This window comes from Tetrao urogallus (assembly GCF_951394365.1).
Source record: "Tetrao urogallus genome assembly, chromosome: Z".
Classification (NCBI taxonomy): Eukaryota; Metazoa; Chordata; class Aves; order Galliformes; family Phasianidae; genus Tetrao; species Tetrao urogallus.
Window position 1 is genome coordinate 73,193,374 of NC_136816.1, and position 132,928 is coordinate 73,326,301.

The window sequence follows — 132,928 nt, forward strand, 5'->3', positions numbered from 1 at the left end:
GGTTATGGGTTAGCAAAGGAGGGGACAGCAGCAAAGCCACTGCTACCTCTTCTCTATGAAAAATGAATGGCTCTGTTCAGCCCAACCAACAAGCAGAACTAACTTGACCTGATTTTCTCAGCCTCTGTATTGATGTAATCAACTTCAAGTAATGATGTCATGCAAAGCAGTTAGGGGAATATGAGCATTCAGTTTTACCTCAAGGCCTTTGTAAAAGGCAATGGGAGTTACCCAACATAATAACTTCCACCAGCACACCGGATCATTCATAATGGGATTGATTAATCAGACCTCCAAGAGATGCACAGCTAGTACTGAACATAGATCTGTGGCAATAATTGGTAGCAAAGATACCAGTTAGAGAATATGGGCCAGATACTGACATTTTCACCACAGATATTTTCCTCCATGCTTAGGTCATTCAGTTGGCATTAGCCTACGCACTTCAATCATAGAATCATAGAATGCTTTGGGTTGGAAGGGACCTTAAAGTTCACCTGGATCCAACTCCCCTGACAAAGGCAGAGTTGTCAGCCACTGATCATAATGTCACTCCTGTTCCTGTTGAGGCAGAGATAAAAAAACAAAAGTAGCTTACAATTCATATTGCTGATTTTTGAGCTTGGGAAAAAAAAAAAAAAAATACACCTTTTTATGAGCACCAAAAAAACCCAAGAGAGAAGCATTTGGGATGAATTGTTGGCAGCATTTTCTGATGAACCTTTGCATTTTCATGTATTTGACAGTTTTTCTGTATGATTGACATCCCGGAGATCGCTTGTAAAATGTGTTATTTACTGTATTTTAATTGGTAAATAACAGCATTATACCACATGGAGTTATTTTTTTTTTTTTTAAGCAAACATTTATTTGAGTTTGGTATAAGTTTCTCTCCATTTATTGTCTCTAAGCTCTTCCATAGAGCTTCCATCTCCTTCCCTGGAGGTATTCAAAACCCACCTGCATACTTCCTTGTGCAATCTAGTCCAGGAAACCTGCATTTGTGAAGGGAGTTGGACTCAGTGATCTCCAGAGATCCCTCCCAGACCCTGTGATTCTGTGTTTCCAAAGTGAGGCTCTCTCTTAAATTACCTAAATAGCTAAGAAAAGTAGAGAAGTAAAATTATGTAATCAGGGCAGGAGTGTAGATATTTAGGAAACTTCTAACTTCTGTTCATTACACTTATGGCATTTGGCTGCAATAGTAACGTTCAGTATGCACAAGAGCCAAGCCTGCTCCTGTCTAAGGCATGCCAAAGGCATGGTTTTGTGCCTGCAGACCTACAGACAGGGCTGAAGCCCTCCTTGAGCCCAGAAAGTCAGAACTCGATCCTAGAGAAGCCACTGACTCTTCAGATTGGTGTCAGAGTAGGTTCTGCTCCTCCCAGAGGATGCACCAGTCCATCTGTCAAAAACTCAGGTAAAGGCTAGCTTTCTTTATCTGGACTGACATCTCCCCAGCTGGTACCGTGAATACAAAAGGTCAAAGGCAAGGGCTGGCTTTCACTCTTCTGTCAAAATCTGCACTCTGGTAAGAAGACACACTTTATGACCAGTGTAAATCAGCAGATTTTCTCTGACTGGTGCTATTTCAGCTTGCTGTTGCTGAGCAACAGAGCCATTTCGGCAGTACTGTAAAGAAACCATATGCACAGAACAGAAAAACACCGAATGATGAAGGCCACGTCTCAGCCATTAGGAAGACTTTGCACATCACTCAGCATTAATTCTTCATTCTGTCCTACCCAGAGAATTCAGTCTCCCCATTACCCAGTGCAAAGTAAGTTATTTGGTAGTATGTCATGTATAACAGTTGGAATATGCATATCATGCTTCTGCCATTATCATTTATAGCAGTCCTTGCCAAAAAAACCTAATTTATGTCATTATCGGAACAGTTCTGTTTGCTGTTGATGTTGTTTTTTTTTCCCTACATCAAATAGACACTATTCAAAGTTCACAAATTTTTCAAGTGTGCTATTTGCATTCTTGTTTTTGGCATATACAATAAAGGAGATATCTGAATCCTAAGAAGCATGTATGCTAGGCTGGAGTTTTGGTGCTTCCCTCCCTTTGCCAGCAAAGAAATCACATTGCATTAAACATTTATAAAAATAAGCCAGTTCAAAATAAGGACACCTCCTTGGGAAATAGACTTCACCCCAAAGTCTCACTCAAATAAACAGCCTCACTGTCATTTCCTACACCACTGTCATTACTTCTGTGTCTAATGGTCATAAATCTCCCCAGTCCTTGCAGTCCCACATCAAACAGTCATCCCAGTCTCTACCTTTTATTATTCCCATGTCTCCTGCCCCACAGAATTTTCTGCTGGGGTTCAGCTGCCCGCTGGTCTGGCTGCAGCCACTCAATCCTACTCAACAGTCTTGCACATGGTTTGCTATCAAAGGTACGGGTAGGGAAATGGTGAATTAAAATTTCAGATGAGCAGTCACAGGATGCTGGGCGGCGGATTCTTGTCAGTGGAGCTCCCAAATGTAGTAGTGAAGAGGTTACAGCCTTGGATAAGCCAAACTGGGAGGAGGAAACATTCAGCCCAGGTGATTTTGAGATCAAACCCAACAACAGATTGCAGAGTCAGGACCAAAAACAGCGTTTTTAAGTGTATACATCTGGAGTCGTGCAACAATGCAGTCCCCCTTTATCAAATCATAGAACCATGGTATCACAGAATGGCTTAGGTTGGAAGGGACATTACAGCCCCCCTGCCCCACTCCCTACAGTGGGCTGGTTGCCCTGCACCAGATCAGGCTGCCCAGGGCCCCCTCCAACCTGACCTTGGGAACCTCCAGGGATGGTGCACCCAACAGCTCCTCTGGGCAACCTGAAACCTTCAGGATTGCTGTGGGTTTTGCTTAGTTTCGGTTTTTGCCATGCTGTACAGGAAGTATAACCAGTATAAAGAGTGATTGTACTGATAATTACCTAATCTTTTGAATCTTGACATTTAGCATGAAGGATATAATTCATACGGAGTTTGGCCACAACTAGGAAGAACTCACCTGCTAAGAACAATGCCAGCCACAAGGAAGCAGGGCAGTTCTGCTTAGATATTTCCCCCCTCTCAGAGTGTAACTATCGCAATGTCTGCTAGGAATTGTTAGACGCAAATGAACTTCTCTCTGCTGCTTTCTCCTTGTCTTGCTATGGAAATAATGCCTTCAACTGGGAAGGACCCTTTTTGTTACCAGTTCACGTTAGAGGAGGTTTTGAATTAGAGAGGGAAAATCTCAAAATGAAAGGACTCTGATGCTTCAAGACCTTCACTCTGCTTATTCTAAGAGGAGCAGAAGGATCTAAGCATCATCCCACGCTTACAAATGAAAATTGCTCAAGAAGGAGTAATAAAATAATAAAATCAGAACATAGCTTGAGATCTTAAAGCCCATCCTGTCTCAACTCCTTGCCACGGGCTGGCTGCCATCCACCAGCTCAAGTTGCCCAGGTCCCCGTCCACAGCCTTGGGCACCTCCAGGGATGGGCACCCACAGCTCCAAGCAGCAGTACCAGGGCTTCCCCTACCCCTCAGCTGATGCAGTCCAGGATGCTGTTGGCCTTTTGGGTTATAAGTGCACACTGACGGCTCATGTCCAGCTTTTTTGTCCACAATGACCCCAAGGCCTTCCTCTACTGGGCTGCTCTCAGTGAGCTCTTCTCCCAGTCTGTACACATATATGGGATTGCCCAAACCAAGGCAACACCCTTCTCTTGGCCTCATTGAGCCTCATCAGGACTCACTTCTCCAGCCTTTCCAGGTCCCTCTGGGTGCTATCCATTCTTTCTGTTATGCCACTTGCACCACTCAGCTTGATGTCATCAGCAAACTTGCTGAGGGTGCACTGGATCCCATTTTCTGTGTTAATGATACAGACGTTGAAAAACACTGATAAATGAAAAAGAATCAGGCAAAAAAGCAATTACCTTGGCACAGCCCCAATCTTTCACACCAGCGCACCCTAAATACCCTCAAACACGTCTCAGCTGGTAGCATGAATCTCTCTCAGCTCCTCAGCAATTTCTAGACCAGCCAGTGTGTCCAGATATTTGTTTCTCTTGCAAATGAGCTCTGAAGGTTAAATTGTCTACCTGGGGTTGAGCCTCCTGACCAACTTCCTATAGTATTTCAACACAAAGTAAAACAAATTTGCAGTTTTCATTTGAATCCGGCCCCTTTCCAGAAGTACTCAGTTGGGGGTAGAAAGAGGAGCAGAAATATAAAGGAATATGAGCAACTATCTAGGCTGCTGCCTGCAAATATCACACATGGGCATCATCAAAGTAGGATGCCAGTGAGAACACTGCATGCTTTTCACTCGGCAGGGAAAGCTGAAAGAGCAAACATGTGACAGAGGTGCTCACGTTGCTTTATTTTCTACAGCAAGAGCCTCAGCTATTGGGGCAAGGAGATCCAGTCTGAGGCTGGATGAAATCCTGCACACAATGGTTGTATTTCAAAGTACAGCAAGGAGCAGCACAGCTTGAAGGTTGGCCCAAAGCGCAGAGAGATTGGTATCGCTCATCAGAATTTCTCACCACACATTCCAAGGCATACAAGTGAGCAACGAAATCAGCCCTGCAATCAAACAAAAGCACTATGTAGGAAAACAGCTCAGTTGCACTTGCAGCATAGGGGAAATATTTTCCCCTTTCAAGCCCAGTGAGGTTAATGAGATTATATTTTTGAGTAAAATAAAACCACATGTGTATGTGATTGCAGATCTAGGACTTTAAATACAAACACATTCTATGAATACCTCTGCTTTCCTTTCTCGTGCTTACCACCATAATATATAGATTGGAAATAGATGGGAAACCCAGGCTTGGATCACTGTCAGAGCACAGCACCCCACACTCACACTTTAATCGTTCTTAGATTGCTCATCAGTCTAATCGGATAAGTCTGAGATCAGTGGGAGGCTAAGGTCTAGATTTGTTCGTTAGTATGATTAAAAAAATAATACCAGGAAAAGTGTGCCCCTGGCATTGTGTGCTGGGAAGGAAAGGAAGGAATTTTTTCATGTGGAATTTTCCAGCAGCTGTTGCAAATTGTCCCAGTTCTTCAGCCACAAAGAAGCTATAAAGCACTGTATAGGATATAGTTTTGGTGGGAGAGGACATGATACTCTGTGAAGAAATATCCACTCCAGACCACATTGCTCTAAGCACTTGTGACTGGTGAAGGCAGCATTCATTGCATCATACTGCACTAAGTGTGCATAGACACATCAACACGTGAGACAGCACGATAGCACAGACTTCAGATCTATAGAAAAGCTTTTGATGGTCTCCTAACAATGGGTTGCTTTTCATTCTAAAACAAATGAAGAAAAATGGGAATCTCTCCCCTTAATCTTTATTCTTTCTTCCCTGTTAAAGTGGCCATTCTAATAGTCTCACATTAACTCCCATTTCCATATGAGCTCCTTATAAAACACAGACAGAGCAGGGTATTTAAAGATATAACAAAAATGGATACAGCTCCTAGGAAATAGAATGGGAAATTGCAGACTGATGAGAATAAAAACAACCTCCCTGATCCCCTCCTGCACTGTCACTGCAATCCATCCTGGAATTCACTCCCCTGCACAGCATGGGACTTTCTACCCTGTTAGTGATGTTCTGCATTGGTACTGCAGACATTGTGATGTCTATTGAATGTGCTACACACTGCAGCCAAATGTATAGAGCAAGATGATTACACATCTAGAAAAAGGAGCAGGGAAGGGCAGACACATCCCCAGGTTTCAGAAAGCTAAGAGGATGGTCCAGAACACCTGTGAGCTACAAATTTAACACCCTGACTATCACTGTATCTACATGCATCTACACACAGTGGTGTAGGACTTATTCCTGAAAAAAAAATCGAGATGGGAGCATGACTCGAATATCTTGAAAAAAAAAAAATATCCAAAGTATCTGACCACACAGTTACTGGACATTCTGTTCTCAGTGGAAGACATGTCAATCACCTTTTCAACTGGCCTTGCCTGTTCTCACTTTTAGATTTCTCTTTGCTCAGGTGATGCTCATCTCCTGATGTTCTACTCTCTCTAAATGCTGTCCCACTAAGGCCAAGGTACATCCCACTTGAGTTCAGGGACAGTCAGTGAAAGGCCAGAATTTGGAGTCTGGTAGCCACAGAGAGTTCATACAATTCATTGCAAGACAGAGACTCAAGACAGGGCAATAAAGGCTTCAATGCTGAAATAGATAGCTAATTTGGGACAGCTTACAACTCTGTTGACTAGAGAAGAAGGTGAGGACAACCCATTGCACCCAGTAGTGGCAACCAAGTTCCTGGGACAGATCTGTGTGTATAACCTGTGTGACATCTGCCTCTCCTGACATGAATCTCCTTGCAACCAGATGTTAGTTTTGCAAAGGTTTGGAAAGAGAAGCATATTTTTCTTACTATTTTCTCCACTTCTAAAACACTGCTTTAGACACTAAAATTTACTGCCCACACAAAGGTATGATGGATCGGTTTGTATTGGCAAGCCACGGGTAGCCAGATTCAAGGAGGAATAAAGTTATTTACAAATGAGGAAAAAGTGGTGTATAAATACAGTAGTAAAGCTGCTTGGTATGAGCAACACATATGCATTAAAAATAATAGCTGTTAAGTGTAAACCTGAGCATTTGAGTTTTGAGTAATCATATTTCCAAGATTTTCTTGGGAGCTTCTGTCATCTGCAGGGCAACAAAATACAGAAGTTTTCTATACCTGGAGTTGCTATGCAATTTTCATTAATACTCCCAGTTCTACACTATCTTCCCTTTGATCCATCATTTCTATGAGCGCCATCTCCTCATAACTTCTGCTGTTTTCACACATTTTACATTCACTTTCACTTTCTTCTCTTGCTTCCCCGTATCGCAGAGGACAGCTGCTTTAACCATGGTCTTCCAAACAGAGACAACCTTTTTCCTTTTCCTTATCTTCCCTCTAAGCACATCGCATTTTTTTCCCATCACCTTTTGGGATATTTTCTTTATATTACTAAATCTTTTACTCCTTCATTCTTCATCACTTCATTATTGCTCCTCATCAAAACAAGAAGGAAACTGCTTTTGCAAGAGTGCATCTTGTACCACACCATGTTTGGGCCTGCTGGCCAAGCTGTTTTGGATGCAGCCCATGGTATGGTGCTCCTGCTCAGCAGTGTCCACCTGTCTGTCATGAGCAGGACCCATTCTGGCACTCACTCAACCCTTGCTGCCTTCTGCAGCTCGGTAAATAGTACATACCATTCATTTGTCTCCCAAAACACCCAAAGGAACAACTTCATATTTCTGAAAGTGAAAGATGTATGACCAGACACTCGCTCCTTCCAGGTACCAGAGGGCCAGGAGGGCAAGAGAACTATTACAGAGATACTCACGCAGACAGGTTATATATTGTTTGATGACTCTTCATTCACATGACATGGAAGATCCTGTTTGAGTACACTAGTTTCACTGGAAAACACAAAATTGGATTTGTGAAAGAGAGCATCCGTGCAGCACTGCAGCAGTCTGGTCCATCCAACTCAGTGTGGTGATTCTACTTTAAAGTGTAGAGATTGCATTTAGCCAAACAAAAATGATACAGTTTTTGGATGGATTTGCCATATATACATATATATATATATGTATACATATATATACATATTTTTTTAATTAAGCCAAATATGAAAGCTGATACGACGCAAAGAAGGAAGAACTTGATTAGCTTCAGAAGATCAAACGCTCATCAACATACCAAACAACATAAGCTGGAAAGTGGAATTTGTGCAGAGGGTTAAGAGCAGAATGACAGGAACAGGGCAAAAAAGGGAAACTCTTCTTAACCCTGAGATGTTTGCACATGGAGTGAGATGCAAGGTGGGGCTGGGACACATGGAAATAATCTCGCCAGTGTCCTTGAGAAATGATCTAGTCTGAGACAGCCGGACCATCTCCACCGATTATGGTAAGATTTTAGATTTATTTTTATATATGAAAATTCAAAAAGAAAAGCCTTTTCCTTGGTTGATGCCTCCTGGAAGCTGAAGTGGCCTCATCTTCAGCAAACTTCTGTCATGTCCATGCAGGGGTCAAGAGCAGCAGGTGCTAGAGAAGCGTTGCAGTCTTCATAGCTCCAGCCCAAACTCTGCTAGGATCATGTGAAATGACCCTTCACAGCAAGTCATGCCACCCATCATCTCTCATCCAGCACGGCTGAAAATTGCAGCTGTAAGCACTGCTGCCTCCCAGGGTGGCAGTTCTGCAAACAAGCAGGAATTCATAGGACTCACGTAGACCAATCATGCAAATCCAATCTGTCCTTCAAGCTAGAAGCACATAGCACGCCAAGGGGGTTTGAAGTCTACAATATCGGAAGAGGAATGTCAGCAAGAATGTCATGCAGGAGGCACATTGTCCTTACAGCTTCCTGCTCCCAGAGGAGGCCACTAACTCCTGTGTTGTAGATTTGCGTAATAAAGCTAAGGAGGTCAGAGGGAGCCATTTGCCTGTAACTGATAATCACACTGGCAAGTTCTGCAAGCTCATTTGTTCCATTGTCCTTTCAAAGAATGATGGCTATTTGTAAGGGTTGCAGAAACCCATGCTTTTAGCAAGCAATGGACAAATTCCATACAAACAGCTCTGCCTTCAGACACGTGCTCTTCTAAAACACTTTGCCAAATGTCTCCTGGTGATGTGGGAAGTAACTATACCAATGCTGGAGAAGACAGGTGCTTTCACGCATGTCACAAAGCCTTCCAGGATGTAAGTTCTTCTGGGAAAACATCCAAAAGCATTCAAATGGTAACTGAGAATGACTTACACACTCAAACAGAAAATAGGGCCAAAGGCCTCGTTATTCAATATAATGAAGCCCAACGGGGAAATGAATAATGGCACCTTAGAGAAGGCATGTGACTGTTCTTTCCCTCCATGCTAAGCCACGGGCTAACCTTTCCATGGTACAGTTATCAGTTACAAAGTAGGTAATGCTTTTTGCCTGGAAGAATGTGGCTGTTCCACCAACATGGGCTAGATCAAAGCCCCTCTGTGTGACAGTCACATACAGTTTACTCCTTCAAGGCACACCTGTGGACAGTTAATCACCCAGGTCCCTAACAAAATGAAAAACTTCCTTTCCCTTCTTACTGCTGGAAAGTACAATATGGGGAATCACAGGGCCATGTATTTTTCACTTAAAGACATGATAGGAAGAGACAGAGTAATCTTCAAACATACACTGGTAAGCTGATACCTGCTCCAGTAGATTGTGGAAATCTAAGGAGTTTATCTTCAGCCTTCGGGGACTGCAGAGCCTCTCCAGTTGAGAGAAAAGATCTTAGAAAGATCTCTGTGGATGTCATATGAAGTAGGAATCTGTGCCAAACCTGCCTACCTCACATGCCATAACTCCTGTTTCCATTCATCACATCCACTCCTAACCAGCAGTTTATCCTCCCCACTAGCTATACCCAGTTTCCAGCTTCCAAATACCAGCATTCTATTTACTTGATAGCACGACGAAATTTAATCTCCCTCATGCCCTTATTCCATCCTACTGTGCTTTAAGTCAATCACTTTAAGGCAAGGAAGGACCATGGCCTAAAATCAAGCAACAGAAAGAGGGTTCAGGATCAGAGAAGAGAGAATGGCCTTTACCAAAAGGTCCACCTGATGGGAGGGCCACCCAAACTTGGGCCCAGCCCCAAGCTGCCTCTCTTTTTCATCTCACTTTCCAACTGTGGTGTGTCAGCCTTTCCACTGTGTTCTGTGTTGCCTCCCCTGGTGCAACCTCACTTTCTAATCTTGCCTTGACAGGAACACCAAGCTTCCAGCAAGGTCCTACTGGTGAGTCAACAGCCACTTGTACGTCTGCTTGTAGGGTGTATGAAACAGTGCAAATTGATCCACTGTTTGCTTCAACCACACTGTGGTGAGAACTGATGAGAACAATGAACTCTTCAAAGCACTTCTCCCTGTTATCAGCCTCTGATCTTCATTCCAGGAGTCAGTGCTATAATGCATCAAGCTAAATGAGTGCAAGCTCCCCTGGGCAGGGACCTTATCTCACTTGGTATCTAAAGCACAGTGCAAGGTTATGGCAATTGAGCAATTAAGTAAAGGTTACATTGCCCCGAAAGTGTTAGCACTGGCCTTTGGGAACACTTCTCTGGTATCAAGATCAAAAGAAGAAAGCAAACTCTTATACAGCCTGCAGCCCACATGCCTCTTCTTGGCACTCGGTTTCTGGGACCTTCCCACCTGGCAGATCCCACTATGAACAGCACAGAAAGAGAAACCACCAGCCTTGGACACCTACCAATGTAGGAATTAGTAACAGTCATTGTCTGAAGGCAGGAAGCATGCTGGAGAAATGCTGAAAACTGTTTGCCGTTTGTTGCTGCTATATGTTCCATTTGCTATCAGAAATGTTTCCTGAGGTGAAGGCAGAGAATAAACACACAGGCAGTAACATTTTACCACTATGTTCTATTTAACTGTGTTGTCTGCACCAGTTAAAATATCAGAACCTCTCAGCAAACTGAACTGTAGAACAATAACTCCAAAAAAAAAAAGCAGCAACACAATTCCATCCTCATCTTGCCATCTAGGAAACCTGATATACATAGTAAAAATGATTTCTTCTTTTGGGACAGGTCATGCAATCAGGGCAAGTGAAGGTGCTACTTTCATCTCACTTTATTCCATTATCAGTATCCTTCCAGGCTGCAAGCTGGCTCATGCCTGTCTCATGTCCAGCTTCTCATCCACCAGGACTCCCAAGTCCTTCTCTCAAGGAGATCCTCCCCATAAAAACCTGGGATTGACCCGGCCCAAGTGCAACACCTTGGACTTGGCCTTATCGAACCTCATTAGGTTCACATGGGCCCACTTCTCCTGCCTGTCCAGCTCAGAAGGCAACCCTGGGACAACCAGGTCAAGGCTGTCAAAGAACATTGCTTTTGGGTGCAGCTCATCACAGTGCCTCACTCTTTACCTCAACAGCTTGAGCTGACGTCCACAACTCACCTTTCCTCCCAGGTTTTCCGTGGGAGGACTCATAGGCACTGTGCCCTCCCTTGCTCCTTTCTACCACTCATGGTACCGTGATGCCATGTTAGGCTCAGGTTTTGGAATAAAGTTCAGGAGAAAGTTGGTGAAAACAATGCAGGTAATACCATGATGGCCTATCCTGAGATAAGGCAATCCCACTTTAGCATCTGCAAGTCTGTAATGAAAGCTTGCATTATTCTGAGCTCTAATGCTGCTCAGAGAAGGTAGGTGTTACTGTTCTCATAGCCTCAGGCTCTTTCTTTTATATAATTTTTGTCCTATTGGTATGGACAAGGTTTGAATAAACCATGTTCCTGTGCATTCCAAGCCCAGTTCTTGCTGCTCAGAGCATGGAGCTTTGAAAGGGGAAAGAAACACATTGGTCTGAGAGATGAAATGTTCTCCATCTCAATATGTGAACATGTAGAAGTCAACAGACACATTAACAGTGAGATGCTATTTCTTCTTCCATCCATGACATTCTATTCATATTCAGATACAAGTTGTTTTTCCTACAGCAATTGCCTGTTAGATGAGAAGTATCCTAGTACACACCTGACTTTCTGTAGCTGACATTAAGCAGAGGTGACAGGGGCTCACCAGCAGCCCATAGCAGCTCATCAATTCACTGCCACAGCTTTGGCAGTGGAACAGCCCAAGACGTAGCAGTGACGATATGGCAAGCAGGAGAATTTCTCAGGTCAGGAGCATTTGTAATAGGCTAAGCAAACACCACAGGCAAGTGAGTGAACCTGCAAGACTTTCAAATTGGATCAGTGGAAGCTTGACGTAGTGATGACCGTGTTCTACTTGTTCACTTGGTGCCAAGAAGCAGGATCAGTGTCACCTACAGGAACAGCTCCTGGCTTGATGCCCTTCATCCTCCCTCCCCTTGCACTTTCCTTGCACTCTAGGTACTTTGCTGTTGGTTTGAGGACCAAAGGGATGCATGGCAGAGCCCATAGCAGCTCCAAGAAGCTCAGCATGACTCACCTTTTACGTGTCCCTGCCAATAGAAACTAGAAGGAAGGAAAATTCCTCTGGTTCCCCAGTCTCACCTCCTAGCTACTTTATAGGCCCAATTCCCCTTCAGGGAACGGTGCCAGATCTGACAAATCATAAGAATGTGTGCAGATTGACACACTTGAAGGATTAGGGGCAGGTCTCGTAGATGCTGCTGGAGTAATCAAAGTAGAAAACATTGGAACTGGAAGTAAGACTCAAAGGGAGGGAGGGGGGAAGAAATGGCTCTAGTTTGGTCCTTGAGTGATGTGAGGACTATCCACAGTCTCTGGGACCAAATGCATATTGTATATTAGGAAGAACTTCTCGGAAAGAGTGGTAGAGGCTGCCCAGACATGTGGTGGAGTCTCCATCCCTGGGGATGTTCAAGAACTGTGGAGATGTGGCACCTGGAGACGTGGATAATGGGCATAGTAGGGATGGGTTGGGGTTGGACTTGGGGACCTTGGAGCCTTTTCCAACCTAATGATTTGATGATTCTACGAATATGGAAGGCACACTGTTTTTGATGCTAGACCAGAAGCAACATTCTTAGATACTACTTAAGCACAGAATTGGAAGAAAAATTCATAGATAACAGATTTTGAATCATACAGCACTAACAGAAGAAGACTAGAATCATTTCTTATCCCCAACCTCAACCATACCTTGAAAATCAAGATGGCTTTGTGTATACCATGGCATTTAAACAAACTACATGAGCAAAATACTGCTCTGAAAGATGGATTTGTAAGCAGAATCGTTCACAGTGAATTTTCCTAAAACTTGGTAAACAACCCCACTGATACCACATGAGGAGAAAATTGAGTCAAGCTCCCTTGCTCCCCATGAATCTGCTCTAACCAGCGTTTTACAGGAGTGAAGAGCAAGAAAATGACGTCCATTTTACTTTGCTGTGATCCAGTGCCTACCAGAAAGTCTAAATCACAGCCTGAAAGGAAAAACTACTGTTTGCAGAACAGTTTTTGTAACAAAGATCCTTCCCCTGTTTACCTGTTCACCAAATCAGAATCACAGAATCAAAAGGGTTGGAAGAGACCTCAAGAGACCATCGAGTCGAACCCTCTGCTAAAGCAGGTGCCCTACAATAGGGTGCACAGGTCAGCATCCAGATTGGTCTTGAATATCTCCATAGAAGGAGACTCCACAATCTCTCTGGCCTGCCAATGCTCTGTAACCCTTATCACAAATAAGTTTTCTGTTTGTTATTGTGGAAATTCCTCTGTTCAAGTTTTAGGCCATTGCTCCTTGTCCTGTTGCTACACACCAGCAAGAAGTGCCTCGCCTCAACCATTTGTCTCCCATCTCTCTTTAAATATTTATAAACAGCTATAAACACAACCATTGGCTTAGTGGAAATAAGAGGATGGATAGTAGAGATGCTTTCTTGCTTGCACACATTGCACTGTCAGAGTTTTCAATAAACAAAGACTATGTGTATGGCAGAACTCAATGAAATTTGTCTGCTGAAAAGAGTGACAGAGAAGATGAAGGTATTCCTGCTGTCTCTTTTTAAAAACAAAGGTGCAGCAAGCCACTTAACCTAGGCAGGATGCAATCCTAACAGCATGTGGGGTGTCCAGGAAGGCATTGATTTACCAGATACTTGACCAGGAGATACTAGAGCATAACATCGAGGAGGAAAAGGAGTCAGCTGCAGCTACTCCTTACACTGAAAAACACGTTTCGAGCACGGACTTCCCTTTAATATTTTGCATCAGTCCACTGATATCCTCTGTGCCAAGGACTGAGAGACAGCACCAAAAAGCTCACCTCACAGAAAGATAAAATCAAATAGCACATGAAGAAAAATGCAGAAGGCAGAAAAGGCACTGAACTTTTGATGTCGGGGTGCAGGTTCCTCATTTAGTGTTTCTGTCCTCGGGTTCCTCTGCAGGGCAGCGAGAGGCCCACATTGCAGACAATTACAGTGAGGTACTCAGAGCCTCCTTCCAACAACCCTGGGAAAACAGAAAACCCTTCTCCTTTGCAGGCATCTGGAGAGCAACTAATGGAGTTTACAAGCAGGAGGAGCAGCTTTAAACCTGAAGAGGGGAGAATTGGGTGAGACGTTAGGAAGAACTGTTTACCCAGAGGATAAGGGTCTGGAACAGTGAACTTGCCCCATCTCTGGTGGCATCCAAGTCCAGCTGGGCATTCTGGTTGAGTGGGGGGCAACCAGACCATGGCATGGATCAGAGCTCAATTCCCTTTAAGGTCCCCTCCAACCTTAACCATTCTATGATTCTGTGCTAATTTTGACACATTGCCACATCTCCGCGTCCCAGATCTGGAAGTATTTGCACAAAGATTTAAGATGGGAACGGGGAGGGTGTAAAGCAGTGTAAGAGTTCGGGTGCTTAGTACCGAAGGGAAGGAAGCGCAGTCTCTGGGAGCCCAGCAGCATCCTCTTCCATGGGCTCCGGGAGCCCTCCAGCGGCCGTGCACCCACTGCTGCCTGCTGCAGGAGCAGCCCAGCCGGTGGAGATGAGGGAAGAAAGGCCCTACAGTGGCCCAGCTGCCGAGATAAGGGCAGTCAGACATCACCCCTTCCTACGTGGGAACGGAGGGCACCAAATCGCCGGTTAAGACCTGATGGGGAGTATGTGCTGCTGGGTTAAACTCAGCATCGCAGGGTCACTATTTGGGAGGGGAGAGTGACTGGGACTTCAGAAGTGCTGGTATAGCATCCTTACTTGTTCCAATAGGTTTTCCATAACTCCCTTCTCCTGCTCCCTCTCAGGCTGACACTATTGGGCATGGTGGATTTTTGGTCTGCCCTATGAAGGATATCCTTCTAATCCTGCTCCACAAGTTCTGTTTCAACAGCAGCATCCTGGTTTAGAATGATTGGGTTGGAAGAGATCTTAAAGCCCACCCAGCCCTACCCTGCGATGGGCTGGGTGCCTCCCAGTAGACGACAATGCCCAGGGCCCCATCCATGCCCCAGTTCCCTCAGCCTTCCTAGCAGAGGTTCTCCAGCTCCCTGAGCATCTTCGTGGTCTCCTCCAGACCCACTCCAACATCCTCCCTGTGCTGGGGGCTCATCAAAGTCACAGAAAGATGGACAGAGCAGGGTACCTTAACCAGCCAGACCACACAGCCCGACCTCTGTGCCTGCTCAGGGGGATTTACATCTAGGGATGATGACAAACAGCATGTGCAAGTGGTAAAGCACCACTGGCTTGCAGGCCCCACTGCCTCAAACAAAGTGCAGGTGGGTCATGCTTGCTATTTGCTGGGGCAGATCGCAAGAATTTCCTCCAGACCAGTGAGCACCTGAAAGCCCCAAACATCTCTTCTATCCCATACCCCTCATGGAGTGGGTGCTTGCAGCCCCATCTTTAAGACTCTTTCCTTCAGCTGGAAAATGGCAACACGCTGATTGCCTCTGTTGTATTTTTCACATGACTGACCACAAAACTATTAATATAACCAGAGCCGGTTCAGCTGGACAACTCATTCCCTCCAAGGAGAGGAAAACCACAGCTTCTTCCATCTCTGGAAAAACCTTTTGTGATGACAAGATCAGCAGCGCAGATGTAGCAGAGACAGTTCTGGTTTGCTGATACACCCCAGTGGAGAACCTCAACCAGCATGAGAGAGTACAGTTTGTTTCTTCTGTTCGTCCTTTCCATCTTCAAGAAGGGTGAGTTCTGAGCTTGCTACAGTTCCGTCTGATCAGGGCTTTTTTTTTTTTTTTTTTTCTTTTTCCTCTGCTTTTATAACTCGTGTAGGAAGTTCATCTTTCTCATCACTCAGAAGCCCTGTTTCATACTGCTTCGTGTTCCTCAGAGTTGATACGAAATTCATACAATTTGCTCCACTGTGCACTTTAGCCCATGGTTAACTTCAAGTATATACTTAAGTTCTATTAAAGTCAACAGGATTTGGTTACATATACTGTCAGACTGTTTGATAGAGAAAGTTTAATGGCTGTGGTGGGCTCCAGCTCTTGATCTGGTTATCAAGAACTCAAATCCTTTCCACTGACAACTAGTAGACATAATTAGAGTTCTTTGTTTTTACCAGTGGGGCATTGTACTTAGAGCCCATGAGCTTCCTGGAGTGCCCATGGCTATATAGCCTCGTACAGTAGATAATCCAGGCTGCAAAAGGTAATCACATCATTACAGTGAGTGACAAAAGGCACCACGACTCCAGACCTCAGTAATTAAAATATTGGCTTGGCTCAAATTCCGGCTAAATAACTTAATGGAGGAGAACCAGTCCTACATCAGCCTTTATTCACTGTGCAACACAAAAGAACATTAATTCTGCCTGCACAGCCACTGGGATATTTGTCAAATATTATGGACAGCAGACATAAACACAAGCACCAATCCTAACTTAGCCTTTACTTGATCAACCTGACAGATGAATGCCCACAGATCACAGCAAAGTCAGCAATTTGTTTACACGAGGCAAATTATTTACATTTTTCTCCAATTATTCTCAACTGTGGAGGATAAACCTCCTGATTTAACAAAGCCACCAAGTAAGTTATGTAAGACAGGAATGTAGCCACAGACATTCCTGAAACCACTCTCTGGTGCTGCAGCTGTTGCAAACAGAAATGCGGTTGATGGATATAGGTATCTATACATCAAGAGCTGCCTACAAGTGCTATTTGTTGGTATTATTGGTTACTGGAGAAGGGAAATGGATGAGACGCTGAGTTTTCCTGATATATTTCAAGGCTGGAGAACATTCATTCAGGTAAAGACTCTTTTCATCACCAGATAGAACTGATAGAAACTGGGTCTGGTGGCAATGGCTTGTATTTACTGTGATCATCTACCACGACAAGGATTTACAGTGGTCAAATTCCAACTGTTTGTGACATCCTGGCTGGAAAACCCAGAATTTCTCCTCCTGTGAGGCCAGAACAAGGCCTGTCTGGGAAGATGCAGGCAGCTGGAGTCCACGTGTTGTCAACCTGCTCTGTTAACATGGAGCTGCTTGCTGTGCATCCTCCTGTGTGCATGCACTCAAACACAGAGCGGTTGCATTTAATTGGATTAGTGCTTGAAGCCACCATCTCTGAGTACGTTATATATATGTAAGTACACACACATATATTAGGAAGTGTGTGTCTGCAAGCACACAAACATCTTCCAACTGCAAACACTCACACAGCCTCACAGTGGACATCTACAGGTCAGCTATTGCTGACATTGCAAGGACTGCTTAAAAATTAAATTGCTTTCAACATGAGCAAGGCAGCCCCCTCAGCTCTGTTGCAGGCTGGTACCAAACCCAGCCCCACTAAGTGGGCTGAGTAACCACCTGCAAGTCCCCTGCACAGGGGGAGGAAAAAAGGGCATCCATTTTCTGACGAATGAGAGAGAGGGTACAAGAAGGATGATCAATTTCCTTCTTCAATACCCTATGTAAATCAGTCCTGATTATCTGTTGTTGCTTCTAGGCGTGCAGTGCAATAGCTGGTCCATTCACGTCCCATCTGACGTCACTGGTGAACTTGGAAAGATGGTTATTCTGCCCTGTACCTTCACACACCCATACAAAACCTTTGACCGTACCCTCACTGCCATTTGGAGGATCAAGGAGCCGTACAATGGCACTGTAGTGTTTAAGTGCACCAGCCAGAGTGCCAGCGAGCTCTGCAAGACCGCCGTCAGCTACAAAAACAAATACAAACTCTTTGGCAACCCCCGGCACAAAGACCTTTCCATCAGGATCGACAACCTGACCTGGAGTGACAGTGAGAGGTACTTCTGCCGTGTGGAGTTCTCTGGGGACATACACGACAAGTACGAAAGCAGGAATGGGATAAAGCTGCATTTGATTGGTAAGACAGCATCAAGTGCCCAGGGAGGCAAAGTCACCCCAGAGGGAAACTGGAGAGCTGTGAGATGTGGAAAGTGATGAGGTGGTAACAGAAGGTTATCTGAGATGTTTGCTTTTCCAAAATATTGTCTTTTCCAGGTCTAGTCAGCCCTGAGGAGGACTTGTAACATATTGGCAGGGAATACTCACTGCAGGCTTCCAGTCTGAAGTGATGTGCACACTGCAAGGAAGGGCACAGGAGCTAAACACTGCAGGAAGTAAAGAAACAGCTAGGTTGTGGCTGCCCAGGTGACAGCCTGGCGAGTCTTGCATATTGTCCCTGCGGCATGGGATTGGTGCAGGCTGCAGATAGGAAAATTGAGTTCTGCAGCTCCTGGAGTGAGGCTACAGATGGGCTCTTCATCAGGATTTAAGCTGGAGAATGCAGCTGCTGAGCAGGTGTTAGGAGATGTAAGCACAAGCAGGCCTGGATGGCACTAGCATCTCAGCCTGGCCACACTCAGTGCATATGATTCTGTCCCTCTGGAGAGATCCATGCAGCCTTGTGATGAGAAATCACACTGAACAGGCGTTGCACAGCGTCCTTGTGGCAGCACAAGATAAAAAGCCCTTCTTAAGGGTGGACATCTGCATAGCAATGACATCTGAATCCTGAGTGATAGAATCACAAAACCATTAAGGCCGGAAAAGACCTCCAAGATCACCTCACCCAACCATCCACCTACCACTAATGCTGCCCACTAAACCACGTCCCTAAGTACCACATTTATAAACATTCCCAGAGCATTTCAAGATGCAGGGACTCCGTCCAATGGGCAGCCCATTCCAATGCCTGTCCACTCTTTGAAGTTTTTCCTAATATTCTGCCTGGCACAAACTGGGGAAATTATCTCTTGTCCTACCACCGTTATATGATTGAAGAGGCCAACTCCCACCTTTCCTTAATCTCTTTTCAGGGAGCTACAGAGAGTGATCAGGTCTCCCCTGGGCATCTTCTTCTCCAGACTGAACTATCTCAGTTCTCTCAGCCATTCCTTATAAGACTTGTGTTCCACATCTTCCACAGCTTCACTGGGCAGGAAGGGCATTGCCCCCCTCTGTTCTGCCCTGGTGTGGCCCATCTGGAGCACTGTGTCCATATTTGGGGCCCCCAGTACAAGAAGGATACAAAGCTGTTGGAGCAGGTCCACAGGAGGCCATGAAGATGCTCAGAGAGCTGGAGCACCTCTCCTGCAAACACAGGATGAGGGAGCTGGGCTTGTTCAGCCTGGAGAAGGGGCAGAGAGCTAAGCAATTAGAGGTGGGTTTCCAGCACTTTGCCTCTGCCCTCCATCTCAGGGTTTCCACCGTGCTGTGCAGAAGGAGAGTGCTTGGTTCCTCTCAGAGGGTGTCCTCACTGATCTAGCAAGTGCCAGGACACCCATGCGGCCTCAGGAGTGGGCTCATACTTAACCAGCAGTGCACAGACACTGCGTGTTGGATGCTTTTGTCTCTGAAGTGAAACCGCAGGCAGCCAGGCGAGGCCTGAGAAGGAGTTCATGTACTGCAGAGAAGTGCTGAGCAGTCAGGGCTCTGCCTCTGTGGAGCAGATCTGAAATATCCCACAGAGAGACTGGTCCGGCAGGGCAACAACAAGCTGTGCTGATGATGAGAGAAGCAGAGCGCAGGTGCTTGCATAGACCCAGTGTCCCCACTGCTCTCTGCTTTGGGAACAGATCCCTGCAGTACAAAGGGCAGGAATTAAATAATGTTTCCTAAAGCAGCTTGTACACCAAAACACACAGATATGCAACACAGCTGGTTCTCATAGCGAGGGTCTGGCACAGGCTGCACAGAGAGATGGTGGTACCTCATTCCTGGTGGCCCCAAGGTTGGGCTGGATGGGCTCTGAGCACTGCTGGAGCTGTGGGTGCCCCTGTGCACTGCAGGGAGTGGGACCTGATGGCCTTTAAAGGTCCCTTCCAATTCAAACCATTCTGTGATCTATGATATGGATTGGTCTTCTTTCATTATAATGACCCATACTGTCTTGCCCGACAAATGAAAGAAATCAACTCTGAGCACCTGCTTTTCCCACGTAAGGACACTCATTTTGTTTCTCTCAGTCTTCACAGTGCCACTGAGAACTAAGTGTATGAAATAGTTCACAGATCCAGAAGAAAACCACAGGATTTTTCACGTCTGCCCTGCTTCTTTAGAGAGCAAGTTCGAAGGCAGCAAATTCAACAGTGCCTCTAAATTTTGAGCATCCCTTAGATGGATGTTGCCACCATTCAGAGAGGTCTCTGACAAGCCTGAGACACTAAGGAAAGGGCTCACATGAGCAGATCCTTCCTTGAGTGTTCTGGAAGGGCTGGGGTCCAAGGAAAAAATAAGGAAGAGGAAGTTTGATGCCAGTCTTGTTACACTGTGCATCAAACCTATCATTGAAACCTAATGTATTTCCTGTAATTTCCACAGCTTCCCCCAGGATCATTAACATTACTGTCAGTTCCAATGGGGATCACACCTTCAAAGCCCGCTGCACCGCCGAGGGTGAACCAGCACCTGCACTCACATGGACAAGTCCCCACTCCAGCAACCTCACCTCGGTCACGAACACGAACCACCGCGTCACCAAGGAGCTCCAGTACCTGACACACGACGGCAAATACACCTGTACGGCTGTCAACAGCCACGGAAGAGCAGAGGGGACAGTCTACTTCTATAAATTCAAGGCATCCAACAGCTCCTTTTTCCTGATCCTAATTTTTGTGCCTCTGGGAATTAAGGTCCTTGTTTTGCTGGTGATACTGGGCATGACCCTGTTCCCCAGAGGTACGTTTCTCTGTTTCCAACATCAGACTGGTAACATGATGTGATGCAGCAGATAAAATCAGACAAGGGAGGGGGAAGTCTGTTATTATCTTCATTTCCACCCTAGGAAAATGACATGCATAATGGAGTATTAAGAACAAATAAGAGGGACCTCCTGGCTGGCTGGTCACAGTCTGCAGGTGCCAAGTGTCATTCAGGATGGGATCTTTAAACAGAGCAAGCAGGAGTTTCCCTGTGCCCAGTGAAAAAGGTTAATAAATCAACAGGTGTGTAATTAGGGAACCTGCTGCCTACACAATCAGATTTTTATTGAACAGACTAATTACTATTTCTTCCCCAGCCCATGGGCAGGATTTACTTCCACTGCACACCTCACAGCAGCTAGATCTCCTGGAGTCAGCATCCTTCTTGCTCCCCAGAGCAGCTCCATCTGCATGCTTTCCAGTCAGCAGTGTAATCCCATTTTATACCTGTTCAAGCCAGTATCCCTGCTGTGCACAGGGCTCTGTGACTCAGGCCACAAAGTTGATTCCTATCCTGGCAACAGTGAACCATTCACCAGAGTATCAGTTATCCTCTAATGCATGTTGCCTATGGCTGTCAATCAGTCCTGACTCCTCAGATCATCTTGCTAACTGGTATATCTACTCTCATTTAACAGGTCCTTCCACTGCTCCATCCATCCTGGCCCGGTAAGAGTACCCCACCTTCTACTCATGTTGTCCAGTAGGAGGGTAGAGATGACAAGGAGAGGAGTACAATTTGTCCTCTGTCTTGGCTACAACTTCTGGCCTCATAGCAGGCTCCTGGGATGAGGATAGGGTTGGGCTGATAGTCAAGCAAGCCGGTGTAAAGAACCAAATCTTGGGGGGCAACTGAGAATAGACCTCAAGGACAAGGAACCTGGAGAGACACGGATGCAGCAGAAGCAGGGGATGACCAGAAGTGTTAGGATATCACATTAAACTAGCATAAGAATTCCAATTTCTGATGAGGCGGGAGAGCCTTCGTAGAATTGTAGAATCATAGCATGGCCTAGGTTGAAAAGAGCCACAGTGATCATCATTTCAACCCCCCCTGCTATGATCAGGGCTGCCAATCACCAGACCAGGCTGCCCAGAGCCTATGCCAGAGCTGATGTGTTCTGCCAAGCGTGGAAGAAGGTATGGAGAACCAAATAGTCCATGTCAGAGCCAGCTGAGATGTGGCAGAGTCCAAACCTAGAATCTGAACTATCCTCCCACAGCACGACCAGCATCTCCCAGTATCCAAAGCAAGGAGACTCCGGACATCTGTAGGGGCCAAACTGGTGACAGATGGGTAAAAATGTAAGACAACCCTTAGGTTAAACAGACAGAAACTGTACATGAGGCCAGTATATCCTTGGATTTGCTCCCTTCCAGCCCTAGTTATCTGTGATACGTTTCCCTCACCTTACCTTAGAAATGCATTCATCTCAGCAGGATGTGCGCAGCGTCAGGCTGCAGCCCAAGAGGCAATAGGGAATTTAATCCTAGAGTTAAATTTGTAGTAATTATCAGCAGAAGCATGGTGTTGCTGATTTAGTATCTACACTATACTGCACGGCCAACTGCATTTGTAAACACACAGATGAAAGCTTCCCTTTTTCCACCACCAGGCCGCAGCCACAGGACTCCACCTACGAGAACTTCGACCGCAGGTGCGACGGCAGCCACAGCCTGCCAACAGAACAACCTGCAGCAAGATGCAGCTGAAGACCTGGGCTGTCCCACCCGCACCCACTTGCGTGGTCTGAACCCCTGTCTGCTCTATATGAAGCTGGATCATCTGAGGGTGTCTTTTCCCACTGAACATAAGACTGCTGTTGACTGATGAACGGGTCAAGCGAGCCTTGTAGGCGCATGTTTTCCATCTCTGCTGAGACTTAAAATTAACACAAGGCTTTAAAGCAAAGACAGATTGGGAAAAAAAAAAAAAAAAAAAGGAAAAAAGAGAGAAAGTGAAGAGTGGTGGAGTTGGAAAAGCAGAAAATCTATGCGAGATGCCAGTTCTAATCAACCTGCATGTTTCTAACCTGTGTCACAAAGTTCTGTAGCAGACACACTCAAGAGTTGTAGTTGGTCCCATCTTGTGTTGCAGTTTTTCCTGATGAGAAATGGCTTCTCGATATGGGTATATTTGGATAAAACACCACAGCGTATCTGTCTCATATTAAAGAAGTTACAGAAAGAGCCATTTTGATGGGAACTGGAAATCAAGGCACCCATGTTGTCCTGTCCATCAACCTCTTTTACCCAGGCAGGGAAGACAAACAAAGAAAACAACTTTCACTTCATTAAAAAAGAAAAAATTACTTCTAAAGTTTCCATCCCTGTGCTACATGAAAATATCTTGACCACCTCTTAGTGACTTCACACTAAGAATCACAGAATACCAACCAACACCCCCAGGTCCCTCCTTCTTCACACTCATCCAGCCACTCGTCCCCAAGCCTGTAGCACTGTATGGGGTTGTTGTGCCCAAATGCAGGACCCGGCACTTGGCCTTGTTGAACTTCATCCCATTCACCTCAGCCCAGCGATCCAGCTTATCTAAATCCTTCTGAAGGGCCTCCCTACCCTCAGGCAGATCAACACCACCTGTTGTAGGTGTAGGTAATCTCTGAGAACAAGCATGTATTACCAGATACTGCCTCTTCCAGCAAGCTGAAAATACCACAGCATTTGTCACAAATTACCCATTTTTTCTCTTTTATTTCGCACTTTTTTTTTTTTCCAGACATAGCATGTTATAAACACACTTGTAAAAACTCAACAGCTGAAACAATACCTTCTTTCAAAAGTGCATGTCAAATGCATGTATCTCTCAATTCTTCACGTTTTTTTATGCAATTGATCAATAACATTGAATCTAATAAACCAGTGCTTTTAACTCTCTGCAGGGGTTGAAAAAGCAGAAGAAGATTCTTCCAGGCATCGCTTTCCCAAAGGAGTCTGTTAGAAATCATGCTGCACCCTTACCTTGTTAGCTTACAGAGAGATGTACATATATATACACATAGAGTTCTTTGCTCAATCTGTGAGCCTAAAACCACACACAGATGTGGGTGATCTGATGACACAGCTGGCACAGTTAGCCAAATTTGTCGAGAAGAAAAAGGTGGTTTGCTCTCCAGCACCAAAATCACAGTTAAGAGCAACATTGCAAAATAATCCATTATTGAACATCTATTATCCCCATGTGACCTGAACAAATGCTTAAACACGGTTACATGTTCTAAACACAAAGGCACAATCAATGCAGAAAGAGAAGAAGCTTTCAGTGTTCCTTCGTTCGTAGAGGTGCACAGATTGAGAATGTAGGACCTTGGGCAACCTCAAGTAGATCAGCCATGGAAAGGCCAACGTTACACGAGCAAGCAGGGAAATTCACTTTCTGCTTCCAGCGAACAGAAAGTGCAACATCAGACAAAGCAACAAAAAACAGTGATCATTCAGCTGAAACAACGGATTTACAGGCTCATAGTACAAATTTAACAAAGTGATTTAATTGAAGCTGAACAGCTTTTCACAGTGTCATCTGAAGTTCTGCCATGCCGTGCCCAGCTAGGAAGAACGAACTTCAGCGGTGTCCACTTACTAAACCTCTACTCCTAAACAACCAGGTTTTCAGAATTAAGGATTTCTTATCCAGCAAGAACATAACTGCTACTCTCCTGGACACTGAGAAGCAGAAAAATCATTCTGTAGACATCACCTGACTTAGGAACGACACGGCCATAAAACACTTTTGTTTAACCAACCAGTATGGAGGCAGACTCAGCAATATTTAGGAAGCAGGAAAAAGCAAAGTCCTTAAGCTCAATTTTCAGTTTGTATTGACATGGCAGAAGATTGTAGGCATGCCTTTAAACTGCAGAGTTCTGCAGAATATCAAAAGAGTCAAAATTTAAAATACCACCTGTTGGAATGCAGGGACAAATCTCCCTGTACACACTCACACACTCACATAAGCTTTAGAGGTATCCTACTAAGAGAGTCAAAAACTGTTTAACACACAACCCCCCATTCACTTTGCTCTGGCTCAAATAATGACACGTAGGAAAATGAAAAAGGCACAAAAAAAGGAAAAGATGCTACAAGAAACAAGAGTGGGTTTTGCTGTCTAATGATTTGCACATGTATCCCCTTAGATGTGCACCTTGCACAGGAACATATTCAACTGTTTTCAGTTGATAAAAACTGAACAATTCCACAGGCCTAAATATCCTAAGAGCTTTAAGGGAAAAAAAAAAAAAAAAAAAAGAAACCTCAAAGAGCATAAAATCTGCCAGTGTGCAGCTCCCATTCACACTTCTGACTTACTTCAAATGGAACTCTTAACGTAAAAATTACTTGTGCAAGAACAACTTTAAATGTAAACCAGAATTATCAACACTGCATGATCCTTTTGTGAGCTCAGTGCTGCTACCGTATGCAGTCCAAATAATGCACTTCTGGGTACAGCGTGTTTACAAGGAGAGACAAAAGATTATTGCCATCTCGAAGACAATGTTCTGGATGCTTGATGAACAAAGAAGCCTGGGAGATCTGTTCTTGAAAATCCATATATTGTTTGTTTGATGCCATTGATTCAAGAGCACTCAGTGCCTATAGACACAAGGAAAAAATTATGTTAGCTGTCTGCATTTTGGCCTGCAACAAACCAGTTCACTGGACATCATAAGAAAGATTCCACTGGAAGAACATTATCTATTAAAGAGCCTGCTATATTTTGAACAAAACATTCATAAAATATAGTCACACGTATTATTTCAATCCAGCTCCTCTTTAAAATTGTTGCCATTCCAACACAAGCACAACAAGTGCTCCACCAAGGCTTGCAATGATTGCTCCCATGTTTATTTCACAAACTCAAGACATGTTTTTAGAGAAACCGCACCAGAACACAAAACATAACACACTTAAAGATTTCATTAAGGATAGCCTGAAAGGAACAGTTGACTTCTATCAAGGTATCATTTTGCTCCCATTAATAACACTACAATTTCCAACTTGACTTGTCTCTGTAGCACAGGAAGAGGACAATTCAAGAAGCCAAAGACTGGCACACACTACCTGCTGGGCCTTCTGTGTCAGCTTTGGTTCTGAGCCAGCTTTCAGGCGGGCTTGCCCCTCTGCAGGAATCTGCACCAGGAGGAAGGCAGACAAACTGCGGGCAACCAGCCGAAACCTGGCAGAGGTAAAGAAGGCAGAGAGAGAAAGTGATGTCAATTGTCAAGTCCTCAGCAGCAGATAAACTACAAGTTCTATCCCATGAGAGATCTCTCGCATGAGGAGCATACTTAACAGCTTCAGAAGATCATCTGCAGTGCATTAAGAAAAAAACATCATTGCAATATATGTATGTACATCATACCTACAAGCTACCACACATATGAAAGGTAATGCCTGACCCAAGCTGAGCTGCAGCGTTGAGGTCACATCTGATATAATCCCTCATGGTAGAAGGAAGGGATGCCATTCAAGGCACCTCAACAGGCTGGAAAGGTGGGCCCATGTGAACCTGATGAGGTTCAACACAGCACAGTGCAAGGTTTTGCACTTGGGCCGGAGGAGTCCCAGGCATCCATGCAGACTGGAAGGAGCGGTCCTTGGGAGCAGCCCTGCAGAGAAGGACCTGGGGGTCCTGATAGATTAAAAGCTGAACATGAGCCAGCAGTGTGCTCTTGCAGCTCGGAAACCAAATGGCATCCTGGGCTCCATCAGCAGAGGGGTGGCCAGCAGGGACAGGGAGGTGATTGTCCCCCTCTGCTCTGCTCCTGTGAGGCCCCATCTGCAGTGCTGTGTCCAGGTCTGGAGCCCCCAGCACAAGAAAGACAGGGAGCTGCTGGAGAGGGTCCGGAGGAGCCACAGAGATGATCAGGGGACTGGAGCACCTCCCCTACGAGGACAGGCTGAGGGAGCTGGGCTTGTTCAACCTGGAGAAAAGAAGGCTGTGGGGTGACCTCATGGCAGCCTTTCAGTACCTAAAGGGAGCCTGCAAACAGGAGGGGAATCAACTCTTTGAAAGGTCAAGGGGAAATGGTTTGAAGTTGGGGGGGGAAGATTGAGGTTGGGTATCAGGGGGAAGTTCTTTGCTATGAGAGTGGTGAGGTGCTGGAACAGCTGCCCAGAGAGGCTCTGGATGCCCCGTCCATCCCTGGAGGTGTTCAAGGCCAGGTTGGATGGGGCCCTGGGCAGCCTGGGCTGCTATAAAATGTGGAGGTTGGTGGCCCTGCGTGTGGCAGGGGGCTGGGGATTCATGATCCTTGAGGTCCCTTCCAACACTGGCCATTCTGTGATTCTGTGATTTTACAAACTTTGAGACATCCCCACCATCCAAACTAAAAGATGAATTGAACAGGATTAAGATTTCAGCCCAGGGATCTACCTCAGGTGTTCTTAAAAACTTTACGTTTATTGAAGTACTACGCTGAATTGGTTTATGTATTTTTTACTGGCCTTCTTTCCATGCTGAACTTCATTTTAATACATGACAAAATCAAACTGAGTAGTAAGTAAGGAGATGTTTGATTTTCTCTTGATATTTTGCAGCAGCTCAAAGCCCAGGCAGAAAAGGCAATGTGTTTGTGGTCGTACAAAATTCTTGTGATGTCAACCACAACTTCACTAGAAATGAACATTAAACCAGAATCAAAAGCTGCACTTTCTTTATATTTGCACTACAGACTTGAACAAGAAGTTCATACGCATTTCTTAACCACACTGAAATACTCATTACAGTTTTTCTGTCTAAACTCCAGAAATATGGGGGGCAACTGGGATTCAGAACATCTTTTGAGATTGCCCTGTGCTATCTGGATCCAAGTTGCAGCTTCTTCTCGTAGGTTTTTTTGTTTTAATATGACAAATCATAATGTATTATTTAATTCATTACAGCTTCAATTCCTACCTGGGTGACAGAGGAGACCTCCTGCCCAACCCGATAGCTCCAAGAATTCCAGAAGTGAGTCTCTCCTCAGCCAGCTGACTCTGCCTGCTCTGGATGGACAGTAGTGTCCAAATGACAGATTCCATCACAATGGCATCATCCTGCTCCATCTGAATTAAGGATAACTGCATAGCTTTATGCCACCAAAGGAACAGCTTTGCCTCTTCCTTTGCTGAGCTGTAAGCAAGAGTTCAAGAATAAAACAACACATGGATTTTAAAAAGGGCAGGAACACTGGTTAAGAAGTTTGTGCCTCTCCCCATTAGGACCATGGAGAATTCAGATGGTAAACTAAGGACTGGTAATCTTAATATATTAAGCCAATATAGCTATACTATCCCAATTACATTGGGATAGTAACTACTGTTACAAGTAGTTTTACTGTAAAGTAAGTTTACTGTAAAGTAAGTTTACTGTAACTACTATTGTTACAAACTCAGTGCCAGTATCAGCTAGCAGGTTTTTCATTGCTTGTAAGAGAACATTGAACAAGGCTTCTTTTCAGGCTTTAAATCTCAGAATAATGATACTGCAGCCAGAAATGGATTTAAATCTGTCTAAAAATTTTTAGGGAAGCTTCTGGTCCTTCTTTCCTTTCCTTAGGAAAGGAATAGCTGTTGCTTATACAGCAGTTTAAGATTCTTCTCAGAAAGGAAATACTGAAGGCTTTAGTTGAGCAAAGCACAAAGTCAAGTTTCCCCTGTGGTATTTTTAATCCTTCCCCACACAGACTGAAACTGCAGTTTAAATTAACAAGCTCAGAGTTTCCACATATAGCACAGGCATGAGTTTTCTGCATCAGAGTATCATCAAATGACTCCACCCAGTCACTTCCCATCTCAGACACCCTCAGCTTTGATGTTAAGAACAAGTTTTAATTTGCAGTGTAAAGTGGCTTTGCTATCTTCTTTCAACCTTGGCAATAAAAGTAGTGCAACTATGTGGTGCCTACAAGAATCAAAGTATTCTTTTGATTTCAAGAAACAGAGGAATGTCCACTTTCCTACAATGCTCTTTCATGGCAACATAAATATTATCAACATTAATATTAAAAAAAAAATCATTAGTTTGCTAAATTCTGTTAATTTCAGCAACAATAGTAAAGACAGTTGTTGCATGCTTTAAATACAAAGTACCACTGCTTTAAACTCAAAGCTACTATGAGCCATCTATTCTTTCTCACCTGAATCCAATTATCTATTGAGTTGTTTTACAGCAATACTAACTTCACAGGGCTCATATTTGATCCACACCAAGCAGCTCTGAACACCTAGCTTTGAGTGGTCAGCTGAATACTTAACAAATAGTTCATCCCACCTAGTGGACATCCAGGAAAATGGAACTCACAGTGATTAAGGATTTGCTTGAAATAATCTGAATTGAGCACAAATCCAGGCTGCCAGCAAAATCAAGCCTCTCCAAATGGAAACCAAGCAAAACGAAACAAGAAACGTTCGTGTAAAATTCCTCCTTCTGTTCCACCAGATAGAACTAGTGTTGGCATCAAGGGATGAGCAGACTAACAGCAGGTATGGAAGGACTGGCCATTTCAGGCAGCAGCCTGACTGATTATACTGACTACACAATCATAGCCATATTTGAAAGAGTGCAGGCAGAAGCCCTGAGCTCCATACCTTGGATACACTTGCTCCAGCCACTTGCTGATGGTGATCAGGATTTTCATTTCATTGGTAAGAGTTTGGTCAGCATTCAGGCACTGCAGCAGGTAGACGTAGAGGGTCAAGTAGCTTCCTAAGGACAAACACTCCTGCAGGAATTCTTCCATGGTTAGCTCAGGAACTTGGAGGGAGGCAAGCACAGGGCCCCAGCCCAAATCCTGATAGTGAGGAAGATCTATAAAGAAGAAAGAAACATATAAGTAAGCAGCAGTTGATAAAATCTACAAACTGAAGCCTCCTCACTGTGTTCCTTTAAATTACAGGATATTAAAAATGTCAAATAGAAAGAACAGAGCCCTGATTACGAAAACCAGTTGAAAATGCAGTTCCAGTATGAGGCAGCATTAAGCTACTAGGATTCTAAGTGACTCATGTTTAAAGAGCACCCAAAGACCTATCAACATTTTTGACTTAAGCAGCAGAACAATAGATGCTCCTGCCTTTATTGAAGTAAGAGGTGATACAGGCTTCTGTCGTCTCTGCCATGTGTCGCACGGAGGCCAGGCTCTGACAAGCTGCTGTCAGAAGGGGCATTGCTAGCAATCCGTGCACTTTACTGTCAATCCACTTTCGTAAGCTGCCCCGTAGTGACTCAGCTGTTGTAACGCTGGAATTGTTCAACATCATCAGGGTTTCTGTAAAGAGACTGCTGAGGGCCAGGTGACGCGTCTGCAGATCCATATCTGGAAGTCAAATTCAAGAATTATTGCAGTAAACAGACACTAGGAGTTAAACGATCTGAACTTAACATCATCACTGAATACTCTCTGTAGATACTGGGAGAAGATTCTTGATCGTTACACTCTTCATTTCCCTGTTTGTATATCTAAGAAGCCACAAAAAGACACTTATTACCAAGAGAGTGGTGAGGTGCTGGAACAGCTGCCCATGGAGGCTGTGGACGCCCCGTCCATCTCTGGAGGTGTTCAAGGCCAGGTTGGATGGGGCCCCGGGCAGCCTGGGCTGGTATTAAATGGGAAAGTTGGTGGCCCTGTACGTGGCAGGGGGATGGAGCTTCAACTTACATACAAACAGGGATTAATCACTGAAAAAGCACTGCCCTAAAAGACTGAAACCTCCAGACCTGCAGATGGTCAGAAGCTGGCAGGACAAAGCCCTGAAGGGCAGGATCTGACTGGCTAGCCTTGTTTTGAGGAGGAAGGTGCACTGCAGACCTCCAGAGATTCACTTCAAACAAAGTCATTCTGTCTGCATCAATGTAATGCAAAAAATTTGAAGGAAAAAAAGAAAAAAAAAAAAGACCTCAAGACACCTATCACTGCACAACTCGTCACCAAGGTAAATGTCTCTTGTCACAGACTGACTGAAAACAATGATGCCAGCAGGTTACCTGACTTGCCTATGGTCACAGTTTTACAGCCATGTCACAACAGTTCTCTGACAATGGGGCTGTCCTAGAGAGCTTCCCTGTATACAACAGGAACACTGAGAAATGGCTATCAGTCAAATCTTCTAATCTATCAGTTAAATCTAATAGTTTCCACTATGTGTAGGTCACAGACAGCAAAAGCTATGACTCCTGACAAGTATTTCGGTGTAACACAGTGAGACAGCTGATGTGATCTCATTTTGACAAAGAAAGGTCAGAGTGGCACTAGCACTAAAAACTGAGATCAATATAAATGCTATGGATACAGACACATCATGCCATCAGCATACATGAATGTAACTGCAACACCAACTCTACACTGCAAGTCATCCTGACCATGCAGGGTTTTAGAATCTGTTCTTAAAACCCCATCCCTCGGGACTCAGGGCGTGTATTTCTAAGTGTCATCTCTACTTTTTAAAAACAGATGGTAGCACCAAATAAAGAAATTCAGAAACGAGACAGCAAACAAAATGCAACCCTCAAACTCCTGTGTAATAGTCAGTTTTACTTAAAACTCCTGCTTCTTCTGTTGGTGCTGCCACTCTTGACAGTTCATTGGAAAATGATCTTACTTCTGTTTTGTGCTCATCTATCTCACACGTACATCAGAGCAACACACCCTGCCCATAGAGAGACCAACGCACTAGAATGAAGGATCTTGACAGTTTTAAAGTAATTTGCACTGCTTAATACAAACCTGGAGGATTAAAGATGACTACATCATCCAGCAATTTGAACATTTCTTGCTCTAAAACTGCAAGAGTAATCTTTCCACTTTGTTCCAAGGTGCTGAGGAATTGAACCACCTGGCGGATGTACGCTTGGCACTTCAGTGTTGCATCCTGTTAATTAAAAATTAAAATAATTAGGAAAAAAAAAAAAATACAACAATCACATCTGAAATTCTTTCCACACTCATTTATAAAAGGAGAACACTGTAAACGAGAAGAACAGCTTAGAGACAACCAACAAAACCAATACCACTTACAAGGTGGATGTGACTATCTGAAGACATGCCAAAGCCTGCTGAGATTTTCAGGAGCTTCACTATCAGTTCAGATGCAGCATCCTTAGCAAGGATAACAGAGGGAGGGTAGTGACTGTTACAATAGCTGATGACGCTTTGATAAGATGAAATGCCCACAAGCTGCCAAGGAAGGGAGCTGGTCTGTCCAAGAAGATTTATGAGTGGTGATTCCTAAAGATTTAAAAGACATAAGTTTCTTTATCAACTCCTGGTGATATCTTGACATAACAGCACGCAATGCCTCAAAGTGGTAACAGGAAAATACCACAGGTGGGAAGAGACCAGCAGGTATGAAATGGGACCCCCTGAAGATTTACCAGCCCTTCTGTAAGAGTCTCCAGAAAGACTCCACTGAATCAAACTGCATCATGCAAGACTTTTCTACACACGGTGCTTAGCAAAAGCAGGGTTTGGAAAGTTCTCAACACCAGTTCTTTCTTCTTATTCTGACAACTCAAATACTGGAATGAAATCACAAATGGTAAAAGTATTGGTGAAATACTCTTTCAGAGTAAAAGAAGAGGAAAACCAAGATTCAAAAGACAAAGTGGTGTCTGTTCAATACTTCACCAGAAGCAGGCAGTGACAAGGTTCTTAAAGATGCATTACGGGCATGAATGCCACACAGTCAAAGCCCTTCCTGCACTTAGTCCAGCAGACTGCTAGCATCAGTCTACTATGATTCAGACACCCATTTTCACTCATTTTTATAAAAAGCTTCACTTTTATATATATATATATATATATATATATATATATATATATATATATATACACACATATATAACACTGCACAGATATGCAATGTATTACATGTGTGCATATGCACATATCCTTGCTACTGCTACCTCTGCTTCCCATGTGCATATACCAAAATAGGAAAAAGGATAAAAGACATTTGAATTAAGGATTAACTTGAGAGACAAGAACTTTGCAGCATTCCACGCTTAACGATGGCAAGAGACAACTGCACAGCAGTTTTACTTGACAACAGGGTTTTTTGTTTTGGTTTGATTTAGTTTAGGGTTTTTTTTATTGTTGTTGCTGATTTTTAAAAGACACCACCATAAGTATTTGTTCATTCCAAAACTCAAAGAGTCATTCTGTAACCAGAGAAAACAGTCTGTGTTTATTTGTTTATTCCTTACACCACTACTGGATCACAGCTCCTACAGAAGCGTCTCAAAACAAACAGCAGTTACTTCCTTTTTCACACAGCTCACACAGAACGCCTCACAGAAGGATTTTGTTAGTGCTATAACAAGCATACTGCTTATGGCATTTTATGAAACACTCCAGAGTTCATAATTCTGCAAGTGAGGAAGAAGTCACAGCCTGTTTCCTTGTCACCAAAGGACTATTCCTCTTCAAAGACACACAGGAATAAACCTTTTCAAAACGTACCTCTTTGCCTATAAGCTGTTCCTCCTTTGCCAACAGGACCATCATATACAGCAAACAGACAATCATGTTGTGAGTCTGAGGATGAGGGTTGGGATTCCAGGCATCAGAAAGGACGCTGACCCAGTTTATTTCACATAAAACATAACCCAAGAATAAGAAACAACTCTTGGGGCTGCCTCTTTCAACCTATAGAGGAGAAAGGAAAACAAACAAAAAAAAAAGGCATGCAAAACCATGTAAGATAAAAGTGCATTCATAAGAACACAGCAATAGTAAAATACATATTTATTACATATTTAGTTAGAGTTTATAGCAATTAAAGCAGTGGTAGATTAAAAGAATGCCATCTCTACAGCTCCCCACAACTTCGTATAAGATTTGATAGCACTCCTTCATAAGCACCTGTGAAACATAAAACGAGTAGCTATGATTTACTTTTGGAGTAATTCATAAATTAACAAACTTTAAAAGCTTCTTTCTTACAGGACATTCTCCAGCTCTGCAGTTATTTCCAAAGGCAAGTAATTATGGCCTTATTTCAACTGATGCTATCTACTCACTTTAAAGAACTCTTCCATAAGCATCTGGTCTGGGTGCATTTCCTTCCATGGAAGCCTCCTGAATTCAGTATGGAAAGTATAGAGAATAAACTCTGGCATTTTGGGGGCTGTGCAACATCCACAGTAATGCATCAGGTGCAACCAGAGAGCACCATGATGGCCTGGCAGCAGCTTATCTAAATCCAAAGGAAATAATTGAATTAGCAGCAGGATAAAAATTGAGGGAGGCATGAGTACAGAAGAAGATCCAATTTTGAGGATGAAAAACCATAAATGCACATGCAAAAAAAAAAATAATAATAATAATAATATAAAATTAAAGTGTTGCACTCTTGTTTTCCTTTTTTTTCCCATTTTTTTCCCTTAAAGTTAGGCAGCTTATGACTTTATGTTATGTTCTTTTGAGCAAATGAAAGTTCCCTGTTTTTACGATGCTGGTGTTCTCTGTGTCAGTTGCATTATTTTATTTCTTTGTCGTCTTACGAATCTGAAGTCTTACAGAACACGTTATTTTCACATATTTATTTCTACAAACTAGGTTTGAATCCAGCTCATCATTAAAAGCAATTAAAAGGTACTTGTGAAGTTCATTTATTTCATTCCTATGCCTCGTTATGCGCTAGAAACAATATGCACAAATACAAACACCAGCTCAAAATGATCAGACCTGGAGATTAAATTGTCCCCAAGGCCAGCTCCTGAGGCACATCGCTTGTTATCACAACACACTTCTGCTTTTTATGTTGTACGGAAAACTCAGGCCTGGAATGAAGTCATGTGCTTATCATTATAGCTCATTTTGTTTCACTTTCCTTCATATAAATACACATCTACTGGATGACAAAGTTAATCATATCCTCTGTCCTCCTCAAATCAAAAAGCTGTCTTTTAAGGACAAAAAAAAAAAAAGAAACATGCTACTGGTACCACAGCAGTGATCATTGTGGCCAAAAGTTCCTGACAAACAAAACCCCCTCATGTCCACATCTCAATTGATGAGACATGCCTCTACCTTAAAACAACGTGGACCTTCACATACCTTTAAAGCTCTCATGCAAAAGCTTGATGCAATCTGCAAACAAACGGACCATGCTGGATGCTGCAGGAGTGTCACTCTCCAACCAAGGGTAGCAGGGCTGGTTACTAAAAGCAGAAATAAAGCAACAAAAACGTCAGTGCTGAGTTGGTTACTAGAAACCATACAGGTGTGTACACATATTGTACAGCATAGACATTTAGTATAGTACAGGCATCAGCAGCTCGTTCATTCAAAACTCAACACTTCAGGACTGTTCTTCCCTTCCTTGCATACATTAACGCTACACTGAAGATACATGATGCCATCAAATAAGTGGAAATTACTTGTTTGCTATTTCCTACAGTAATTAAAGAGCAAACTGCAGGAACTTCCAGATGATAGTGCATACCACCAACAGTCAACGTTCAGGTGAAAACAGGAGACGTGCCCAGAGCTCAAAAAGCCTGTGGTTCTGGAATGAAGACAATTTTAGGTGCCTACCACTACAAATAATTGTGTGAAAACAAAGGTATAACAAGTTAGCAGATCATCATAGGACTGATCTCATCTAGGGTTCCTTTATACAGCACTAGCACATGAGGTTGCATTTGTTAGGCTTTTCTTTTTTTGTGGTTTTTTTTTTTGTTGTTGTTATTAAACAAATGAATTAAAAAATGAAATCTGAGTGTTTTCAGAACTAGCTCCCTATTTTCCTCATCTCTGTACCTATTTCTTGTACCTAAGCACTGTAGTGTAAGTCCTGTACAATTTCCTTATGCAGTTCATTAAATACTTGCCTAATGATTAACAATATGACACACACAACAGCTATGTAAGCAGAAAATCACAGCACAATTAAAAAAAAATCACAATAGTAAAAGCCATTCTTACAGAGCTAATGCTCTTCCTATTCAAAATTAAATTTTTGCTAATGCAATTCTTACCTTGCATCTTCCTTGTCTAAGACTAGTATCCATGGTTTAAAGAGTCCAGCAATAACTGAATACAAGGACTGCAAAGCTAGAAAAAACAAAGTGAAGAAGATTATGTCTCAAATTGGCAGCCACGAACAAATTACTTCTCCAAACCTGGAGAAAATGTTCTCTCCTTATGACAACATGATATCAGTTCTCTATAATCAAGAATTGGATGCACAAGGCCTGTAACTTTCATCAATATTATGATTGTCTCAACAACAACCATAAGCTTTTTGTACTGTTTAGATTTTCGTATTGTTATTTTCTTTAGAATATCTTTCAGATAGCAGGCGTAATAGTAACTCACAAAATGTTTGTCCACATACTCAAATAGAAGATGCATAGACAATTTTCTCCAAATTAAAAACCATATACCATGAAACCATGATGACACTGAGTTCTCCCCTGTTTCCAAACCTGTGCTCAGTGCCAAAGGTCGTATTTTTCTTTAAAGAGGGATCAGTCCATAAAATAATCTGAAAGCAAACTCTGGATCAGGAAATTTAAAGAAGGATCCTCCAGCAAGCAGGAATGTAAGAACAAAGGAAGTCCCAACTGGCTCTCTGCAGAGCTTGTTTGTATTTCAAGGCTGCCATCATTATACAAATAAAGAGAAAATTAAAAGGCCTTAAACAGAAGAAATCAAAACAAGCACTCAGTTTCAAGTCATGCGAAGTTCTTTACAGAGTAAGTAACACTTAAGTTCTTTCCTATGAGAGTGGTGAGGTGCTGGAACAGCTGCCCATGGAGGCTGTGGACGCTGCATCCCTGGAGGTGTTCAAGGCCAGGTTGGATGGGGCCCTGGGCAGCCTGGTCTGGTATCAAATGGGGAGGTTGGTGGCCCTGCATGTGGCAGGGGATTTGGAGCTTGATGATCCTTGAGGTCCCTTCCAACCCAGGCCATTCTGTGATTCTGTGATGGGCTCTTAAGACATATTACCTGCTAAAACTCTGTTGCTGCCAACAGGCTCTTGGGCTAAATTGACAACTTCAGTTTCAATAAGCCGTTTAGTAAGATACTCCAAAAATGTGTTTACTTCAGGCACATAAGGACTCCATTTTGAAAAGAGACCAAAGGTCCTGAAGTCCACTGAAGCTAGACGAAGCTTGCAGAAAGAGGTAGAAAGCCATTCTATTGTCTCTCTAACCTGTAAAAAAGGAAAAACACTAATCAGCTGAAGACAGACTGCACAGTAGTGTTATTTGTCACTGCTGGGACACCTGTTCAGCTGCAGAACACAGTAAATCAACCAGAGAGCTACTCACTTGTTCTGCAGACAGGAGAATTTCTCCAGCATCTCGTAAAACAGGACTTTCAGTGCAATCACTTTTCTTGAAGCTGCCCTGATCAGCCATTGGTGAACCACATCCCAAAGCTCTAAGTGCTGCCTTCCAACAGTCGGGGCTTAGAAGCTGCTCTGAGGAACCTGGGAGAAACAGAAAGCATTCTGGTTTCGGCTGGGACACATGTTTTTTTTCTCCCTTCACAATGACCTGTGCTATGTTTTGGCTTTGGGAGAAAACCAAAGCTGATAACACATGGATATTTTAGCTGTCACTGGGCAGTGCTGCACGCAGCCAAGAACATCTCATTTTCTCAGCTTCTCATACTGTCCTGCCAGCTGTGGGGCTGGAGAGCACAAGGAGCTGGGCAGGGGCAGAACTAGGACACACTAACCTAAACTGGCCAAAGGGGTCTTCTACACTGCATGGCAGCATGTGACAAAAAAGGAAAACACTGTGAAGTTCGTCAGGAGGGCCAGCTCTGACTGGCTGGGCATATCACACTACTCTTGTTATTCTCCTCTTCTCTCTTTGTAAATAACTCAGAAGGATACAAAAAGCTTAGTACACTATCAATTCAGATACTCACTTTGCACAAACAGTCTTAAAAAATCACTATAGTGATCAGGGAACTGATATTGGAGAAGGTTAGTCCAATGATTGCAGAAGATATTAAACGGCATCAAAATATCTTCTTCAGGTTCAAGGCCACATGCATTGAGAGCCAAGTGAATAGATTCCAGAAGCCTGGTACGTTCAGATAGAGGCGGCTTAGTGACATTTAACCACTGCATAAGGTCAAACTAGAACAAAGGACAGGAAGCATTTGTAAGTTGAAGCTTGCATGGCCACAGCACCTTCAGGAAAAGGGAAAAACCGTCAGAGTGAAAAGCCTGCCTAGGTTTTTAAGTACATACTTAAGGAAAACCTGAGAAATTTTCATTTGTACTAACCCCATCCTAAAACCAAGGTAACTCTTTACAAAGATTGTGATTCAGCACATTAGAGATGTCCCTGAATTTATACAGAGACTTTTATCAGGGGGTTCTCCAATTTATAGAAACGCATATGAGCTTCCACGCTTCAGTACTGCTATCAAACACTTAAAAGCATTATGCTGGGCTAGTCCTTGAAGTCCCTAAGTTTTAATATGGAGATTCAAAGCTTTTGTAGCCTCCAGGCAATCTGTTTCCAACTGGCTCAGCAGAGACAGTGGTGATTTATGCCAACAGGGAAAGCTCAGTAATGCACAAACCAGAACCAGCTGACAGTTACAGCTGTAGAGCTCCTTCTCTGTGGAATCTAATGAGAAGAAAGATTTCTGTTTATCTGCTTTTTTGGGTTTTGTTTTTTTGTGTTTTTGTTTTTTTAAAGACAGATGGGATTTACTGGCAATTTGGATGAATACCTCCTCAGAGATATCAAAGAGAAGATACCATGCAGTGCCTGCTTTGATTTCACCTCAAGAATAAGAGTGTACCAAAGAGGAAGCCACAGGAAGCACACACTGATACTATCTGGGCTAGGAAAGAGTAATTCAACGTTCCCATCTGGATTTGCTTCCAGCCTCTCTTTAGCTTAAATATAAGAAACAGCATTTAGTATGAGCAACACATAAAAGCTGTCAAAGATATTTTGAAGTACCAAGTTTCTATTTCTCTTCCATAGCTTTAAGAAGACTCACATAAGCAACACACAAAACAGATTCAATATTCATATAGGAATATTACCTTTGTCAACAGCATGAAGACAACATCACTGTTGTCCTCACTCAGGAAGGTCACAACTTTTTCATACAAAGCCACAAACTCATCAGGAGAAGCAACAGGAGTGAAGTATGGAGAAAGAAGCGTACAGAGCCTTCGGTTGTGCAGGATTGTCTGGAGGAGACGTTTACACTCTGACTTGGTCCCACTGATGAACACCTAAGGAATAATGAGAAAAACGGTCCAATATGAATCTACTGGGGAAAAAGAAAAGAAAAAGAAAAAAAACCACACCCCTTACAACTTTTTGTTTAGATAATAACAACTGTATATTTAAAAAACATATATTCTAAAAAGCAAAGCCTGACTGAGAGCAACTTCAAGTAAATACTGCCATTCCACCAAAGGTAACTGTAAAATAAACATTGCTTCCCTAGCACATTGAAGAATAGCACTTGTGACCACAAACACTGCATAAAACATATTCAGAAATCCAATTTTTCTGATAAATTAATTAAATAAAATGAATCCAGATTTCAGCAGCCCTGTTTGACATTAGTAAAGATTTACATAGAACTGTGGGTATAGAAAGTTGCCCTGCAAGAAGATTTCTAATGTACAGTTGGACATAGGAAAAACACTGTATGTAAGAGATCAAAATAAATATCTGGACACACAGCAGAGGATAATGCTTTTTCACAGAGCATCTACGTAATGCAATCTCATTGCAAACATTACTACCAAGAAGCAGCAAAGTTTTTGCCAACTCAGTGCACAAAGAACTCCGCAAGGCTTTAGAAGACGAAACAATTAAACACAGATTTGTGTCAGCTAGAAAATGATCCATAACAGAGAAACACATGCCACACCACTCCTTTAAGTACCAAAATTCAAGCATCCCCGTGAAAATCCAGCCTGCTTCAGCATTTAATTAGTGTAGCATGTAATTAATAGGGAGCATCTTTCAGCAAGCATCTTAGAGGTTTTTGTTTTGCATGCATGCAAGCCTAAACTGTCCAATATACCACGTACATTACACAACTTGCTGAGTGAGGAATGGGATAGAAGCTTAGAATTTAAAGTTCAGGCTTCTGAAGGTTTTAGACACTCGACATCAGCAGGCAACAGGGTAAGTGTTTAGCATACAGTACTAGAGAATATACTCACCTGGCCTAGGATCTCGATGCAGGAAGTGAAGAACTGCCTTGTGGGAGGATTGCGTTGAGTTTCATCACACACATACTCCACTATGATAAAAAACAAACTAATCCCAACTTTCTTAATTGCAGGCATAGGCTGCACTTTGTAGATATTTATTAAGGTCCTGTTTAAAAAAAAAAAAAAAAAAAAAAAGCAGATGCAATTTGCATATGGAAAGTAATCCATGTTACTAAAGAAAGGTTTCTTGTGTCAACACACCACACTAAGATGTTTCTGGTTTACATGACAATCAGTGGTTGGGTTGTGCAGGGACCTCTGTGCCCCCCAGGTCCCACCTGCCCCAGCAGGGTCATGCTGAGCAGAGAATCCAGGCCAATGAACAGGTGGATTCTGAAGATCTTCAGGAGGGAAACTCCACTCTTCTGGGCAACCAGAGCCAGTACCTTTCACCCTCAGAATAATAAAATTTGTCATATTTTAAAGCTTTACATAGCATGACTGCCATCACTCCTCCTGCTCCATGGTTAAAAAGGGTACTCTAATGCAGAGAATAATAAGTTGAAAACATACTGTATGCCATATTATGCTTGAATGATGAGCAGTTAGCTCCTCTGATAACACACAGGCTTATTCCTTTAGAGGTCTATCACAAACATGCAGGTCTCAGGGTTCCAGCTCTGCTGCTGACCTACACTGGTATCCATTATAAAAAGCAAGCAAATAGGTTTGACGTTGCTACCTAAAACTGCCTGAACAACTTACGTTATGAAGTTTTCCACGTGTACTGCTGCTTCCACAACACCCAGAGAAGGTGGCTTTGTGGCTTCTGCTTGCAGCTGTCTCACTTCTTTACGCAGAGCATGAAGCTGCTGGCTCACTGCTTCGTTTTTATGTTTCCCCTCAAACTAAATGAGGGAAAGAGACATTCATTTCAGAATAGCATCTTTTCCAAAAATTCTTTGATGTTGCAACTAAAAAATGAAGCAGAGCCTTGTAAGGGAACTCTTGACTACAGAAGGTTTTGCCCTGTGAGTTTTGATAAGATTTACTGCATTCTACCCTTTAGTCACATTCTCATTTAATTATGACACATTAATATAAACAATGTCTTTGCCAAAAGACTTAATCCACAGGGAAGGAACCTTAGGCGAGATCAATACATTCACTTAGCAAGCAATATAGGAATTAATCTATGAACATTCTGATGCCTTCATTCATATCTGTGAGTACATTCCTACATTCATACATTGGGAAGCAATTTATCACAGACACTGCAAGTAATCCAAAACTTTACACAATAATTTGCTCTTCTGTTGATCTGCATCTCCTTCAGAAAATTACATATGAGGGATTTCAAGCTTCAGTTGTTTGATTTCTCTTAATATTTACTTCTTTTAACAGGCGTATGGCAGCACCTCACCAAATAAATCCATTCTTGTTAACCGTTCAACCATTTCACTTCCATCACCCACGTCCACCAGCCCCAAAACAGAAAGGATGCCCTATCTCTAACCTGGATTGTTACAAGAGCTGCTCCCTGGCAGCCTTTACTTGAAGCTCCCCGGCACTCCAGGTGGAGGGTGATCTGCTCCTCCCGATTGACATACAGCTTAGGTATGGTGTCCAGTATTTCACTGTTCAGAGCAACATGTTGGGATTCCCAAAGAGCTGCAGTTCTGAAAAGTGCTTATTAATGAGGTTACTGAAATCTTGAGCAAGAATAGTAATGCTAGGAATTTAAAAGGAAGAGCTGAGGATTCAATTTAATGGGCTATGCAAAAACTCATAACAGAAATATATATATTTATATAATAGAAAACAAAAACTTAGGAAATTGTGTTAATAATTCTGTAGTGATAGAACATCAAAGTTCTAACAGAAAACGCTTCATAAGAAGAGCAAAACTGCTTAAGCCTGCATAAGAAATTTATTTTAATTACTTCCAATGACCAGATGGAAAACTATATAGACCATCCACTGCAGAAGAAATTTTCTGCCAGGCAAAAAAAAAAAACAACAAAAAAACTGGACTGTGAAATGACTCGGTCAACAGAAAAGTGCCCACCTGACATTGCTGCTGGAATCATTAAGGTACATTCTTCCTTAGGCTTAATGAGGATTTTTTTAATTTATTCTAAATAATATTATTAAACAATGACATTGTGTGGGAGTGGCTATGAGCCATCAGCTGTGTCTGAAACTTCAAAAATACTTTACCTGAATTCTCTTAGTATGAATATTAATAAAGTTTCCTCTCTTTCATCCACAGATCTAACAGTTCTCTCAGAAATTGAGTCTCTTTCTCTAGCATCCCTGTGCTTCAGATTATCACCACTAAACTAGTGCAAAACGGTTAACTAATTTTCAGTAAGCCTAGGCTAAAGGGAAGATTTAATTAAGAAGTATACTGAATGAGAAAAGAATATGTAGCTGTCAGATGCCAGTTGATGTAATCTCAGCCATTAGATAAAACTTGTGCAGTCAGTTATAGGAGTAGAATAAAGAATAATGCAGCAGCAAAAAAAATAACCTGGGCAAACAGGGAGAAGCCAAATACCATCAGCCTTGTGCTAACATCACCAGTTAGACTGCTGCAAAAGAGACCTGAAGATACTGTTGGACAGATAGGAAACAGAAAGAAAACAGTCTTACTTGGCATGTCCCTGCAAGACTTTAAGGTCGGTGTGTGTGAGATGAATTGCTTCTTTCTCATTTATCAGACTGGCAGAGGAAATAACTGGCACAGGGGCTTTCATAGGCTGGAGAGAAAGAGGAGGCTTGGGCAAATCAAACTTCTTCAAATTATTCATTATCCTCTCTTTGGCTGGGAGAGAAAGCAGAAATCACTTGGTCAGTAAGAAAACTTTAGAATAAATTGAACAAAATAATTATCTCATTCTGGGGTTTTTCTTTGTATCTTTTTTTTGTTTGGTTGGTTGGTTGTGTTTTTGTCTTTTTTTTTTCTTTTTATAACATGAAACACTTTTAGCACCACTCTCAGTACTCCACCCCTTTAATCTTCCTATTCCTGTTAACAATTTTTATTTCAGAAAGCTAATTTCCACGACCTGCTCCATCAAACACTGTGAGGATTCAAGGAGCTACAGCTTTCCTTGTTTATCCTTAGCCACTCCTACTTACACATCATACAGTTTTCCTCTTACCACCTCCATTTATTCTTCTCCTCTGACAGAGGCTCATTATTCCTTCTAAGCCAAATTTACCTTCCTTTTCCTACAATTCAGCCCGTCTCTAGTTTTGTCAGCTCCAATTCCTTCCCACAGCACACTTTCTTTCCAGTTCAGTTCTCTTCCTCTGCTGATTCCCACTCAGTTTACCCAAATAATGCCAACTCACCTATAAAGATATTCCAGACTCCTTCTACTCCCTCCCTCCCCTTTTTAATCAGCCCCCCAAAAACCCTATCTCACCATATCCTTAATACACCTACAATGATCATTATCCCTTTTTGGGCTAAAGCAAGGCTTTTGCTGCATAAAAATTCCAAGCAAACAGCGAGGAAACATGCAGCTAACAAAAATACCAGAAACAAACTTTCTGGGATTAGTCATAGTGGTTTTTATCTTTGCTTGCAGCTGCCTTTTACCTACACTTTCTGAGGATCCAGCCTGTCTGGAAGACGCTTTTTTGGGTGAGCTAACCCATAATATAACCCTTCCCATCCCAGTTTCACCACCAATATTCTTATCTCTTACCTGACAAAGGGTTGGTGAAATCTGTTTGCCCTGCAGAAGTAGCAGCTGGTGTGTATGATTCAAGTTGAGCCCGTGTCCAAAGGTTTATAGCTTCCTGAAACTCGTGGTGTATCAGTTCAATATTGACATACTCCATCCACAGATCCTAAAGGGACAGAACAGTTAATTCAAATCACCATAATTCTGGTAATTACCATAAGTTATGTACCCATTGCATTAGCTAGGATGCTGAAACAGATAAAAGTGGACTCTGAAATTTCAAGTCATAGGAAAATTCTATTAAAAAAGTATCTGAAGTGATGAAAAAAATTTAACACGTATACATATAATTCATTGAAAGATAGAGAAGAAATCTGACAAATGCTAGAGGAATGAGAATAAGGCAGGCACAAAGAAATGCTCGTCCAAAATCTTTCTTTTGCAGGCATTTAAATTCTAATGATTACTGAGGTTTAACAACATGTATTTCTTGCTCACTAGCTTAAATCTGAAGCAGATATTTTACGGATTACAAACATAAGCAGATTTGTACTTTCAATTTAAAGATCCAGATCAGATATTTCTCTAAAGTTACAACACAGAAAGAACTGTAGAATAGTAAAAAAAAAATAAGGACTAAAAATCTATACATGAGGCTGTCTTAAATATAAAGAAAGGCAGCTTTAGAGAGCACAGGATTTTTACCGTTCTGACCTATTTCCTAAAGCTACCATACATGATAGAGTACTGAAGATCAGTGACACTAAGTCTCTCACTTCCTTAGAGGACCCACATTAGCAAATGAAGCAAATTTTGGATCCCATCTTGCCAATGTCATTAGTACATCACCTGTTGATTCTGCATGATTTTAGCAAGTCTGTGTGCATCATACTGCTTTGGTAAAGAAGGAATGTATGTGTCTCCTTTCTGAAAGCTTTCTTCTTCTAACCACAAAATAAAAACATTGCAAAGCCTGAGAAGAAAAACAAAAAATGAAAAAATAAATCAATACACACAGCATATATTACACAGTAGTCTCATTCTGCAGGCTTAAAGTTAAGGCAACAAACCACTACAAGAGTTGATATAGGTCAAAATTTAGACTTTTCAGAGGCTTTCTGATTAGTTTTCTAAGTCTGAGCTCAAGAGCAGCAGTGCAAAGAAACTAGAGCCATGGAGAATCCTGAGTTGAAAGGGACCCACAAACACCGTGGGTCCAGCATGGGACTCCACACAGGACAGCTCAAATGCCTAACTCCACATTTCAGAGCAGTGTCCAAATGCTCCTTCAGCTCCAGCAGCCCTGGGGAGCCTGTTCCACACTCACCACTCAAGAAGTGCAATAACCAAGAGTAACTGTACAAATTCAGAATAGCAAGACATTTACACTAAACAGTACATAAGAACAGATTCCAACCCTGGGTCCTAAGTTAGAGAATTACATCAATAAGTCCATGCAAAAGACCAAGGAAGATATATATGTACCTAAGAAGCCTGCTCTGAAACTCGCACCTGTGTTGTCCTATTATTTTCTTTTCAGATTCAGATTCACACCAACATTACCCTCATTTCTTTCTCTCCTAACTCTGTACTTCAAAAAATATACATATCTCATCCTTCACTATGATGAGTGCTACCTATTTTTCAAATCATACCATCCAAGTTTTCCTGATTGAATACGGGGGAGAACAAGACCATCACCACATCTTCGTACCGTACGTAGTATTAAATATCACAAACAAACTCCTGTTTTCTGCATCAATGTCACTGATGAGAAAATGGAAGTTCAAAAGTCAGCCCTGATTAATTCAGCCCATATTTTCTCTTTTGTCTAGATGGCCATTAAACTTTCTGAGCATAAGATTTATTTTGCTGTAGAACACTCCAGATTTATGATGGAGTGGGGAAATCCTTTGGAACGAAAGGCTGACAAAATATTAATCAAGTTATAGTCAGTGAACGTCTCTAGATTATTTTTCATCTATGACTGAGAAGGATTTATAAGCTCCCTTGTTTGCTTGTACAGTACATATTGATTGCTGGGGGGAATCACTTGTCAGCAGCTCATACAGCAGATGCTGTGTGCCCAACCTCCCTCAACAAGGGACTCCTTCCTAGTTATCTTTTCCGACTGTAGTTTCTAGGAAAATTCAGACACTGTAACACTGCAAATATTTTTTAAGGTACACTTCTCAAATCGCAAGTCTGTGCAACAGAAATATGCACTTCTGTATTTACTTATGGTTTCATTGAGACACATGGCTCTAGAAACAGCCAATTTCCTTACAAAGATGAGTGTTCATCAGCTGAGTTGCAATAACTGAGTATCTCCTTAACCTACTCAAAAGTGAGGAGATGCTTTCACTACGGTTTTGGGTAGGCAGACGTACCACTTTCAGGCTAGCAGATAACACAATCACAGCTCAGCTCTGGCACACTAAGTTCACAGAATCACAGAATTGTAGGGGTTGGAAGGGACCTCCAGAGATCATCGAGACCAACCCCCCTGCCAAAGCAGGTTCCCTACAGCAGGTCGCACAGGTAGGCGTCCAGGCAGGTCTTGAACATCTCCAGAGAAGGAGACTCCACCATCTCCCTGGTAAGTTGGTAAACTGTGCTAACTGAATCATGTGCTGAAATTCCCAGTGAATTCCTTGCTGTACCCAGATGAAAGCTGGGGCCCACTCTGTGTCAAACATATATATATATACACAGAATGCAGCTCTTACACTGATAGTCAGTAACGCACATAAAAGTAGCAGATACGCCTAAACAAGAAGTATTTTAACAAAATGGGAATAGCATTAATTAAAAAACAAAATTCTCCCTTAAGGAGAGTGACAACTCTATCAATAATGCTGTGCTTTAATTAGTAAGATCAACTCCCTTCAATAGAACACCTTGTATCAACAGAGATATGACAACAACTCGGTACATAACAAGTGCTTAGGTACTCTAGGTCAGCCAAGAGCTGCAACCCTTCACATCTCCCACGGCTAACACTGCTCCAGTAGCACAGCAGCTAGCAGTTCAAGCATCTGTCTTGAATGAAACTGAACAAAGCAGGCCTTCTTTACCTGACAAGCTCCTTATGCAATTCTGGTGAAGTCAGGTAACCTGGCAAGCAGCTCGCCTTCTCCAGTGGTCTGTCACTGCTCTTTACAGGACTTTCCACTTTCAGTGCTTTGCTGGCAGCGTGGTGGAAGTCTGCCACCTCTGTTAAGCGCTGCTTCATTTCATTTAATAAGTTAACGTGGGCTGCACTCTGGAAAAATCGCCTTCCAATACAGCCATCTACAGGTAATCTAAAAATAAATAAAGAAGAAAAGTCGAGTGCCAAATCAGGACATCTGCAACTAAACTGACTGTGCAGTAGTTACTGGTAACCACTGCTCTCAGATGAGTGAGGCATTTACTACACAGCAAGCATCCCAGTGCTCGCTATTTTGCCACAGCCTTTATGATCAGACTCACCCATACTGTGGTCCCGGTCTGTGAAGGTAAAGCAGGAAGAATTTCTGCCAGATTAGTGGCATGAGAGGGTGATCAGCAGGGGTAGCAAGGGCTTGATGGGCCCAGCGATAAATCATGAGCCTCTGAAGCGAAGGTACAACAGGCAGCTTCAGCTGGGTCTGGGCTTTCTGCAAAGGAAACGTTTTCAGACAAGTGTCCTGGTGCAGTTCCCTGCAGCAGGTTGTAAGAGCTTATCCCAGCAGATCAGCACAGCATGAAAACTCAGTTTGAAAGTTTGAATACGTTCGTATGTAAATTTATGATACATCTATACACCATGTAATGGCTCTTAGAGAACAATGCTGCTGCAACTAAAGCTTGTGAAAAAATTATAAAAGCATGAATGGGAGTACTACTGTAATGAAAAGCCAATGTAAGGGCCTGTGGTGCAATTGCAGGTCTTCCTCACAGAGGCAGACATTCTTGCTTTAGGCTCCAATAAGACTGACGGTGTTAGAGAACACAGCAGCAGCAGGGAGAAACAAGGCACTCAGTTTTTGTAAAATTCAGATTTAAAACATTTTCTGACAGACATTTTCCCACCTGTAAAACAAGAGCACTCATCTCAGTGATACAGAATCAATGCCCCACAGACTGATAGGCATTCAGATGACACAGGATATCAAATAAACACAACAGTTACTGAATTAAGTTTTCTGTAAACAATTACATATTAACAACAGATTTATAGAGTAGTCTTTAAATATTCAACTCAAAACACAAAGCAAAGCTTCCATTAAATACATTTCCCCCCTGGAAAGCCAAGCAGGTAAGGTATTAGTTATGCTTTTATCCTAAAAGTGAAAGAGATAAAAACTGCACAATAGAGAAGAGTATTTTACTACAGCCATTCCCCTATGAGTAGAGAATGAACAGCTCTCTCACCTTCAAAGCTTGATCAGGAGACAAATCATTAATAATTAACTCCCCCTCCACAACTCTGCGAAGCTGTGAATCTTCTTCAAATATGGACTCAATATTTAACACCATCCACGAAAACCAGACCTGTACAACACAATAACAACAGAAATACTGATAACAAACTTGCTTGCTGTTTTCTTTCTTTTCCAGACTCTCATTAAAAAAATCTGCAGAAGTAGTGTCACATCAAGAAAAGGAAACTGAAAAACAGTTTCCTCCTTATTTACAGGCACCGATCCTTATTGTTCAGCGTCTAATTTTGAGCACTCCACCTCCAGCTGGGGTACTGCTAGGCTTTACTTTGTTTATGTTTCAGCAGAAGGGAAAATATTAATCAGAAATGGATGAATCTAGTAGAAGAATCAGCCTTTATACACTTTCTCCCGCTAAATATATCAAAAGCGACTAAAGATTTGTATTAGTCTTAACAAATTAATTCTACTCATGCATTCTTGGACACAGATCCAACAAAACTCTTCTGTGGAAGAACGCCCCTGCTCTCACAGGTATAAGAAATCTGCAACACTTTGTTCAGCTAAATTAGGATTTTATCACAATACTTGTAGAAAGAGAGGTAGGGAGGAAGAAAGAGCAAGAGAAAAATCTACAAAACCCCATGAATGCAGGAAAAAACAAACACCTGTGCGTTGCTTTTCCCAGGGCTGTTTATGTAACACCACACTTACCTGAGATGAGTTGGCATTGCCCTCAACAAAGGAGGGAGTCACATTGCCTGCCACAATCCAGCTAACAAGAGAAGACAGCAGACCTTTGTCACAATGATACCCTAAAGCATTCTGCAAGGAAACACAAAACATTTTTTCCCCTAAGAGGCCTAATAAATGATTTACAAGCTACAGAGATATCATGCTGCTTTTCCTGAGGTTCCCTTCTGACTCATAGAATTACTTTCCAACCACAGCTCAGTCAGTTACCATTGAATCCCATGCGTGCACCTTACTTCTCATCAGTGAAAAGTATGTTTTACAGTGACACTGTTTTTTTCAAGACAGGATGCTCTACTTTGCCCTAAAGATACTGTTTAACCTACAAAATGCAAAGAATACAAACTAAAATACTATGGTACAACTCCTCTGAATGAAATCTGAGTTTCAGATAAGTTTTAATCATCGATCAGTTATCAGTTATTCCACTCATCCTGAGCTATTCAGAACCAAATCAAACAGCATAACGACACTGTCACTCATTGTTGCAACTGTTCTTGTAGCCCTTCAGGAAAACAGATTCATATCAAAACTATATTTATCCAACAGTCACAGGAACACACCACACCCATATACCTTGTGCTGCTGGTAAAGCAGCTTTTGTATGCAGTCTTCCTGGCTGTACTGAAAAGCAGCTTTACATAAGTGATCCAGTAAGTAGAGCGTTGCCTGGTCCCTGTGCCACAGCTGCTGGCTGATGAGGACCTGAACCCAGAACTCCAGTACTGCAGTCGGCCCCACTCCGTTTGGCTGGCCACTTCGGAAAATGTGAGTCTGACAAATTCAAGGATAGAATTATTCAAGAGCTTTCCTTCAGCTTGAATTGAAGCACAAAGATTTGCTGAACAACTGTTCAGCTTGCATGAGGCTACGGGCACGTCCTTAACACGATGCTCTCTATACCTGTGCAAAAATACGGCTTTGTCATCTCCAACCTTCAAAAGAGATTCTGCCTCTCAGAGCTCTATGCATCTGATGGGATTAGCAAAAACAAAGTCCGCAATGAGCAGGATCCCCTACAACCTGCAGACACAAACAGCACCTGTGTCTGAAGTGCTGCCTGCTGCTCCTGCAAAAGGATCTCCCAAAGCACACAAGCATCTCTTAGTCCTTACTTTCAGACGATAGTGGGCTTTGGTTCTTCACTGCTGTTTCTGAACACAGAAACGTTTTGTCATGCTGTGGTTATAAATTGATGGTTAAAAGCAAAGCTTTCAAACATTTATGTATCTACCTCACTCTTCAACTATCTCAAGTGAGACAGTAGTGATTTGTGCCACTTTCCCTTTTCAGAAGGAGTTCTGATAGTAGAAAATCTATCTTCCAAGTAGTTTTTCAGGCACGTATTGTTGACCTGTTGACCTTTTGGCCTTGCCAAATTTAGGCAAGCTTGAACCAAAGTATTTCAGGAAACCAAAGCCAACACTTCAAGCCCAATAAAGAACGTTCTGTGGTTGCAGAACTGACACATTCAGTACCTTTGTAACTTTAAGTATTACCTTAGTTTAACATACAAATATTTATATAAAATGTAAACATACACACATATATACACACATACATATTATTAGGCATTTCTCCCACAACTGCTTTGTTGTGTTTGTTTTTTCTTTAATCTTCTTACCTGTATCATACTGTTGAGCAGTTTAACATTTTCTCCATAACTCGCTCCTGTCAAGTGCTGTGTTACCTTATGGGTGACCTGCTGGGTCATGCCTTGAGGGACTCCACTATCCAGCTGAAGGAACAGTTGGACATGAGATAAAAACCTAAGAATATCAACAAATTAAATTCCATTAATTAATCCTAAAATAAATCGTACAGCATGACAAACAGGAGAACTCTTTCTGGAGAATTTAAAACTTGAGCACAAAAATTCAACAGCACTAATGACACCCACATACTAAAGTTTTGCTTTGCAACCATGTTGCAAAGTTAATAGCTCCATTTTAACCACATCACTTGTATAGTAGGAGCAGTTCAAAGTAGACTGTAGTTCCAGGCTGCTTTACCAGAAATGAAAGCATCTGAAACTGTGGGATGCTTCCAAAATCTGAGAACTGAACAGTACATGACACAGCATAAGTCTTGAAACGTGGCCAAACTGGGAACTGCAAGTGTACAGCCGTGCAGACAGCAAGCAGTAGCTTGTAGTTTCCATTTAGCTTTCTAGAAAAGGCAGTGCTTCCTGGAAGCAACAGATGGGCTGCACCAGATATTCCAGTCACAGAAACTTCCACAGAAGAGCTCTAACTCTTTGAAAGACACTCATTCAATCTACTCAGTTAAATACATTTCAGATCACTGCCTGGTACTAAAACCAGACTTAAAAAAAAGCAGCAGAACAAACTTTGCATCTGCAGAACAAACTTTGCATCTGCAGAACAAACTTTGCATCTGCAGTTGATTCTCCTACCCTCCTAAAGAGGTGGGTCACAGCAAGGCTGTCTTTTGGGAATAGTTCTTGACCCATAACAGCACACAAGTCCAGCCCAGGATTTGTCTGAGGAGCTACCACGTGGTACAAACCAAAAGCACATGAGAGACCGCATTACTAACTTACCAGGACAAAGAACTGAGGCCCAGCACCTGGGAACATTCCCATTTGTTGCTCCAGTAAGGACACAGTTAGGCAGTATCAACTGCTTATCTTTCCCAATCACCTCAAACTAGGAGCTCTTGTCAATACAGCTCTTCGCAGCCCCCTTCCATGGCAAAGCAACATTTAGTGGTGTTTGCACATGATGTTCAAAGGAGGCATTTCCACAAACGCCTTCTCAACCACAAGACAAAAAGTATTTTGGCAAATAAAGCAGATATTCTTCCCTGTCACGTCACATTCTCACTAAACACAAAACCCAGAATAAATAATACACTTAAGACTAACTTTCACCAGCCTTAAGCAATAAACATGTAAGGAATATATCATACTTACTGTTCACTCTTCAGGAGATAATATTGGCAAGAGTAAAATATGGGTAAAACTTTATCCAGTACATGGACTACTGTTCTCAAGTATCTAGACTGGACAAGTACACCCAAAAGAGGGATCCCTTCAGCACAGAACTTCTCAATGCTGTAAAAACAGAACAACAAAAAAAAGGAAAAACATGTAGACTACTGAAAAAAAAGAAAAGAAAAAAAAAACAGACATGGAATGTTGGTCTTTTTTGTTAAATGAGACAGAAAGACATTCATAGATTTACACAAACTTTGATATCCCAAAGAGCTAAATTCAGAACTTTTTTCTTCAGCTGAAGAGTTATTAAATAGCTGAAAGATTTCTTCAGTATTTCCTGTCTTTTGGAGGACTTAAATGTATATCTACACATACACACATACATCCATATATCAATGAAGATGGGAGCCTTCACCCAAGGCAATAATAATAATAATAAACAGTATAAAACAAAACAAAATAAACAATAATTTAAAGCTCATGGCTCCTGCCTAACCTCGTCAACCAATCTCTCCCTCAAGACAATGGCAATATCTACAGAAGGAGTTTCATATTACCTGCCTTGACATTGCCTTAGGATAGATGATCCTCTGGACTTTTTTCTCCACTCCCTACGGATGAAGCTCAAGCATTACCTTACAGTTTGTACTGCAGTTACAGCTAGATCTGATGAACTTTACCACTGTTGTCCAGAAAACTGACTACTGAGTGTCTTGGCACACTGCTCTGCATCAGGTTTTGCTAGGGGAAAAAAGTACTGCATGTTCAGACAAGATAGTAAACATTAATCTTATGTCTAATCTGTAGCCACAGAAATGTGGGGTTCCTCATGGCTCCATTTTGGGGTCAGTTATCTTTACTGCTTTAATAAATCCTTGGACACAGGACTCAAATGCATACCAAGTTTGCAGATGAAACTAAATTTTGGGAGGGTCGAGAGGCCTTGCAGAAAGATCTTAATGAATTAGAGGGCTGAATGATCAGCAGCCATACCAAGTTTAAAAAGTGCAAGTGCCAGACTCTGCGCCTCTGAAGGGGCAATCCTAGCTATTTGTACAGACTTACGGATGAGAAGCTGGAGAGCAGCCCTAAAGAAAGGAATGTGGGAGTTCTGGTCGGTGACAACTTGAATCAGAGCAGCAGTGTGCTCTGCAGCCCAAAGAACCAATCTTGCTCTGAGATGCATCAGGCCCAGGGCTGCCAGCCAGGAGAGGGGAGGGATTGCCCTGCTCTGCTATGTGCTGCTGCAGCACTGGATGCTTTGGTTTGGGAACCACAATGCCAGCAGGATGTAAAAGTACTAGAGAGTGTCCAAACAGAGCTATGCAGATGGTGAAGGGTACGAAGGCAAGACTATGAAGACCAGCTGAGGTCCCTTGTTTGCTCAGCCCTGAGGAGGCTGAGGGGAAGACTCATGGCAGCCTGCAGGGGAGCAAAGGGATGGTGTTAAGCTCTGTCCCCTCTAGTGACATCAACAGGACAAGAGGGACAGCATGGGGCTGCATAGGGCAAGGTTAGGCTGGGCGAAAAGAAAGAATTCCTCACCAGAGGGTGGTGGGCATGGCTCAGAGAGACCATTCCAGGCAGTGGTCATGGCCTTGAGCTGCCAGAACTTGAGGAGCATCTGAACAACAGGCTTGGATGTCAGGTGGTCCTGTGTGGGGGACACAGGCTGGACTCACTGATCCCTGTGGGCACTTTCCAATTCAGGATATTCTGTGATTCTATTAAATTAAGTATTAAGTTACTAGCATACATTAAAGCTCTTTGTTTCCTCTTTCTATTAACATTATGGGCCTCATACTTTTGTTTGAGAAATACCAGCACTTTTATTTAGATAGCAGATTATTTGAAATGGTTCTTAACAAGGTCATAAACTGTGTTTGGAAAAAAATATCAAAAGTAAAAAGGTTCCTTGTTCTTCATTCTGCATTCAGTCATGTAAAAACATCCATCTTCAAACCAGAATACCTTCAGAGTAGTGCCAAGTCAACCTAGCACTATTAATAAGCATGTATGAATCTATGGCATAGCCACAGCACCAAACAATGGCTGGAAGAAGAAATACAAGACAATTTGTCTGGAAAAAGTACAGCAATATTATATGAAGGAAATAGAACTTCTATTAGGAGCAAGAGATATTTTCAAAACCTGTGAGAGAGTGATTAATTAAATCTAATCTATCCCTGCCTCTGCATCTTATTCAAATAGTACACCTGATTATTTCCAAGAGCTATACCTACAAACCAGCTGAAAGTACTGGAAACAACTAGGAGGTTCAGTATCAAGGTTATAAAATTCTCAATTACTCATTGATTATTATCAGCTTGAATGGCTTCCTCAGTATTTTCTGAATACTCTTATGGCAGCTCAGCTAGAAAGTTGTTAGGAGTTGTCCTGTAGCTAAGTGTGGTTAAAAGATAATATGATCATAATGGCCAGAAATAATGCCTCAGTTTCCATATTAGTTCTAATCACTGTTTTGATCCTAATGTTTTGGAAAAGGCAATTTTTGGAAAAGTTTTTGGAAAATAAAGGTAGTTGTAGTGTTCAAAACTGTTTGTCCTTAAAGACTGCTCAAGCCCTCACATCAGAAGTCTGTTATCATCTTCCAACTTAATATGATGTTAATAGCTCTTAGCTCACCACTAGAGTGAGCAGGGTCCTATTTTCCCAGGTCATCCATTTATAGCAAACCCAGAAAACACACTTACCTGTGACCTAGTGTGGTCATTGCCAGTGCAAGGTAACAGCCAATAGGAATGCCTGCTTTAACAGCCTTCAGAAGGGGGTGAAGCGTGATTGATTCTGTCATGTCCAGCACGCTGTCAGATACAGGAACTGCAGGCCAGCCACACTGTATGCCACGGTCATTTCTGTGAAGCTTTAGTCTCAAAATCAAGCCCCATGCCCACTGGTTGAAGGAACTCTCTGGTGTTTCTCCGTAACGAACAATGCTAGCTAGATAAGAAACCTGAAACAAAGCAAAAGTAGCAGCAATGAGAGGAAGCACATCCATACCACATCACATACGGCAGCAGTCTGGGAGGACTCCAGTCAGCTTGGATGAGCTTATCCCTTCAAAATACCATGACAGTGGACCAGTACAGCAGTAATTATTTTTCAGACTCACCTTGTGAGTCACCACCAATTAATTTAACTTCAAATCTGTGTTTCCGTGACCTTGATTTCCATCTCCTCTCTCCCTTCACCCATCTCTTTTGTTAAAAGCTATCAAACCACACTGTTGTGCTGAAGTTTTCCCTACTAAATATCAGCCTGATTGAGTAAATATTTTTACCCAAAAAAGGAAAAACAAAAACAAACACCAAGCATCACACATCTTTGAAGATGTTTGGCATTTTTTAAAATAAACAAATACACATAAAAATTACCACCTGTCAACAAAGTCTAAGAATTTAGTTTCCTCTTAAAGAGATGTTTTTAACGTGGACAGGAAAAGTCTTTGTGCAACACATATGTGCCTGTTATCATGAACAGTCTGCTTAGATCAAAAGATTTCAAATTTCATCTGCTCTTTAGGAAAAGTAGTGTACAAGCTCTGACAGATCAGTGCAAATTTCAGATTTATGAGTCAATGCAGACATTTCTTCCATTTTTAGTGGGGGTATAGAAAAACCTAAGCAGAAATGTTCCTCAAGCTCCAGTTAGTACAGACCCAAAATACAAGTAGCAACCTAGGTTGTAGCAGGTTTGGGCAGAGAACTCATCTAGATGTCACAAAATAACAAAATATAATTAAGTACGGCAGAGAAAGAAGACAGAGAAGTGCAGAGAAAATAATGAAGTGCTAACGTGTGGGGAAAAGAGACTTGCGGGGTGAGGGGGAGAAGCACAGCAGTGCAGGAAAGGAGAAAACACTGTATAGGAAATACTGAGACAAAGCAACAACACAGTGCTAGGAGCTTTGAATAAATACATGCAAGCATCTTGGATTGAATATCTAAAAAAGGTATTTTTTAACTTTGGTCTTTCTAACCTTCCACTCCCCTTCTGTAACTTGCAGCCATACCTTCCTCAGTCATCAGTGTGCTGTAAAAATCAATATAAAAGTGTTTGTAGGGTGTTCAGGGAACACAGCACTGATCGCTATTAAAAAGCTCCTAAAAGAGATGAACACTCCAGTCTTCAAATGAAGTGAAATTAAGAACTGGAGCCACTGGAAGGATGCCTTTTATGTTCACCAGATGCATTCAATACCCTCTCAATAAGCAAGCGCTGCCCAACTCTGCATGAGCAGATGATGCTTAGGAAGAATAGACTGTAATAATGTAACTACAGGCCAGACAACAATGCAAATCTACAAGAGAACAAATTAAAAACACTTATTTTCTCACATAGAAAAATAGCACTATTTTCAGACAGCATTGTGAATGCAAAAATATTCAGATCTGGGATATTACGATGACAATATCCTGATAGTGTAGCTCCTAAAAGGATGATAAGAAACAAAACAGTCCTTATGTGTAGCTTTTCTTATCTGTCCCTAGCAGTACCTTCTTCCCTGTAGATTTGAAGAAGGAATACCTGCTTTATGCTTTCAGAAAGCAATCCAGCATACGGTTTCTGGGGGAGATATTTCAAGTATGCTTCAAGGACCATCAACGCAACTTCAGAATGGATGGCTGGGTCCAGATGAAAGGCATCCTTCTAAAAACAGAATCCAGAATCACATCAGAATTCTGCTTCATTTAAAAGGCTTCTGCAACTTCAATGAAGTATTTTCACTCCCATCTCTGACACAACTGCTATTGCAAAGACTTCCCAGTTAAATTTTCCCACCCGTTCACTTGTTTTCAACTGTAGTCAAAAATAAGGAGAAACAGTAAAGCAACCTTTGTCTGCAAGTACTCCAGTTATCAACACAGCAAAGGGAAGAATTTTGTACAATCATTACAATGCCAAAATGACTGAACATAAGCTACAGGATTTTTCCCAATTCTATTCCTTGTTTCTCTTTAAAAAAAAAAATACACTCAGTTTGGATTGAATCCTCCAGATTAGGCTTCTAGAGCAAACCTATTATGCAACGTTTTCACATCATTTAAAAAAAATGTGAAGGCTTCGAAACCTCTATTTCAATCATGAGTTTTCTTACATTGTGAAAACATATCTGGATACAATCCTGCAAACTACAGTCACACCACACTCATAAACACCACTGGGGGGATCCCTCTGTTTTCTGCTGTCACAGATATCTCTATAAAGTGACTCACAAGAAGTATCCTGTCAGCAGTTTTGTCAGCTATTTCCCTTATTGGAGACAAAAAAAAATATTCCTGCTTCAGTCTCTTTCAATTTCAGCTACAGCGCTACAGGAAACCAACACAAGCAAATCCTCAGGCAGAAGGCTAGAAAGTCACTGTGAATTTCCCATCCCATGCCTTCAAATGTACAGCTATAGTATCAACAGCATATAACTAACTGTCTCCAAATTCAGTTACAGTCCCAGGCTGAGTAATACTTTCTCCTCTGGAAACCCACCAGGGTTCAAGCATCCTGGCTTTAACACATACCTGCTCACCCAATCCCCAGTTGAGACCTTCCAAGATAATGCAGGCCAGTTTATTCTCCACAGTGGTTAGGCTGTAATTCAGTAACCAGTCTCGAATCAGTGCTATTTCAGACGAAGAAGGTTTCCACAGGTACAAAGGCAATTCTTTAAACAGATACAGAGAAACCTTCGAGGACAGAAAATAACAGGCAATTCAGTATTTAGCATGGAATAATAACCTGTACTATGCTCTTATGCTTTAAACAGTAATACAACAAAAATTAAAAGCCCGGACAGGTCTTTAACATGACCCTTTCATACTGAACTGTATCTGCACATGGTTTGTATGATTTCTACCTGGGCGCCTGCTTTAAATGACAGAGGTTATCACTTACCATTCCAACTCTCTCAATTGTCTCTTTAACTCGATCCAACAGCACAGAAATAATCTGTGTATGAACGCTGGCAATTGCTCCCAAGAGCTCTCGACCAACTTTTGAAAATGTCTCCCTAGTTGAAAGGCTAACATACGACACCTGAGAAGATGAGGAAAAAGAAGATACTCGTTACGGCTGACCTGCACGGACACTGCAATATACCATCCAACCAAGTTGTTCTTCCCCATTCTGGACAACAAGGTTGAAAAACGCCAACATTAGAAACAATTGTCTAAACAGCTGATGAAATTATGAGGCCAGAAGCAGAGAAATAGACCAAAAGTAAGCATATAAAAACAACAAAAACAAAAAAACCAACACGCTACACAAGGAATCTTAGAGCTTCAAGTTAAAGAAAAAACCAAAAATGTGGTTTTGTTTGTGATTCATTCTGGCTTAGTCTTAGAAAATCTGCTCCAAAAAGAAAAAAAAAAAAAAAAACAATTTAGAATATTTTAATTCAGTACTAAATTATAAACCTCAGAAGCAGGATTATATCAGTTGTTTTTTTAACTGCAAAACTACAGAAACCATGAATGTTTCATGTTTAAACAGACACAGCTCCCACTGTTACAATGAACACGATCACCTCCATCCTCTGCCGAACGGACCAGTAATATTTCTTACCTCATATATCTCCAAAACAATGATTTTAATGAAATCCTCATCAACATCAGCTCGTTTGGTTTGTGCCATCTGAGCAAATGTGGTGAGCAGACAGATTTCTTCTGAGCAGTTCATTGACTGGAGATACTTTTCAAAACTTTCGAGGTGGTGTGGGTCTAGAAAAGTCACAAACTGGTGTTTTAGGACATAAATAATCAACACTTCTACACAGTCTGATCCCAGAGAAAAAATCGGTTACAAAGGAATTATCATTAATGGAAACCTGCAAGTCATGATCCTCTCTTCAGAAATGACCAGTACCAGTTGATTTTAAAAAAGGTGCAAGGAACACAGTAATGTGTAGCAAGCCCATGCGATTCAGAAAATATACCAGACATCCAAAGTGAAAGCTAAAATTGCTTCGAAAAAAGCTCACCCACAGGAAGAACTGCTTGAGTTTTTGTTTTTTAAAAATGTTCTCATGGTTTCAGCTTCCATGATAGATTGCAGCAATAAGTTCATCAGATGAAGTCTAAATTACACAGAAACATCTTGTTTTCAACCAGTGTCACATCCAAGAAAAGACTAAAACTAAGCCCACCCAAGCTGAGCTGAGAGATTTAGATAAATCAAGAGACTGCTAATTCTACATACCATGATCTCAAGTAGCAATTAAACTAGAGAGATCATTCTATGCTGATTACAAACAAACACCTAGCACTGGGCCTAAGATGTGCTGATGAATTACAAACAAAGATCAATTTCTGCTTCTCAAACTCAATATGACAAAATTACTGAATATACTTGTTTGGAAAATACATCTGAAAGCAAAGAACTGAAGTTCTTTAAATTCAAGAGTGAAATGCAGGCAAACAGAAAAAAAAAACAAAAAAAATCCTCCGAGTGGAAGAAAACAGAAAGAGAAGAATACAAAGAAATCTGAACAGGATTTTAACTATGTGTGTGTGTGTGTGTGTATTTTATTTTATTTCTCTAAAAATCAAAGCACACACTGAAAGCTGCACTTCAGCTGTCAAGCAGTTTGCATAGTGGCCTGCTTCCTCTGAAGCAAAACACACCACCATAAACATTTTACAGTGATCTTACCACAGCAGCTGGACATGCTGAAAAAGCACTCTGTCCTATGCTAACACTTAGCTGGCACAGGCAGGCATTTTCACATTTGTGATTAAGCAGATCCACTCAGGTTAGGCCCTGTATCAAGTCCTTTCAAGAATCTTGCAACTGTACTTCAGCCTGAGATCAAACTGCTACAGCCAACGCAACACATGAACAATGTGCTGGAGAACTGTGCAATTTAATGAGGAGTTTTTCCATACAGTAATACAAATTGCAGTCTTGAAAGATACAGTAGACACACAGCTGATGTCCCACCCATTCATCTCCTTATTTAAGAACAAGAAAAGACTTGGTCATTACTGTATAAAAAGGCACAGCAGAATAAGCCACATGGGAAAGGGAAAGAACAAGGGAAAGAAAGGATGTCTTGACATCCCTCTTGCACTCGGTATTAATTGCTCTAAATGACAGCTACCTTGCAAACAGAGTTAAGACACTTAGTAATTTCTCAAGACCACAATTTTCTCCAAGATTTTGCTGACGTGGTGAAGGTGGACTGTCAGCTAGTGGAAAAGTAAAACTGACAGGCAGTGAGACTTGCTCTTTCTTGAGATAGGAAAAAGGTTGCAGAGTAGGCAGTCACTGCTTTGGTTATCTGTCTCCCTGTTAATCAAGTCCTGAAATGTTTTCTCATGAAGAAAGAAGCAAAGGAAAGGCAGCATTCAAACTGGCTTCTACGCAAGTCTGCTATAGCTGAAGCCTGCACGATGGCTAAGATCAAAGTTAAGGGAAAAGAGAGAGGAACCACAAAGCACAAAAAAAGCATCTGTAGACAGTGTCTATAGCTGTGGAAGATAAGCAAATATCCAACAACACAAACCGCTGAAACCAGAACTACCAAGTTTAGAAACAAATGAAGGAATATTTATACAGCTAGCAACAGCTGAAGATTTAAGTCTTTCCTGCTCAACCTACTATAAGGAACCTGCTCTCAGCAAAGGGGCTGGACTCAGTCTCCAGAGGTCTCTTCCAATCCCTATAATTCCAATTCTAACAAAAAACAGCTCTTAAAAACCCAAGTAATACAAAATGCTGCATTTCAGGATCTAAATCACTCTGCAAATGCTGTTGAAGGTCAAGATGGAACTAGACATGAGAACACACAAGACGTACCTGCTGCATGGCACTCTTGCATCTTTCTGATGCAGCTAGGAGAGGGAAAAAACTAATTCCTGTTACACTACCCAAGACAATTCTCAGGCCACTGGACCAGTCACGCTGCAGAGGGTATTTTTAACAGTGGAGCCTGCAAAGAATTAAACCTGTTGCTCATGCAACTGCAGCTGAATGTGTTAGAATTGGTTCTGAGTGAAGAAATCCTACCTTCCAGTCTTTGTTTGAAGTCAGCAGGCTGTAAAGTAGAGCAGAGCTTTTCCAGGTTCTCACTCTCTGCACAGTGCATGACAAAGAAGAGCTTCCAGAGCATATTACTGGATAATGTTCCATAAGGCATCTCAGACATGAAGAGCCAGACTCCCAGCCTGTTAGGTTTGAAGAAACAAGCAAAAAGAGTTTCATCCTGATAAACCTCAACACAAAACAGCCATATGCCCACACCCCTGCCATACAGTTAGGACAGAATTAGGAATGTGAAGATGTCTTTTGTACCTCTGATTTTAAGTTAACCTATTTCTGAACAAGTCCCCAGAGCTTCAGCCAGATACTAGAATTCAAGGTGTAATTCTTCCCATCTTAATGCTCCCAATGTGCTGAAAAATCCTGCATATTACAGTCTTGTTTAAACCATTAAGTATCTAAAATTACTGCAATTCCCAGTTTCAAATATCTCACACCTCCAAAATGAAGCCAGTATCAGCCATGCTGGACAGCTTACCGTTTTGCCTTCAGAACATGGAGAACAGCTCTGAAAAACAGCTCATCAAACTCCAGCTGTAATTTGTCCATGGAGTACGGATGCCCTATCGATCCATACAGCTTATTGCCACTAATGTACTGGGCCCAGTGGTCACTCACATGACAAAGTGTCATCCTACACAGCAGAACAAAGTTGTAGAGGTATCATTAAGCACATCATCACCATACAAAACACAGACAGAGCACATAACAAAACCATAAAAGATTAATTACACTAAGCAATATAAATGCATCCCCCTTAAAAGCACACTCATAGAAGACAAGTGAGTGCTAAGCATTTAAAAATAAAAAGCAGCTTTTAGCTTCCAGTTACACTTGCTTAGTACAGCAATAAGAACATTTTCAAGGTGCAATTAAAGAAAAAAAAGAAAAAACACCAACCTAAAACTAGAACAATTCTAGATTATAACTGCAAGTAAGCAGTAGCACAATCTGTAAGAAAGGAAGATTAAAGAAACTTTGCTGGTGTTTCACAGTTCATACGGCTCTCTTCTGCAGCTACAGCATTTAGACTTTGCAGGTAGTTTTCAAGTAAAGGACACAGGGACTTTAGGTAACAGAGCAGCTAACCCTAAACCAACTAACTGTCAAAACAAAAATAAACCTAAACCAGCTCTTGCCTAGCTTATTCATTAAAGAAATCTAAATTTTAAATGTATGAAAAAAGATTCAACTACACCACAGAGGAAATACTCCCTTACTTGATCAGCTGACCAATTCGCTTCACGAACTGTCGGTACCGTGCTCTGTTAAATGTTTCTAATCCCACAGACAGAAGCTCCACCAAGGAGTTTGCAAAAGCAAAAATCTTCATCATCTCCTGAGAAGTTGTTTTTTCAGGAAAATAAGTACCTAAGATCAAGATAGAAGAAGTTAAGTCTGAAAAAACATGCATAAATTCTGGATTCTTTCCTTCAGAAACACTCAAAACAACAGAGATCATTTTCACTGTCTGTCAGACAGACATAAATTAAGATTTATGTTTCTTTTATGAAACAGACAACAAATAGCTGCTAAGTATGAAAGTACAAAGAGTCTGCAGCTTTTAAAATCTCTAACAAGCAGTTGCTTTATGTAACAGGCCGCAGATTTAACAAGAATGAAGAAATAATTGGAGAACAGTCACAGTACAGTACAGCTCATAGGCAAGAAGGAAAAATTATTTCTGAAAGCACATCTATGAGCATAAACACTTAGAAGATAACACTAAGGCACTCCAGTGTTTTGCTTGCTAGTGTTGCTGTAACATTTTAAGTTATCCCATATAAATATCATACATTTGTACCTTATCTGTTTAGTCTGTGAGTTCTTGTACATGTTCATTATAACTTCAAATCAGAGACTCCCATAACGCAGCAGTATTCCTGGCCTTTATAATCATTAACACAATTACCATAAGAAAAACAGCTGTTTTACCTGCAGACTTAAACCCAAGGAAGTGCTGAAACAGTTCATGAAATGGAAACTGGGACAACAGAACAATCAGGTCATCTTCCAAAAGCAGAATCCAGCTTGTTTCAGGATCCTCATCCTGTAGATAAACTCAGTCAGTGTAACTTCCTTTCCACCAAAAAGCACAGTAAAGGGCTTCACAATCTGCACTAATTCCAGTTTATTTGAGGGAGCAAAACAAAGTATAACTAAACTCTTCCTCCTACATGCATAAGCTCCAGAATTCCTGGCTGTGTTTGTGTACTCACCAACTAGGAAACAGAACTGGAAATGCTTTTTTCAGAAATGTGGTTTATGAAGAGAAGTAGAATTCAAATGGACTACTTCCATGCAACAGCCCCCTTAAATCCATTTTTATTAGTCATTCCTAGAAACTCTATTTTCTACCATGATTATCTATTACTACATTACAGAGGTAAAAGGAGAATAAAAAGTATCTGAATTTCACATGATGCCACTAAACAAGTCAGTCTTTCTTACTCCATTTCACACGATCAATACAGGAAGGCTGTATGTGCATAAAAGCACATAAAGGGAAGGAAAAAAAAGCTGTACCTCTTCTCCTCCTTCATCTACCAGTGTCCAGTTTCCAGATTCTTTCCCAGAGGAAGAGGAGCTTTTCCTTTCATTTGGTTTCATATGGCACATGAACTCCACCCGATTTCTAATTTAAAATAAAAATCAACTTTAGGGAAATCAGAAAATTACAAACCCTGAATTTCATTATCTTTTCCTTACAAGACTGTACTGTATTGGTTTTGACTGGGAAGAAGTTGATTTTCTTCACAGCAGCCTCTATGGAGCAGTGCTTTGAACAACGATAGCAGCCTTGGTAAAACACTGATGTTTTAGTTGCAGAGCAGTGCTCACACAGTGCTTTTTCTGCTTCCCATGCTACCCTGCCAACTTGGAGTGCTCCAGATGCTGCGAGGGGACACAGTCAGAACAGCTGACCAAGATGGACCAACAGGATATCCCACACCTTACAGTGCCATGTCTCAGCTGTAAATGCTGGAGGAAAGAAGGAAGAAGGGGGGGTGGGGAATATTCTGAGTGATGGCATTTGTGTTCCCAATAAACACTACATACAAAAAGTCCTGCTTTTCTGGAAATGGCTCTACACCTACCTGCCAGCAGGGAGGTATGAAATGAATTCCTTATTTTGTTTTGTTTGCATGCACTGCACTACTTCTGCTTCACCTATTAATTTGTCTTTACCTGTACCCCCACAAGATTTTGCACTTACTTTTTACCCTTCCAACTACAGGGGAAACAGCTGTGTGAGGCTTAGCTGCCTTCTGGGGTTAACCCATATCCACGAAGACAAATCGAAACAAATTAAACAACAAGAAATGTTAAACAACCTGGTGTCCTACAAGACTTGTGCAGGTCAGCTTCACTACACTACTTTTGAGGCTGCATTAACTAACACCATGCCGACGTTAGTACATTGAGCTATCACAACCAAAGAACTTCCAGGAAAGAATTGCTTCATATCAAGCCAGCTCCAGTTCCATCTTATGCTTCTGTGAGTCTGGGACACCAGTTTTAAGACTCTCTGTCACATAAACCCTTAGCTTTCCAAATATATACCAGCAAGTTAAACAAACATACAGAAAGGCTATATAAGAAGTTAAAATAGTAACAGCTAGCTTCCTTTTAAGTAGGAATGTTGTGGCAGAACTCTGAACACACAGCAAAATTCTGGCACCATATTACCCTCTGAATACCTACACTGATAATAGAAACATGCCAGTTTCACAATTACGAATTTCACAACACTAGCAGCCTATTCTAAATTGGGTTTAAAATTTAAACTGGCTCCTGATACACAGGTGGTATACCAGACAAATGTCAGACCTCTGACATTAAAGCCTCGTGGAGTCTCCATGCTCTTGTATGAACAGTTAAGAGAGCCATTCCAAACATTTTGCATCAGTTTTTGTTGAAGGACATCCTAATAACCCACCAGCAACACACACACCCTAAGGACACAAAAAAAGCTCTGGACTGGAAAGGGAAAACAAAACATTTTAAAACAATATTCTACAACAAGCCAGAAGTCCCTGCTGACTCCGGATCAAGTTCACAAAACCCTAAACCCCAGCAGATTGCTCCTCTGACATTAACATCTGAGTCAGAGAGTCAAAGTAATACATATTATCTAAAGCACATAATAGGAGCTTTCACTAATGACTGGGTTCAGTAGCTAGCCCTCCAAGCACCACATATTCCATCCAGATTCTAAAAAAACATGAAAAACAAACTAGGAAACATAACCAGAATTTACACCAAATTAGCAACCACTTTATTCAAGGCCATCTGTTGCAGAAACAGTATTCTGAACAGGTCATCATGCAAGGCAAGAACTCCATTTCAGAACTCACAGTTGAAAACAATAACCATTAAATCAGTATTAAAACAGTTCATTAAAACAGTTATTTCACGGTTAGAGGCAAGCCTTAACCACACCTTGTGCAGAAGGAGAAAGTACTGCCAAGACTGTATTTCAAGGTGAATGAGTAAAAATCTTTAACTGTGAATCTATTTGAGCACTTTCAGGGCTGTGGAAAAAAAGATTTTCTACCACGGTGTTTTCTACTCCTAAATCAGCAGAATTTTGCAAAATTTTATTTTCATACTTACTTAACAGGAGACATAAGCAAGGCAAGAGATTGCATGAAATGAAAGACACCTGATGGGTTATCCAAGACTCTGATCTGCAATTAAACATAAAAGACCTAAGTAAATCTAGGTTACAGTCCAAGTAAAACAATGGGAAAATCAGTTGTAAGTGCAAAATTCATATTCTGAGTTTCACATTTTCTACTAGCTTCTTGCTCAGACCAAAAACTATTCATAAAAGACAGTTCCAACATTCAGGAGGTAGTGCTGCTATGGCACAATATTGGGTACTACTGTGAAGTACTTATGGAAAGGAATTTAAATAAGGACAAAAAACACCAACAGGACCACAAAATAACAATTCTCTGCCTCTCCCATATACATCTTGGCACTAAAGGGGAAGCTAGGAGTTTTGAGCACAGGGGAAGTTACAATGCTACACCTAATGACCTTTTTACTTCATTGCTTGCCTTTTCCCTGTTAGCACAATTGGGATCCTTTCTTATGGTTAGATTTCCAATGTCTTTCCCTCTTTGAAACAGAGTTCCGATGCCTGTGGATGCGTGTGCCCTCTTTAAACCATACAAAGTGAATCCTCTTCCTTGCCTTCAAATCTACCCAGCTAATGAACTTTTCAGGGAAACACAAGTTTCAATGGGCATGCTGTAAAAACTGTTCTTTCTCAACCCTTGTAACTCACACAGAGAGGTGCTTCCAATCTCACCTCGCCCATTCCAGCCTTCCAAAACCAAAGAATTAAACATTCATACCTGAATGAATGGAACAGCCCATTCACCAATCCCAGCTGGACAACGCAAGATGTGGTTGAAAAGGAAGAGATGGTCACCAGGACAGCCAATTCGTTGCAACACTGAAACCTAAAGGAAAAAAATATTGGACTGGTGTAAATAATTTCAAGGTAGTCTTGGTAAGTTGAATAATACTGCATTTTTCTTTCTCCTCTCACATTTTCGACAAAGTCTCAGTTTCCAGAGCAACTTGCAGTAGAACAGTATTTAAAGACCTGGCTGATAAGCCACAATGATAATCATTCTTTACAGTGCAGAAAATTAATTATAACTATATTAAAAACTTTCTCATTTAAAAATAAGCAAGAACAGAAGTTTCTCAAAAACGCTGATCCAAATTACAAAGTGAGCAAAAGCATTAATACTCCACGTGCATTACAAAAAATAAACTTAAATCCAATGTGCGCAGTGTTGTCTGCTCGTGTGCCAGACCTCGTTACTACAGCTGACCTTCACTGACTTCATCAAACCAGGGAACTCATTCTAATCCAGTAAGACACTCTGCTCACAAAAGAGCACAAGCCCAAAAGATTAGTTGCGTATGGGTCAGCAGGAAAAACAACAGCATTTTCAGAACTAAATCTGTAATTCATCCCGTGCGTTGGATCTAGCAGCTCCATCCCTGCTTACACCCTCACCAGTCTCTGCAGCCACATGAGAAGGTCACTCTTAAACTGAGGATCTTCAATAACTCTGCGAGTGAAACTGAAGAGAACGCTGATACACTCTTTCAAGTGGCTCAAGTCTGAAGAAAGATTTTCAGACTGTTTTGAAACTGCAAATAAAAATTGAAAAAAAAAAGAATTAAGGAGCATTCACCAACAGCTTTCAGAATAGTAGAGCACATAGTTGTTCTAAGGCTATATAGAAAACCTCCTCTCTATATCTATAGACACCAAGATATTTTAACACACCTGCTTGTTAAAACTGACAAAGAACACTTACTTAGCAAACTAACAATCAAGCACTGAAGGCTAAATTACAAGAATACTCCATTTACTCTCATTAAAGACCTTCCCTCAACATAAATTTTATAAGCATCTCCAATTTACTACGCATATAAACCAACCAGGAGGTGGAGGACAAAGCGAGGATGTCAAAGAAGGATAGGTACCAGAGAGATTCACATTTTAGTCCAAGTATGATATAGGCAGAAATCCAAATACGTGATACGTATAGGATGAAAACTAAAATGATTTTCAAATATTAGAGCTGCAAGATTTCAAGCGGCCTTCCAAAAGCAGTACAGCAGGAAGTTATTTCTAAAATTGTGCATCATCAGTTTGGAAAAGGGACTGCATTATTATATGGCAGCTTAATAACAACAGATTGAGCTCCAGGTGTCCCATCCCACCTGCTGTTCCTCTAGAGTAATCCATGGCAGTATGTAGCCTAGGTAGAACGGAATCCTGCACTCAACTTCCACCCTCCAGGACAACAAGGTAATAAAAATAGAGTTCTCACATGAGAAAAGCGTTTCACTGATCCCTCCATAAAAATCAACAGGTTTTTATATCACAGGAGCTACACGCCAGTACACAAATCCCACCAACAAGCCTCTAAAACTTCAGGTGAATAAGGTGCTGGGCAGCCCCAATAGCATGGCAGTGGACTAGGAACACACCTTGCTCTTGCTGCTGAAGAGCCACTGATCTCAGCAGGGAGGAACTGTTGAGCAACCTGTAGACATAGGACTCCACCTGTAACCGAGACAGCACCGACGTGTAGGAGTGCAGTGCCAGTGTCTGATGCACGTGCTCTGCTTTGGCTTCAAACAACTTTTTCAGTTCTCCCAACACGCTTCCATTCATCTCCACCGTCTGGTAGCGATGGTGACCTGTCACTTTGCACTGATCTGCACAGACACCCTGAAAAGAAAGCAGTTATTTCAAGTCAGTGATTCTGTCACTCAGTCAAACGTGCTTACAGAAAGTGACCCAGACATAACTCTCCCCTCAGCAGATTTCAAAGTTTACAGGCACGCAAACATTTGGGAACATTCTACATATTTTTCATAACCACTGAACAATGAAGATGCATATCCTGGACTTCATAAAAAATGATTCTTACGAACCCTCAACAACTCAAATTTAGAAATGAAATCAAATTTAGACATGAAGTGACCTGCCTGTATCACTGACAGATGTGAACAAACGTAGATCCTTCTACTCACGGTGACTGTACGTGATCAGCAGTTTATAGATTCCCATAAATATTTAAGTCTGATATTTTAAACTGCAACACGTTAAATCTTTTTAAAAAAACTCCCAGAACTCTGTATTTATAGCAGCTTCCCCATAATTAGTTTAAGGTTTCTGAAATGAACTGCATTCATCTTCCCAAACTAGAATTAGAAGATGAGAACAATCTTCTATTCTTCCTACCTCCAATTCTTCAGCTAAAGAACGCCACGACACACTTCTATTATTCTTTTATGCAACCAGAAAACACACTTCCAGATCATGCACTTTGACAGTTTGGTCTTGTATTTTTTAAACTATAAGAATTTTAAATTGGTATTCAGAAAACAACTACTCTGGATATACAATAAATAGTGAAGCAGGAGGGAATAAAGCAGGCAGCAAGCTTAGCCAACCACAAAATGCACAAAAAGGATTAAGAGTGAAGCCAAAAGCACCCATGTAGGAGCTTAACTGCACAAAGCTGAGAGTCCAGTGAGGTTCAGTGATACAGGTCCACTACATCCCAAGTAAAAAGAAGATTCCAATTTTCCCAGCAGACATCACTCAACATTAAACTCTGAGGAAACTGCACAAGAGAGCATTAGCTTTAGATGTGTACTCACAGGAGTAGTGAGAACCACCACACACATAGGTATTTAACACCTTGTAGCCATTTTGATGATGTGCTGGCTAGCAACAGCACAGGAGCACCAGGACAATTTCACTCACTCCCACAACAACCATAAAGTTCCAAAAATGAACTACACTGAATGAGTTTGGGGGGGAACATTCCTCTGAAGTTCCTCAGATCCCCTCTGGATTGTAAGCAGCAATGCTACAGGACTACACGAGCACCACAGCAGTGACTTTAACCACAGATACACACGTGGAGCAGCTGTTCCTGAAGGTGGATGTACATCATACACCCTGTGCTCCCAGTAACAGGGTCACATGCAAGACTGTATGACTCCAACTCCTCAACATCTGCACCTCTGACAGTGGGACACAGCCAGGAACGATGGCAGTGAAAACTATCACTACAGGCAGCAGGACAGATGGGACACCACCACTAGAGTCATTCTGACAGTCTACAGACAGCCCTATCTTACTACATACACCTTCCATTTTCTGCAAGTATTGTGGCACAAACTTAATCCAACACCACAGGCAGAATTTGATAGACACAGCTCAAACACAAATCTGGATCCGAAAGAGATCAATAAAACAGATCCTACACCCTATACCTGATTTTATATCAAACAGTAAACTGTCTTAAACTGCAACAGGGTGATACTCTGAAATTCAAAGCCGGGTTTGGTGGAAGAAAAAAGCAAAGTCAAACATTAATTTCAGAACAGTGACCAAAAAAAGCATTCAAAATCACATCCAAATAGTTATGCCATAAAAGTAGCTTCATAACAGCACCTGCACAGTCTTCTGCTCTTCTTTAAAAGTCCATAACCTCCCCTTAATATTTTGGCAGTCTGTCGTCATAGCCTGCAGCTCCGCCTCCGCCAGCAAAAGCTGCTTCCGACAGCGCATGTAGTTGAGGAGCAGTTCATAAAACTCGTGCCTGTCCTGATGAGCAACACTTTCAAATTCCTCTGTGTAGGAGTCAACGTTCTCAAGCCATGAACAGGGTTCAAAAATTTTCAGCTGTTCTCTGGTAAAAGGCATGAGTTCGGGTTCAGTTGGCAGCTCCGGATAAAGCCTTTCATTGTGCAGCAACGGTTTGACTGCCATTATGGTTGGTCTCTCATAGGACAACTCAGCGGACAAGTCTGGATAAACTGATTTCAACCCCAAGCGATGAACACGTGTTTTGGATTTCTCACAGGGCTGCGAGGGACTCAAAGGAGGCTTCTCTGAGAAACTGACAAGAGGACTTTTAGCATCTTGTACATTCTCAGTTTCTCTGCCCCTTGCAATGCCCACTACCGCCTGAGAAGCAGCTGCACTGGAATGAAAGGAACTGCCCAACGCATCAGAGTTTTCTGATCCACCAGCAACCACCTCCACAAAGCTGGGAGGTTTGTCCAGCTTGCTTTTTTCACTTTTCTCAACGTCCCCTCCACACTCCTCATGTGAAGGACCAGCTTTACTCTCTCCTCCATCTACTGAAGGCTCTGCAGCTGCTGCCAGAGATCTTTGGCCTGCTAAAGTTAAATTATTGGGGGAGATGTCACACGAATCAGTCACAGCTTTTCCATGCTCCGCTTCATCGCTGAGCTTAATTTCTGTGAATTCTCCTGGTTGCTCCACTTGCACTTTAGTGGCCTGAGAAGACACTTCTGCCACAGGAGGGAGGAAAACATCATCAGGCTCTTGTATCTGGGAGTCCTCGTTACTTCTTTTCTTCTTCTCCTAGAAATTTAAAATTAATAGCATTATTAACAAGCAAATCCCCCTTCCTCACATCCCAAACCCCACCAATACTACCAAAAACACCATTAATCAACACAACTCTAAAAGCATCTCAACAGGTTAATTTTCACAATAATAAGGTAAAAGGAAATGCATCACACAGATCCTTGGTCTTTAATTGCCCTTCAAATATTGTGCATCACTGTCTGGTGGTTTTTTTTGGTCAGCTCTAGAAAGACATTTCAATATTTCTACAATGAAAAGCCACAGACATCCCAGAACAAGGCATTCCACCAGTTTATAAATAATCCACATAACAAAAAGAAACTCACCTCAAGTTTTATAGAATTACTTCGAAAATTATTTTCAAAAAGCCATTTCAGAGCAAAGATCTAGAACGCATCTTCTGATTACACCAAATACAACCCCTGAAATCATACCCATTGAAAACAGGCATCACAGACCAGAGACACAGCACAACTCAGAAGTGACATTAAAACTGTAACCAGTTATCTGATTTAGATTCCCTTGAATCCAGTCTGATGTATCAGTAGCTTCCTTCTCAAAGCACAGCGTGGGAAATAATGTGGCAAGGGAACTCACCAAAGATTTTTTGCTAAGCACAGACTTACAAGTGGTTTGTGTGGACTTATCCACTTAAAAGTGCTTTGCAAACTTAGTGACAACTTCACACAAACTTTCTCCAAGCAGCTGATAAGACTTTGCCTTATGAGAAGGCAAGGCCCTTCCGAAGTGCAATCTCAAGCCTACTTTGATTTTAACCATATGCTCACAGCTTCTTTACAAAATGGTAAATAGAGCAGCTTTGCTTTCAGACTGCACTTTCCATTATGCTAAAACCTGCAAACACTCCTGATCACAAAATACTTCTGACACTCTAATGCTATTGTTAGACCAAAAAAAAAAAAAAAAAAAAAAAAAAAAAAAATCTTGTAAAATTTATGAAGTGCCTTTCAGTTCTTGCGTTCCAAAGCAAAAAAATGTCATCGTGTTAACAAGTTTTTCCTCTGAGAAAGGATGAGATAAATCAGGTCCTGCGCCAACAAAAAAAGCAAATCATGCATTCTGAGGTTGTAGTCTGCTTCTGAGGGTTTATCCTTTAAGTCAAAAATGGCACCTGCTCAACAAACATGCCCTGTGCCTAGCTGTCCTCCTCGTCTAGCATTTTAGTGCACTGTTTTCAGAGAATGAAATTCAGTAATTCAGTGCTACTCATTGGGATGCTCACAGATGCATGGTCAGTCACAAGTCCTCTGGTTTTAGCACATCACTGACTTTTTATTACACTGTTGTTACCAGTGCTGGGCAGGCTCAACTTTGGGGCCACCATAAGTTTCATCCCTCTACCTAGAAGCTCCTCAGCTGAACCAGCCTTTCTCCCAGCTTGCACACATTCTGGCTTTTTGTATCACAGAATGGCTTCAATTAGAAGGAAATTCAAAGGTTATCTAGTTTTCAAAAGATTACAACCGTTGCTAAGGCACAGGAATGAAACCATCCTTGATGTGATTTGCAGCTCAGGTTGCATCTCCAAACAACCCCATATGTTCTGTGATTCTGTGAGAATCACAGAAGGGCTTGAAGTGAAAGGAACTTTAGACCCAATTCCCACCCCAGCCTGGCCTGGAGCACCTCTAGGGATTGGGCAGCCACACTTCTCTGGGCAGCAGTGCCAGGGCCACACCATCCCTGAGTAAAGAATTTCCTACTATCATCCAACCTAAATCTCCCCTCTTTTAGTTCAAAATCATTTCATTTGTTCCGTCACTACCAGACTTGCAAAAAGTGAGTCTCCTCCTGTTTATAAGCTTCTTGTCAGTACTGGAAGTCCCTCTGGAGCCTTCCCCTCTCCAGACTGAACACTTTCAGCTCCATCAGCCTGTTTTCATAGCAGAGATGCTCCAGCCCTCTGAGCATCTTGTGGATCTCTTATGTACCCACTCCCACATCACTGCATCCTTTTTGTGCTGGGGACCCCAGACCCAGACACAGCATTCCAGATGAGTCCTCAAAAGGATGCTGACTGTAACAACAGCAACACAAACATCAGCAATGGGTCACATGCAACGCTGAAGCACAGTGGGTTCTCACATACAACGCTTCATTACACATCATCCAGGAATTGTTTAGCAGTTAATTACACCTGGAAGGGATGTCAAAGGGCAGTGGCCACAGCCGTCACTGCACACGTTTTTAATGAGCTGTCTGTCCATCACTTGTGATTCACTCCCTTCCTGGGAGAATGATTCCTCCAGACAGCAATCTTTCAACTTGACTGCCTGGCACAAATTGTTGAGCTGAATCAAAACAAAAACTACGACACGCTGACCAGTCCGGCATGGGGAAATGTCATTCAAGGAAAAATACACTTCCATTTCGACTCAACCCTGAGGGCAGCTCCAGGAGGAATGAGAGCTTGCAGCAAGCAAGGGCAGGGAGCAGCGGTCAGAACGAAAGCACAGCCACGGCTGCTGAAGAGACGCCGAACACGCTGCCTCCCGCCTCCAGCTCTGGGCGTTTCAAAGCCCAGCCCGCACCAAAGCGCTGCCAACCACCGAGGAGCTCCGCTGGCCTGTAGGCACACTGCCAGCCCCCGCTACCCGGCAAGGCAAAAAAACCTTGTTTACGCCCTTCTGCCTTACATCACGCTCGTCGCCCTCAACCTCCCCACGTCTCAGAGAAACTCCAACCCTCTAAGAAAGTCACCTCATCCCCGCCACCGATCCTACCTTCGCCTTGCCCTTGGGGCGGCCCCTCCGAGGGCCCCGCACGGCCTCAGCCATGACCCCACCGCTACCCCGGCGGCTGCGGGAACAACCGGAAGAAGAGCCGCTTGGCCCCGCCCCACGGCGGCGCGCTTGGCCAATCGGTTGCGAGGATGGGTACGGTATGCGCAGAGGGACAAAAAAGCAGAGAGGACGGGCGCGCGGGCTATTCGGAGGGGAGTATTCCTATGCGGGTATGGGAAGTTGCTCGGCCACCCTACGAGGATCCCCACTATTGTCATAGAATCATAGAATGTCCCAAGATGGAAGGAATGCATCACTGAGCTCTCACACAGCACCACTCAAACCCAAACCCTGAGTCTGAGAGCTCTGTCCAAATTTCTTGGACAGCAATATTCAGCTTAACAGCCTCTACTGTACTTTGTCAGCTGAAAAATCCTCAAAAAGAGTTTGTGCAATGTGTTATGGAGTAGATAGTTGCCATGCTAACCCTGTTGCAGCAGCAACCTGTAGGAGCTATGAAGGAAGCTTTGCTGCTTACAAGTGGTACAGTCATGTCCAGAATCTGTGCAAACGTGTCTGATGAATTACAGATCCTATCCAACCCTCAAAAGGAAAAATTCAGTTGAAAAACAGAAAGCTAGGGAAAGCTGCCTTTCAACAGCTGGCCTGATTCAGTAGGATGCTTTGAAAGTGTATCAGCCTCAGCCCTGACAGAAAGCAAACAGGATATTGTAGGAAAAAAAAAAAAACCACATCCAGCACACAACTCAGAATTGTTATTTTAAATATATATGTATTTAAAGAACTAAAACTACAACAGGTATATTTGTATACTTGAAAGATCAAGTAAAAGATTATGGAAAAAAAAAATGAAACAAAACAAAACAAAACACAGGACAAACCATTTCTTTTATTGTACATTTCATTACAGCGTAGCAAGACAGAATTTAAAGCTCATTATGATACTTTCCAAATGAGGAAATAATGTAAATCCATGAGACACAGAAGTCATGTGGATTCAACCTGAAGTTCATACAGCCAGCAGCTCCTGGTGTCACAGATTTAGACACAGCCTACCAGGACAAGTTATACCATGAGCCTGAAAAACAGCGTAGCCTACCCACAGTGTAAGTCATGGTGCACCTCTGCAAAAGCTGCTTGAGAAACATAACTGAAACTAAATCCAAATTACAAGTTTGATCGCTACTAATGAAAGATTTTAGAGACGGGTCAAAATGCAACCTTAGCTCTGAACACAAGCCAGCATGCCCAAAGCCTTGCACAGCTCCACTCAGCACGTTACTTTTCTGGAGAGAAAAAGGCTTCATCGTGCCCAGATGGTGGCATATTGCAAGAATTTGAAATTAAAACCTCCTTTAGACAGAGATAATGTTCCAGTCCATTGCCTTTTATTTTTTGCCTTTTCTTCTCCCCCCCCCCCCCCCCCCGATCCTGAGTATGAAGACAGGATATCCGTCCAAGCAGTCTTCTGATCAAAGGAGAAGATTTTTAGTAGGTACTTTCTACATGTACAAATAATTATCAGAGTCCTCAGATATTTTCTTGAAATGGAGAAGCGCTGCAGCTCTGTGTTGCTGGGAATAACTGAAAAACCAATTCTGCCATGCTGGCCAGACCAACAGTATCTTCTGCCTGAAGAACCTACAGAACAGGATCAGCAGAGTCTCAATCACAGATTCAGCTCAGACAAGAGCAAGAGAGCTGACATGACCATCCCTTCCCACTAATCAGCCCCAAGTATCCTCCTTCTGAATGGTGGCTTTTCTTTTACCACCATTCTTATTTTGTAGCTGTGTCTATTATTAATCCCTTCCTTTAGTACTTACAGTGGCTATTAATGGTGTATCAAGCTGTAGCCATCAATTGTGGCATAATCAGGATCATCTAAAACAGAAAGCACAAAAATGTAGTAAGGGATTTTATGCAGGGCAAAAGCAACATGCACTGGCCAACTGTGTTAAAGGGATGGGAGCCAGGAGTGAATGGTGCTTAGAGAGATCAGTTGATTTGCCAGAATGCCAAAGCAGAACCTGTTTATTCTGAGTCTTGCTGCAGAATCCCATTCCTGAAGTGGCCTGGAAGTGATACAACTATTTAAACAGAGAAGAGCCTAAACTGCAGAGCCTGCTGAGACTCCAAGTTTGGGCATTCTAAGTTTCCAGAAATTCTCATGCAGAGGGCTTTGATCAGATCTTCTAGATTAAACCTTGTATCCAAAGTCAGTGGCCAACTTCCCACCATCCTTCATGGAGACTAGACTCATAGAAAGAGCTAGACTGCAAGCAAGCCCTTTAGAAAGATCAAGTTTGTAATCCTATGGGGAAGAACAAGATCAGAGAGACACTCTGTGGGGTCAGAAGCCCAAGGAACTCACCTGGTCCACTGGTCGGGGTGGGTAGAGGCCCCCTCCTGCACAAAAAAAAAAAAAAAACAAACACAGAGCTGAGGATCTGAGTGACTATGGGATCCCCTCATATCCAAGGGCACCAGCCCAACTGCTCTGGTTCTGCAGGTCCCAAATCATCCTCCCAGAGCCCATGAGAGAGCAGAGCTTTGGCAGTCTTAGGCTTTCTGAATAACTGGTACCAAAGCAGGTCACGGCTAGCTCACCAACAGCAGTCTAGTGCAGGAGAGGAAAACAAGCACTTTGTTGACAAACCATCCACAGGTGAGCCCCAGGGAATGCTTTTTCACATGCCTCCACCCAGGATGAGACATCATGAAAGTATAGTTGTGCATGACTTCTCTCCTGATGTGACAGCCAGAGGGAATACTCATCCTTGGCAAGAGACTTTAGCCCTTTTTTTCTTTTTTTTTTTTTTGAGAAAACTTTTGAGAGAGAGATAGCATAATTTGCAAGACCAACTCCAATTGCTCGTTTTATGTGCCTTACCTTGATATAGGTACAGAAGCTGGACTTCTCACAGGAGTCACATTCCTCTGAGTATTGTAGTAGTTTTCATAAACAATGGGAGCTGTGAAAAGGTCACAACAGCAAAGTACAGACCTTTAATTTGTTACCTGCCAACAAAAACATTCAGCTGTCCTTCCCCCTCTCCCCCCTTCTCTGTAGGAGAATGTTTGATTGGAACTTCAGTGTTCCAAAAAGTGGAGATTATCTCCAGGGGCTGGTGCTGCATGCCAGAGAATGAGAGGAGGATGTCACAAAGTCAGTGGTTTTTGCATCCAAACTGATGTTGATGAGGACAACAGAGAGATGAGGAATAGAAGCAAGTCAGTGCTGCTTCAGGAGGTTGAACTGAGCTCTTACCTGGCGCCGAACTTCCAGTCTTGCGTAAATTTACAAAAAACTCAATATCCTTCTCAATGCTGCACATTTCTAAGCTTTTGCGGATTTCCTCATACTTCTGCAGAAAGAAAATGAAAAGCATTCCTATACGTCAGAAACCAAAAGGTCTTTTATTCAGTCAGTTGTCTCTCACATGGGGTGAGACGTGATCCTGTGTAATGTTTGGCAAGGTCACCTCCCTCTGCCTTTCATTTGTCTCATTGTTTTCAACCAGAATTTTCTTTAACCAGGGAGAAGTGAGTGCTTTTGTATGGTGTTGATGGCAGAGAGCTGAGGATACATTTTCATTCATGTTCTGCTTACTCGCTGTTTTTCCAACTGCTAATATGAGAAAAGCTTGCACTCAGGAGATCATTCCTGTTACTACAGCCTGACAAAACTTGGAAAAGAGAACCCAGGTAGCTGAGCATTCAAAAGGAGAGTTCTCTGATCCAAAACAGAAAGAATGACTCACCTCATCATTCTGGACACAGCTCTGGGAGAGCTGGTTGACGTGAAGCCAGAGGGCATTGCGGAAGTAGCTGATGCGCTCACACTCCTGAGTCTCAAAGAACTGCAATGACAAGGACAAGCTGGTGGCTCCCATGCCAGTACAGTCATGAATGCAACTGAGGAGACTTATTGTTCACATGTCCTGAGTTGATTCAAGTTCACCTCTTAATCACATTTTGTTCCAAAAAGCTTTCTCTGACTAGCAGTAAAGAAAAGGGGTTGAGCAAGGGCACCTACTATGACCCCACAGTCCACTGTCCAGTAACATCTAAGATCCTCTTCTACCCCAAATAACATGAGAAAGATGACTGTGTCAGCAAGGAACAAGTGGGGTTGATCTACTGCAGGGCAGATGCACATCTAGCTTTAGATGTTCATTGCAGAGAGGTTGGACTAGATAGCCTTTAAACGTCCCTTCCAACTCAAATGATTCTATGAATCCACAAGTATTCCAGCTTGCCTAGAGGATAAACCATTCCTCTATGCAACCAGGTGTTTCCAAGCTGGGTGCTAAGCTCAGGAAGATCTCAGTGTTCTGCTGTGCTGGTGTGGAAGGGACCCTCTGGTCCTATAGTCCCAGCTGTCCTCTCACCTCCCTCCCACATACGCAGAGAAATTTTAAAAAGCCAAGGATGTATGGAAACAGAGGCATGGATGCTCCATGCATTTAGGGTGTCAGCATCCAAGACAGACGTTGCTAGGTGTTCATGTGGTTGTAGCCTCGAGTCAAGAGGTGTTCAGACTTCAACTGTTTGAACTAGATGATGGCAACACCAAACATGCAAGCAGGTAACAGGCAAAAACGTCACCACGAAGTACCTCTACTCTGTTGGTTTTAAAAGGTGGTGGAAAAAAAAGAAAATGATGTAGAGGAAACCTTGAAGTGGTGGGATCTTGAATCCAAACAGTAGAAATGTGCAGGGTTAGCTGCAATACATCCCGATGTACATGAAGGGAACACAGAGGCACTTTATCCCTATGTCCCGCAGCAAGGGGATGGATATCATGGGACCACAGTGCACTGTGAAACAATCCTGTGGCATTTACCTCGCAAGCCTTGATGTGCTCTTTCTGCCATTCTTCCCGGATCTTCTCAAGTGAAGTAATGCTCTGCTGGTAACTCCTGTCTATGAGGGAAACCAAATTGTCAACTGGTAAATATTAATTAAAGATATATATTTTTTGCTGGATGGTACCTTCTCCAGCCAAAAGTGGCTGAAGGGGCCTGGAGAGAACCCAGTAATAGTGGGTTCTCTACGGTGAACAATTCACTGGGATGCAAAGCGCCACAGCAAGACTGAGGTCATGACCGGGGAGAATACAGGGAGTATGGTGGGGCCATATGGTGGGGCCACATGGGCTTCTCCAAGATAGGTGTTGCCTATTGTTTCTGAGGATCTATAGCTCAGCTTCCTTCTCCCTCCTCCCATCCCACGAGATGCCCCTCCCCCCTCCAAACCAGTATGCTGTGTCTCCACACTCACCTGAATCTTCCAGAGCTGATTTTGTCTGAGCCAGCTTCAGGAAGAGCTGCCAGAGATGGGAGAGAGAAGAAAGGTATAGGAGAGCCCTGGTGGATCACTCACAGCAGAGTAGCCCCACCAGGGAAGGTCAGCAGCCCACTCATGCCATCCTAACCCCAGAACTGAGAGAAGGACTTGGGATAGGAAACCTGTGAGAAGAGACACTCCTTTCCCATGTTGCACAGCCAGCCACAATCCTTACCTTCTCCTGCTGCTTCTGTGTGACAAGGTTTGCGTTGCGGTGCACAGCCTGCTCTGCTTCATCCTTATCCCTGCAGCGCTGCTCATAGAGCCGCTTGGCCTTGGAGAGACACCAAATGGAGCAGGAATGTGTCAGCAAGCAAATGAGATGCAAATATGGCTGCATGCTTGTGTATTTTAGCAGCATTAACCCGTATGGCAAGAGACAGCAGTACGCTTGCATTACCTCCATGGTCTTCTTGTACTGCAAATTCCTGTTCTTGTGAATCGCCTCCATTATGAGCTCTATCTGTGCAGACAACAGAATCAGAGTCAGCATGGCTTAGGAAAGGAAGAGTCATGAACCATATGATGGCATTACAGAACAATGGCTGTAAGGACCTTCTTCTGCCTGGAATTAGGTACTCCAGTGTCTCAGAATCATTGAAGTTCTTGGCTTGAAAGAGGTCTTAAAGATCATCTAGCCTCAATCCAGCTGCCATGGACAAGGATAACAACTCTTCAAACTTCACAAAACCCACCCAGAACATTTATCTTTCTATACTCCTATCTAAACTTCCATTCCTTATGTGGAGAAGCTGTACAAATGAATAGTAACAACATGTAGTACTGTATCACCTCCATGGAGTCAGATAGAACTAGCAAGCTCACTCACCTCTGCTAAGTCCTGATCAGCCTCTGGTTCTGACAGCTTTTCCTCATTTTCCAATCAAGGGAATCTCAAGCCATAAGAAGTTAAAGAGCTTACAGATTTTACCAGGCACTGTGTAGATCATACAACACTATCTATACGTCTTAAAAAATTCCTAATTGAGGCTGGCATTAATGGAGGAATACTTTCTATCTCTGTCCCTCAAAGAACCCTGAAGGACATTGGTGAGAATGAGGAAGTCAGAGGTTGCTGCACACTTACAGCATAGTTACAACATGTAGGAAGGAGCTCAGAACATTTTCACCCTGATGGGCACAAGGACACAAAGGGATCTGTGAGACACCAGGTGAGACAGTGACCTGCAATGAAGGTGCCAGTGCAATGCCTGACCTTTTTTCGATGAAGCTTTTGCTTTTCCCTGAATTCCTCCATTTTCTTTGCTTCCTCCCGTAGAGTTTGTGCCAGCTGGATGTGACCTTGTCCCACATTATCTATCTCTGCGAAGGAAAAAAAAAAAAAAAGAAAAAAAAAAAAAAGACTTAATTGTGTTTGTGTGTGCATGCATATATCCCAAAAATACTGTGTTTTTCAGGCCAGATTTCTTGGTGAGATCAAACTGACTCAATGACCCACAATCTGATCTCATCCATTTCCTTGCAGCTGCAGCAGTGCTTTCAAAGCAGCTTCCAAGCAGGGTCTGCCTATGCAGGGAGTGTTTCACAGTCATGCTGCAGCTTGTATTTTATTTAGGAAAATTCATACTAAGAAAAGCGATTAAATGAGCACAGTTGCTTTCCCTCCTCATCCGGATTAATTCAGGCATGTTTCAGCACATCACACCCTACAGCATCAGTCTGAAGGAAGGCTAGCAGAGAAGCACCTTGGAGCACAGAAGAGCTATTGCTGAGTAAATCACTGGCTCATGCTCAGTGCCACACTGAGCGGGTCCAGCAGGAGAGCAGCCATGCCATGAAACATCCACCCAGCAAGCAAAGCAGCTCATTTGCAGGTAAGACAGGCTGTAGCTCATGGTTCAACACCTAAAGCTGTTCCAGACTCAACTATTAATGCCTCAGCTGCTGGAGGACTGATTTGTTAAGGACATCCACTCAGGAACATGGCAGCTAACAAATGTGGCCAGGACAGATGGTGGTGGATTTGCAGCTGCCAGATTTTGGGCCAGGATAGCAGAACCCTCAGAGTAAAGGTGCTGGCTGCATCCTCTCCAGCAGGCTGCAACGCATGGTGAGGAGTGGACACTAAGATGGGCAAAGCATAACCATTTCAATCCTTTGATTACTGAACATTTGTGTGAATAGGGCAAGGTGAGCCAGCCCCCAAAAAACTCAGCTGAACTCTCGATGAACGGCTCCTGGTGCCACACAACTTACAAGCTGCTGCTAGCTCCAAAAGCCCAAGTTATCCCAAAAAGGAATCATCATGGTTCCACTCTGACACCCATGCCTTGGAACACTCTGCTCCAAACTCCATGCTCTGGGCTGAGATGGACCAAAAGGACAGCCTACACCTGATGTCATATCGTACAGTTTGGGAGGTTTCTCTGCTTCTTCCTAAGCTATAGTCCAAAGGCTTCAGCACTGCCAAGTGTCTCAACACACGAAAAAGAAGAATTACTTACGTTGCTTGAAAGCATCCAGGGATCTCTTCAGGGTACTGAAAAAACACAGGCAGAGCGTTAGAAGAGATCACTACCAGATGCAAGTGCAGGATTCAATGGTGACAGCAGAGCACTTCTGAACTGGAGAGCAAGTCCCACACTCAAGAGCAGAGAGCTCAAAACAGGTTTATTTACTGTCCTTACATTTCCCGGTTTCCATTTATCAGTGAGAATAACACAGTTCACTTAATTTGACCTTACACCTTTGTCCTGAACACTGGATGCTACTAAATGCTGAGTTTCAAAACAAATGTTATTAGCAAACTCCAAAATGTATCACTCAGAACACATGAATATTTTCCACACATTGCATGAGGTGAGTGCTTGGAAATATGAGGAACTTTTCTACCTGTTAAAACAAGGTGAATCCATGAAGACTTCAGAGAAAAAAGAAGGAAAAAAAAAAAAAAAAAAAAAAAAAGTGGCAGCCCAATATAAAACTCTAAACAAATGGCCAAGGAAGATCAAACCAAAATAACAAGCAGAAGATGCCAAGGGACACTCATTGAGCCAACCACAGCAGCCACAATATCCATGCAGGGTGACAAAGCACTAGGTTTGAATGTTCACGTGGTTTGACTTGAGGAAGTACATGGACTTCCTTTTGGCCACAGAAAGGTTGAGGAGAAAACCCAAGGCCTCATGATCCTTGGACACCAGCCTACTTCTCTCCTGAGTGCCCATGACACTTTGGTTGGCCTACATCTAGTGGGAAGTAGGTGAATTCCAACTCGGTTGCTAGAAAAGGCAAAGGCCAACTCACTATTCGTTCACAAGACTAATTTCTGAATATCTGGCAATGTCCCAGTGACATCCCAACGCTCTTTACTTCCTCTCTGCCTCCTTCCTTCTCCCTCTTCCTCATTCATTGTTCCAATTACTGACACGTGTAGAAGCAAAAGCCACTGGACTCTGAACTTACTTCAGCTCCGTCTGCCCGCAGGGCTTCTTCTTCGATAAGTTAATGAGCTCTTTGCCATATTTTTCTTCTATAACTGCCCTGTTGAGGAAAGAGAGAAATGAGAGAAAAACCTCATTTCAGAAACCAAAACTTGCTTACAAGAGCAGGAGTTTCACAATCACATCCCTCACCACACATAATGGAACAGCGAGTGTGCAGAATATCCCAGGCTGTCACATCAGAGTGACAGCATGGACACTTACCTCCCAGACCACCACAAATCATCCTGGAGCTTGCAGTTTGTTTTGTCTGCACTCAAGGTCCTGCCAGCTGCCCTCCCTGTATCCCTGTTGCTGATAGGTATAACCACCACCTTCCCAAGGGATGGAGAACTAAGCAGATGCTAGACGAATGCAGCTATGTAAGCCATCAAAGTATTTTTATCTCTGTTTTTCAATGGGAACAAGATTTGCACAATCACCTTCTCAGCATTTTGCCCATCAGTATCTGTCAGTCCATCTATTTGAAGTATTTATTGCTTGACTTCAGCCAAATGTGACTGAATGAAATAGGCATCTCATAGACACTCAGCTTCCCTACACTTGCCTGAAGTTCAGCTTGAATGTTTCAGCTGTTCAAAACTTGTGCAGCACTTTTTGAAGCCAGTAGATATGCTCTCCTGCCTGCCTCTGGTCCTTAAAGACAGCATCTGAAGAGGCCAGAACTTGTTGTGGTAAAGTATAAACATCTCTGGGAAGTTGCATTGCCCTCACCTCTTGGAAAAGAGGGAAAACGAGGAAAACCCATGTGCTGTCATTTAAGAATTTGCTTTAGGTTCTGTACAGACATTCAAGGCTACACTTGCTTGGTCAAATATAGATATCTCCATCTGGGCAAGATGACCTTGATGTCCATGGTCAGTGGAGAGAAACAAGTACTGCTGGTGACTTGCATTAGAAGGTCTCCTGGAGGATGGGTTGGAGTAGGACAGAGTTGGATGGAACTGAACGGTGTGGAGTTAAATAGAATAGAAGGGAGCTGAGAGACCTACAAAGATCAAGTTCAACTGCCTGATCACTTCAAGGCCAACCAAATGAGATAGGTAAGCTAACTATCAAGACCGTTGTAGAAAAATCCTGAATTATTGTAATTTCAATACTGACGGCTTGGAGAAAGCAAACGTGAATACAAGACTGGGGGCAAAATAGCCTGGGACAAACGTGGTGGGGAGGCAAAGTAGGAGAACCTGCCTCAAGGTGTCTAATGAATCTACATCTACAAAGTCAACAACATGGACATGTGCATTTGTGTTAGAGATACAGACATTTTAGGAAGCTGTTTGAATACTTCATATGGATGGACTGGCAGATACTGATGAGCAAAATGCTGAGAAGGTGATTGTGCAAATTTTATTCCACAATTCTCTGAGGGTGGGCAAACATAGGAACAGACTGCCTAGAGAGATGCCCTATCAGTGTTCAAAAGACATTTGGATAATGCCCTTAACAGTATGCTCCTGGGCTTTGTGACCAATGCCATCACTGCCTCTCAAGTGAGGAGACCCAGGCATAGACTTGATTCCACAGGACCAGCTGTGCAGGCAAAGGACAATGTTAAAAAAGCAAGTTCCTTATGAGTCAATAATCAAAGATGCTTTAAGACAGTGGACAGTTAAACATGATGGAAACCAAAATGAGAATACAAGAAATAGAAGTAGTGTCGCTGCCTCATTTTCCAGATCCAACCAAACCCACTGTCAGAGAGAGCTCTGTACCTTTCTTTCAGAAAGTCTTCAAACTCTTTGCAGTTCTTCCTGCCATCGTTCAAATGTTGAATGATGCTGTCGTAGCCAACTGTGCTAGTCAGATCCGTGCTCTGAAAACACAAGAATGGGATTCACATGCCTGTTAGTGCAGTCCATGACCGCTGGCACCTCCACCAGCACTGATATGACAAATGGCTCTGCTGGGAGCAAGCACGCCTATAAATTACATGAAATATTGTCTTGTTCTTTCTGGACTGGGTGAGGGTACGGGATGAGGGAGCTTGTAAGCATGAGGGAAATCAAATTTACACAGGTAGATAGTGATAGGACAAGGAAGAATGGTTTTAAACTAAAGGAGGGGAGATTTAGGTTGGATGTCAAGGGGAAGATCTTTACTGAGGGAGTGGTGAGGTGCTGGAACAGCTGCCCAGTGAGTTTGTGGAGCCCCATCCCTGGAGGTATTCAAAGCCAGGTTGGAAGGGGTCCTGTGCAATCTGATAAAGTGACTGATTCAGCATCTGGCAGCCCTGCCTGTGGCAGAGTTGGAACTGCGTGATCCTTAAGGTCCCAGCCAACCCAAGCCATTCTATGATTCTGTGATGAGAATGGTGATCACAGTTTGACAGAAGCATAGACTGGTTTGGGTTGGAAGGGACCTTAAAGCCCAGCCAGCTCCAACCCCCCTGACATGAGGAATGCTGCCACCCACTAGATCAAGCTGCCCAAGGCCCTATCCCAGCTGGCCTTAAATTTGGAACAAAGCACAGCTCAGTCCTACTACATTCTATTGATACTTCCTCAGCATCGTTGGCCCTGCAATGCACTGTGGCCCCCAAAAACTGCTGCAGCACCTTCCCTTCTTCTACCTTGTGATGTCTGACCTCACTGTGAAGTGAAGGACTTCAGATATGCCCCAGCAGATTTGGATTCTTATAAAAATGCCAGAACCTAGATGGTTTTCAGGAGAAAAGGGACATACACAAATCATACAGGTTTAGCCTGCAGACACAATTAAAAACAGGTTTCATGGCCACATGGACCCAGGGGACATCTCCTAGGAGCCTAACTATTAGCTCTAATTTCACAAAATAAAATACACATCATCAGTGAGCTACAGGCTTCCCCCACTACTCACAGTGTGTGGATGCATCCAAGCAGCACTGCTGCAATAGCTTTCTCTGTGGCCTTGTGAAATCCAACTGACACTCCCTCACATCAGTTCAAAACACCACTGAGAGGCCACTTCCCTAAGCACCAAGTCCTTCCCACACACTGCCCTATGGCTTTTAACATGTCACGTAGGGCCATGAGAGGTCCTCAGTCTGCCACCCATCACCACCAAACTCAGAAGTCTCAGCCCTGGTGCCAATACAGGCTTCCCATGAGCTTCTGAGGAATCACTGCTTTCACAAATCACACGTATTTTACCCTGATGCTTAGTAAAACAGGTATATACATGTATTTGTGGCTGAGCAAAAGGTGCTGCCTTCTGTAAAAGCTGTGTGAAAGATCACGTGAAGGAACAGGGAAGCAGGCTGCAGAAAGGAAGCAATGGCAAGAGCAGATACAAAGCTGTGAGAAAGGAAGCAAAAGCCACAAATAGTTACTGTGAAGCTTAAAGAGGAATAACGGCAGGATGGAGGGATGCAGGAAGTGTTCCAAGCCTATATGACAGCAAGCTGATAGCTGGTTATGAAAATGCTGACAGCAGAGAGATGGATTTTTCAGGAATTTGTACCCAGAGCAAGAACTGAGGAGGAACGGGGCTGATCTTTGTGGTAAATGTAGGATTTCATCACTGTGGACTTCCTTAGCAGTCAGGAACTTAAAATCAGTGGCAAAAAAGCAAGAGAAAAAGCAGAGCTGGGGTGGAGTGGGGCAGCAGGAAATCCCCATGAATTCCAGGCCAGTCTTAGTCCATACATGAGAGAGGGGGAACAGAGGACATTCTGAGATCTCCAAACACTTTCAGTTTCTCTACTGAGTACAAACCTCCCCCCGTAATGAGCTTATTTCTGAAAACACACAACCAGTTCTCAATTTAGGTCACCTCTTTGCTAATCGGATCTGCAAAAGAAGGAAGCGTGCTTGCACTGAAATGGCTTTTCACGACAGTTGCAAAACTCAGGAACATCCTAACTTGGCCTCCTACCCCATTTCAAAGGAAATAAAATAGACACAGAAGGGGCTGTGATGGAGCTGGGCTCGGCAGGGTCATATGCAGCAGCCTTTGGGTAGATGTCAGCATGGAAAGAACACAGAGAACCACCATGGCTGCCCTTGGGAGAGCAGTGAAAGAGGATAGGGAATGCAACGAGGACAAGGTTTAAAGCCATGATAAACTAAAACAAAAAGAGCTCTGGAAAACCAGGGTAGCACCAAGCATTCACCAAACAACGTTGAAAGAACGTTGAAAGTCCTCACCCCCACGGCCCACAGAATCCTTCCAGTTTTTCGCAGTAATAAGGCACAAGGCTGTATGAGAGAAGAGGTTCCCCATAAGAAGGGGAAAAAAAGAAATGGGTGTTGTGTTGTTGTCATCTAAGAGAATAAAAATCAGGCACAAATTGCTGCAGCAGCTGTGTTGAACCTTAAACAGCATCTTCCCAGCAGCATGACACCAGGCTTGCAATGCTGAAAATGCTGGTGAACAGGCAAATCACTGAGCACCTGCTGTTGGAAATAAGTTGACCTGAATGGCTTGAGCTTCTTGCACCTACCAGGGTTTTGCCACATTCTTAGTTTCCTACATTCTCATTTCTAAATAGGAGAGATGTGGGTTTGAAGGCTGGACTATTCAGTGGAGAATTGGTTGGATGGTTGGATGACAGCACCAAAAAGTTGTGGTCAGTAGATCTATGTCCAGGTGTGGGTGGTGAAGAGTGGTGTCCCCCAGGAGTCTGTCTGGGTCTGCTGCTCTTCATCATCTTTATCAGGGACACAGATGATGGGATGGAGTTCATTCTCGACATTTAGCAATGATACCAAGCTGAGTGGTGCAGTCAAAAACAGCAGAAGGAAGAGATGTCTCCAGGACAGGCTGGACAAGTGGACCCACATGAATCTCATGAGATTCAACAAGGCCAAATGCAGGCTGTTGGAGTGGGGCAATCCCAGATGTACCTGCAGGCTTGGAGAAGAACTCACTGAGAGCAGCCCTGCAGAGAAGGAGTTGGGGGTCCTGGTGGACAAAAAGCAGGACATGAGTTTATAGCCTGGAAGGCCAATAATGTCCTGGGCTGCATCAACAGAGGAGCGACAGAGGGCAAGAAGGGGGTTGCCGCCTTTGCTCTGCCCTAGTACAGCCCCATGTGGGGTACTGCATCCATGCCTGGGGCACCCAGAGCAAGTAAATTGTGGAGCTGTTGGAGTGGGTCCTTAAAAGGGACAGTAAGGTGATCAGAGGGCTGGAGCACTTTTCTTTTGAAGAAAGGTTGAGGAAGCTGGGCTCATTCAGCTTGGAGAAGAGAAGACTCTGGGAAGACCTCATTGCAGCCATCCAGTACTTGAAAGTGAGCTTTTAAACAGGAGAGTGATTTCTTTTTTACACTGACAGACAACGATAGGACAAAGGGGAACAGTTTTAAACTAAAAGAGGGCAGATATAGATTAGATATTGAAAGGAAATTAATTGCCCAGAGGATTGTGAGGCACTGGCACCACTACCCAGAGCTGTGAGTGCCCCATCCCTGGAGGTGCCCAAAACTATGGATGGGTCCTGGGCAGCCTGAGCTGGTTGGGCAGCCAGCCCATGGCAGGGGTTGGAGCTGGGTGGGCTTTAAGATCCCTTCCAAACCAGCCATTCTGTGATTCTCTGTCTGGAGTAAATGCACTGGGAGGAATGCACCCCGTGGGTGTAACGGGTAGGTTTCTGTCTAGGAACACCAAACCAGAGTCCACATCCAGTGCAGGGTCTGCAAAGTACAAGCTCCCACAGCAGTAACAGCAGATGTGCTATTTAGAGGACAGCCCATGGAAACTGTGAACAGATGATTTCAAGGTGACAAAGCAGCAGCTGATGCTTCCCAGATCCACAGGGCTTCTGAGGAGTGGAAATTCCCATTCCTGCCTTTTTAGGTTTGTATTATACCCCCGAGGCTCTCAAGGAGGAGTTCACATGGCCAAGAGCAATGCTAGCGAGGAGAAATAACACAAGGCTTCACACAGTGAGAAATGTGAGGTTCACACTGCAGCACGGGTGGAAAAGTGACACTTCTCTTCTAAAAAGTGTAGTGTTTCAGACCGCTGTGAAGTTACATATTAATTATAACTAAATATTAATATTGCTCACGTATTTTCAGCTTCTTCACATCAATCCCCAGACTCCAGACGCAAACCATATGCGAACAAAGGAGTGAGAAAAAGAGCTGCTCGTGGACCACTGCTTGAAATACTCAACCACACCTGCTCTGAGAAGCACTGCAGAAGCTAGATGTCTGCTTTTGTTTTTAGAAACACCGAGCAATACGCGGCCTTGCCCTGCTTGCTATGAGTGATCTCGAAGTTGCTCCTGGTCCTGCAGAGGTTGCTGAGACCAAGAAGAACCTCTGGGAGGATTTCTGCAGGGTGCAGAAGTAATTGAGCCTTAACCCGGAGAGAGGCTCTTTCGTGCAACATGCAAAAGAAATGAGCTTGGTCCCACAGGCAGCAACGTCGCATTGCAACATGCAGTAACACCTGCACGGGAACAGCACTGAGCACACAACCAAGTCGGCCACACGTGCTGAGCTGGAGGAAAGGAAAGCAGTCTGCATCACTCCAAAGTGCATTTTTCCCCCATGGCCTAGCAGCCCACGCGGATACATACCTAAAGGCAAAGTTTGGTCAAATTTCCCTTTTTCCCCCATGTCGCTTCATGAGAAACAAGTGCTCTCGTGATACCCAACGCTTGCTGCTGAGCTGCCCAAAAGAAGCTGCTATAAGAGGATTGGGGAGAACTGGGTGCTTGTAATGGAAAGCATCAGAATGAAAGAAGAGAGTTTGTACAGTGAAAGAAGAACAGTAGGCCACAAAAAAAAAAAAAAAAAAAAAAGAAAAAACAGATGAAAACAATGGTGTGCTTGCTCAACTCTCGGAGATCACTGCAGACAGAGCAAGAGGAAACAAAGAGCATTTCTGGCATGTTCTTACTTTTGTAGGAGGCTGCAGCAAGCATGGGCAGGACGAGGCACGGTGCAAACAGGGGCATTTGGGGCAGCATGCAGCTTCAGCAGCTCCTGGGGTGCCAAGCCCTTGAAGGGAATTTAGCACCTTATGCTTAGACCTAACAGTGAGCAGAAAAACAGGGGAATGAAAGAAAAGGTTCAAGGGCAAATGGGGCTACCTTTTTTCTTTTTTTCTTTTTTTTTTTTTTTTTTTTTTTTTTGTGACCCCAGAAACAAAATCCTAAATATATATATGATTTAGGATATATATCCTAAATCATGTAGCTGACCATGCATAACATTTGTTCGTACACACGACATGGTGCTCCATCAGCTGGAGTACTGAATCCTCTCCTTCTGCAGCACCTCTATCCTGCACTGTGTCCTGGGGCAGCCACAGCCCTCCCCAAAACCCACCCTTTCCCACCCAGCTGTCCTGAGCCCTGTGTAATCCTTCACTTTGGCAAAGCAGCATTCTCCTTCCTCTTCCCTTTTTGCCTCAAGCATCAGAGAAAAATCACAGGAGGAAGTTTGCATTCTCTCTTTGCATTACAGCAAACGGAACCTTTATCAGCAGCCCTGCACCTGGCCAAATTTGGGCTTTTCTGCCCATTTCTCACCCCTTCCTTCTTCCTTGCAGGCAATGTAGATACTGCTGTGGTGCTTGCAGGCTGTTTGGCCGATACCTCATTTTTTCGAGCACAGAGCATTTCAACTTGGCGTGGTGATGATTTCCCCTGACACAGAGCATCCATTGGCATCAGACAGGCACTGGGGCAGCATTTCCACCACAACCACCCTGTCTGCCCTCCGTTGTTGCACACGTGCAAAACAAAAGGGGCACTCTGGAAATTTCTTGGCAATGACTGGCTGAGAAACAGCTGCCATACGCAAAGCTGGCTTTAATTCCCCAGGCAGTTTGATATGCATATTGATGGCTCTGCATTAGGTACTTCGCTCATGCTGTTGGCTAAAATCACCACACACACTTCCTCAGCACCCTCACCTACCCTAATCTCAGCACATAGGAGCTGCTCCCTGGGCATCGCCCTCATCTGCCGTTCTGATAGGTACAGTCCCAAGAGCTCAGACTTTGGCACCAGTTTCCTAATTTCTTGTACCCCGTTGAAAGCTGAGGCACCAAGGAGAACCAAACAGCCACAATACTCTGCAGCAGATAAACACTTTTTTTGGCACTTCTGCGTGCCCAAAAGCATAGTTCAGACTCAAAAGAATAAATCACAGCTTCCCCCAAGCTTCGACTTTTCTTCTGCAGCTCATCAGCAGCGAGCCAAATCAGCTCCCAAAAGAAGCAACTCACCAAAGGACACTTTTTGACAGCAGTGTTCTCAAATAGTTCACAAGCAGTCAGTTATTAACATCAAACCTTTGGTCCAGCACCAACTTCCTCCAGCCCTGCAGAATCAGCCCACATGTTGTTAATTCAGCTGCACAGGGCAGGTTGCAAAGCCACGGCACTGAGTGGCTTTCAGGTGCAAGTGGATAAGCAGCACCAGCCAAAGGATGCCCACAACCCCTCAACCACGCAGCGGGCTTCGGGTCTGCCGCCATCAACAGCTCAGCTTCCTCCAGGGGCTTGAGCCAGTGTGAGGACAGGGTGAGCCCTCAAGGCACCAGGTGTCCTGCTGCATGCCCTGGGTCGCTTTAATGTTCCCCCAGACCCCAACTCACCCAGAAGTGGTCCCGGAACCAAGCCTCCCTCATGTTGCTCCTGCTGCCAGCACCGCCGCTGCTCCCAGCACTGCCCCACCCCACGCCCTCCCACCCCGCTGCATCCGCAGGCACAGGAAAGCCTGATTCAGAACCCACAGCGGTAACGTGCTGCCTCTGCTCTGACAAAGGGACAACTGAGATAGCCCCGTGAGGTTAAAAAAAAAAGGGAAAAAAAAAAAAAAAAAAAAAAAGCATTTTCCACTTACTTAAATCTGCTGACTTGTGACCCAAGGGCCCTGTTGCGCGCATGCAACGAAGCTGAGATTTATAGCAAAGCTTTCTCTTTCAGTGCCCATGTCTCCAGTTTCTGCCCCAGTAGCAATGTCACGTCTGTTTCAGATGTGTAAGGTCCACGCTTCAGGTCAAGGCTCTGAAGGTTTTAGCAATCTGATAACGTATCAGCTGTGGTGCAATCTGGTTTCTTGCAAGCACACTAAAATCTGCGTCCCAGAACACTTTCCTCCTTTCATGTACACACTTTCCAACTGATTTGATAGCACTGGAAGAGCACGCTTTGAGACAGGCAGGTACACCCAAGTGAGCTGAGACAGAAAGACTGCAGGACAGAGCAGCAATGGTCAAAGCACTCAGGGCAGCAGGCAGCTGTCACCATCAGCGCGGCAGCAGCCACACATCACAGCTATGGCACGGCTGGGCACCGCCTGCACGTGGGATCGGCCTTACCGTAGTGTTGACAGCGATGCGTCGCTGGAAATGGGGAATGAATACTTCCACCAGAAGAGGGCCCAAAGCCCGCAGTGCTCGTCAGGAGTCTCCAGCACAACCCGCGCAATTTCTTTACCTCGCAGCACCACCCTGCGGCCACAAAACCCCATTGAGCTGCTTGACGCTTCCCAATAGATCCTTCCACTCACTGCCAGAGCTGGAAGGGAGCTTCTCCCCACTCCAGCCACACGCTGGGATCTCACACATCACGTCTCCAGGAAGTCAGGAATGGATGTTCGGCCATATAACCTCTCCCATGTCACAACTGAAAAGCTTATTTTGACAGAACTGGAGTGAACCAGAAGACCACATTTAAATCTCTAGATGTGCAGCTGCGTCCTGAGATACAAGGAAAATAACGTTGAAAGAACACCTCTGAAGGCCAGCCACCAGGAGCAACATGCTGTACTGTAGCACAGCATGAGGCTGTTAGTGGACAACACTACGAGGTGCAGGCAGCCACCACACACGCCAAGAAAGTGTGAACAGCTTCACAGCTGTACACTTTCTGAAAGTTACCTGGAGAAAAGGAGAAAAGCTGCGCAAGCCAACCACAGTAGTCATAACGGAAACTGCAGTCAGCCACATAATCCTACAGGTAGTTTTTATATAGGGTTTCATCCTAGCTTCATACCCTCAGTAATTAGATGTCTCCCAATTTTTCAGGTTTCCTCGAGCAAGAGTGCATCCAGAGAAATTTCTAGTGCACTGTTAAAGTAGCCAGCCAGAAAAGCAGTAATTAAGAACAGCATATCCAAGCCTTTTTACATGGAAACTTTTATTCTCAGTGAGATCTGTACATTCAAGTCGCACATATGTTTAGGTCTTTGATGGAGCCAAAGCACATAACAACAAAAACAGCCTGGTCTGTTTGAACAGATGATGAGTTTATGCCTCAAAAGTAGACAGGAAATTTGTGACTATTTCCTTCAGCTTAGCTTCCGTCTGGTCAGAGATCTTCCCTTCAGTCCTGTCAAAAAAGAGTTTAATTAAACTTCTGACATGGGAATAAATGCAGTCAATTGCTTAAGAGAAAAAAAAAAAAAATCTACTACCACCCCTTCTCTAAAAGAGCTTGCTCTCTTTAAGGACTAAATTTTGTCAACAAACACTCTCAAAGCAGAGCCTCACTGAGCTAGGTAGTACAGCAATCTTCTACATAGCTATGCCCCTGAAAGAATGCTCTTGATCCAACTTAGGATAAAGCAAGTTAGACCCAGCTCACAGAGCAGGACAATGTTAACATTGAAATGCCCACAGTCAGCTCAGTAACAAGGCACTAGGCAGCACTTCATCTACAGCACTAAGGCTATCAAAAACATGAGAACTGACTGCACAAAGCCATTTCAGTATCAGCTTACAGGACAGGCACAGAAGTAGGTTTGCTTTAAGCACCAGCAGGGTTTCTAAACTTAACTGTAAAATGCTCACTTCTGGATAACAGCACAAGGACATAAGACAAGCTGATTTAACCTCCAGTCAGAGGCAGCACAGATGGCCTCATGCTCTAGGATACATTGACTTAACGGTTCAGTGATTGCTATCTGTGTTCCTGCTCTCACGTCAGTACTCCGGCAATGAAATAAAATAAAAAAATCATACCTGATGGTGGAGAGGAGGGCCTGGTGCTGGCTCAGTACATGAGCCAGGAAAGCACTCTCAAATTTAGTGATTTTGCTGGGCTCCAGCTTGTCCAAGTGACCTCTTACACCAGCATAGATGACCGCAACCTGTTCCTCAATAGCCATGGGAACTACATGAAAGAAAACATTCACACCATCAGCAATTTTTCTACTACAATATATCAGTGTTACACAGAAGCTTTCTCTGAAATCAACTGCATGCATGCAACACAGCTCAAGCTTTCATTTACGATGTCCAAAGAACATCTTAATGCTGGCACAGAGACCAACTGTGACTGGGAAATGCAGACACGTCACATCCTGGACACTGACCGTACTGTCCTTGTTTCAGGAGCTCTGTCAGACGCACACCACGATTCAGCAGCTGTTGTGTGGCAGCATCCAAATCAGACCCAAACTGAGCAAAAGCAGCCACTTCACGGTACTGAGCCAGCTCCAGCTTCATGGTACCAGCCACCTACAAGACACAGGTCACACTGAGTTCCACCCACTGAATCGAGTAGTCAGATCTTCAGAAGACAGCTTTCAGCTTGCTTGTGACCTGACAACTATCTAAAAATCCTGTACTGTTTGGCCTTTTAACATTTTATGCCTCCCTGAAAGATTTGTAACTGATTTTGTACCTTTCACTCGCAGAACTGTAGGAGTTGGAAGGAATCTCCAGAGATCACTGAGTCCAACCCCCCTCCTAAAGGAGGTTCCCTGCAGCAGGTCACACAGGAAGGCTACCAGATGGGTCCTGAACACCTCCAGAAAAGCAGACTCTACCAGCACTCTGGGCAGCCTGTGACTGTGCTCTGTCACTCTGACAGTGCAGAAGTTCTTCCTTGTGCTAGTATGACACTTCCCAAGTTCCAGTTTCTGTCCACTGCCCCATGTTCTGTTGCTGCTCACAACCAAAGAGTCCACACCCACTGACTTGACTCCCACAGGTTAGATATTTGTAAACATTGCTAAGACCCCCTCAGCTTTCTCTTCTCCAGGTTGAACAGCTGAACACATCCTTCAGCCTTTCCTCACACAGAAGATGCTTCGGGCCCCTTAATCATTTTTGTCACCCTCTCCTGGACTCATTCTAGGAGATCCCTGCCATTTTTTTTTTAATCTGGGGAGCCCAGAACTGAACTCAGTATTCCAGACGTGGCCTTTCTAACTTGTGCCAGGATTAAAAAAATGGGATTAAGAGTATTTTCTGCATCTAGCTAGCTCAGCACCCATTTCAACACAGTGAATCTTATGAGCCAAACATCTCCGTGCAGATATCTTCCCCTCACTCTCCACCTCCTGCTTCCTGTCTGCAAGCAATAGAAATATAAAGGAGATCCCATAATTTTGTTCTTATTTCATAATGTCAGGAACTCTAAGCTTAATTCCCTTTGTATTTGTAACTCTTTATGAAAGAATGAAATGGGTTGCACATCCTCCAGGTTACTCATCTCTGATGCGATAAGAAGCAGAAGTTTCATGTTTACCTGCTTCATTGCCCTGGTCTGAGCAGCAGAACCTACACGGGACACAGACAGACCAACGTTGATGGCTGGACGGATACCTTTGTAGAACAGCTCAGTTTCCAAGAAGATCTGCAGGAGAAAACTGTCTTACTAGCTTGTTCAGAAGCCTACAAGCATCCCTAAGAGTGAACTACTCAGAAGTAGTAGTATACAAAGAGCAAGTCCTACCTGCCCATCAGTGATGGAAATGACATTGGTTGGAATGTAAGCAGACACATCACCAGCCTGAGTTTCAATGACAGGCAAAGCTGTCAGAGAGCCACCTCCAAAGGAATCATTCATTTTGGCTGCTCTCTCCAGCAGGCGAGAGTGCAGGTAGAACACATCACCTGGGTAGGCTTCACGGCCAGGCGGACGACGCAGCAGCAGTGACATCTGACGGTAGGCAACAGCCTGCACAGGAACACAAAGGAATCTCTCAGATTTCAGCAGCTCACTTAGAATTTCGAATTCCCAAGCCTGGGGAGTTCACACTGCTCTAAGCACCAGTGCTGGACATTGAGGTCTGTAAACTATGATTCCTAACCTGTTTGGACAAGTCATCATAGATGATCAATGCATGTTTCCCATTGTCTCTGAAGTATTCCCCCATGGAGCAGCCTGAGTAAGGAGCCAGATACTGAAGGGGTGCAGCATCAGATGCTGTTGCAGACACCACAATTGTGTATTTCATGGCATCTGGAAAAGATGTGACAGAGAGCACCATAAGTCTGTTACATCATCATACCAATAACCAGCAAATTCAATACGCAAAATACTACATTGCTGAAGCAACACCAGACAACACCACCACACTGTTGCATGGACTGACATTGTAACAACGTATCAGCCTGACTAACTCAAGCAGTTTCAAGAGCAAATGTATGGCAGCTATTGTCTAGCACTTGCAGACATCTTTCTCCTTTGAAGTGTGGTTTAAACTTCAGTTAAAGACACACTTAAGCTCTAGAAGTCATTCTGAGCCCAAGGTGTCTGAGCTTTTAGCTTTTGAAATGAAGTATTACAATCTTTCATAGACCAAGTTGTTACTGAAATATGTATTTTTTCCCCCTACTAACCATGATTCTGCTTGACCAGCAGCCCAGAGGTAATCTACTTAATTTCTTCTGAGCTACATTTGCAGCTATGTGTATAGGTTACATATGCAGCCACTTTTGTCAGACGTTACTGTTTCTGAAGGGAAGTTATCAAGCAATCTGCATGACTGGGCAGTAAAGACTCCTTACTAAACTGCCATTCATACTAACGTTCATCAATACTTGTGGGACACAGCTTGTAAATCATGCCTGCCTAACTGTCAAATTCCTATGTTATTATATAAGATGTTACTTTTAGCCAAGCTCAAGTATCAGAAAAAAGCCTGTTACCTGCATCAGTGAGCCTCTTCACCAGCTGAGCAACAGTAGATCTCTTCTGGCCGATGGCAACATAGATACAGTACAGCTTCTTTTTCTCATCTGCTCCATCATTAAATCGTTTTTGGTTGATTATAGTGTCAATGGCAATTGAAGTTTTCCTAAATAATGCAGAGGTAGGTTAAATTAAGCTGCCCATCTTTCTCCCAGTCTCCCACTCAGCCATGTACAGAACACTGTATAAAGGTGAACACAAGTCTCTGTTTATGGAAACACTTTTAGTTTGAGCCCTTAACTCACCCGGTCTGCCTGTCACCGATGATCAGCTCACGCTGGCCACGACCAATGGGCACCAAGCTGTCCACAGCCTTAATACCAGTCTGCATAGGCTCCCGCACAGAGATTCTGGGAATGATGCCAGGGGCCTTCAAGCCAACTCTTCTACGTGTCTTAGATGTAATAGGACCCTTAAAAGAGAGGGGGGGGGGAGAGGGAAAACATGCTGCAGTCTGTATCACACAGAAGCAAGCTTAAGATTTAGTGTTATCAGACTTAGTTATACTTACCTTCCCATCAATTGGATTGCCCAAGGCATCTACAACACGGCCCAGCAGCTCTTCCCCAACTGGAACATCCACAATAGCACCAGTCCTCTTCACAACATCCCCTTCCTTGATCAGTCTGTCATTACCAAACACGACAACACCAACGTTGTCGGGCTCCAAGTTCAAGGACATCCCCTAGGATAACAATCATGGTATCATGAGAAGAATGATATCTGCATCCATGCTGAGCTCCTGACAGTTTAGTGCTGACGCAGTTAACATGGATCACTAGTGATCTCAATCTAATTCAGAGCAATCACCAATGTTCTGCTTGCATATCCTTCCATACAGGCAACAATATCTGCATAAACCTTGAATTTATGATATTTTTAATTGCAATTCCAGCACTCATTACTCCTGCTAAGAAAAACTAAAAGGATTATCAGGGTTCAAATAAATTTACCTTGCCTAGGAATTCAACAAGAGAAAAGAACTGGATTATCTACATCAGGCAATTTATAGCATTTAGAAAAAAAAAAAAAAAAAAAACACTGAAAGAAATACTGCAGAACTCCCAGGGAACAGTCAACTTTCTAGCTTTAGTCTACCCTTAAGACTACAAGAAGTCAGCATATGGCAGAGTATACTGGATCACAAAGTCTGTTTCTCAACAGTAATCAGAAAAGCCTGTCTGAAACCAACAAAAACAGAAGAGCTAACTTGACAGTGGATTAATCCTTCCTATAGGAAAGCAAATAAAGCTGAAGTGCTGGCCAAAAAGCAGTTAACAACACCAAAAAAGCAAACCAACACAAATCAAAATTTGCTTTTTGTAGCATTATTTTGAAATATCAAATATTCAAGTTACAATTAAGTTCGTAAAAACTCCATGAGTCATCCCAAAAACAGTATCAGATTCTTCTTACAAAAGCCATCTTTCTCCTTCTACGGCAAATAAATTGCTTTAGTGAAAGCTAACCTTCAGCCCAGACGAGAACTCAACCATTTCCTCTGCTTGGACATTTCTCAGGCCATACACACGGGCAATACCATCACCAATCGAGAGCACACGGCCAGTCTCCTCAAGCTCAACAGAGGTGTCAGCTCCCAAAATACGTTCCTCAAGAATAGAAGATACCTCAGCAGTGCCTAGGAGATATTTCAAACCAGATTCAGTGAATTAATGCGCAGTATGAACACAGTAAGCTTGTCTCAAATTCACAAGTTAACATAGCTTCTCTTAAATCTGTCATAAAACACGGAAAGCAACGCTTTTCCTTACATATGATGCATGAGGCAAATGACAGCTTCTGTACACACAGCTAATAAAAGCAGCTTCAATTCATTACTGAACCAGTTTCAATCGAAACAGTGAAAGACATTTAGTTTAGTTATCAATTTCCTTCAGAATGCCCTACAGTCAATTCCTCTCCCTGGAGAGACATCAGTCTGAATAGGTCATACCTAGCTAAGAAAGTAGACGTTAGTTTCACAGGCAGAGAACTGGATACATCAGAACACTGCTAACTCACTGGTAACCCCATAACCAAATGTATTTTAAAGGCACTTAATACATGTAAGCAGCAAGTTGTTCAATACAAGCTATTTAATGTATTATTAATGAGTATTCTCTATCTTCTCTAATTTGGTAGCATGCCTGGAACAACATTTTGTTTCCTCAGCTGAGATGCCCCAAGGATCACAGTGAAAATTATTTCTTCATAGTATCCTTAGTCTAAGCAGTGTCAAAAATTGGAGGTGGGCCAGAACCAAATACTGCTACGCAGCGCTGCAGCCTCACTGCGATGCTGGCAGCCACAAGAATTATGCCCAAGGACACAAGGTCAAATTCAAGCAAGCCGGAGAAAGCCATTCGTTCTCTAATATTCCTCTACCAAGCAGATAAGAAACTGCAATTTGAGGTGGTTTGGGGTTTTTTCCTTTTTTTTTTTTTTTTTTTTTTTTTTTTTCTCTTTCCAGATAGTTCTGCAGAGCTTAAAGACTGAGGTGGATCTCTCTAGGGCATTTAAGTTGATATGCAATCATTCTTTTGGTCTGGGCATAACTTGAACAATTATTAAAGTGATATCTCCTGGATGTGACCCCTGTAAGTGGTATTTTGCTTTCTTACACAGTACACTGACATCCTGGTGGATTTTATCAGCTGACACACACACACCTCACACTCCAAACTAGCTGACTGATCATGCTTTTAAGCAATATTCTTATAGTACAGACCCTTTTTCAGACTTACCTGTTTTCTGAAAACCCATTTTGGAGGCATGGATGTTTCTGGTAGCAACAAACGCTGCACCAAGGATGTTTCTGGAAACCTAAAATAAACAATTGTTTCAGTAAGGTTTTCTTGATCACACAGAAGGGAGGCTATATTAATTTTTCAATGAGGCTTAGATATCTACCCTGTCTCCATTTTGAGCCGTCCTGCTGCGAGGTCAAAAAGCCGCATTTACAGCATCAAACCCAGCTCCCATTCATGTAACAGGATACTCCGACAAGGTCAGGAGCACGAGCACACGGGCTCACCTTCACAGGGCACAGGGCTCGTTCCCCGCCCGCTTTCCAGCTGAGGACACCAGCGGGCACAGCACCGAATCACCCCCCTCCCATCCCTCCAGAAACCCCCAGCAAACCCTCAGCGGAAGCCCCGGCCGCAGCAGGCCGCGGTCCCTCAATGTCACCGCGGTCCCAAGATGGCGGCAGCTCGCCGCCCTCTTCCCTCCCGAGAAGCGAAGGAGGCGCGCTCACCAAGCCGGCCTGCCGAGGCAGGGAACGGGCGAGGACGGCGGCCACGCGGGCGGACAGCATGGCGCTTGCAGCGGAGGAGAGCAGAGAGAGGCGGCGGGATGCAGCTGCCGGCCCACGGCGCGCTCGCTCTCTCTACAAAATGGCGGTGCCTCGCTCCGCCCCGTTGGGCGGCGGGGAGCAGAACCGCTCTTTCAGCGCTCCGCCTTGCGGCCCGGCCAATGGATGCGGTGCTTCGTACGAAGTGCGGCGTTTGGAGAACCTCCTTCCTGGGAGTGGGCGGGGGGAGAGCACGGAGACTGCGGGAGGTGGGGGGGTTGAGCCGGTGCCTAGTCGTAGCTGGGGTTGTTGGGGTCAAGGAGGGCTGTGGTAGCCGGGTTGAGGGCGGCAGGTCGAGGGAGGAGAGAGATCCTCCCCCTCCGTTCCGCCCTTCGGAGGCTAGGTTTAACATGCTGTGCCCGGTTCTGAGCTCTGTAGTTCCAAGGAACTGCTGGAGGGAATCCAGAACAGAAAGATCGCTATGGGCGTGGAACATCTCTGCTGCCCAGAGAGGCTGTGGATGCCCCGTCCATCCCTGGAAGTGTTCAAGGCCCGGTTGGCTGGGGCCCTGGGCAGCTTGGTCTGGTATTAAATGTAGAGGTTGGTGGCTCTGCGTGTGGCAGAAGGTTGGAGATTCATGATCCTTGAGGTTCCTTCCAACCCTGGCCATCCTGTGATTCTGTGATCTCCCATTTGAGAAAAGATGAGATAGCTGGGACACTTCAGCATGGAGAAGGCTGAGAGGAGATCTTATCAGTGCTTATCCATATCTTCATGAGTGGGAGTCAGTGGATGGGGCCAGGCTCTTTTTGGTGATGCCCAGGGACAGGACACAGGGCACTGGGCATAAACTGAAACATAAACCGTGTCTGTGGTAACGATCAATGCTCAGCCAAACCCTGAGCTTGTGTGCATTTTGCTACTCCATCTGGCTGCATGTAAGTCCATGGGACCAATGGGGCCCAGGGTGCTCAGTAAGCTGTCCGATGTCATAGCAAGCCCCCTCTCAATTATCTTTTCATGGTTCTCAGGATTCTGGAGAGGTCACAGTTTGCTAGAAGCTGGTGAACTTGCTCTGATTGTGAAGATGGGCAAGAAAAAAGAATCTGCCAGTGTTAGACCTGTCAGTCTCACTTTGGTGTCTGGTAAAATTATGGAGAAAATTGTGCTGGGAGTTACTGGAAAACACCTGAAGGATAATGTGGTCATTGATCACAGCCACAATGGGTTCACAAGGGGAAGATCATGTTTAACAAACTTCGTTTCCTTTTGTAATAAGGTCACCCATATTGTTGACCAAGAGGACCCGGTTGACATGATCTCTGTGCATTTTAGTAAAGCTTTTGATACACTGTCTTTTCATACAGAAATATAATGGGATATGTGAGCAATTGGGTGAGGCATGGGGCTCAAAGAGTTATATTAACCCTTTGATATAGTAACCCTATAGTATGGAAAACAAAGGGTTTCTGCTCTGGAGATATTCAAGATCTGTCAGGATGCCCACCTTTGTGACCTACTGTAGGGAACCTGTTTTGGAATGGGGTTGGATTCAATGATCTCTAGAGGTCTCTTCCAACCTTTACATTTCTGTGATTCTGCGATCAGAGTGGCAGCCAGCCTCTAGCAGAGCTCCCCAGACTCCAGTTTAGAGTCAGTTCTCCTTATGTTTTCATGAATGACCTGGATGTAGCACTAGGTGGTATTTTGAGCAAAATCATTGACAGTACTCAACTGACAGGAGATGTTGGCTCTATCAAGGGTGTAGAGGACTTACAGAGAAACACAGACAAATTAGAGAGTGAGCAATCGCCAACCGCATGAAGTTTAACAACAGCGAGTTCTGAATTCAGCATATGGGGATGCACCGAGCTTTACATATAGACTAGAGATGAGGTGCAGGAGAGCAGTCCTGCTAAAAGAGATCTGAGGGTCTGATGGCAAGTTAAACGTGAGTCAACTATCTGCCCAGGGAGCCAGGAAGGCCAACCATATCCTGAGATACATAGAGCACAGCCAAGGGAAGTGATTGTCCCAGTCTGCACTGCACTGTTGCAGCCTCACATTAAGTACTGTGTGCAGTTCTCAGCACCACAATACAAAGCCAACACTTAGAGAGTGTCTAAAGGAGGGCCATAAAGATGGTGAGGGATCTGGAAGGCAAAGCATGTGAAGAGCAGCTGAGGTCCTTTGGTTTGTTCAGCCTTGTGTGGAGCCAGGAACTGCACTCAATGATTCTTATGGATTCATCCCAACTCAGCATATTTCTGTGATTCTGAGGGAAGTTCCCTATGAATACCAGGAAAAACTACTTGAATGAGACAGAGCACTGGCACAGGCTGCCCAGAGAGGTGGTGGAGTCTCCTTGTCTGCAGATACAACTTGCCTGGACACTTTCCTGTGTAACCCACTGTAGGGAACCTGCTTTAGCAGGCTGTTGAACTAGGTGATCTCCAGAGGCTCCTTCCAACACCTACAATCTCATGATTCTGTGAAAACGAGGCCAAAAAGTGCTTTAATCCTTCCTGCAGTCTGGGAAGGGGCTGAGAGTGTGCAGCTCCTCGCCAGACTCCTTAATTATATTGTTGTTAATTATCAATCTCCTGAAGCACATTAAAAAGGATGGGTTTCAAGAGGTGACATTGTTTTGTTCCGCACAAGACGTAAGATGGAATATTCCCACAAATCAAGCATGCCAACTCTTCATACTATTTTATATTTATAGTCCAAAAAGTTTTCACCGCACCCTACTTAATGTGTAAGTCCTACCTACTACATATTCACAGCATTATGTAAGTACAAGGTTATGTAACGTAACTGAATCTTCTGTGCTCGCTTGGGGTCTTTGGTGGTCTTCAGTGGCATTTGGGGAGGTGTCCCACTCATTTTATACACACTTGGGTGCAAGGACACTTAATTTCTTCTGCTTTGTTACTGTTCTGGACTTGTGCCTCATTTCAAGGACGTGTCTTGTTGTTTCTTATTTATAGCCATCTTGGATCTTTGAGGAGAAGCATTCAGTTTTGGGAAGGTTGCTTATCCTAGATAAGCAGGACACCTGGGACTTAAAGCAGGGCTTTGACCTTGAGCCAGACGAAAATGTGTGACACCGCAGCAGCTCGGCTGCTTTGATGATGTATTTTGCAAGAAGGACCCTGACTTTTTAAATGTAAACAATAAACACGCATATTTTGCCCTTTAGCTTAAAAATGATTTTTGTCCCTTCTGGTTAAAGGATTTGACGTGATGTGAATGGAAACACACAATTCCATCAAAAAAGAAATCACCTCAAATCACTGTACTACTTAAAAGCCTTATTTCCTTAAAAGCTTTGGGTCCATAAGGGGAAAAGTAAATTCTCTGGAAACACGGAGAGCTTTAAAATCAGCTGTTATACAAGAGCTTGCTGTGCATGACGAACCGCCCAGTCCAGCCCCCCCCCCCTCCGGTACTACAGCTCCCAGCGGGCCGTGCGGCGCACCCTCCGAGTGCAGGGAATGCCGGGATGGCGGCGGGAGGCTCGAGGGGGTCGGCAGCCTTAATGGAGAAGTTGCTGCGGGTAACGATGGGGCCGGGGGATGGAGACGGGAAACGGTGTTATAAACTTCAGGGAGTGCCTGCAGCAGAGATTTGGGATGCCGTCTGTTTACACTTGTACTTTGAGTGATGTCGCAGGGGTCGTTTCTCAGGAATGCAGAGCTTGCAGCACATCGCTTTTCTTATGTCCGGCTGTTACTTTCTGTCTTTTCACTGGCCTCTTCTTTTATTCCCCCCGGTTAGATTACTTCATGGCTGAAGAAAACATTTGAAAATGTGCCGCAGTTTGAAGTGAACGCGCAGACCATTGATCTCTTGCATATGTTTGTGGAATACAGTGAAGAAAAAGAGAGAGATGTTTCATTTCTGATAGAAGACATGAAGCAAAGGGCAGCAGAATATGATGCAGATGGTGAGCTAAAGACTCCACTTGTTAGCTTCTTTAGGGGGGTTTTTCCTAGTGATCTTGTAGACTGTTAAAATGCGAAGCTCAACTATATTAAAAAAGAAATAGCAGTAGGCTAAGCATTTGTTGTGCTACAGCTTTTACTGTAAGGCAAGGCAATCCATTTAGGCTGAAACTGGGTTGTAGCTTTGGATAGACCCATCTAGAACCTGAAAGAACAGCAGTATTAAAAATAAATCTTTTTTGGTTGTTTGTTTTTTAGCTGAGCATTTGCAGAGCCTTCTCACAGAAAGCCTCGATCTTTCACCATCCTGTCTGTCCGAAGAAGGCACTGCCCACCTTAAAACTCTGGTAGACATTGCAATGATACTTGAAACGGAGGACGCTTTTCTTACTAGGTAATTCTTCCCACTGTGCCGCAGAGTTGGTGATCTGTGCTGTTTCCCTCTGGTTTTTTTCAATTCAGCCATTTCAAAGTGAGTTTTCACACCAGGAATCCTACTTATCCAGCTTTTGCACCACTTGGGCAGCTTTAGAAGGCGCAGAAACTGAGCACAAAACTCTAACAGCTCTGATGTCCGTCCCATTAAGGAAAGCATCTGAAGCCCAACAGGAACTTCAGTTAAATCTCTTCTCGGCTTATAATTCTGTGGTCAGTTGCCGTAGAATTTTGTTACTAGGACTGTCATGCCAGGTAGCACAAGCTAGAGCAGCTTTCAAACTGTCTAGGCAAGCAAGGACTATGAAAATGTAGCTGTTGACTCAGTTTCACCACATCTCTTTCATTTGTTGTCTGGCCTCAATTCATGTAAGGAGATTTCTTTGGCTCTGACACAGAAAAATGGCAGCCGTTAGTCTGTTCTTTCAGGTTTCTCTGTCTGACTTTAAACTGTAACAGCAGGAGTGCACTGAGAATTGTCAGTGAGGAGAAGGCAAAATCTGCGTTAAAATCCAATGTTTTTTGTTTACTCATGTTTAAGAACTTTGCTCTTACTGTTCTTTTCTGAGCTAGAGGAGCAAGCAGTTATGAACCATTGGGAAGAGTAAGTGACTGAGATGCTTCTGGGTGTGTACTAGGGACAGAATCTCAGAATCACAGAATTGTAGGGGTTGGAAGGGACCTCCAGAGATCATCGAGTCCAACCCCCCTGCCAAAGCAGGTTCCCTACAGCAGGTCGCACAGGTAGGCATCCAGGCAGGTCTTGAACATCTCCAGAAAAGCAGACTCCACCACCTCCCTGGGCAGCCTGTTCCAGTGCTCCGTCACCTCACTGTAAAGAAGTTCTTGCGCATGTTTGTGCGGAACTTCCTATGCTGCAGTTTCCAGCCGTTTCCCATAGATTTTCAAGGGCTAAATAGGGTTTTTCTCAAAGGCTATCTGGCAAGCTGTGAGTGGAGCATGTAAGTATTTCAGGCCTGGCTGTTTCATCCACTAGAATGACAGGTCTTGTTTAGCATTTCCCAGTGCTTAGGTTGCTGGGCTGTTTCCCAGATAAAATTTTGTTACTTAAAGAAAGCAAATACCTTCAGAGATGTATTATATTTTTTTCTTCTTAAACACTTGCTATTTACCAGATATATCATAACATGAGGGAAATCAAGTGTTTTGTGGTAAGGGTAGGGGCAGAGGAAACAACAGTACTAATTCTGAGTTGTTCCTTCCCACTCTTTTCGCCAGCTTCTTCTGTGCCATCAATAATAGGAGTTTGGAACTGCATGCAGAAGAATCAAAAAACAAAGAAATGGAGCAAGAATTGCTCAACGTTAAGAAAAAAATGACTGCTGTACTGTTGCTGGAAGAGCAGTTAGAGAAGTGAGTAATGGATGAAAAAGGGGAAATATGTGAGCAATACTGTGGACCTTTGTGATGTCGTGCATTTCTTGTGATAACTAACAGAGTAATTTAGTTGTTAGGTTTTTGACACATTTCTACTTAATTTTGGGGAGTATCTCTCAGAAGCTGTATTCTATGGACACTTTCAGAGGTCAGAAAGAGTTTTGGGATACAGTTGTAAACTGAAAATAGTTTTGCAAGGAGTTTTCAGATGTGGGCTGGCATCTTCCACCCACTGAGGTTCCATCTTCCACTGAGGTTGAAGGCAAATCACAAAAGTGTAGGGGTTAGAAGGAGCCTCTAGAGAACATTGAGTGTGAGCTTTGAATCTGGAGGTGGATGGATAGTTCCATGGGTATTTCCACTAGGAAATCTCACAGCAAAATGCAAATGTTTTCTTCATTCTCTCCTTTTGGTGTTGGTCGTATTAAGAAGTTCAGCTTGAGCATAAGTGGGCCAAATGGTGTGTGTGTGTACAGGTATTTCTTTGAATGTAAGGGTTTCTTTCTTTTCTATTTAAGGGATCTTGAAAAAGTAAAGACACATCTTGAGATTGAAGGAGCCAAATCTGAGAGCCGATCTCAGAACCTGCAGTTCCTGAGAGACAAATGTAAGGATTTAAAAATCAGGATTAAGACTGCTGAGGTAAGTGGAAAGAATTATCTAACATAATGCTGTGACAGGTTGCAACAGTCATAGTTGGTTGGGTCCAAAATTGTAGTTAAGGGCATCCCTGGAGCCTCTTAAACTCCTGGACTTCGGACTTCTGGTCTCATAGGCCAAGTTACCACGCTTCAATTGTTTCTGCTATTTTTATGTTCCTTCTCCGGAACTTCCTATGGTAAATGCAAGGATACTTTTCCTTCTGTAACTGAAAACATTAATAGCTCAGACTACTTTATGCTCATTGTGATGTACCATAGTGTAAGGGTATACTGAAGAATTATCAGTAGAGCATATGCTTCACTGAGATAAATTGTGTCAAAATTCTGAGTAGGGACATTTTTTTGAGATCAATAAATGATTAAATGTTGAAGACTGAAGTTGTGCCTTTCCTGTATGATGATGGATACATGAATAATTTATTTATCATAGAATCATTCAGGTTGGGAAGACTACTAAGACCATCTAATCCAACCATCAAGCAATCCTTATGACCTCTCTAGACCATGTCACTCAGTGCAACATCTACTCTTCTCTTGACCGCCTCCAGGGACAGTGGCTCCACCACCTCCTTGGGAAACCCGTTGCACTGCCTCACCCGGATGCTCTCCAGTATCTTGACAAATACCAGAGATAGAAAGCATTTTACTGAGAAGCCTCTTCCTAACCTTGCCACGTGCTTTTCTCCCGCTAATTTTCTGTAAAGATTTATTAACCATGCTATAAACTTCAGTAGCAACTGATTTCATATAACATCTAGAGCTATGGTTCAGATGGCACATACTTGTACTCTTACTGAATTGTGTTCTCGTCTGCCTGTTTCACTCAAAATGGCAAAATCTTTTTCCTCTCAGTTAGATTTTGTGATCAGTTATGTATGAGCTCTTTTCTGTTTCTAGGAGCAGCTTACTGGCAGTGGATTAGACCAATCACTTTTGCATGAGTCACTGGTGGGCCTGTCTGAGGTAGGTACAGGATGGAGGTTTCTACAATGATCCATTCTCTAAACAGAGTGGACATTCTGTGGAATATATTTCATTACATAGCTGCCACGTTTCTGTTCTGCACTCAGCACTCTTTAACATTATTTGCTATTACTCTAATGGGAACTTCAATCCTCCCTGTTTTTTTTTCTAGCTTTTTCTGCCTATTCAGCTGAACAATGGAAGCAGATTCCCTGATTTTTTTCTTTCTTTTTTAACACTGTCATTCTCAGGATGCAACACTGGGTGGCATTGTTGACATTGCTCAACATTTGAGAATAGTACTAACCAAAAATGATTCGAGTTGGAATTCTACACACAAAGAGGCACAGGGACCTTTCTAGTCTTTATCTGACCTCTGTCATCTTCTAAAACTTGAGTAAAGGGGATATTTGAGTCACAGGCATTTCTACGAGCTTTGCCAAGAGTTCAGTTCAAATAGCCAGCTTGAATGACTTCCTCTTCTGAATGTTTTTTTATTATTTTTACTTCAGATTGAATATTTGAAAAGGGTTAAGAGCTTTGTAATGTGATTAACTTTCAGCCTCCAGGAGAAACTGCCTCCTCTTACTAACAGAATGACCAAAGTGGTGCAAATGTTGGGGATTTCTTTTTTCTGCTGCGTGTGCAAGACTTTGTTTTCACAAATAAGCCATGAGCATGAGAATGTATCTTCTTCCTTGGCTCTGTTCTTTATGTGACCTGCAGAGATGTTAACTCTGAAAGTTGTCTGCCTGGTGGAGCCTCCTTTGAAATCTCTTATTTCAGGGAGGTGAGATCAGATGGTTCTGCTGTTAGAAACAGTGCTGTGTGCTTTCAGAAAGCAAAGGAAAATACCTCTGTGTAAGACTTGTACTGGGTTTAACTGACTCACTGCCGAGTGAATGGTTGATCTTTAGTTTTCTGTATGTTTTGAGAAGGATCACAAGAGCTGTAACCAACATCTGTGCATTCCAAAATGCTGTTAATGTAGAAGTGGTGTAAATCAGTACAAGGAAGACTATAGAATATGATCTACTTTGCTCTATTCACAGAAACTGGCTGGAATGCAGGAAGAAATTGTGCATTTGAAGAGGGACCTTGAGTGCTATCTTGATCTACCTCCTGTAATTATTTTTTCCATGGTTCTTTTATATTTGCAATCTAATTAATTTTAACAGAGTTCACAATATGAAGGAAGCTCTTGCTATATTTCAATGGCTAGAAAACTCTCTAAATATCTGTTAACAGTGTTAACTAAAAACTGTACTTCAACACAATGCTATTTATTGATTAAGCAAAGCCAAAAATAATTGTATGCTTACCGGGTAAACCTTGTTCTAGCAAAATATGTAGGAGTATGATCTCAGCAGATTTGAATTGAACTCAGTATCAATTTATAAAAATTGAAAAAGCTGAAAATTAGAAAATACAATTATTGAGTTTAACAGAATTTTGTAGGTATACTAACACATTAGGGTATAAATTTAGGAAGAAATACCTGAATACAAATGCAGACTTTGTCCCCTAAGCATGTAGTGCATCCTGCAGGAGCACTACATGCTTAGGGGACAAAGTCTGCATTTGTCTGCTCAGCTCAGTTATTATCTTTGCTTTCTCTCTGAGAGTCCTGGGTATTCAGCCCTTTTGGAAAACAAAAGGCAACCAAGAAAGCCTGCATGTTTTCTTTCTGAATTGCTGCTTTGAGAGACCTTGTCTGGGTCCATTGCTTTAATTTCTGGCTTTTTCTGCTTCTGGTCACCATGCCAGGAGTTACAATCAGGCTGCTCTGCAAAGCAGAGCAACTGCAAAGCACCTTTTGTAAAAAAGATTTTACCTATTTCAAATAAGAAGAACCATCGTTACAGAAGACTTTCAGTTGAGAGTAATTCTGTTAACAACTTCATAGCGGCTCAAAGAAATCATGGGCAAACAGAGCTTTAGTCTGGGGGAGTGGGGAAAGGCCTTGGTTTTGTGTGATATCTGTTCTGTGCTATCTGAAATGCTTCAGACAGCTAAACCCAAATATTTCTGATCTTTGGAAAAATGCCTGTACGTTTACAGATGAGTATTAAGGATTGTCATTCCTGCAAGATGTGGTAAAAAGTAGAGCAAAGAGTTGAATGGGTTTTAGGTTTAGTAAATAGAACAGTAAGCAAAATAGTCACAGTTTTGACTTACCTAATACTGCCCGTTACCTCCTTATCTGACAACCCAGAGCATGTGATGTGGCTAACCTCTGAGAGTTAAAAAAAAGGCTTGTTCCAGTTTTTCTAAATTGAGCACAGGGGTACAGAGAAACAAAGGACCTTATCGAAAGCTGCACAGAAATTGTGATTAATTGCATCACTTGTGTTGTGAACTGAGGTACTCATCTGCTGCACGATCCTTCTCTCTTCACCTCTTCAACCCTTCCATAGTGGTCTTGCCCCTCAACACATCTTCCTGTAAGGAAATGGATGAAGGTAGAGGCTGTGACTGCTTCTCCTTTAAATTCATCTTAGTCAAAGAAGCAGCTGCCTCATCTCAAGCAAAATAGGACGTTCAAATCGCATTAGGTTTCCCGGTTCCTCCTTCCCCCAACTCCTTGTCAGAGGAGACAGGGAGAGCCCTAGTGCCCTGCTTCTGGTGCAGACAGAGTAAAGGATGGTTTGTGCTAAAAGCGCGTTGTGCTCTAGAAGATTCATTCTTGGCTGTCTTTAAAAACTAGTTTGTTGATTGGCTAATATGGAAAAGTGGGTATTTTTTAGATATTAGGCCATACCAGACTTCTGAAAAATATCTGATTGCTCAAATGAAGCTGATAATAGGCTTTTAATGTCAGTACCTTTTGTATGTGAAAAGCATACACAAAACTGATTTCATTATCCTTGAATTCCCCTGTGGCATATAATTAGAGTCTTGCAATGATTCAGGAACTCTGTAATTCAAATTGAAATATTGATTTTCATGCCATTTTTTTCTCATTAGAGTCTTTCCCTTGCACGAGTGAAGATTGAAGAAGCAAAACGAGAACTGGTAAGAGATTTTATCTTTCACAAATATTTAAATGGGTGCCGTCATGCTAAAACAATCGATATGCATTAATTGCTTGTGGATTTATCAACCTCGGATTGTGATCTTAATGATCTCTAGAGGGTAATTTTGCTATGGTGGGGCAGAAGCAGTGCATGTCAGTAGGAGGAACTGTTGGAGTCGTGATAGCTAACGGTGGTGAAGCAGTGGGACATGATGGGGGTTAGGTATATGTCTCTGGATTTTTGTCTGCTTCATCTGTCAGAATGCTTATTCACTCCACTGCAGCTTTTTAGTTCCAAAACTTCTACTGCTCCTCAATTCTCAGAGTGTAGTAAGGCCCAGCTATTATTGAACAGCTGCCTTGTAGATTGCAACGGGGACATTTCCCTACAGAACATAATACTCACTTCATACATATGTGTGTACCCTGCAGGCATTGGTGGGAAACATTTGATCTGGCATTGTTTAGAAGGTCTGTACGAAGCTTTCCAGAGTGAGCTGGTCCATATTTGAGCATAAAAGCTGTCTTTGTTTCTTTGTGTTAGTACTTACTTGCTCATAGACACAGCACAAAGTATTCAATGATACGCCATTCAAATTTCTAATTGCATTTTTAAATACTCTGTACATTTTCAGATGGGTTTGCTCAGACTGGTGAGATACTTGTTTCATAGTGCAAGCTCACCTTACCAGCATGCCAGGCTTCTGTTGGGTGTGTGCATTCTGTAGTTCAGCTTGAAGATATCTGATGTCCCACTAGGGCACGGTATAAAGGCCACTGAGCAGATTTAGTGCTTCGTTTGGAGATTTCTCCATAGGTGACTACTGAGACTGTTGCTGCTTGGATTGGTGAAAAACCACCAGTGTGATGCTTGGGTTAATCAGTGCTAATAGTATCCTAAGGTTTGATCATTGTAGATGTGCTTGTGCAAGAAGAATATATGAAAACTGCTTTGCATTTACTGAGTCCTGTCGGTTTTCTCTCCTGCCAGAATGCCTTGGAGGTAGAATTCTCAAAGAAGATTGAAATGCTGACTTATGATGTGCTGGAAACCAGAAGACTCTAGTTCACCTGAAGTGTCCTGAATAGAAGATTTCCTTCTTGTCTATTTGTTTGCACTAATGAAATATATTGGACTCAGTATATTCTGCAGCTTTCTGCCTTACTCTTATTGTGGTTGGATGGCGTGCTTGTGACCTTTCAGCAAGCAAGCTCTTCTCTTCAGTGGTTCATGTAGCAGTGCATTTGTAAATGTCAGCTGTTTTTCCAATAAAATTCTTTCTTCCCAAACTTCTTTTTTTTCCTTTTTTTTTTTTTTCCCCATATGTGGTGGAAATACTTCATCCAGCTGATAACAGACTGATAGTAAGAGGACAAAGAAATGGCTTTAAACTAAGGAGGGCAGATTTAGGTCACATGTGAGGGGGAAATTCTTTACGCAGAAGGCAGTGAGGCCCCAGCACTGCTGCCAAGAGCTGTGGGTGCCCCATCCCTCGAGGAGGCTGAGGCCATGGGTGGGTTCTGGGAGCCTGAGCTGGGGGAGGCACCCAGCTCACTGCAGAAGGTGGGGTGGTGGAGCTTTAGGATCCCTCCAACCCAGCCAGTTCTCTGCTCTTCACCAGGAAGTGTTCTTATCAGGACTTGATAGGCCTTTACCATGTAGAATATGACTGATCAGGGAATCTGCCTTTCCTCTTTCTGCACGTCCAGTATTTTTTCTTCCCTGGTGCCCTTGCTTTGGTGGTGCAAGCATTGCAATGGCAATTACAATGATTCTTTCCACCTCCTACATCACTGAAATAAAAAGAAGAGCAAGAGTCAGAACTGAGGATTCACCATTTTTTTTTCCACACATAGAATGTTGATCAAGTGAAGATGAGTTCTAGATGTATGCAAATAGCTTCTTTGGGCTTTTCTTTCAGGAGGAATGTAAATGTTAATTATTTACTTCATAGGGGCTACAGTACTGGTTTCACACATCAAATTCCACTGCTCACACAAGTAAGAGCTGGGATGAACTGTCACACATCAACTGCCTGAGAATCTGGTGTTTCTGTTTTCCTCAGTAGGAAAATAAACTAACTACGCTAACCAATAAGGTTTGCCCGTGTTGAGCACATTAAGAGCTAGCAGTCAACAATCTACATTTTTTTCCTTCCTAACATGATTGCATTAACCATTATATTTTAGAACTTTGTGGATAGTTTTGTGATTTTTTTTTTTTAATTTTGCTTTCAAGATGAACTTTATCAAGGCCTGAAGATACACGGGTATTTTTGCAGAAATTCTGTGAGATGTGGCCAGTTTGAAGCCGGACTGTGCTTTCCAATTCTACCTCAAATGCCACCTTCCTGAAGGGTCCCCGTAGCCCTCCTCTTCATGTGCCACCACACACGGAGCTATAAGCATCTGACTTTTTAAAAGTGCTTCTCTAGAAATTGTGTCAACACCTAAAGGCACATCCTTTGTGCTATTTGTACCAGGCAGTGTCCAGACTAACAGCTGTGGTGCCCTCTGTGACATCTGCTGGCAATTAGTTGCAAAAGATTATGCTAATGGTTAAGCATGGTTTAGGAGCTGCTGCTTGCTTCAATGCAGAAATTGATTTCACTGATCTGAAGGAAAAGAGATTCTTCCTGTTGCATCATGTCCTCCCTGGAAGCAATAGGATCATGAGTTTAGCATCTGACAGTTGTACTTAGGATGCATCTCTGATGATTTCTAAGAAGCTGCAAGCTCAGAAGGCAGCTGTGTCAGTAAAGTGCCACAGCCTCATCGGCTTGTGGCTCTCCTCGCCTCATTTCTTTCACCTTGATGCAGAAGAATTGAAGAATATCCAAAGAGCTGATGCTCGTGTGATCTTCTGTCTCTTCTCCCCAAATGCCAGAGGGAACTGGTGTTGAGCTTTGGGTTTTTAAATTAAAAAGCAGGAAAGGACTAGTTGCCTCAGTTTTGTGAGTAGTATCTTCAATTCTTTCTGGGCAAAAAAAAAGTCAGGATGGCAAGACTAAGTGGAGGAGCAAGCTTTTACATGAGCTGAAGAGGTGAAGGGGAAATTACTCTGAGTTAACTGATGTGAAGTCTAGAGTGGCGATAGTAGTGCAGGGATGACTACAAGTAGTTACTGCTGACCAAAAACCAGACTGAAAGATGACAAGAGTGAAGTATTTGGATCTGGAAAGAGAAGAAGTGTAATCTGAACTCTCTTTTTCCCATTGTGGAAAGGGGAAAAAAATATATATATATACAGTCTTTGTGAGGCATCAGAACATACGAGGGCAGATGTTAGAGAACTGTTTAACAAGAAAGCCATTGTAAGGCACTGGAGGTTGTGACCTGACAGTTAAGGAACCTTAATCACTTGAAGCTTTTAAGAGCAGATCAGAAATGCTTTGCCTAATTATTTATAATGCTAAGGAGAGTTGATCACGCTTTGAGATAGGAAGATGGATGACTGCTTGAGGATGCTGCTTGCCCTGTTTGTCTATGAAAGAAAGCCTCAGGACTTACTCAGCTAACACTATTTGAGATCTCTGCAGTGTACTATGATGACTCAAGGCTTGGGTAGACTTCCTGTGGCGGCGGCACTCCCTTAGCGCTACTTCATCACACAGTACCTCTCTAGTTTTGAAATTTGTCTGGAGAGGTCTCCACCTCTGCAACTACAGTGCAGGTGGTGGTTCCTGTCCGTGGCCCATTCGTTCACTGGCAAAGAGCCCAATGACAGTCATCAGCAGGGCCAGACTTGGACTCGAGAGATGCCCAACAATGGCTGTCTGTTTCTTCCTATGGCTGGGAGCATAAGCAGAGAAAAATACCCATCAGCAGCATGCGAGCTGTGTGCCACAGCTGAACCATCTGCAGCACATGCAGCACAAATCAGGGGCCACTTGTCAGGTCCTACAGTTTGGCTTCAGATGGGAATGGGGAAAGTCAAATAAATGAGATTTACACAGCAAACTGCCCGTCAGTAAGGCTACTCAGCTCTTCAGTCACATATTTGCACGAGCAGTGTGCCTTGCAGTGCAACCAGACATCTGTCCTCGCTGTTGGTAGGACAGGACAGTGCAGCATTTCCAAAGTGGGGATAGGATGTCAGCTCAGGAACACAACACAAAGGTCCTGCCGAGACAGGAGCACGCCAGTCTGAGCACTTGGATGAGTAAATGTTTGATTCTGGGCTTTGCCCTCTGCCCTGACAGTTGTTGAGTGTTTCCACGGAGGAGCTGCGCACAGCCGGGAGGGAGGCTGCCAGCTGGACCTCTATTTTCTGTTGTATGTTATGAAATAATTACCCAACTGGGAATGACACAAACGCCTGCGGACGCTTTTGCTTCTTCAGCCTAATTTCAAATTACATCAGCTGCTCTGCTCTGAGCCTTATTTTTGGAGACGCTGCCTATTAACACCTGCACATGCTCGTGCTTGCTCACAGCTTCACGTGAGGTTCCCACAGCCACCACTCACGGTGTGAGATGCTGCACAGGCACTGCAGATCAGTGCATTGCTCCGTTTCTGTGCCCAGCCGCAAGGGATGTGCCTGCGTCATCACATCACAATTGCTTCCCCTTGGAAACAAGAGGACCCAAACCCCACCTTTAGAAAAGGATTTAAAATGCTAGATGTGAAAACAGGGGTCAGCTTCAAGCATGAACTTGCATAAGTGGGTAAGGAATTTTATCACAAAGTGATACACTATTCTTATGCTAATATGCAAAGTAACAACTGCTTTAGGAAGTTAAAAAACAATCTTCAAGTTGGTTTAGTGATTCAGATCTATGTAAAGGAAAACATTTGCATACCAAAAAAAAGACAGTAATAAAAGCAAAGTGACAGAGAAATACCAAAAAATACCAAACCGTGAGGCAAAATTAAGGGTATTGGGCTGAAATGTGTAAGTATTTACTCAAAATGCATTGGGTCAAAAGACGTATGTGAAATCTCTTGGCTATGTATTTTGTCTAGTCCATTTTACATAAATATTCTACTCATTGCAAATGGTTCAGGTTGCTTTTCAACCTTCGTTTGGCTGAAAGAGTTCCAAACGTTCTTCATTCATCTCAGTCCTTTAGTAAATGCAGAATAATAATATGGAGTTATCAGAGAAATGATAGAATCACCGTGTTTGGAAAAGACCTCCAAGATCCAGTCCAACTATCTACCTGCCACCAGTATTTCCCCACTAAGCCACGTCCCTTAGTACCACATCTGGAGGTTTCTTGACCACCTCCAGGGACGGTGACCCCACCACCTCCCTGGCAGCTGTGCCAGCACCTCTCCACTCTTTCAGACAGGAAATTTCTCCTAATATCCAACCTGAACCACCCCGGCACAACTTGAGGCCATGGTTGAATTGAGAGTTGAATATATTTGAAAATCTTAAAACAGTTTCAAGATATATTTGAAGAGGAAGTTGGCTGTATGTTGTATTGCCTGGATTAAAGCACTCCAGACATTCTCTCAATGCACAATTCCATTTTGGGAACTTCTAAACAAAATCATGATGTACTAACATGCTTGTAAATGTACTCAAGTGGGTGTTTTTTGCTTGCTTTGTTTTTTAATTGTATACAGCACCAAGTAGGACTGGGAAAGATTTTTTACTTCTGAGCTCTTTGAGTATTTTAAATAAGAGGGCAGCACTGAAACAATATTAATTCTAGTCTGCATAGACTCGCACACTGCAGGAGATCCTTCAGCTTTGTCTCTGAGTCTGCAGTTGCTGTCAGTAACTTCAAGTGGCTTTGAAAACACTTTACATTTTGATGCCTAACCTCATTTCAACAATTCTGTACCAGGCTGGGAGGATTCCTCTTTCTCCAATTCAGAAATATTTCTCCTGGGAAAAAAAAAAAAAAATTAAAAAAAATACCAAGTGAGTAAGAAGAGGCTTTACCAGTAAGTGTGTATTTAAAGACAAAGCTGCTGTTCCTTCTCTCTTAGCTGAGTACCAGCTGCGTGGTAGGACACAGCACTGCCTCCATCTGCCTTGAAGTAATTCAGTATTACACTGTCCTTACTCAATCATGTAATCTCCAGTAAAAATTAATCAACAAAAATAACAACAAAAAACCCACAACAAAATCTATTCCAAAACCATGAGCTAACTTAATAAATGCTTCCTTTAGCCCCACGCTAGTTGTGTCCTTAATTCTAATTAAGCAGCATGGCACAGCTGCTTAATTAGACAATATTAGCTGGCAAATCCAGCAGCAAAGAATGTTTCTCATTCTTCCTTCTCTGGGAGATGGGGACTGTAGCTGGGGGATGGATTTAACTCCATGGGGATCTGCGGGGCATTGCCACTACCTTGCTGGTATCCGGGATGCCTTTCCCATGGTCCCAGTTCTGCACGCACAGGTAGAACAGGGGAGACAGTACAACACAGTGAGGGAGCAGGAGTGCAGTAAGGGATGGCTTGGATGGTTAACAGCATCACATTTGTGATTTCAGATGCTTGCAGCACACAGCTGAGCTTGGGAAACGGGTGTTTCTCAAAAGTTACTCAGAAGTGGAAGATGGATGCTTAGTAATGTGGTCAGAAGACACAGACCAGGGAGAGAGAGAGTGTCCCCTCTGATAAAAGAGAAGGAACAACTGGCTTCAACAGGCACGGAGAAGGCTGAGGCACCCAAAAAGTTCTTTGCCTCAGTCTTCACTGGCCATTAGGCCATTTGAAGACATGGGGAACTACAATCTGGTGGGCCTCACCTCTGTACCTGGGAAGATCATGGAAGAGATCCCCCTGGAAGTTACATTAAGGCACTTGAGGGATGAGCAGGTGATACAAGACAGCCAGCACAGCTTTACCAAGGGCAGATCTTGCCTGACCATCTGGTGGCCTTCTGTGATGGGGTGACAGCACAAAACCGTGATGGAGTGGTGGACAAAGGAAAGGCATTCTCTCAGTCTGGAGATGGAGCAAAACTTTTGACCTTGGGTAGGGATGTGAACAAGTACAGAGAAATTTTGCTCTGTCTGCACAACCCAATGAAGGAAAAAACCTGGGAACATTTACTTGCAACAGCTGCCTTGCAGCCAGCTTTTACTTTGATGTGGGAGCATAGTTCAGGGTCACTCCCACTGTTTTCTAGACACTGTCACGTCTCAAGCAAGCACTGAGCTAATTTCCTCCAATTGTCTTCAGGGAAGCACAAAGATGATGTCACTGTCCTCTGGAAGACCAGGCTGCACCTCCAAACCCTTTTGTAACTAAAGAACCTTCTGTGCTTCCCCAGTGTTCATCTCTAGAGGTGTCCCACGGAGATTCACAGCTCTCAACAGCTCTCAGCCATGGCAGATGAGTTCTTATCACTTCCTTGTGGAAATAACTAGCGCTGAAATAATTTCACTCTTAGCAGATGCAGTCTAAGAGTGATAAGGCAGAGTCAAGGGAGATGCTAGTTCGTACTCCTTAAATTCCTGGAGATAGCACTAGCACTTGGTTTTCTTCTTCCTCTCCTAATCTTTCAGTCCATTCTCTCTGAAAATTCAAAATCTTCCCCCCGGTGTTTCTCCTAATCTTGCATTTAAAGTCTCAAGCAATAAAGCTTTCACCACTTTCCTTAGGGAGACAATTTTCCAGCCTACAGTTCTCTGTTCAAAAGCTTTCCACTCTGATTCTCAGCTTAAACGTGCCCCATCTTAATTTTACCCCCATTAAAATCATTACTGTATCACCAGTCTTCTCCCTTTCATGCCATTTACTTCATTCAAATATTTACAGATTACTTACGTGTCTCTGCTTAGTTTACTAATTATATTGTACCTATTACATACAGAATCTGTATGTTATTTCTTTTTTTTTTCCTCTTCCCTTTTGTAATGCCTCCAGGCTGCCAATTCCTTCGGCTGCAGCTCTTCGAGCTCTTTTCCATCTATCCCTGTTGTCCTGCCTTGTTATGCCTTTTTGTACACTATCCAAATCTGCATTGCCTGTTCCTTGCTGTGCTGTCCTAACATGTGTGCAACAACACGTGGGTGTCATTGAGTCGTGCCTCCAAAGTGCATCCTTCCCTTTAGAGGGAGGTTCTGGACCTCACCAGAACATTGCTGGCTTCTGAAGGTCATTTTTATGTTGGTGGTTGGGCACGGCTTCAAGATTTGAAGCGGCTCTGGGTCGGAACTTCCAGCAGCTGCGCCTGGATCTTGCTCCCTCTGCTGCCTGCATCACCAAAGCTGGACGTGCCCATGAGGCTAAGCAGAATTCATAGCTGGATCATCAGATCGTAGGATGGTTTGAGTGGGAAGGGACCCTTAAAGGCCATCAGGTCCCACTCCCTGCAGTGCACGGGGAGCCTCCAGCAGCACTCAGAGCCCATCCAGCCCGACCTTGAGTGCTTCTAATTCTCCTTACATGTACATAGAGGCAGTTTCCCAAGTTCACGGGTGGGACTTGGGAGGAGGAGAGGCACACACACGCATTCACGGAGTTTTGAAGGGAGTTCCAAACACGGTGCTGTAGCACCAGCAGCCACCGCAGTGCAGCGGGACGCCGCCGTTCCCCTCCCGCAGCGCGACAGACGGACCGACGAGGGATGCATGGATGGAGGGTCAGTCCTCCAGCCCGCCGCTCGCCGCTCTCCGCCATAGGGGGGCGCTGTCGGACTCGGCCGCTCTACGCGTCGCTCGACTGCTCCGGCGGCGGAAGTGACGTCGCGCAGAAGAGCCCCGCGGCCTCCGCTGACATTTTCTCTGGCGTCGGGGGCGCGGCGGAGACCCGGCTCCTCCCGGCCGCCCATGCTCCAGCTGCTCCCCCCCGGGGGGGAGGCCAGAAGGGGCCTTCGCCGTTCAGGTGAGTCGAACCGACGCGGCTTGGGCTCTCCCGCCCTTCCGGGGCCGTGCCGCTTGGAGCCGTTACCGTTAGCCGGCGGCGGGTCCCGATCTCGTTCCCCTTCACCCTGAGGAGGAGGAGGAGGGAAGCGGGATCCGCGGCTGAGGGCTGTGGAGAGCGGGGCCTCTCGTCACGGGCCGCCCGGGCACGGCTGGAGGTCCGCGAGGCCTCGCACGGCGAACCGAAGCGACGCGTTGTGCCCGGCTGGGGATTGCCCGAACCGAACCGCTGTGCTTCGGCTGCGGGACTTTGACACGCTGGTGTTTGCTCTTACGTGGGAGAAAGTTCAGCTGGTTCGTTGCTTATCTCACCTTTCGTTTTCGTAGGGTTTAACGGGCTGCAGGTGTGCTTCCGAGCAAGGAGAACCTGAAGCTCGGCTGTGCTGCCTGCTCCTGTTTGAATGAGCAAAACGGCAGACTGCACAGACTGGTGATAGCTGGGCTATGTCTGCTCGGTTTCAGGCTTGTAACTTTGCACTGATAGTTGCTGTCAGGCAAATTGAATGGTATGTTCTCAGGTATGCTATCAGGTATTGAATGGCTGCTTGGTGGAAGGTGTTTGTCCTTCTTTTAGTTGGGAGAGTGGAAGTGGTAATGAAAGCCCCCACCGTGGTTCAGTAGCATCAAGCTGTGAACACGTCTTGGTTTATTAACTGTGGAGCTGGGCAACTTGTGTTGGCATCTGTCAGTATCTTTGTGCAGCTATAACTGCAGCAGCCGAATTAGACGAGGTCCTGATTGTAACTACTCCCATACTTACAAAGTATACTTACATATAAAGTGCCTCACTGCGTTTGGAGGGGCTGTAACAATCAATAGAACAGGGTTGGAAGTGACCTCAAGGATCATGGAGCTCCAATCCCCCTGCCACAGCAGGGCTAATACTAGACCAGGCTGCCCATCCAACCTCCAGGGATGGATGGGGCATCCACAGCCTTTCTGGGCAGCTGTTCCAGCACCTCACCACTCTCATAGTAAAGAACTTGTATATAGAGATGCTGTGATTAGGTGTAAGTCCTGATTTCTTGTTTTTGCTGGCTATAATTTTGTAATTTTAAAGAAATGAATGAGCAGTAAAGACCCTTAGTCGTCTTTTAAGTAATCATCTCTTTAAAAATGTAAGTTTTCTTCCTGAACAACCTGCACTCCAAATAGACTGTAAGTCTTCTCAGGTACTTCTCAAGCATACAACCAGAGAGCAGTTCCACTCCTAGGCATGTGCTAAGGTATTTCTGGTTTTCTAGGAAAGATTTTAAAGTGCAAACAATATTATTTCTTGCCCAAAAACAGCAGACAAACTGTTACATTCAAATGTTTGTTTTGAAGTGCTTTATGTTGCTTAAATCTATCAATAATTTCACGCTTGACCAATTGTAATGTGCTTAAAACAGGGCATGGTGCTCTGTGGAAGTGTTCATCCTGCCTCAGTTAATATCTGCGGTTGCTCTTTCTATGATAGAAGAGCTGAAGTCAGGCAGTCCCAGCCGTGCAGCTTCTCAGGGAAACACTGCCTTTGTGGACTGAACGAGTTTGTAGCAGCCTGCAAGGAGAACAGTAAGTTTATGTGGAGTTCAGATCACAGGTAAACACGCGGTACAAAAGCAGTGAGGTGAAGTGCTGTGAAGTCATCTACCTGTGAGCAATAGTTCTCCAGCAGTTCTCTGAGTATTTCACGTGCCCAGTGATCTGGAGGAGCTTGGTGCTGATTAAAGAAGCTCCAGTGAGGGTGGTTGTGTGGCTGCTAATCAGTGCTGCTTTCTGGAGTGCCAGTGATAGTAGTGTTTTGTCTGGGTGACTGTAGGGACAAGGGAAGGTAGTGCATGAACATAGGCAGATAGTGTTTATGCTCAACCGTGAGAATAACACTTCTGATTCACTTTTAAGCACTTACATTTTTTAATTAAAACGTGTTGACTATTTCTGTTTGCTTTTGAAACTAATTGTTGGTTGGCTAGCATATAGGCATCACAAAAAGTTGCAATGAGAAATTCCTTAGAAATCAGGAAGAGGAAAGGACTGTGGTCTTGCACGTTCAAGAACGTGATACGTGTCTTAGCACGGCCTGGCCCTCTGTATTTGCACTTGATAAGTGCACAAAGGCTGCCTGCTTGGTGAAATCTGAAGGGCACGAGCAGGTTGGGAAATGATTGGAGGCATTAAACTGGGTGCTGGGAGAAGGGAAAGGAATCTGAAGACAACCACGAGGCAGTTGAGAATGGCATACGTGCAAACCGAGCTCTGCTCTAACTGATAAAAGGGAGATAGGAAGGATGTTGGTGTGTGTTTGGTAAGTGGTCAGATCATGCTGGCAGCTGACAGTGTGGAGGAGGTGTGGGATTAATGAGGTAAGGTAGGACTAGATGAACAAAGTGCAGATACAGAGTATCAGGAGGGGCTTTGAACGCTAAGCATTTGGGAAATAAGTTGATCAGTACAGGAAGAGAAATAATTGCCTTCTTTGTCCTGATGCCCATCTCCTTTATGGTATTTACCTTTAAAGTCCAAGTTTTCCCACCTTGCTTTGAAGTCCATAACTAGTTTTGTTCACTTGCTTCACTATCTCTTGTATATTATCACATCAACACTGCGTTCCACTGAAAATGCATGTGCCATGCAGGACCTGGGAGGTTATTGCCAATCTCAAACATCTGTTAGTGAGGTGTGAGCTTCCACACACCCTGCTGAAGTGGCTCCTGGGTGCATGAGCGTTTGGAGCTGCCTGCTGTTGCGGTTTTACCTGGCAAGCACTCAGGACTGCACAGCCATGTACTCACCTCCCCCTCTTCTACAGGAACAAAGGAGAGAATCGGGGGGGGGGGGGGGGGGGGGGGGGGAGATAGAATTCATAGGCCGAGCTATGAACTATTTACAGAGAGAAAAGAAAGAGAGAGATAACAGTAATAAATATGTTGACACAGTAGGTGATGCACGAAGCAAGTGCTCACCACCTGCAGACTGATGCTCAGACAGTCCCTGAGCAGCAGCAGCCTCCCCTGCCCAACTCCCCACTGTTTTCCCTTTTTTGTCACATGCTACCATGCAGTGTAGGAGACCCCTTTGGCCAGTTTAGTTCGGTGTGCCCTGGTTCTGCTCCCTCCCAGCAACTTGCGCCTCCAAGCCCCACAGCTGGCAGGATAGTATTAGAAGCTGAGAAACTGTCCTTGGCTGTGTGCAGCACTGCCCAGTGACTGCTAAAACATCCGTGTGTTATCAGCTTTGGTTTTCTCCTAAAGCCAAAACATAGCATCATATCAGACACTGTGAAGGGGGGGAAAAAATACTGTCCCAACTGAAACAAGGACTTCTGATTACGCTCTGGCCAGACCGTTACCACTGAAAACATCTAAGTGTGAGAACTTTTCAAATGAATAGATGTTTAAGCAACCTGTATTTCACTTTCTGTAACGTCTGTTTATGTGTCGATGGTACTTTTAGACAGAACTGGATCAGTGATCAGTTTATGTGCATTTGACTAGATGCCTTATGAAACTGTAAACGTTGTCAGAAACTCAGCAGAAGACTTAATAACATATTTAGCAGATCAGAGAGAAGGATTTAAGCAGCATAGTTGCAGGCACATATCTAGCACCTCAGAAGAGGCACTTGGAAAGAAGTTCTGAAACTTGGTAAGTTTTTACTGACCTGAACATGCTTGAGTAGCAGCGGGGAACCAAAAATGAAACAGCAGAGGGAGAGAGGGACTGGCTTAGTGCTGGGAAAGAACTCTGTGCTCTACGTGCTGCTGTGTTGTTTGCTTGTCTTGTTTCCTTGTGTGCAGGACAGTAAGGAAACACTCAGTTTTTCAGTGCATGAACTGAAGCTCAGCAGGTAACGAATGGTTGTGCCCTTAACACAGCTGAGCTGCTATGACACTAGAATCTGCTGCAACAAAAATTGCTGCATTTGACTCTCCAATTTGAGATCTAGAAAATAACTTTTACAAGTGGGCAATTCTGATCATAAAGGAAACTGAAAGATGTAAATAAAAATGTGGACGTAGCATAAGTATTAGCCTCAGCAGCTGCTTTATCATAAATCCATCTCTGAACTAGACTGGAGTGACTGATGCAGTGGCACTCAGTTATTGCTATGAGTTAGAAATTAAATTTGTGGTTCATTGCTTGTTGACACTTGTTTGTGTTCCCTCATTACAGATCTGATCAATGTGAGTAGAGACGGTGCAGTATGGCAGTTTCTCCACGGATGTGACTTTGTTTCTGCAGCTCAGGCACATGTTGATTACTCATTCAGGACTGAAATGAGATGCAGCTCTGAGGTGTTGCTGTTACACCCTTGCAGATGCATTAATGAAAGCACAGAGAGGTCAAGTAACGTGCTGTGGTCATGTGGTGAGTCAGCTTTGGATTTGCTGTGGTCCAATATGGTACCCATTTTTAAGAGGGTATTTAGTTTTTTATCAGTTTTACCACTTAATCTGCCTCTTGAATATTCAGGATAAAATTTAATTAGAAAAATACTGAACAGGCTTTAGCCTTGTGATAGTCGTCTCCAGTAACACAGCTAAAAGCTGTTAGTACCCAATCTGAGAGCTTTTAAATCATAAGAACAAGTGGTCGCTTCAATTAACTCCAAGTATTTAAGACTGAAGCCTGTAGTTTTGCTTCCATATACTTGGATTTTACCTTTGACTTTGCAGTACAACTTCTGCACTGTCCTGCAGAATGCTTTTCAGCTTTTGTAAGCAGGCAGACTGACTATGGGTGGATAGTGTTCCTGCTGCTTTTCTTGTGTAACGTCTTGTTTCCTTGTGCTTGGTCATCACTCTTTCAAGCCTATTTTGGAGAAAGCAGATTTCACTTTCGTTCATCCCAAATGAGCAGAGTCCAAGTGATTCACAGTAGCAGAGCTCAGAATAGCTAAACGCCAGACTTTGTCATATCAGTTGTCTGTGAAATGATGTGGCTTCCACCGTATCAGTAATTTGCTTTTCATTGAGAACCTTACATTTTCATGGTACTGTTTGGCACTGCGTGCTCCAAACAATATTGTCTTAACGCAGTGAAGTGAAAAGAAGGAAGTCAACATGATAGCCAGATAAGGTTAGGATAGTATGTGCTGTGTCTTTCTAATCAACTGGTAGTCTCCTGACCCCTCCATTTATTTTCCCACTTCCTGTTCTCTGGGTATGCCAGCTCTTGCTATGGAGAGGGATCTAAGTCTGCTGGCACAAGCAGAGTTTTGGGGAAGAAGTGGTGATGACAAGGTCAGGGAGTTGTCTATTAGTTCCACATACTCTGATTGGAAGACAATGTAAGATAAGATGTTTTTGTTTTTTAGGAAACATTCTGCTAAGGAGGTAAGCTGGAAGAAATTCTGATAGCCTGAGGCCTCATTTTGTTCAACAAGATGTCTTTTGAAAGTGTAGTTATCATTGTGGGAAAGAACGGGCCTGTGCCCATAAGCTGAATGGCTGATAAATACAGTTTGTGCTGTCAATAGCTGTGGTTTTCACAGAGCTTGTAATGTCTTTTGATTAACACTGTGTAGGGACTGTGAGGAGCTAAAACAGACAAGCATTTCTCTAACCATTATTTTTTAAAAGCCAGTGAAGCAAGTTTTACTTTGCGTGATTTCACTTACTGGCATTAATAAGTGATCTCAAAGGTAATTTACAGCATTTGGATCCTGGGCCATGCTTTATGTACGGGTTATTTCAGCTTACTGTCACAAGAGAAAATCCAGAACTTGTTGAGCACTGCAAAATTAAGTCAAAGAACTCTAGAGAGTATCATTGCCAGGGTTTTTAATTTTGGGGGGATTATGCAGCTACAGACCTCATGCAATTAGAAGTTAGTTGATAACAGACTCTTGATTTCTCCTTTTTGTGTTACAAGATGATGCTTTTTCTACTTTTTAACATCTGTAGTGAATTTCAGTGAAATTCATGTGGAATTCATAAATCTCCAGCAGTAAGATTTTGTTGGACATAATACATCAGATCAATGGTCTTTTTTTCCTTCTACCTCTGCTTTTGCTAGAAAATTTGTACATATATATCATTTACGTGTCTTCTACTGACAATTATTCTTAATTCTTAAGAAAGCTCTCCCGGGTATTCTTCAAAGAACAATAATGCAACAAATCATTTTAGGATGCATAGTGCTTTTAATTAAGGGCATGTGGGGATTTTTTCCATTAATGCCTGCACAGTACCAACTACAACTACCATCTAGATTCTTAGTTTGTTGTTTTTTTTACTCTCTTTATAATAGGTAACTCGGTGTTCTCTTAGATTTAACTCTTCAAGTCAAATATATGCAAAGCCTTCTCTATGTTTACCAGTCTTTCTGCCGCTCTTTCAAAGCAGGGGTCAAATTTCTTGAGGTATGCTGACTAGGAGTAAGTGTAAGGAGTATCTGATAATGACAGCAGTGTTAAAGACATCATTTATAATGCACTTGGAACTGGCTTTTGACGCGGTTGTGTTTCAGAAATACCCAAACTAACTTTTGATCATTTTTTAGAATAAACCTGAGTGTACTTTGCATCGACTTCTTCATCTGCTGTTTGTCAAAAGCTTGTTCTGAATTAACCTTCTCCTGCACAGTCCTTTTTCCTTCCCATGCTTTTTTCTCCTTCAGGTGCAGGTTGTGCCACAGTCCGCCACTAATTCTGCCTGCGTCCACAGACGCCTGTGGTTTCTGTGTCCTGTGAGGATTCCTTTTTTGTTGTTTTGTTGGAATAGTTTCTTAGGAAACCTGGAATGGGGTGCAGCACATTGGGTTTTGTAAAGGTGCACACTAAAAGGTTGGCTGTCGTTCTGCATGTGGTCTTGAGTTGGGTCCAGCAGCACAGGTGAGGTTTTTTTTAAGTAAGAAGCCAGCAGGTTGTTTGCACTGGAGCTGTATCTTCTGCTTATTGATTACTAATATGACAGACAAGTGTCATGAGCAGAGCACACTAGGCATGTTAAGACTCCATTACACATCTGCTAGACAACAAAATCAAATGTTATGTCTTCTTCGTTTTGATCATTTTTTTGACCAGTGCTTTGGTGCCAGGAACGGCCCAGCAGCAGCTGATGGTTAGATGCTGAAATTTCATAATTTGAAGGCAACATGCATTACCTTTAGGGTATTCAAGGCTTTTTTTCCACTACTATTTCTGTTACAGTTTCATGTTCAGCATTTAGATCTTGTACAAATAGCTTAATAGTTAAATAACAACAAGCATTAGTAGCTTGTGAGTGTGAAAATGACCTGAGGACTTGTTTTGACTTGTGTAGCCTTCCAGACTTCGTGTAGAACTTAGGCCTATCACCTAATTTCTCTTCTTCAGTTGGCCAGATCATAAAATAGTTATGTTGCTGCCAGATTTGACAGGAAGATACTGTGTTTTTGCCTGAAGCAAAACTGCTGCTGAATGACAGTTTTTTTTTTAAGCTTTAGAATACCCCAAAGCTGATTTGTTTTTTTTTCTTCTATGCCAGCATGTAAAACAGGCTGCTTGTGAAGTACTTGCAGACGAACTGTAAAGTTGCTTAATATCTCTTTGCTAACTCAGCTTTGTTATAAATAAGTGGCTGTCATACACTCATGCAGTGTCTAGTTTGATGACTTTCTCTTGATGACTTTATTATGAGATGCAACAGACAAAGGGATCACCAACATCAGCTAGAGGAGTAGTGCAAGTCTGTGCAGAGGTGCAGATCTAGCATAAGGTAGGCAGGCTGTCCTGTTCCAGGAAAGGAAAAGTTGCAAATAATTGCCAAGCAGCACTTCTCTATTAAAAGTGTCTGTGCTCCTGTTGTCAGGAACTGACGGGTTGTGATTTGCTAGGCCCAGTGACTGGTCTGGTGCTCCCCTCATTCTACACCTGTCGCTGCTGTCTGGTGTGTTCACTTAGCTCTCCTGAGCTGTGCTTCTCAGGCCTTAGTCTTCCGTAAGGTGCAGAGCTTCCTTCCAGGGAGCAGGGCTACAGAAGGGGCAGCAGTGGGCAGTTCTGCCTCATTACAGTGGCAGCAGACAGCCAGAGGGATTGAAGGACTCATGGAACTGGAACCTGTGACCCATACCACTCACTGCTGCTTCAAATTTTCCAAATACCAGTAGGGTACAGAGTGTTCGTTTGTGCCTGCCTAGGATAGATCTGCTTTAACTTTCCTGGAGACAGCAGTGAAGTGACTAGTAGTACATCAAAGCTACATTGTTGTTCTGATCTGTTTGAAGCTACTAGCAGATAACTAAGTGTGTGATCACTTTCTGAATAGAAAGCAAATATGCACTGTGGCAATCAGGATTAATTTAAGTGTTACCACTGTACCCAAATAACTTAATATGTGATATTTTTGGGAGCATTACTTTATTGACCACAGCAGAACAATAGGCCAGCGTTTCCGGTTGATCTGTTTAACAGGCTATTTTAGTCTCTTGTATAAAATGGCATGAATCAATGGAGGAAGCACAGCATGCATTTATCTTGAGTAACAGAAAAATGGGGGTAAAATGGGGTTTTGTTAAACTACAGTTCCTAAGGGGAGATGGTGCATCTGTATGGCTATCCTTAGTAAGTTGGTCATGTGCAAGAAATGTAGCATAGCTAGCCCAGTATTGATTTCTTCAACTAGTTTTGTTGAAGGAATCATGATAATCTGCAAATTAATCTCCCAATTTTTTAGGAACAGGGTTGGAAAAATTACGCCTCTGGCAACTAATGGAATGTAGAGTGCTGAGGACTTTAAATCACTCGAGAAAAACAGTTGCACTTTGAGACAGAAATGATATTGTAGAAGATTAAATGCAACCTCTGTGCCCTTGTCTATGTGCTAATTAATTTATTTTCACAAGCACAGTGATTTTGTGGAATTCCAGTGCATCTGGTGTATGTTTCTGGAAGCCTGTGTGTCAGCTGGTAAAGTAACTCTGTACTGGTAGTTACAATTTGCTTGGAAGAGGCAGAACATGTGTGTTTAAATTACAATGTGTAGACCTGTATTTAAATGTGAAAACTTGTTTCTTGTTAACGATGAAAGAAATGTTGCTTTTCAGGGTTGCTAAGGATGCTTCAGAAACCTTTGCTTTAATACATGTACTTGTAGTTTCTCTTCTGTGTTGTATAATTTGTGTACCCAGCCTGCTGAGCACTCAGTAGGAGCAGCCTATTTTTAACCTTGGTTTGTTTATGCAAAACCAGTTGAAACAGAGCATTAGTTTAATCCTTTCTTCTTTTGTTTCACACCTCAATTCTCTTAGCATGTCTATTGCAAAGGGTCTTATTCTTCAGGATTGCTACCAGGCCTGATTTGTGAATCATCTGATAAAGAGCCAACTCCACTCCCAGAAATGTGCCTTAGGTAGAAATGTATGCTGGTGAGTCAGCTTCGGGGCAGCATTTTCAAAGGAATGCTATATAAATTACACAGTATCCATGTGGGGGTGGCTTAGTGTTATGAGAAATCTGCTCTAGAGCATCGTGCACACATCCACACAGAGCTGAGTCAGTCGGCTTCAGTCAGATCGAGTGCTGCTTGCACTTCTGTTAAGTGCAAAGGTATGTGTGACACTTAAAGAAAATCAAAGGCATCTTGTAAGAATGTACTGTATCCCACAGGAGGAGAAGGAATACAAAAGACAGCATTTAAAAAGACCAGAAAGCATTGGTACTTCCTTCTTTGTCATGATGCAGAATAGGTTTTTTGTTTTTTTTTTAAATAGCAGTCTAATAACTTGATTAGTTTTAATGTTAAGGAAGCAAATTGAGGTAGAAAAGAAGGCATGCTAAACACATGGGTAAACCCAGAAAAGTTCAGGCGAGTACTGAGAAGCAGCCAGTCGGTTGTATTCCACATCTTCAGAATCTTGTGGTTCTCTGTCAGAAAATCTGGTGTTTGCCAGAATTTTCCCTTTTGTCTTAGGAGGTGGACCTGAATGTTATGGCCAACTCCTCAGTATCCAGGCCGTGTGCTGTGTCTGTCCTTTCTCTCTCCCTTTCCCTTAGATGCAGAATCCATCGAGTGCTTGGTTCAGTTCTTGCTGCTCTTGCCAGAGTGTTTATCTTATTAAAAGAAAAAAAAAGAAGTTGGAAGAAAAATCCACTATTTTTTGAAGTGGTATAGGACTAAGTAGCATACGTTTGTGCATGACTCTTTTACCTCTTATTCCATCCATGCTCAATTGCTTTTGGTAAACATGAGATAATCCACTGGTAATGGAAATAATTGTTTATGTGAATCTGAGTCACTGTATTCTTCAGTTCCTTATAAATAGAAAAATATTTAGATTTAAGTGAAGGCATTGGTATCTGTGACATTGGAACTGCAAGATACATTTCCTCTGGATGGTCCTCTGTAGCTCTGTATTCTAAACAAGTAACTCCTGAGCAGCACTGCAGCTTGATTTCTTGTTTATGTAGTCACAGTCCATACTTTATATTCACTTAGGTGAAAATGTAGGTAGTTTCTCATTTTTCAAATTATAACTTGTAATGAATGACTTGTGGTGTGAGGAGGTGGGTTCCAATTTTCTTTTTCTGTCAGTGCTAAAATGGTATTAAAAGACAAAGTTTTGCTGTATATGTTATAAAAGTTCTTAGACATAAGAGTGGTCACAAGCAAGGAAAAGCAGTCTTCGGGGTGTGACTGGGCATGGTGGTAGTTAAACTAGGTTCCTTTCCCATAAAAAGGTTGGAGCTGGTGGTCTTTTGAAGTTCCTTCCAGTCTGGGCTGTTCTGTGAAATGTGTCAGTAGTAAACTTAGCTGGCTTTTAAGAGAAAGCTGCTGTGCGGAACTCGGTTCTTCTGAAGTAAGAGTCTGTCCTACAACAGCTGGTGAGGTGAGAGGTGATTTGCACTTTGTGTGTGTTGGGCATTCTTTATCATGGTCAGTTCAACAGCACCCGAAAGGGTGATGTACAATTAAAGTGAAGCTGTTGTGATGTTTACTAAGTATGTCAGGCCTTATCATGTTCTCTGGTGAAACTAATTTCCTAATGGCATGACAACTCTGAAGAACATTTGTTTTGCTGAGAACAAAACAAGCAGAAATCCCATGAAGGATGTATACATGTCCAGTTATTGACTGATAAAGAGCATGCATACCATCCTTGATACAACTCTGTGTGTGCTAGTGTTTATTAATAGTGTAAATTTTGCAACAGTTGTTCTCAGAATTATTGTTATTCAGGATCTACTAAAGTTTACATTTCATTTCCTGCTTTTTAATCCATTTTTTGTCTTCAAAAATCTCTTCTCAGATGAAACAGTGCTGTGAAAGAAACTCTTCAGTAGCCCCTCCTGTGCCTAGTTTGAGCTCAAGGTGTGATGGGAGCAAGCAGCAGGTAGCTTTCCATCAGATTTATTTTTATCTGAAGGGATAATTTGTTCCTTGCTTTCATTCCCTGGTCTTATTGCCAGCTCAGGCAGAACATTTTTTGTCTTCTGGTTTTGTTTTCTTCTGGCTTAGTGAATTTACCCAAGAAACAGCAGGCCCGCTTTGGTACAAAGGAGGGAACAGGACTGCTCAGTTGTGAGTGGGGGTAAAAATAGATCTGGACTGGTGGCACTGAGCTGTTAGATTGGGTGGGCTGTCTGCTGAGCTGACCTTTGGAATCCTTCTGGCTTTCTTCACAGGAGCACATTTTTCTAAGAGTACAGATTATGTGCCTTTACAAATGACTGTGTGGTTTAAAAGTATCTCCCATGTAAAGCTGTGGGTAGATACTTAAAGGTTTCTGCACGCTGGCACTTTGTATGGTTAAAAAGTAAAATCTAGCACAGAAGTTCATATAGAATTGCTGTGGTTTTTTTTCTTTTGTATCTGCATTAAAAAAAAAGAATGACATTTCTGAGCAGTGTCTAATTAAGTATCCATCTGTGTCTATAATCATCACATTAATTATTTTTTCGATGGGCTATATTCTCCTTTCAGAAAGAGACTGGTCTTTCTCTAATTCTACCTTGAGATCACCTTTTTTTCCGTGCTATTATTAGAAAAAAGAGGGGCAAGAAAAACCAGGACTTTTTTAGTATTCCTCTTTATGATCTATGTATTTCTCAATCAGAACTAACTCAGTTTTTTTTCTTTGATTTGTTGCTAGGAGAAAGATCTGGTCAGCATCACCTCAGTGTGAGGAAAATCACAGTGCAGGTTCTCCTGGAGGCCGTTCACAAGCATGTGAGGCATGCAGAGGTGGTCGAAAAACAGCTGTCATTGATTTGTGAATGGCAACTCTCGTGTGACCAACCTGGTGCCTTCTGGGCTGGGGTCAGTGGCTGTGTGGGCAGTGGGCTTGCATTGCCCTTGATTTCAGCAAGACCTTTGCTGTTATGCTCTTGTGGTCACATCAGTGAGACGCAGACTGTTCCTAACAACCTGGACAGTGGGATGAGGTGCACTCACTGAGTTTGTGTATGATGGCACGCTGCAGGGAGGGGTTGCTATATTGGAGGGCAGGCTGCTTACTCAGAGGGACTGCAGTGGGCTGGAGAAGTGTGCTGACAGAAACTCTAAGAGCTGCAGCATAGCGCAGTGTGAGGAGAGGCTGGGACAGCTTAGTTTGTTCAGGGGAAGCTGGGAGAGGGGGAGGGTGGTTTCTGTCTGAGAACATGCTTAAAATCTGACAGGACAAGCTGCAGCCAACCTGATCCGATCAGTCCTGAGTAGGACAAGGAGGTTGGAGCAGACACCTCTGCACCGGCTTCTTTGTACAGAAAGTTTCTGTGATTTCATGACTGTCAGAACTCGGACTGTTAGAGCTTGGGGTTTTTTTTGGTGTTGTTCACAGAATTGTTTGAGTTGGAAAGGACATTTGAAGGCCATCCCTAGTCCAGCTCCCCTGCAACGAACAGGGACTTCTACAGTTACGTTAGATGCTTTCACAACAGGAGTTGGAAGAGATCTGGCATGGCTTGAGCAGTCAAAATAAGATCCTACTTAGTAATAATAAAAAGCTTCTTTTCATAATTATGTTCTTATCAAGGTCAGAACACGTAGATGAGACTTGTTTGGTTTTTTCCTGGCTGGTAGGCTAGCGAGATGGAAAGTCAAGTACTGATATTCTTGTTTTCCCTTTGGGAGCTCTGGGGTATATGATGTTCCCAAATAAAGACGTCTGTGAAAAATGAATCTCTAGTTCATTTTGGCTGCCCTTTAGCTTTGTGTTGAGCTCCATCCTCTGTGCTAATCTCCGTTCTTTGTGCTAAAACGATAGCTGGGGCTAAAGCAGTTCTATGGTTCCCAGCTTGGACTTCAAAATGCATTTCTTTGGGACATCTCTTTATGTATTTGAGCAACCATATTTTTCCTTGCATAAGCAGAAATCAGATTTCAGAGTTCTTGGGAAATGTGTTTTTCTTTTCAAAGCATATTACCACAGGAAAAGCCGGGAGTTGCACTGGCGTATATTTACTGCACACCCCACTGTCTGTAATTCTTGGCAAGCCATTTAGTCATGTTTCACTTCAAAATTGGAAAATTATTTGATAAGATGGATTTGTAGATGAAATGTGTAGAAATTCTGTTTTTATTAGAGTATTGGGATGCCTTTGTCTCGAAATATGCAAATTCATCATGTGGGTTTGTTGATACTGTGCTGTGGCCAAGAAAATAAATGGGCTCCTATGTGATATTTATTACCTACCTTAAATTATCATCTCCATAAATTCTTTTTTTAAGTTGCTTTCAAGATAATTTCGCTCAGTGCAAGCATTGGGGACATTTTCCTTTATATACACTTCCCTGTGTTTTTTTTGCTGTTGCTGTTTTTTTATTTTATTTTATTCAGTAGATGTAGGGTTGTCATCCCTGTCTTTCTTGTGTTGTCTGTTACTAACTAAGTTTTCTTTCCATAACTGGTATTTCCCATAAATATTTTCATAATTCTCTTGCATCGTTTCATTCATTAGCCCGCAGGAAACACAAGCTCTGTTTTAATATTCTTTTAAAAAAGAAGTTTCAAAGTGAGATGGGGCAAATGGCACAGTAGAGAGCTTTTGACAGAATCTTTCTAAGTCTTGCTGTAGATAAACAGCATGCAGTTACAGGCAGCTGGGATGGATTGGGAAACTGAAGGAGGGTAGAAGAGATAGAAGAATCTCTCAAATCCATCCATACCATCACAGAATGGCCTGGGTTGGAAGGACCTCGAGGATCACCAAACTCCAACCTTCCCACTGTGTGCAGGGCCACCAACCTCCACATTTCATACCAGACCAGGTGCCCAGACCCCATCCAACCTGGCCTTGGGCACCTC

The 132,928-nt window shown here is 43.0% G+C and overlaps 5 protein-coding genes across 6 annotated transcripts; 2 read left to right on the plus strand and 3 right to left on the minus strand.

Moving 5' to 3' along the window:
- Positions 1-15,681: 15,681 nt before the first annotated feature.
- On the plus strand, positions 15,682-22,448 carry SIGLEC15 (sialic acid binding Ig like lectin 15; the record flags this gene model as incomplete). Its single annotated transcript, XM_079548174.1, has 5 exons — positions 15,682-15,733; positions 17,513-17,896; positions 20,356-20,712; positions 21,374-21,404; positions 22,352-22,448. The coding sequence occupies 5 exons, from the start codon at positions 15,682-15,684 to the stop codon at positions 22,446-22,448; spliced, it is 921 nt and encodes a 306-aa protein (XP_079404300.1).
- A 2,712-nt stretch (positions 22,449-25,160) lies between these two features.
- Positions 25,161-73,519, minus strand: EPG5 (ectopic P-granules 5 autophagy tethering factor; the record flags this gene model as incomplete). Its single annotated transcript, XM_079548790.1, has 44 exons — positions 25,161-25,343; positions 25,812-25,926; positions 27,649-27,864; positions 29,322-29,541; positions 29,807-30,049; positions 31,457-31,601; positions 31,748-31,957; positions 33,191-33,376; positions 33,751-33,926; positions 34,790-34,893; positions 35,713-35,788; positions 36,686-36,893; positions 37,012-37,172; positions 37,619-37,832; positions 38,760-38,954; positions 39,903-40,059; positions 40,659-40,801; positions 41,410-41,572; positions 42,549-42,720; positions 43,613-43,757; positions 44,441-44,564; positions 46,669-46,896; positions 47,066-47,232; positions 47,990-48,109; positions 48,712-48,822; positions 49,327-49,524; positions 50,375-50,519; positions 51,686-51,826; positions 54,424-54,683; positions 56,258-56,380; positions 57,247-57,411; positions 57,620-57,760; positions 58,289-58,443; positions 60,731-60,888; positions 61,242-61,397; positions 61,984-62,134; positions 62,699-62,813; positions 63,290-63,398; positions 65,381-65,454; positions 66,130-66,237; positions 66,807-66,943; positions 67,793-68,036; positions 69,777-70,715; positions 73,466-73,519. 44 exons carry the CDS (start codon positions 73,517-73,519, stop codon positions 25,161-25,163), a joined length of 7,755 nt encoding a protein of 2,584 aa, XP_079404916.1.
- Positions 73,520-75,320: 1,801 nt separating this feature from the next.
- PSTPIP2 (proline-serine-threonine phosphatase interacting protein 2) lies at positions 75,321-90,877 on the minus strand (the record flags this gene model as incomplete). The annotated part of the gene is given in 16 exon segments (XM_079548745.1): positions 75,321-75,370; positions 75,861-75,895; positions 76,380-76,461; positions 76,758-76,854; positions 77,251-77,349; positions 78,336-78,415; positions 78,773-78,818; positions 79,014-79,112; positions 79,239-79,301; positions 80,055-80,161; positions 81,304-81,338; positions 82,265-82,342; positions 84,018-84,118; positions 86,001-86,054; positions 86,058-86,075; positions 90,845-90,877. Coding segments are annotated over 16 exon segments (1,077 nt in total).
- Positions 90,878-92,379: 1,502 nt separating this feature from the next.
- ATP5F1A (ATP synthase F1 subunit alpha) lies at positions 92,380-99,492 on the minus strand (the record flags this gene model as incomplete). Of its 2 annotated transcripts, none has more annotated exons than XM_079549020.1 (12): positions 92,380-92,582; positions 93,215-93,365; positions 93,568-93,712; positions 94,728-94,835; positions 94,935-95,159; positions 95,293-95,444; positions 96,134-96,282; positions 96,422-96,588; positions 96,754-96,861; positions 97,646-97,815; positions 98,921-98,999; positions 99,433-99,492. In XM_079549020.1, the coding sequence occupies 12 exons, from the start codon at positions 99,490-99,492 to the stop codon at positions 92,501-92,503; spliced, it is 1,596 nt and encodes a 531-aa protein (XP_079405146.1). In that variant the 3' UTR covers positions 92,380-92,500. The 2 variants fall into 2 exon arrangements, with proteins under 2 accessions (XP_079405146.1, XP_079405145.1); XM_079549019.1 differs by having other exon boundaries at positions 96,688-96,861.
- Positions 99,493-102,973: 3,481 nt separating this feature from the next.
- HAUS1 (HAUS augmin like complex subunit 1) lies at positions 102,974-111,126 on the plus strand (the record flags this gene model as incomplete). Its single annotated transcript, XM_079548335.1, has 9 exons — positions 102,974-103,027; positions 103,249-103,417; positions 103,674-103,809; positions 105,090-105,224; positions 105,767-105,890; positions 106,808-106,873; positions 107,926-107,997; positions 109,841-109,888; positions 110,881-111,126. The coding sequence occupies 9 exons, from the start codon at positions 102,974-102,976 to the stop codon at positions 110,953-110,955; spliced, it is 879 nt and encodes a 292-aa protein (XP_079404461.1). The 3' UTR covers positions 110,956-111,126.
- Between the last annotated feature and the right edge of the window lie 21,802 nt (positions 111,127-132,928).